This window comes from Rhinopithecus roxellana, chromosome 17, assembly GCF_007565055.1.
Source record: "Rhinopithecus roxellana isolate Shanxi Qingling chromosome 17, ASM756505v1, whole genome shotgun sequence".
Taxonomy (NCBI): domain Eukaryota; kingdom Metazoa; phylum Chordata; class Mammalia; order Primates; family Cercopithecidae; genus Rhinopithecus; species Rhinopithecus roxellana.
The window spans coordinates 79708579-79852757 of record NC_044565.1 but is presented as its reverse complement, the minus strand read 5'-3'; the positions used below and the strand labels follow the sequence as shown (position 1 = coordinate 79852757).

At 41.3% G+C, this 144179-nt stretch overlaps 1 protein-coding gene and 2 long non-coding RNA genes across 5 annotated transcripts; 1 reads left to right on the top strand and 2 right to left on the bottom strand.

The window, feature by feature from the left end:
* Positions 1 to 31838: 31838 nt before the first annotated feature.
* Positions 31839 to 62411, top strand: CDC42EP3 (CDC42 effector protein 3). Of its 3 annotated transcripts, none has more exons than XM_010387052.2 (2): positions 31839 to 32623; positions 57520 to 62411. In XM_010387052.2, exon 2 carries the CDS (start codon positions 57755 to 57757, stop codon positions 58517 to 58519), a length of 765 nt encoding a protein of 254 aa, XP_010385354.1. In that variant the 5' UTR covers positions 31839 to 32623; positions 57520 to 57754; the 3' UTR covers positions 58520 to 62411. The 3 variants fall into 3 exon arrangements, with proteins under 3 accessions (XP_010385354.1, XP_010385346.1, XP_010385337.1); XM_010387044.2 differs by having other exon boundaries at positions 31839 to 32647; XM_010387035.2 differs by having other exon boundaries at positions 31839 to 33288; positions 57520 to 62410.
* On the bottom strand, positions 44188 to 80796 carry LOC115894219. Its single transcript, XR_004054246.1, has 3 exons — positions 80284 to 80796; positions 56648 to 56763; positions 44188 to 50556 (listed from the first exon to the last, which is right to left on the bottom strand). It is a non-coding gene; the product is annotated as an uncharacterized LOC115894219 (long non-coding RNA).
* Positions 80797 to 102536: 21740 nt separating this feature from the next.
* Positions 102537 to 139473, bottom strand: LOC115894330. The gene is made up of 5 exons (XR_004054438.1): positions 139367 to 139473; positions 138612 to 138802; positions 133970 to 134098; positions 102746 to 103557; positions 102537 to 102641 (listed from the first exon to the last, which is right to left on the bottom strand). It is a non-coding gene; the product is annotated as an uncharacterized LOC115894330 (long non-coding RNA).
* Between the last annotated feature and the right edge of the window lie 4706 nt (positions 139474 to 144179).

Here is a 144179-nt window from a genome sequence, read left to right as displayed (position 1 = left end):
TGTTTGTATACCGCAATAGATAACTAAAACGTGAAACATCCCCTTTCTTTACTCTCCGACCTCCCCCTCACCAACTCAGTATGTCCCTGGTCATCTCTTATGCTTCTTTTCTGTGCTATCATCTCTGTCTGAGGAAAAGGGAATGTTCTTTTGACAATTCCTCTCTGCTCAACACACACTTCTCAAGTCCTTTCTCTGAGCTGGTACTGTGTGAGGCTTTGGGAATATGAGAATGAATAGAACACAGCCCCTGCTTTATGTGGACATTGACCAGGGGAAGAGACACACCCGAAAAGTAAGCCTCACTCATAAGTGCCCCCCAGCCTGTAGCCCCGCAATTGTTAGCACAGATTGACCCTAAAGTCCATTCTCAGAGTCATACAGGTAGACAGTGGAGAGAGTAGCCAATATAGGCTATATTTGTTTAATCTCATTCAAAAATGATACATTTTACCTCTATCAGATATGGGGGTATCTGGTCATTAGGCACCTAATATATGAAAATTAAATCTTAATAGACAGATAAATGAAGGGACAATTATCCAGCATGCAAACCTAGATCTTTTATTTACCTATAAGTTCCTTTTAAGTTACCTAATTATAAGATACTGGGTGGTCTCAGGGAAGCATTTTGAACCAGAAATTAAGAAAACAAATCATAAATACTAACTCTACTGCCAAGTAACTATCATGTAAGTAAGTCACTTGAATTTTCTCTCTCTTTACTTAAAATACCAGGAAATCTGACTCAATGATTACTAAGGTTCTTTTCAGTTCTGAATCCCATGATTACATGTAGATTTAAAGAAATGGATGTGAGAGAGACAGAAAATATCAAATATTACCATGAAGTGTTAGACTCATGGTCAAATTGAAGCTAAATTGCAATGGAAAACATCCCTGGGATAAAACTGTGAATCCAGGGGAAAGCCAGACTATATCTTTTTGGGCCATTGTCCCTGTGAATCATACCCTGTAAAAAGACAGAGACAGACAACGAGGATTTAAAGAATGGGCCTAAGATTGGGAGAGGATAGTCTTGGCTCCAAGGGGCAGAGAAACTGGGGACATCCTGGATTGCCTGCCAATAACGTATCATCATAATTGGTCATTAAAGAAAATGTGACCATCTTAGCCCCCAAGTTAGCATGATTTGAACACAATGGACACACCAAGTTAAGGAGTTTGGAGTTTCTTCATAGACAGAAGTCATGGAAGGTATGTTGAGTAGGAAACAGACCTAAGAAATGAGATAGACAGTAACATAATAATAGTGGGGGGCTTCAATACTCCACTGACAGCACTGGACAGGTCATCAAGACAGAAAGTCAACAAATAAATAATAGATTTAAACCATACCCTGGAACAAATGGACTTAACAGATGTATACAGAACATTCCATCCAACAACTGCAGAATACATATTCTATTCAACAGGTCATGGAACTTTCTCCAAGATTGACCATATGATAGACCACAAAATCAGCCTCAATAAATTTAAGAAAATTGAAATTATATCAAGCACTCTCTCAGACCACAGTGGAATAAAACTGGAAATCAATGCAAAAGGAACCTTCAAAACCATGCAAATATAATGGAAATTGAATAACCTGCTCCTAAATGAGCATTGGGTCAAAAATGAAATCAAGATGGAAATTAAAAAATTATTCGAACCGAACAACAATAGTAACACAATCTATCAAATCCTCTGGAATACAGAAAAGGCAGTGCTAAGTGGAAAGTTCATAGCCCTAAATGCCTACATTAAAAAGTCTGAAAGAGCACAGACAGACAATCTAAGGTCACACATCAAGGAACTAGAGAAATGAGAACAAACCAAACCCAAACCCAGCAGAAGAAAGGAAATAATCAAGATCACAGCAGAACTAAATGAAATTGAAACAACAACAACAACAACAAAAATACAAAAGATAAATGAAACAAAAAGCTTGTTCTTTGAAAAGAAAGAAAATTGATAGATCATTTGTAAGATTAACCAAGTAAAGAAGAGAGAAAATCTAATTAAGCTCAATTAGAAATGAAACAGGAGATATTATAACTAACACCACAGAAATACAAAAGATCATTCAAGGCTGCCATGAACACCTTTATGTCCATAAACTAGAAAACCTAAAAGAGATAGATAAATTCCTGGAAAAATACAACCCCCTTAGCTTAAATCAGGAAGGATTAGATACCCTGAACAAACCAATAACACGTAGAGAGATTGAAATGGTAATTTAAAAATTACCAACAAAAAAAACTTCCAGGACCAGACAGATTCACAGCAGAATTCTACCACACATTCAAAGAAGAATTGTTACCAATCCATTTGACACTATTCCACAACATAGAGAAAGAAGGAACCCTAATTCATTCTATGAAGCCAACATCACCCTAATACCAAAACCAGGAAAGGACATAACCAAAAAAGAAACTACAGGCTAATATCCTGGATGAGCATAGATGCTAAAATCCTTGACAAAATATTTGCTAACCGAATCCAACAACATATCAAAAAGATAATCCACCATCATCAAGTGTGTTTTATGCCAGGGATGCAGGGATGGATTAACATACACAAGTCAATAAATGTGATACACCACATAAGCAGAATTAAAAATGAAAATCACATGATCATTTCAATAGATACAGAAAAAGCATTTGACGAAATCGAGCATCCCTTTATGATTAAAACTCTCAGTAAAATCGGCATACAAGGGACATACCTTATTGTCCATCTATGACAAACCCACAGCCAACATAATACTGAATGGGGAAAAGTTGAAAGCATTCCCTTTGATAACTGGAACAAGACTAGGATGCCCACTCTCACCACTCCTCTTCAGCATAGTACTGGAAGTCCTAGCCAGAACAGTCAGACAAGAGAAAGAAATACAGGGAAATCAAATCAGTAAAGAGGGAGTCAAACTGTCACTGTTTTCTGACACTATGATTGTTTACCTTGAAAACCCTAAGGACTCCTCCAGAAAGCTCCTAGAACTGGTAAAAGAATTCAGCAAAGTTTCCAGATACAAGATTAATGTACACAAATCAGTCGTTACACATCAACAGTGACCAAGTGGAGAATCAAATCAAGAACTCAGCCCATTTACAATAGCTGCAAACAAACAAACAAACAAAAACCCTAGGAATATACCTAACCAAGGAGGCGGAAGACCTCTACAAGGAAAACTACAAAACACTGCTGAAATAAATCATAGATGACACGAACAAATGGAAACACATCTCATGCCCATGGATGGGTAGAATCAATATTGTGAAAATGACCATACTGCCAAAAGCAATCTACAAATTCAATGCAATGCCCATCAAAATACCACCATCATTCTTCACAGAATTAGAAAAAACAATTCTAAAATTCATATGGAACCAAAAAATAGCCCACATGGCCAAAGCAAGACTAAGCAAAAGGAACAAATCTGGAGGCATCACAATACCTGATTTCTAACTATACTATGAGGCCATAGTCACCAAAACAGCATGGTACTGGTACAAAAATGGGCACATAGACCAATGGAACAGAATAGAGAGCCCAGAAATAAACCCAAATACTTACAGCCAACTGATCTTCAACAAAGCAAACAAAAATATAAAGTGGGGAAATGGAACCCTTTTTAACAAATGGTGCTGGGATAATTGGCTAGCCACATGTAGGAGAATGAAACTGGATCCTCCTCTCTCACCTCATACAAAAATCAACTCAATATGGATCAAGGACTTAATCATAAGACCTGAAACTATAAAAATTCTAGAAGATAACATTGGAAAAACCCTTCTAGATATTGACTTAGGCAAGGATTTCATGACCAAGAACCCAAAAGCAAATGCAATAAAAACAAAGATAAATAGCTAGGACCTAATTAAACTAAAGAGCTTTTGCATGGCAAAAGGAATAGTCAGCAGAGTAAGCAGACAACCCACAGAGTGGGAGAAAATCTTCACCATCTATACATCTGACAAAGGACTAATATCCAGAGTCTATAACAAACTCCAATCAGTAAGAAAAAAACACAAACAATCCCATCAAAAAGTGGGCTAAGGACATGAATAGACAATTCTCAAAAGAAGAGGTACAAATGGCCAATAAATATACGAAAAAATGCTCAACATCACCAATGATCAGGGAAATGCAAATCAAATCCATAGTGTGATACCACCTCACTCCTGCAAGAAAGGCCATAATCAAAAAATCAAAAAACAGTAGATGCTGGCATGGATAAGGTCAACAGGGGACACTTCTACACTGCTGGTGGGAATGTAAACTAGTACAGCTGCTATGGAAAACAGTGTGGAGATTCCTTAAAGAACTAAAAGTACAACTACCATTTGATCCAGCAATTCCACTACTGGGCATCTACCCAGAGGAAAAGAAGTCATTATTCAAAAAAGATACTTGCACATACATGTTAATTGCTGCACAATTCACAATTGCAAAATCATTGAACCAACTCGAATGCCTATCAATCAACAATGGATAAAGAAACTGTAGTATATATACATATGATGGAATACTACGCAGCCATAAAAAGGAATGGATTAACAGCATTTGCAGTGACCTAGATGAAATTGGAGACTATTATTCTAAGTGAAGTAACTCAGGAATGGAAAACCAAACATCATATATTCTCACTCATATGTGGGAGTTAAGCTATGATGCCACAAGACATAAGAATGATGCAATGGACTTTGGGGACTTGAGGGGAAGAGTGGGAGGGGGGCAAGGGATAAAAGACTACAAATATGGTGTAGTGTATAATGCTCAGGCAATAGGTGCACCAAAATCTCACAAATCACTACTAAAGAACTTACTCATATAACCAAATACTACCTGTACCCCAATAACTTAAGGAAAAAATTATTAGTTCATTAAATGGCACAGTATTTGCATATAACCTATGCACATCCTCCTGTATAATTTAAATCATCTCTAGATTACTTATAATACTCAATACAGTTTAAATGCTCTGTAAATATTTGTTATACTGTATTGTTTAGGGAGTAATGATGAATAAAAAGCACATACTTGTTCAGTAAAATAAAAGGGCTTTCTATTTTAGGGCATTTATCTGTTGTTGAACTTCTTAATTAGTCAAATGCTCAGCTACAATATCCGTATTGGTAGCATTCAGTAGAAATAATCAGATTTCAGAGGGTTTTAGAAGTTGGATTGTATAAGGAAAAGGTGTCTATTCTAGAAACTCATTTTACTCCTGCAAATGACTTCAAAATCATTTCTGAGTAACAAAGCAGGAGTTAATTTATGTGGTTCTCAGCATTTATTTGTTTTCTTGACCTCTCTATTTTTCCTTACTTTGTCTCCATTACCAGTGTAGAAGAAAATTTGAAATATTCTGATTAATTAAATGTGAAGCTTCTGGTTAACTTTCTGATTGATGTATATTTTTAGATAAAATCACATAGATGGCTGTCTTGGACTGCTGCCTAGAGACCCTATCACAGACTCCAAAGTCACTACCAATATTAACCGCCCTTGGCTGGAGCCACCCAAAGACAAATTCAGACTCTGTCCTGCCTAAAATCCTAAATTCCATGGAAGATCCTTAAGGCCAGCTGACCCTACCAAGACAAAAACCATGTCTTCTTCAGTCACCAGACCAAGATGACTGCTTGATGATGATGTTTCTGATGCTCCCTGACTGTCTCATACACTGATTTCATGGGACTCTAAGCCTCCTGTCTGTGTCCAATCATTCTTTCCCCACCCCTGCCTCCTAGCTATCAACTGTGTCCTCTGGAACTTTCTTTCCATGACAGCCCAACCATCCTACATCTTCAATCTCTTTGCAGACACTCCCTTCACTTCCTGACCTTAACTGAAACCTGGTTTGCCCTTAAGGACATGGCATTCCCAAATAGCCTTTTCCAGTTGAAGATATTCCTCCATTGACTTGAATATCCTCACAGGTACCTCCAACTCAACAAGTACAAAACTGTACTTGATGCCTTCACAACATCATCCATTCTCTTTCTCCACCTCCATGACACAATGATGCAAAAGTTACCCTGTCTCCCAAAGCAGGAATCTGGCGGTCAACCTAGACTCATCTTTCTTTTTCATCTTCCATATTCTATCACCACCAAGTCCACCAATTTTTCCTGCTAAATAGTCTTCTAATCCATTCCTTCTCTGTGTTTCTATTATCACAGCCCAGTTCAAGGCCTCAATTATCTCCTGCCTAGATTATCACACTCTTTTCCTGCTTTTAATTTACTCAGGAAATCCATCCTCCACCTGGCTGCCAAAGGAATTGCTCTAACACAGAGATGACCTTTTCTCCTTCTCTCCTCTGCCTGTGGTAATCCAATGACTCTTCCAAGCCTCCCTGAGCCCCTTCTTGGGAAAAACAGGCCCTCTGTGATCTGTTTCTACCTACCCTCCAGTCCTAACTCTCCCAAATTGCTACTTCCCACTTTATACTTTCATAATACTAAACAACTTGTCCTTCACTGCAGTAATCATGCTAAAAATGCTCCTGTGCCTTCCTTTGGCCCGAAATGCCCTTCTCCACTCTAGCCCATTCTTGGACTGGCTGATTCTTACACACTAAGCTTTGATTGGTGTCATCCTATCCAGGAATCATTTCCTGAGCTATCCTGCCAAGCTCTGCAATCTCCGTGAGTGCTCCCAGCATCCTACTTTTGGCTTGTATTATCCATGTGAGTATGTGTATATTTCCCCCTGTGTCTGTTTTCCTGGGGGCCAGAGACTGACATTTTTTAAATTTTTTATATTTGCATCTGTGGGTCTAGCAAAGTGACAGGAGGAACACATTAGGTACTTAATAAATATTTGATGCACCAAAATAATTTCCACTGAAAATGGATTTGCCAAGCCCCAGTGGTCTTCATGTATGCAGGCATTCATTTACTCTTAACTCATTCAGCAATAGAATACCTACTAAATATTTATATCTTATTCATCTAGCATTCTTGACCTCTCTGCTGTTTAGATATGCTGTAACTTTTTGAAATGCCCCAAATTCAGTTTCACTCAGAAGCACTCTCACATGTAAACTACAGTGTCTGGCTTGTGGAAAATAACTGATATAGGTGATCTGGGAAGAGGCAAAACTAGGACTGCCTGTGTCCCAGTGGAATTTACAATCTAAACTGACTATGCACATGTGCAGTGTTTGGTAATACATAGTTTTTGAAAACCTTTCAGCAAATATAAATTACTAAAACACAAACCGAATACCTAAATTTCTAGAGAACCTGGAGAAAAAAAGAATGGTCAGAACTGGGTCAATTTAATCAGAAACAGCTAGATAAGGTGAGGTTTGTTTTTAATGTAAAGACTTTGTGAACATGAATCACTTAACAGGAAGGAAAATAGCATTTCAGTTTCAAGAAATGAAAGGGGAAAAAAAAATGAAGATAAAAGCTCTATTGAAGAAAAAAAAAAAAAAAAAAAAAAACCAGCAGGCCCATTTACTTGGCTGAATGATGAATCTGAAACAGAGCAGAGCAGGTTGTTGGTATGCAGGACCTGCACAAAATACATCTATGAAGCTGAAATTAGTCTTTAGGGCCGAGTGTGATAGGGAGTCTCCAAATCGATGCTTTCCTCCTTCTTCCCCTGGATGGGCATATTTGTTTGAATACTTCTGAGACATTGTAGTAATTGTATTTTATTGGTAAAAATAACAAAGTTCAGGCCGGGCGCGGTGACTCACGCATGTAATCCCAGCACTTTGGGAGGCCGACGCGTGCGGATCACGAGGTCAGGAGATCGAGACCATCCTGGCTAACACGGTGAAACCCAGTCTCTACTAAAAAAAAAAAAAAAAAAAAAAAATTAGCCGGGCGTGGTGGGGGGGCGCCTGCAGTCCCAGCTACTCGGGAAGCTGAGGCGGGAGAATGGTCTGAACCCGAGAGGCGGAGCTTGCAGTGAGCCGAGATCGCACCACTGCACTCCAGCCTGGGTAACAGAGCAAGACTCCATCTAAAAAAGAAAAAGAAAAAGAAAAAAGTTCACTAGAACGCAATACAAATAGTGAAGCTTTAAGGACAATGACAGTTAGCAACCAAGAAGCTTGCCTCTGTTTCAGCTAATATACCATGTAATATTAGGTTAGATGTGGGAGGAATGTAAAGTCTTCCAAACCGTAAGTTCTTGAAGGGCAGGTTTCAGGTTTACTATATGGATATTTCTGCCATAATGCAACATAGACACGGCTGAAAACCCTGAAGTTTGCAAAAATTATGCACAAAAATGAAATGGGAATTATGGAGCTAGCTAAGGACACTGAGACCCAAGGAATAACAAGTGATAAGCTCCCCAGGTTTTCTTTTTACTTCGTATATGTCAAACTGAAGAAGCCAGCAATCCTAGAAACATTCACGGGTACAGACAAAAAAGGCCCCCCAAACCGCCTTTTAGCCAAAGAACCAAGAAAGGAAACGTCTAGAAACACAGAAATTGAAAATACAGTATCATATACAATTGCTCAAAAACTGGAATACTTTGGTGTAAATATGACAAAATGTGTAAAGCACATGTATGCTGGAAACTACAAAATGCTAATAAAAGAAATCAAAGAAAATCTAAATAAATGGAGAGACATACTGTGTTCATAGATTGGAAGATGCAATGTAGTAAAGAGGTCAATTCTCCTCAAGTTAATAAATAGGTTTAACACAATTTCTATCAAAATCTCAGCAAGTTTTTATTTTAGATGTAGGCAAGATTACTCTAAAATTATATGGAAAAGCAAAGTAAGTAAAAGAGCTAAAACAATTTTGAAAAAGAAGAAGAAAATGGGATGAATTAGTCTCCCCAGTTTCAAGGTATGTAATCAGGACTGTGTGGTATTCACAGAGGAATAGACACATAGATCAATGGAACAGATTAGAGAGCCCAGAAGTAGACTCACATAAATACACCCAACTGGTTTTTGACAAAGGTGCAAAAACACATCAATGAAGGAAGGCTAGCCTTTTCAACAAATGGTGCTGGAGCAGCTGGACATCTAAGGACAAAAAATTAATGCTTCACATAAACTCATACCCTATACAAAAATTAACTCAAAATGGATCACAGACTTAAATGTCAAATATAAAACTATAAAACTTTTGTTTAAAAAATAGAAAATCTGTGGGATCTAGGGCTAGGAAAAGAGTTCTCAGGTTTGACTCCAAATGCACAATTCATTTAAAAAATGATTAATTAGACTTCATTAAAATTAAAAATGTTTGCTTTGCAAAAGACTGTTGAGAGGATGAAAAGACAAAGTATACAAAGGGATAAAATATTTGCAAACCACATATATGACAAAAGTGCTAGAATCTAGAATATATAAAGGACTCTCAAAACCCAATGGTTAAAAAAAATTCAATGAGAAATGGGCAAAAGACGTGAAAAGCCATTGTAAAATGTTCAATCCTATTAGTGGCACAAAATGTGAACATATGGGAAACACAGAAACCAACATTACTTTTGCATTATTCTGATATCATTCTTCTATTTACCACTCATATGTAAGCTAACTTCCATTACAGAAATGTGCTGATACAAGATGTTGTGTTTCTTTATTTCCAACTAATTATACTGGCATAAAGCAGTAAGCAATTAATGTCGAAAACAAAAGCTCAATGAATGAATTAACTGAAGTCAGAGATGGGATATGTGGATGAAACTGGAAAATGATATTTGAAGAAGATTCAGTTAACTGCTGACAATAGGATGTAACACATAAAGTTAAGACAAAACAAAAATTATCTAGTTTTTACTTCTGCTTCATGGTTAAGACAGAATCAGAGGCCTTGGATGCTGACAGTTGATGTGTCTGGTTTTTCTGTCTTTTTCCATTACTGTAACTACTACCTCAGCTTGATTTATAAGCAAAACCTGGAAAACATACAAAAATAAGTGTTTTGTAGTTTATCTAGAAATAATGTGGAAAATATTGCTGTCATTTTCAGTGAAGAAAATCAATTTTGCATAGTTTTATTTCAATCTAAATAAAATGTAAATTTTGTTCAAAAAATAATATTGTAATTAGGGGTAATGAAGACCTGAATTAGGTTAATCTGTAGAATGTTATGTAGTAGAAGAATCAGCAAAATTGCAATACAATTAAGGCCAAATTCCCAATCTTTCCCCTCACCAAATCTCCAGCCTAACTCTACGATATGGTTGGAAGCACTGGCAAAGATTTGTTTTAATTTTGCAGCAACAACACTATCTCAGGCTCTGTTTCCTTTTGCACACCCTAAACTGCTAACTCCTACTTCTGCAGCCATATCATCTCAAAAATAAATCCTCTGAGACCTCCACAGCTACTAAAAAATTCCACATCTAAGTGTAACACTGCTATAGCAAACCCTTCCACAAGTTCCCTAGATAATTAGTTTCATAAAATATTGCTTTTGCTGGAATGTTCTGCCAACAGCCCCAACTTGCCTACTAATATCTGAAATAAAGATCAGGTATTTCTCTTGCCAACACTCTCACTACAAGATTATTTTAATAGAAGTTTAATTAACAGGAAGCAACACATAATAAATAGTATCAGTAAATGGGGAATGGAAAAAGCAATTCCTAATCCTGCCAAAATCCTACATCTTTATATGTGCATTTTTCCACCGCACTATAGTGACTGATGAGGTAGAATGACTTTCTGGCTTGGCTTCCCCACTGGCTTCTGATGGGTCCTTCCTGGCTCTCACCTTTTCCATGCATTTCCAACCTTTCTAGAATCCACGCATAGAGTTCCTGTGACAGCCTCAAACAAACATGTACTCAGCTATGTGGGATCCTAAGAAGTCTGCCTTTCCAACGTATTAATGAAAGAGTAGGCAGAAAAGTCTCCATTGTTTCATTTGTGTATTCCAATTCATGTGCTTTTGAAGTAGTCCAGCACTCTAGTTTGCTTCTTCCAGCTCTGCCTTGAGCCTCTGGCTCCTCATTGCTAGTTCGCCCCCTGGACCTCCAGGATACTGTCCCCTCCATAGAACTCTGCTGCTGTCACACTGACCTCAGCAAAAGGTGACACTTCCCTCTATTGTCACATTCCTTCATTCATCCCAGTCCATCGATAACACAAGGCTGTTGGACTTAACTAAGGGTTTGGAGATACATGTAATTATAATTTTTAATATTAAAATTTTGATATTCAGTTAACCTTAATCATCACTAATGACCCTAAAAATGACTGTGTTCCCAGGATCTATGAAAAAAATCAAGTAGCAAGTTAAATCCTTTGCATAGATGCTCTTAAGAGTTCCACCCTCTCCTAGCCTTACTCTCCTGTCCTTCAGAAATATAAAAATAACTTTTTTTTTAAGTGTCTCACTCTGTCACCCAGGCTGAAGTGCAGTGGCACGATCTCAACTTATTGCAGCCTCAACCTCCCAGGTTAAGCAATCCTCCCACCTCAACCTCCCAAGTAGCTGGGACTACAGGTTTGCACCACCACACCCAGATACTTTTTGTATTGTCTGTAGAGATTGGTTTTCTCCATGTTGCCCAGGCTGAGAAAGAATATTCTTTTCTTTTCTTTTCTTTTCTTTTCTTTCTTTCTTTTTTTTTTTTTTTTTTTTTTTTGAGACAGAGTCTCGCTCTGTTGCCCAGGCTGAAGTGCAGTGGTAAGGTCTCGGCTCACTGTGATCTCTGCCTTCCAGGTTCAAGCAATTCTCCTGCCTCAGCCTCTCAAGTAGCTGGGATTACGGGAATCTGCCACCATGCCCACCTAATTTTTTGTATTTTTAAGTAGAGACAGGGTTTCACCATGTTGGCCAGGCTAGTCTCGAACTCTTGACCTCATAATCCATCCGCCTAGGCCTCCCAAAGTGCTGGGATTACAGGCATGAGCCACCGTGCCTGACCAAGAAAGAATATTCTTAAATCCATCATGTTATGAGCTTCTACCTTCCTCTAGAAAACTTTATTCCCCTACTTAAGGGGGTTGGTCTTCTCCTAAAACACAATTGCCCAGTCCCTGCTAGGACAGCCATGAGACATAGCTCATTACAGCGTCTCCCCAAAGACTGAGTTGTTCAATCTGGGACACCACTATGGACCTTCAGGCAAACAATACATACTCACGTCTCCAGAACAAGTGTAGTAAAAAATCCCTCTACAAATACAAAAGAGAGAAACATTGACCTGAAGGAGTATTATCTGCAGAATTTGTCTGAGGTCACAATGAAGATACCATTTTAAAATTATTGGCACAGAGACTTCAATTGCTTTTTCATATTCTTCTGTTTCCAGACCTTGTCCAGGCTTTTCCTTATGTAAACCAACCAACAAAGAAGCCCCTTACGGTATCTTTGAAAACATCAGTGCCATTCGCTTAATTGCCATTCTTAGCTTCTCTTTTCTTTAAACCAAATCTTATTCTAGTCAAGACTTCTTCCCCATCCTAGTCCTGTAAGAGAGCAAAGACAGACATAGGGTACGTATATCACCAAAGCTATCTGTTCCTTCTCTGCAGGATTGCCGTTTTTCTATTTTGCTGGGCATGGAGGAATACTTAGCTTCCCTACAAGTCTCTCTCTCCCATGGGTCCTCAGGTCTCATGCTCTTCCTGGGTTGCACCCTGTCCCCCATCAGTGAGAATCCCTGGCTAATCTGGCAGCTCATTATTTATGACTAAAGTTCCATAAACTTTACTAGTATAGCATTTTATTTAAAACATCTCTCTAAAACTGATCTTTCTCTATCCAAAGTCATTCAAGATCTGCCAAAATCATCTTTTATCTCTTGCATTTTAAATTCCCAATCTGCTAACTCCACATTGTCTAAGTCCCTTTATTAGTTCCCAGTTCCTTGTCAGAGTTTACTTCTCATCCTCAGCTGGCTGTGACTCTACCAATTTTTCTTTCTCTTTTCCTCCAACTCCTCTGTTTATACCATTTTTCTCCAGTATTCCTCTTCTCTTGCCCTTTTTCTACTCTTCATCTACACTTTTTTTTCCCCCCCAAAAACTCCTACTTCTCTTTAGAGTAACTTCTGACTTCCCACCTAACAGACTAGCTCTCTGGGCTATGAAGCGTCAGGAAAATTTCCCAGCAACCCCTAAGCACTCTGGAGCCAATAGTGGTGAAATCACTCCTGCTGTCAGGAGACAGTTCTACAGAGACCAGGACTCCAAATACACATTCCTTAATTAATCAGAGCCTTGATTATTATGTTGCAAGAGCATAACATATACATTACTTCAGCTATCTTATGAATTAGAAATGTACTCCAGCTGCATTATTAGTTAAACTGCTTTTGTGAGCTAGCCCAAGAATCTAACCACCTTTTATAGCGTTATCTGTTTAGAAATGAGGCTCCCATTCTAAATAACCACAAATGAAGTTTTAGACTTGTTCACACTGGCACCTGTAGACATTGTCGTAATTTCCCACCCACGTGCAAGCTTCATCTGAGAATGAAGCAAAAGCTTTTATGTTTCAAAGACCTGGTTAGCAACAGAAGAAATGCATTGCTACATACTGGAGAAAGCCCACATGCTGCTCATAATAACAATAAAACCTTTATATCCTGTGTATTTTTTACCTTTGTCAAGCATCTAATTGTCAAAGCTACTCATAAGACTTTTCAGAGCAAACAGCATGGATTTGGGCAAAGAGCAAACTATTAGAGATGGGTCTGCTCTTTATTAGACAAGTAATTGGCCAAGTCACTTAATCCTCTGAGCCTCAGTTTTCCAAACGGTAAGGCAATAGTAGTAATAACAATGCCACCACTATCTTCCCTATCACATTTCAAGATTTTTCAGTAAGGCATTGACATTAAGACAAATGGGGGTGGGAGTGGGTGTGGAGCTGCAGGGACAGGCAGGGACTGGAGTAACAACAGAAATTCAGACAAGCAGGTGGGGCACAGCAACCAAGGCAATTGAGCAATGTCCAGATACAATGCAGGCAAACACCAGGTTAGAAGGCAGAAGTTACAGAATGGTTCACTCATGGTCAGAGCTGGGTGAACAAAATTGAGTGGGTGCCATCTGGAATCCTAGTACTTCATGGAAATCTATACCAAAGCCAGGCTCCATTCCCTGAGGAGAGAACCCAGCAATAAGAATTGCAGGGAAATAGACTAGATACCCAGAATGAGAACTCAAGGGAAGCCCAGTTCTATAAAATGAGGTGGACATAGGACACTTGGAAACAAGTGGCAAACTGTAGAGCATCTAGTGATGGTTTAGAGCATCTAGTGAAGGATTCTGATGATCATCCTGAGACCACATGTCCCAGCAGCAAAACCTTGGACCATGATATTGAAGTTCACACATTACCAGGGCAAGATACAGGTTATAGGAATGTACATTGATTCAGCGGAGGGTGGTTTGACAAAAAATAATTTAGAGCAGAATTAAGGTTGACTTATCAGTTAGCTCAGTTGGCTGGGTTCTGTGTGGGTGGTGGGTGCTAACTCCCAGAGCGGATGACTCCATCTCACTGCCTTATGGCCACAGGCCTCTTCTTTTCTCCTGCCAGTTACCCTATAAATGCAGGATGCCAGAGCACCATGGGCATGAGGTGAATCTGACTATAGCAGGTGCTCAGCAAGTGTCAGATGAATGCAGGGACATAGGATTGAATAAATGAATGCAGCAGCTTTTACTGCAAAGAAAAGTTATGGCATAAGAATAACAGAATCACATCCTTTGTAATTAAGCCTGCAGACATCCTTAGTGCTCTGCTCTCTGCACTTTGGAAGACAGAATGCAGTCCTCTGAAAGCATTTTAAGAGCTGTGTAGGAAAAGACAAGCTTAGAAGAATTCAGTGAAAGATGAGAAGCCAATTGTCAACAACAAATTTGAAATTCCTATTTAAGGCCAGTAGCAACTAGTAAAAAAAAAAATGTATTAGAGGGAGTTAATCACTTCATTAATACTTTAATGCCTATTTGAAATTGACTGACTTATCAGTCTTGGCATATCTCCTTTGCAATGCATTTAAAGAGGAGCATAACATAGGATGGAATCCAAGGTGTCACATTCTCAGCTTACTGGTGATTATACAAGGAATGTGGACTAGACCAGTAAAGTCTGTCCTTGAGCCCTGCAGGATCCAAACCTGTGTGTGAAACTCAGTGAATCCCTGTGTCGGGAAGGCATGTGGACCTCTGCTGCCCCAGCACTCATCCCTAGCAAAGGGCCCTTCACATTTCCTAATTAGGTTATATTCAGTGTTCACAGGGCTGGTAATGGATGAGATACTGAAGTGTAATCACAACCGATATTATTCACGTCCCAGGAATGTGCAGCCGAGGCTGCTCTGCTAGCTCCAACAGAAAACAATGGTGTGGTTGACAAGTAGCCTTTTTACATTTCAGATTCTGATCCAGATTTAGTCCTTCTGTTTGGTCATGATTGCAGAATATATATCTAGAAAGAAGAAATAAACATGCTGTAAATTCCATTTCTTGGGTGTTTGTGGCTCATTAAGTCCTATACAGACTGGCATAGCCTGCCTGTTAGAATGTTCAGAAATGAGGCTAACTGGGTCAGTCTCTGTGTCTGGTTTGTGATGTCTGGTTGATTAGAGGCCCAAGTAACCACAGAAAAGGTAATTAACTTAATCAACAGGTGTTGTGCCAGGCATTGTCCTAAAATAAAAGATGAAGATAAGTGCCTATTCTAAAATGGTTTGTGATCAGGTGAAAACTCCAGACAAAGCATGCTAGCAACTATCTCAAGTCAGATGCAACTCAGTACTATAATGGAGGAATAAACAAAATATTAGTGACTGGCCAGACCAGAGGATAATTAACTCTGACTAAGGAAAGGAGGGCTGACCAGGGGGAATCTTAAAGGATGAGTGAGAATATATGAAGGAAGGGGCTGGAGTGTACATCCCAAGAGATATGAAAAGGAACAGAGTCATGGACAAGGAAGGAAAATCACCCAGTGAAAACGACCCCAGAGCACTTCGCAGATGAAGTGATGCTTCTATTGAGACTTGGAGGATATGGAGGTAGCAGATAGTCAGATGGAGAGCAGGGGAAGGGCATTCTAAAAAGAGGAGGCAGCACGGCACAGAGTGAGGTGAAAGAACATGACAGTGTGGGATGTCATGTGATATGGTTTGGCTGTCCCCACCCAAATCTTACCTTGTAGTTCCCATAATCCCCGTGTGTCATGTGAGGAACCCAGTGGGAGGTAATTGAATTGTGGGAGTGATTAACCTCATGCTGTTCTCGTGATAGTGAGTGAGTTCTCACGAGATCTGATGGCTTTATAAGGGGCTTTTCCCTCTTTTGCTTAGCACTTCTCCTTGCTGCCGCCATGTGAAGGACGTGTTTGCTTCCCCTTCCACCATAATTGTAAGTTTCCTGAGGCCTCCCCAGCCATGCTGAACTGTGAGTCAATTAAACCTCTTTCCTTTATAAATTACCTGGTCTCAGGTATGTCTTTATTAACAGTGTGAAAATGCAGTAAGACACTAGGGATGGTAGAAGATGAGGTTAGAGAGGTAGGCACAGCCAGAGCATGACAGAATATATTTGTAGTCAGCTGAGTACTTTGTATTTTATCCTGACGGCTATAAGAAGCCACATGAGGTGGTCCAATCTATTTGACTTGGTGACTAATGGGATCTGGGGAGGAGGTGTAAAGGAACCAGGTGAGATATAATGAGAGCCTCAACCAAAGATATAATTGACAAATAAATGGCCTCATGTGATCTCATAGGTTTCACTAAGCAGGAGAAAAAAATAGAATAATTCTCCTTCAGTAATATTATTATCCAATGACTACTCGGTACCTTTTTTCATTATCTATGCAAATTGTATTGCCCCTATTCAATCATCAGGTCCTTGAAGGAAGATCAGAGAGACCTGTGTCTAATTCATGTTTGTGTTGCCCACACTTTCTAGCACAGATCTTGCACATATCAATTATGCTGTAAATATATATTGAATAAGCAGAAACACAGAATTTACGTGGGGGGAGTGGGGCCAGAGTCAGTATTTAAACCAAGAGAAAGCCCTTCCACTCCCTCCTTTGCAGAGAGATTCCTCATTATGCCATACTGCACATCCATAAGACATTTACAGCCTACCAGGAACCTTTAAAGGTTTCATAACATCCCTGCTGACCATCTTTTTGGAGATGTTGGGTACTAGAGTCTATATAATTTCTAGAAGATTCTAAAGTAGACTGCCGGACATTAGAAAATGATCTGAATTTATGAGTCAGTCACCCACAAGAGCTACATGCTTATCAGTGGCAGGGCCAAAGTCAACAGGACCTTCTTGCCAAAGTTTCAAGTTACCCACTCACCTATTTATTGATATCTAAGGGTTCAGGGTCACCAGGATTCTCTAAAGTCATCTATTTGCACACATGTTCCAAGACCAGCAGTATTTTGTATATGAAAGGTATCCTGCAATATACACTAGCTGAATGTAATGTCTGTCTTTGCCATGAACTTTCATGTTTTCATTTCAGTAATGCAAACCACAACAGTGCTATGATCAACCCTTATCATCAGTATAGAAGAAATTATCTAGTCCTAACCCATGTTCTTACTGGTTTAATCATTTATTTCCAGCTTTCTGCTCTTTGTTTATTATTTATCTAAGATGTTTTAGCTCTTTATGCTGAGTTAAAATGTAATCATTTTATTAATATTTTTTAAAGAGTTAAATTTCCAATCATATATTATAGAATGATTAAAGACAGAAATCAGCTTTCAGCAAAATAACTAAGGGCATATCCTCTTCCCAGCATTTTTTTTTAAAAAGAAGTATTTTATTTTAAAATATTTCTAGACTTAACAGAAAAATTACAAAGATAATGCAGAGTTCCCATATATCCTATACCCATTCTCACTTATTAATATCTTATATTAATATTGTCCATTTGTGATAAGTAATGAACCAATATTGATACATAGTTTTTAATTAAAGTCTATTATTTATTAAGATTTCCTTAGTTTTTAGCTAATATTCTTTTTCTGTTCCAGGATCCCATCCAACATAACTCATTAAATTTAGTTGTCGTGTCTCTTTAGGCCCTTGTTTGCCATGACTGCTAAGACTTCCCTTGCTTTTTATGACCTTGACAGTTTTGAGGAGTACTCCTGTCATTTCTCCTCATGTATTTTGTAGAATGTCCCCTAATTGGCAGTTATATGATGGCTTTCTCGTGATTAGGCTGGAGTTATGGATTTATGAAATGAAGACCACAGAGGTAAAATGTCGTTCTCATCATATATCAAGGCTGCATACTATCAACAAGATTTATGACTGCTGATATTGACCTTAGTCATCTGCCTGGGGTAGTGTTTGTTAGTTTTCTCCACTGTAAAGTTACTCCTCTCATCTTTTATTTGTATTTTATATTATTGTTATTAGTTATTTGTTTATTTATTATTTTAGAGTCAGAGTCTCACTCTATCACCTAGGCTAGAGGGCAGTGGTGTGATCATAGCTCACTGCAACCTTGAACTCCTGGACTCAAGTGATCTTCCCACCTCGACTTCCACAAGTGCTAGGATTACAGCCCTTCTCCCCCACTGCACCTCCCCACATTTTTATAATATACTCTGGATGGAAGTCACAATTCATAGCACACAATTAAGAAGCAGAGATTTACACTCCACTCTTTGATGGCAAAATATCTACAGAAATTATTTGAAATTCTTCTACCCAGGAGATTTATCTATTGTCCCCCATTGATTTATTTATTCAAACATTTATTTGTATCAGTATGGTCTCATGGATATTTATTTTGCACTTTCAATACTATTTTATTTTGTTACTCAAGCTGTTCCAGCCCTGGCCATGGAGAATACATCCAGTTGGCTCCTGTGTCCCTGTAACATAGCCCTGTCATTATTGGATTTGGTTGAGCACTTTCTTACTTTTAGGAGCTACAAAATGCTCTAGGTTCTTCTTGTATATTTCCTGCTCCATCCTAGAGTCTATGTCTCCAAGGAGCTTGGTTCTTTTATTGGAGAATGGTATTAGAAACCAAGATTTAGACGTGCTCCTTGTTGCAGAGGTGTTACCGCTTCTAGGCTCAGCTGACAGAGAAATAACTTATATGTGTGTAAATTAACCCATGTCTATACACATATACCTATAAATCCTCCTCTTTGTAACCATCTGTATCTATATTAAGCTAAATATGAGTTGATACTGATGTCTTCAATCCCAACCCAGTAGCACATTGATAATTCTAACCTTCTCCCCTTTGCTTGTTTCCTCCCCCTCCTACAATGAAGAACCTGGCTTCTGCCATCAGAAGGAATAAAAAGGATAGCACATGACACTGGGAATGAAAAAGAAAGCAGAATACAGGATGATATACAGATAAGGGAGATCTGTAAATATTTAGATTCTCAGGCAAGTGGAAAGATGTGAGAAGTGTTAAATTTATTTCATTCATTTATTTTGTTGTTCAGTTCCAGTGTCCTGTATAGTACTTCCTAATTGTTAAGCCATACCCACATAGAAATAACTTGATAAGTTTGAGTGCTTATATAGAGTTCTTTTTGTCTTTGATCTTACAGACTCGATCCATTTCCAAACTTACTTAGGTAAGCATTTTCTCTCACATCCCCTTCAGTAAGCTTATTTCATGCATTTCTAATACAGTTAGATTATTTTGTCATATTTTGCATTTCATTCTGGAATCCTCCAACCTTCTAAATATTTTTTAAATTTTGTGTAATTAAGTTTCTCTCTGTATGCTGTAAAGTTCTATGGGCTTTGACAAGTGCATAGTGTCATGCATCTAGCATTATCACAATATCATAAAAAAATAGTTTTTCCACCCTTTAAAAAATTCCCAGTAGTTGACCTATTCAATTCCTTTCACCAAGGGTTTCTGGAAACCACTGGTCTATTTGCCATCTCCATAAGAGTTTTGCCTTTTCCAGGATATCACTTAAATGGAACTATACTTTATGTAACCTTTTAAGACTGGCTTTTTTCACTTAGCAACATGCATTTAAGATTCATCTACGTCTTCCTGTGGTTTGACAGCTCATTCCATTGTACAGATGTGTCACAGTTTATTTAGCCATTCACCTACTAAAGTTTACTTCTAGATTTGGCAGTTATAAATAAAACTGCTATAACATTCTCATGCTGATTTTTGTATAGACATAAGTTCTCAACTCAGTTAAGTAAATACTTATGAACATGATTGCTGGGTCCTATCATGAGGCTATGTTTAACTCTAAGAAACTGCCAAACTATCTTCCAAAGTGGCTGTTACCATTTTAAATTCACACCAGCAATGAATGAGACTCCTGTTGTTCCACAAAGTTCTGTTGATCCTTGCCAGCAAATGGTATTGTCAGTTATTTTTTTATTTTAGCCATTCTTATAGGTGTATAATAGTACTTCATTGTTGTTTGGCCGCTTTTAAAAATATTAAAAGTTTGTCAAGAGTGGGGAGTAAAACTTAAAAACTAAACAAGAAATCTGAGTCACCAGCATGAGCCATGGAGAACAGTGTTGAGATAGCTCAGGCTATAGAAGAGGTGCTCCTCTTCCAGGTCCTATAAGAAGCGGAATGTAGAAACCACCACTTGTTTCCTCCACTTGACTTTAGCTCTTATGTTCTCCATTATCAAATAAGAGAGCAAACAAAGTTGTGGGAGCTAATAATGCTTTACAGAAAATAAATGAGAAAGAGAAGAGAGAAATGCAAAAAGTAACTTCTCAGAACACAGAAGAGATTATCCTTTCCAAACCAAAATGAAAAACATGCCCAAAAAGAGAAGAGAGGGCTGTCATCTAGATAGAGGAGATGATCCTAGAAACCTTGATGGCTCCTTTTTATTAATATAAGAGTACCTGGGATTTGTTTTAGTCAGGTATGGTAAGACATGCAGAAAAGACAGTCGTGAAGGAATAAGTTTTTGTACTTACAGATACCTAATAACAGGAGGAACAGCACCCTAGGTAGGGCCACATGGAGAAGGGTGAGTCAAGAGAAAGAAGGAGTGAGGGGGGATCATGGACAAGAGCCTTTATTGAGAAGGGAAAGGCAGAGTAAGCAGGTTTTGGATTGGGTCGTTTGAATAATTTCAGCAGGATCTGGGGCACAGGGGCTGTCTCTGGTCATCTGGTATCCTGTCCTGGCCTAGGGTGATTAGGACAGTGGGATAGTGGGTCTGCATATAAGAGCCAGATAAAGGAGGTGGTAGAGGTGTGGGCTTTGGATTGGCTGGTTTGCATATGAAAGATAGGCTCCCAGGCAAATTGCTATCTCTAGGAATTTCATAACCCTGGGAGGGGCAGTTCCTTTCAATGTCAGCTAGACTCGAAGATGTTGAAGAATCAGACTAAAAAGACATACTTAATATACTTCTTACATAATTTTTATTGTTGGGTCTATTTTTGCTGAAGCTGCCTGTGACTCTCCTCAGTCTCTTCCCCCTTGACCTCCCTGGTTCCTGAGATCTGAGCAGTGTAAGCTTCTCCAGATGCTTGAGGCAACATTGTCTTCTGGAAATTTTAGTAAGGTGTGTTTGCTTCTGGTACTGATGGCTCCTATACACCTGTTTTGCACTTCATGCTTTGCAATGCATGTCAAGTACACCTGTTGTCTGACCCCCTGTGACCACCCCCGGAGGTGGAGAATTCATTTTTTACTTTCATTGCTCTTTAACACTTCTCACATCTTTCCCCTTGCCTGAGAATCTAAATATTTACAGATCTCCCTTATCTGTATATAATCTTGTATTTTGCTTCCTTTTTCATTCCCAGTGTCGTGTGCTATCCTTCCCTCTAGGCCACTCCTGATGCTTCATTCATCCAACACATTTTGTCACACATAGACTGGAACAGGAATTGTGCCAGGGCCCAGGGACAGAGACAAATATGGTATCCTTGTGTGGTGGGAAGAACAGATAAGAGTATATGTTTTGAGGCCTGGTAATGTGTCAGTCACGTCGGTAATAATTGTTTCAGTTTCACTTAATCTTCACATCACACTCAAGGTGGGTTCTGTGATAACCTCCCCGTACCACCACCATTCTTACAAATAAGAACTCAGGCTTAGTGAGCTTAAGTAATGACCCAAGGTCACAGGGCTAGCTGATGGAGAGCAGGGGTCTGAACCCAGGTGCCTGACACCAGAGCACTTGCTCTTCATCTGGATTTCATTAGCCTCCCACAGATGTAACTCAGAGCACTTTCCCATCCTAACCCTTGCAAGGATGAACCTCCTTTTTAATATAGAAACAAAATTATTTAGCAAAACAACCTGTCTACAGTAGGAGCCTCTGCTACTAACTAACTGGACAATCTTGAGAAAAATCACTAATTTCCTTTAGTCTCTGTTTCCTCTGCTGTAAAATGAGAGGGCAGGACTAGTTGACCTCTAAGATCTCATTAAGCACTGATATTCTTTTAATTGATCAGATACATCTGCGCCTCTATTTTAAATAACCCTTTTGCTTTGAGGTTCAGGAATACGGGAGAAGGAAAGTCAAGGATGGCAAGGAGCTCACTTGGTGAAGAAAAACATCTTGAAATATTTTTAGCTGGTTTCTCTGACAAAATATGTCCTTTAGTGTTGCAAACTTACTGTACTAAAACCATTGTATACTGACATCAGGAATAAAACAGAAGTGAGCCAAGACATTTTAAAGACTGGCATTCATTGACTTGAAAACATGCAAAATACAAACATCTCCTATTACCAAGCCACCACCTCCAAGGCTGACCGAACTCACAAGGGCGATCCTAGGGGTCATTCCATCCCAGCAACCTCATGGACTCCCCTCTGCCGGCCTCCCCAGGGCCAACAACAGCCTGGTGAAATAGCCCTGAACTACCAGCCAACCCGGCTCCATCTTGAACACAGGCATGTGTTCCAGCCTCTGAACATTCTTCATGCCCTTCTCACTGCTGCATCACTATCCTTCTTGTCTTCACAATTTTATTCATTTCTTAGGGCTGCCCTAACAAAATATCACTATTTGCTATGAGTCTGCAATTAGGAAAAAGAAAGAAAAAATGAAATAATCACTAGGTATTTCGCTAGGTTGCTTGAACAGCAGCAATTTCTTTCCTCATAGTTCTGGAGGCTGGAAGTCCAAGGTCAAAATGCCAGCACCACTGGCTTCTCGTGGGTTTTCTCTCCTTGGCTTGCAGACAACCATCTTCTCGCTGTGCCCCTCACACATACCACTGGAGTCTGTATGTGTGTGTCCAAATCTCCTCTTCTTGTAAGGACACCAGTCACATTGGATCAGGGTCCACCTATATGACCTCATTTAACCTTAAGCCCCTTTAAAGGCTGTATATCCAAATACAGTCCTTTTAAGGTACTGGTAGTTAGGACGTCAATGTATGAATTTGCTGGGGGACACACAATTCAGCCCATGCAGTGTTGGAATTCTACCCATCCTAATCCTCCTCAGATGCATTTCCCTTCAGGAAGCATGAAACTCAGCCAGCTGGAATCTCTCCTTCCTTGAGACCCCATTTCTCCACTCCACCACTTAACAAAGGCCCAAAGGAGTGTAAGTTCCTTGAATGACAGAACAATGCCTTGTTTTATAAATAGTGTCTTATATTATTATGTCTCCCAATGGCATATAGTTTAATACCCCATTCAGAGTAAGAACTTCACAAATATGCAACAAGTGAACAAATAAAACACTGTGGTACCTCCATACAATGAAATATTATTCAGTGCTAAAAAGAAATGAGTTATCAAACCATGAAAAGATATGGAGGAATCTTAAGTGCATATTGTTAAGTAAAAGAAACCAATTTGGAAAGGCTACATACTGTATGATTCCAACTATATGACATACTGGAAAAGTCAAAACTATGGAGACAGTAAAAAAAATGAGTGATTGCCAGGACCACTGGGGTGGAATTGGGGAAGGAAAGAAGGAATGAATAAGTGGAGCACAGAGGATTTTCAGGGCAACAGAATTGTTCTGATACTAAATGGTAGATACATATCATTATACATTTGACAATTCATAGAAAGCACAACATAACAAATGAAACCCAATGGAAATGATGGACTTTAGGGGATAATGGTGTGTTAATGTAGATTCATCAGTTGTAACAAAAATACCACCCTGTTGTGGGATTTTATAGTGGGGAAGGTGTGCATATGTGGGGGTGGTGGGAAGATTATGGAAACTCTGTTCTTTCTGCTTAATTTTGCTGTGACTCTAAAACTGCTTTAAAAAAATAAAGTTTACTTAAAAGGAAACCCCTCAAAAATACAGTTTTTAATTGAATTGAATTTTCTGCACAGCCCTCATATTTTTGAAAATATGAGTATGGCTTCCATCTTTGGGTTTTCTATAAGCCCTGCTTTCCTTTATAGCGAGCTAGGTCATTGACAAGGAATAATAAATCAATTAAAAAAGAGAATGGTATCTAAGACTTCATCATTCCTCCATCATAATCCTAACATTTGGAGATTTCAGGACAGCATGAACCTCAAAGTATGCAGCCTCCCTCCCAAGCAACGTGTGAAGCTTGTTAACTCTACTCCAAGATGGTATAAAACTTTGATTAGCCTGAATGCTACACTAAAGGACTAGGGTTCTAGTTTATTGGTCTATGGCTCTGGAGTTCATGCCTCCCAAGCCAGCCCTCTTTGGAAGCAAACCTAGCATTCCATCCTTGGGGATGGCACTATTCATTCGACATTGCAGTGCCCAGGGTGTGTGCTTCTGGGATCCATTGCTAAAGAAGAAATATTAGCCTCCACTATGAGTACTGCTGCTGACAAAAGACAAATATCCAGAGGAGCCAGGGCTTTAGGCTGAGAAACGGATGGCAGGAAGCCACCTATAGTGGACAGAGAGAAGAAAGAGGACTGAGGAAGAGGAGGCCACAGGAGGCTGGAAATGAGCCTCAGATCCTTCACCACTTTACCTGAAATCCACATAGGCTGTGAAACTCACCAGTCAAGTCCTGAATCCTCACTGACACCCTCTATGGAGGCCATTACCTGAGTCATAAAGATCTGTACCACAAATAGGTGCACTCAGACCACATGCCCCAGCCCTATACGATGGAAAGTCCAATAATCACCCCATGTTAATCAGGCCATCCTGGTTACTCTAACCAGAAGTATTCTATTTACTGATCATCTCTCTGTGGTTTCAGCTGTTTCTTGGAGTCTTATTTGTTTAAGCTAGTTCAACAAAAACACCATAAACTGGGTGGCTTAAAGAACAAATATTTATCTCTCACAGTTCTGGAGGCTGGGAAGTCCAAGATCAAGGCCAAGATTGGTGTCAGATGAGGGTCTGCTTCCGGGTTCATAGGTAACCCTTGTTGCTATGACCTCACCTGGCAGAAACAGCAAGGGAACTTTCTAGGGTCTCTTTTATAGGGGCACCAATCCTGTTCATAAGAGCTCCAAGCTAATCACCTACTGAAGGCCTCTCCTCCTAATACCATCACCTCAGCGGTTAGAATTTCAACATATGAACTTTAGGGAGATACAAATATTCAGCATAAGCGAGCCAATGAGAATCAAGAAGGAGTGTCAAGAACCCCCTTGGCGAGAGAATGGGAGTAGGGGGACTAAGAGCGAAGGACTCCTCACTCGCTATAGCTCAACCAGAGCAGCTGCACATTCACCTGTAATAAGCATTGAGGTCTTGCTTACAATTCCATTCAAAAGGGAGAAAACTTCAAAACCACCAGTGTATAGTGAAATATCAGCATTAGTGGGCACACATCCCAGATAATCCCAATGCAATACATATTGTCCCACTGTCAGATAACATATCAGAATATGCGTCCCTATTTGGCATTTGGAAAACAGGGAATTGATAATGTTTATTATATATTATCTGGTCTTATAGTGAGTTGGGTGCTTGTTTTATCATCTGTACAAGTTTAACCTGCTTAGGTGTAGGAAGCATATTCATCTTTGTGCCTTTTAGAGTACCTGTCACAATGCCTTACACTCTGGTGTTCAATAAATATAAGTTGAATGACAACAAGAGTGTTAGGTCATATTCACTAGCAAACAGATCCATGCAGCAGATTCTAAGGGCTACAATATAATAGAATGAACATGCAAAATTCTACCTTTGTTTTCTAGGCAAACCCATAATTAGAAACAATTTAAAGATAAGACTTCACAAACCAAAAAGGAAGTCCTAGACCACTCTTAGGCACAAAGATTTTAATACAGTGACACAGAGGAGATGACTACCTTGGAAGAAGCAGCTCAGCATTCAATGCTCACTTGTGTCAGTCTAACAGCATTTCCAGACTAAGGTGCAAAGCACAGGATGACCAAGTATTGACTCTTGTATGGGTGCACGTCCTGATGCTCAGACAAGTGACCTGATTACAGTCAGGGGCATCTAGATGTCTCTGGAGTGTTCAGATGGAGGCTTTTGACAACACAGTTTCCACATCTAGTCCACAGGGTTGAAAAATAAGAGGAATATAGGTCAGTCCAAGGAGAGTGCCAGCACTGTTGGCCCAATTCCTTGGCACGAAGTAGACACCCAATAAATACGTGTTAAATGTGCGAAATGGTTCCCCTCCTCTCTGGTTCCAACCTGTTCAGTCAGCAGCCAGGGAGCTCCAAGTACTGTCAAGGCCCCGCATCTATCTATCTGTTATCTTTGTTGAAGAAGGCATCACAACCATTGTTTCTACAGAGTTGACAACCAAGTGAACATTTCTGAAAAGCAGGCATGGCCAACAAGGGGCCTTCAGAGCATCCACAGTACTAGGTTGAAGAGGCATGCTCAAGAGCCCAGCACATCAGAGACATGAGCCACAGGGAAGGATGCTGGCCCCAAGTGTAAGCCACCTTGGGGCCCTAAAAGGAGGAAGAGACAATTGTCTGATGCAATTTGCAAATATCCCTGCGGGTTATTGTTTGGGAAGTAAATGCAAGAACAATCCTGGGTGTCCTCTACTGCACATTTCCTGGTTCTCTTTATGGGAGTCCAAATGATCTGTAATTAACCCTCAGAAGATGATCTGTTCTTTGTGCACACTGGTAGGTGTAGGTGTGTGTGTTGGGGGTGGTATATAAGTATGTGTTCTTCTATCCATGTGCGTGAATGCATGCAGGGAAGCAGAAGTGAGAGGGGGCGTATCATTGCAGACCTCTTTTTTTTTTTTTTTTTTTTTTTTGAGATGAAGGCTCCCTCTGTCACCAGGGGTGGAGTGTAGTGGCATGATCTTGGCTCACTGCAACCTCCGCCTTCTGGGTTCAAGCAATTATCTGCCTCAGCCTCCCGAGTAGCTGGGATTATAGGCAACTGCCACTGCACCTGGCTAACTCTTTTGTAGTTTCAGTAGAGATGGGGTTGCACCATCTTGGCCAGCCTGGTCTTGAACTCCTGACCTCGTGATCTACCTGCCTCCGCCTCCAAAAGTTCTGGGATTACAGGCATGAGCTACCGCACCCGGCCAACCTCTCTCTTTTTTATTGTTTCTCACTAACCCAGAGCATTAACGGAAATAATCATTTTTTCTTGCTCATCCTGTAATCACTATCAAAGCTGTATAATGTTCAATTTTTGTCAGGTGCCAGAAGGGATGAACAAAGAAATTTTGACATTACAACAGACTGGATTTACTACCAGGTATACAAACGAAGAAGGCTTGGAGAAAGAATTAGTGGGGATTCGCATCCACATAAAGCAAGTTATCACTATCTGCATAACCTTGAATGAATCACAGGCCTTTCTCAAGCTCATTCATTAAAGCTTTGTTTAATTCAACAAATATTTATCACATGCCAGGCGCCTGACCTAAGCACTGGGGCTTCATTCATTTATTCATTCAACAAATATTTATTAAATCCCTACTGTGTGCCAAGCACTGATCAGGGGGTTGGGATACAGCCATGAATAAAATAGGCAATATTGCTACCCCTCATGGAGTTTATATTCTAGTGGTATGGGGAGCGGGGAGGCAATAAACAAATAAATAGACAATCAACATGTCAGGTGTTAAGTGCTATGAAGAAGAATAAAGCGGGTACTGGGATAAAGAAGGCCATGGGTGATACTTTATCTAGGATGTCTTGGAAGGCAGTCCTCTAGGAGCTCAGATTTAAGTAGACACGGGAAGAAAGCTAAGGAGGGAGACATACAGGTATGTGGGGAAAGAGCACATAACAAAGAGTACAATAGGCATGACTCAAGCAATTATACCTCAGTAAAGCTGGGGAAAAAGGAATGACTCATTCTATACAAAAGCCTTTCTACGTTGCCTCAAATCCCTTCTGGAAAGAAGAAATGTGTAAATCAACCATAAATGCCTTACCTACCCAGCAAGAACAAAACGACCTAAAATGAAGATGAAATGAAAAAGTGTTTTTGGAAGTATAGAAGGCTATATAAATATACAGTAATGCTCTTTATGAGTCACTGGTTTGCACTAACAGGATCAAGTATGCATCTATATTTGAAGGTCTTATGCACAAATTAAATTGGTGCCGGCCCAAGTTCAAGAGCTAATACAAATGCCAAAAACGTATTTGGTGGTTATGGTGAGTGACTGTGTAACCTGCTTAGAACTGTATCCTAGGCCCGTAGTCCCCATGCAAACATAGCCTCTCGTAGTATATTTCATAGTATACCATTTCCTGCTGCATTTGATTAGGCAAAGCTGAAATCTCCCAACCAAGATGTGAACTAAATTTCTTTCTTTACAAGGAAATCACTGGTTAGAAAATTCCTTAGCCTTGGCAATTAGTCAATCAAGTTCATTAGCACAGGTTGACATATTTCCAGGACTGGTGAAATTTTAATTGGGTAGCAAGGAGGGGAATACTCAAGTTTTAAGGAAATTATCATTCAAAATGTTCTAACCTTCTAGCTTCTCCTACATTTTCCTTAAATCTAACTTAGGGCGATAATCGAGACCATACACACATGAATTCAGTCTGGATGTGGCATTTTGGAGGAAAACCCCAGCTGAGTACACACGAGTGTGTTTCAGCTTTGCCAGAAGAAAAATAGTTATGCATTATACATGGACTATACAGACATTTTTTGTAAGCCTTACTTTAAAATGTTTGAATTTTCAAACTTAAAATGTTCCATGTGTTTAGTATTTCTTGTTTCATTAGACTAAAGAGAAGTGGTTGAAAATTCAGTCTCAGCAAACATGTGGTATATTCCAAGAATGTTTCATATATTATGATTTCTGTAGCTATAGAGTTTGTAAACACGGCTTTTACACTCATTACTGGTGGTAGTTAAAAGATCATTTATTCAATAAACATTTATTGAGTACCTACTGTATGCCAGGCCCTATTCTAGGCACAGGAGATACAGCAGCAAATAAAGTTCGTACATTTAAGGAAACAGGCCATAAATGAATTTATAAATAAATATAATGGCAAGTAGTGAAGCAATTGTTCTTCCTGTTGTATTTAGGGAAAGGGAATGTGGGAGGGACTGCTATTTTAGAAAGAAAGCCTCTCCCTTGAAGTCTTATTTGAATAAAGACCTTAATGAGCCTTCTGCTGATTTGCGGAAGAACTGCCCCACGCAGACAGAGTGGGCCAGGCTCTGTTGTCGGGAGTGCCTGGAACAGCCTGAAGGCCAGTGTGACTGGAGCAGAGTGAGAGGTGAGCAAAATAGTAGGAAATGAGATCTTACGTGAAACCCCCACGTCATAGGGTTCTTGCACACCCAAAGTGGAATGACTACTGAGTCCGCAGTCTGGTTTCATTTTCTGGATGTTCAAGTGATGATAAGGAATTGCAAGGAAAGCCTGCTATCAAACAATCTCCTCATTAAGTTTCACATGAACACATACAAAAATGGACATTCTCTGTTTTCCCTCTCAGGACCATTTACCTTTGCATTTCAACAGCTTGAAATACTCTTCTTTACTCCTCTTCCTATCAAATTCCCCCAAGTTTAATTTAAGCTCTGCCCCCTGTGAGAATCTTCCCTTAACTCCTCCAGCTGACGCTGAGTCAATCTTCTTTGTGACTTCTTTGTGACTAGGGGGTCTTAACCTAGGACTTCCCCTGGCATCGATAGATTATTTACAGGAACGCTGAAACTGCCTATGAAAAAATTAGTGTATCATTCAATATGTTTTTCCAAGGGTGTTCATAAATCCCATGAGATTTTCAAATGAGTTTGTAGCTTTAAAAGGTGGAGAACCACCAAGCATTCACGGAAGGTGCTTCTCAAACATTAAATCTGCATGCAAACTATCTACATTTCATTACCCTGAAGATTCCAATTCGGAAGCCCTGGAGTGAGGCTTGGTGCTGCTGGTCCTGGGACCGTACATGGTAGCAAGAGACTAGAATGTGGTCAGCATTTGCTTGTGTACACTGGCAAGGTGCTCTCTGCACTTAGGTAGATCACAGGTTTCTGGACAGCAAGGGCACCGCCACTACTACTTGGCTTCTCCCAAGTAGGGACTAATAGAAAAACAGTCTACTGTTGGGCCTCACAGGTGTTCTACAGATAGCAGTCCCAACTAGGCTTCTAAGGTTACCACCAAAAGTTTAAGGCTAAACCTTTCCAAAATTCACAGCAGAATCTCAAAACCCCTAAAATCTTTCTGAAGCGAAGTCTTTCCTCTCTTCCAGTAGTAGAGTCCCATAACATATTGAAACCTAAATCCATCAACTCTACAAGCTATTATAGTTAGCACGGGAAATGCATTCATTTAGAATAATAATTCACTCTATGAGGGCATCATTTACTCACTAAAAATGTTCAATACAAAGAAATAAGATAAGGCACAGGGTGTGGTGGCTCATGCCTGTAATCCCAGCACTTTCGGAGGCTGAGGCAGAAGGATCACTTAAGGCCAGGAGTTTGAGACCCTGGAAAAAAAAAAAAAAGGAAAAGAAAGGAAGGGGAGGGGAGGGGAACAGAGGGGAGGCAGGGGTGGAAGGGGAAGGGAGGGGAGGGTGAGGAGGGGAGGGGAGGGTGAGGAGGGGAGGGGAGGGTGAGGAGGGGAGGGGAATGGTGGGGAGGGGAGGCATCAACGGAACCAAGATAAATCAAACCACCAGGCCCTTGAATGAGCAGGTCCTGGATAACTGTTCAGAGTCCAGCAGTGAAGTCTCATTTAAAAACGGCAGAGGGAGAGAAAGCCTCTAAAAGGCAAGGGATAATGTAGAAAAGTAAAAATAGGTTTTAGAACAAAACTGCCACTTCAGACAACCTGCCACTCTATATTTGCACAAACTGTAAAAGAACTTATTTGGCCATGTAGAAACAAAGTACTTTTAACAGCAGCTAACAATAGACCACATAAAAAAAATTACATACATGTGTGTCAGGAATGTCTTTATGTGTTCAAATGGAATTTTTCATGTGGTATTTTATACATATATATACACACATATTATTTGGACTTATAAAATACCATATGTAATGAAAACTATGCATAAATATTTATAAAAATACCTTTTTCTAAGTAGGCCAGGAACATTTAATATTTTTCAATAAATTAATATATAAAATATACATTAGTGACAAATGGAACATATATTTTGAAATATGAAACCCAAGTAAAATGCTCAGGAATCTGGAGTAGAATCCAGGTATCTGCCAAAGGAAACTTTGGACGAGTTGTCTTTTGAAGAAGGGAAACAATGCTGGGTCTCTTATCTTCATGGACTGTTTGGCTTGTCAAACTTCTAACATCACTTCAGCCGAGTTTCGTATTTGACTTCCAACCTCATGGCCATTTGACCTGCCAACTATTATTTTTCTTTGAGGCTTTTAACACCCCACCCAAGTATTTTGCTTTCCAGATTGTGTCCGTTTCCTTTTCACTTCACCTTAAAGTCAGCCTGGGTTTACAACATCGGCTTAAGGTGCACCCTCTAGGGTTTCAGACAGACCTAGAGGACCGTGACGACTGAAGCTAGATACCTCTCGGCAAAGCCAACGTGCCCGGAAGGTTCTCCGCGTTGTGCCAGGATTTCCATCCAACCTGAGTCTCAGGGCAGAGACCAGGCCCCGAGCATCCGACTCCCCAGGGTCCCAGCCCCCTCCCCAGGCTAATCGTGCGGGCTGGGACCTCCCAGCCGGAAAAAACCGCCCTTTCCTGTCGCCTACTCCTTCCCCAGGCCGATGACTCGCGGAGGACGAAGAGACGGAGGCCGATTAAGAAAATTAGCATTCATTAACCCGGTTCACGCTCGTGCCCCGGCGAAGGGGAGGAGTGCGCCAGGCGGCGGCGCTGGCTGTGGCCGGCTGACCGGCGGGCGCAGGTGCCACCACGGGCGGAATTTTACGCTCCCGGGCCGGCAGCTGCGCCACTTGCGCCTCGTCGCGCGTCTGGGGCAGCCGCCACCAGCTTGCTTCAGCTTTAGGCAAATCCTTTTGAAAGACCCTGAGGGAGAGGAAACGCCTCCCTCTGGACAGGAGAACCTGTAGCGTCTGCTGTTCGTCGCTTGTCCCGTTGCTCAGCCCTGAGCTCCGGCATCTCCAGGGCGCGAAGTCCACTCTCCGGGTTTTGGCTGCAGCTCCAAGGGGGAACGAGCTGGAAACTGACAGAACGCGACCCTCCCCCTCCGCGCCCACCAGAGCACGGGCTGCGAGGGACCTGGGGAGCTGCGGCCTGACCGGGGAGGCGCGCTCAGGTGGCCTCGCTTCCCTGCCGGTCACCGCCCGCCACGCCGGAACTTCGCACAGCTAGGTCGGCCTGTTGGGATCCGGAGAGGTGGGCGCACGAGGTTTAGTGCGGGAGTCCGGGGTGCGGGCGGAGTCCTATTGTCCCCGTGCACCCGGGCGGCAGCACCTCCGGGTCCCTCTTTAAAACGAGCGTCCGGCGACCTTTCTTTGTGCTTAGGGAGTCGAAAGCGGCATCTTCTCCGAGGGAAGTCGCCTACTGGGGGGTAGCGCTGGAGAGGTAACAATGGGCGCCCGTTGTCCTCCGAGGGTCCAACGGTGACCCCCCCCCCGCGCGTGCGCCCGGCTGCCGGTTGGCCCCGGGCCAGGGCACAGGTACAGCGGCCGGGAGGGTCGGCCCCGGGGCCCGCGCCCTCCGCCCCGCCCCAGTTCGTCCCCGTGCCGCCGGCCCCGCCCCGCCCCGCGCCGCCCCGCCCTCCGCAGGTTCAGTCCTCGCGTCCGGCAGCCCAGCTCTCAGTTGCGCGCACCTTCTCTCGCGGCCGAGGGGCCGCAGCGCGGGGTTAGCCCGGAGACCTGGCCACCGGCCTGGGGCGCCTTCACGCTCTCTCGAAGCGGATAATGCGGTGAGCAGGCACCGCGCCGGCCGACTTGGCTGGATCTGCGCACGCCGGCCGGGGCTGCGTGCGCCCTCGGGAGGCCCGGGGCAGCGGCTGGGATTCTCAGCGGCGGCCGGTGAGTCGGGGCAATCCAGGGTTCCTTCCTCTCTACCTTTCTGTGAGTCTGTCCCGCCCGCGCCGTGGCCGCTTCCGGCGTGCGCTGGTGTTAGGCTGGGAAACCAGCAGGGAGCCGGGATACCGAGGGCATCGCTTTCACATCTGGTGTCCAACGGACCGAAGGGGACATAAAGCAAGCCAGGAGTGGGGCGGGCGGCATGACCGGGACTCAGAGCTCCACCATTTGTGCCCACCACTTTTCAGGGTGGGGCTGCGGGGCCACATTGCACCCTCCGAGCTATTGACAGAGCCATTCTGGTTGCGTATAGCATTTTTCCCTGAGAACAAGCCGCACTTGGCTACCGCGCCCCTCGCGTCGTGGATTGGTACCAGGGCCGCACATGGGTGCATCGCACAGCTCTGCCGTGGCATCGCCTGCCCGGTGCCCTCCTCTTTCTTAATGGAGGACATTGTTAGTGGGGCGCCAACCTGGAAATCTGGTTATTGACTTTTTTTGTTTTTTGACGGTTGAACAGCTGAAACGTTTACAAGATTTTTTGTTTTTAGTTTTCCTCCCTTTCTCCTTGAAACTAAGTGGCTTGACACAGACAAGTATCAGACATGTGAGGACGAGTGGATCTGGCCAATCGTTTTTTCGTTATGAATTATTATACTCTATTCCCCTCCGACTTTGGGAGGCATGTGTTTCATCTTATAAATAGAAAGTAGCATATTTTTTGGCAGGATCTCCTTTATACTGTGCAGTCTAGGAGAGGTCAGTTTAAAAATAAATATGCACTTGAATGTTACATTACCGAGAGCCAGGCTGTGGCTGGGACAAGCTGCGTGGACAGCAGCATCAAAGCCGGGAGCGCAGCTGTGTTGAAAGGAGTAAAAGCCCCAGAGTGCAGCCCAGGCTGACAGTCAAGTAATCACATTTTGTTAAAAAAAAAAAAAAAAAAAAAAAAAAGTGAGCGAATTAAAATGAGGAATGTCAGGAGGGTATTGCAACATGAATCTTTCCAGCCCTGGCGTCTTTAGAGGAGTGGGCTGCTGGTGTGTGCTGAGGGCATAGGGGGGCTCTAGGGAGGGAACTGATGAATGCGTTAGGGAGACAAAGATTCCGTCCCCATCTCCCAGATCTTAGTTCTCAAAATATCCAAGAGTTTCTGGGGAGTACTCTCGTTTAAAAAGAATAAAAATCAGGAGAGCAGCAGATGTCTGTATTTTAATAGCAAAGCCAGTCTTAGGGACTTTCTCTTAACATCACAGGGAGAAAAAAGACTCGCCAGGAACCAGGGATGATGCCCCAAAGGTATCCCTAAGAGAATTGAAACGACTCCTGTAATGTTCTAACATACACAAGAGCTTTCATCTTAAAACCAGGAAAAATGTACCTTCTCTTCTTTTCTGGACAGTTCCAGAAGTCTATTCTTTCATACCCCCTACAATTTGTGTGAGTTCTTATTGGTAGTTAATAAGCTACACAGGTAGGTGTGTGATGCATACCCTTTTCAGAATAGATTTAGACACTCAGAAATAAGTTGGAGTAGTTGTGAATTATTTAGCATTTTCATGTATCATGAAATACATGATAAAGGCCGTTTATATAGTCAAGGAATGGTGGAAAGTTCTTCATAAAGTCTCCCAAATAATGTGGGTTTCCCAGTGGGCCTCACCCATTGAATAAGACAGCATCAGCTTCTGGGTTCACAGATAAGAACTTTAGAGGAGAAATTTGGAAGCATTTCTGGATCCATGGCAGTTTCTGTTTTCCAGTGGTATCATCTGCTAGAGATTTACATGATGAAGTCTATGATTAGAACGTGGTGCTGAGGCTGTGGCAGCAGCTACAGGCTTGAAATAAGATGAGCTCCTCTTTCCCTCAATCTGAGCAGTGAAATTGTTTCGCGTATCTCTATGGAACAAGTAAAAGCAGCTAGAGTAATACGTGTTGCACACTTTTTGCTTGTTATTGTACATTTAAGTGTGGTGCAAGATGAGTAATGCAAAGCCGTAACAATGATTGCAGAAGGGCTCACATGAGTTCATTTGGCCTGTCTGCACTCCAGCCTTTCCTTTAGTGTGGTGTTTTGTTTTATGTCCAACATGCTCACGAAAGCTGTGCTTTTTTACATATAAAGTTCCTGGTATTCAACAGTGTTGGGGATAAAATTGCTTTAACCTGTATCACCCAAAGATTTTTTTTTTTTAACCAGGCCATAGATTTTTCACAAATTCTTTGCCCATTAACTGTAACATTTATCCAGTGGGTGAAATATAATTCATAACCTAAAAACCTCCAGGAAGACTGCTCTGATTGTATTATTATTATTAAGATTCTTGCTTTCAGTCTGATTTTATCTAGGCCTCATTTCAGTATATCCATATCCAGTCTCATTTCTTACTAACCAGAATCCTGTGAACCTGTTTTTCTTTTTATTGATTGAATGAGCAGTCTATTTTTAAATGCAGTATGTTTGCTAGAGAACAAGGATAGCCATTTGAAAGTACTAGATTCAGCCAGCCACAAAATCTTGTGTGCCTTACCAAGCCACAGAAGACCAAGAATTTTCCTAATATATTGCGTTGTTCATTACTTTGGATGTTAAAAGCACTTCCTAAGTGGAGCCTGTCCTATGTGTCAAGCACTCTTCTCAGCCTTTTGATTATCTTATTTGTTTCTAGCAATCATCTTATGAAAGAACCGTTCGTATCCCCATTTTGCTGGTGTAGAGACTGAGGACAGACCGGTTGTATAACTTACCCAAAGTTGTAACAATAAGAAAAACCTAAACATTCATGTGCAGTTTAACAGCACAATATGTGCAGGCATGAGTGGCTAATCCTAGGTGAAAGTCAGCAGCTCTTTGGGTTAAGGGGATGGGAAAAAAAAAAAAAAAAAAAAAAAAAAAACACAACTTTGAACTTCTGAAGCCTCCGAGTCGGGCTGCCTGGGCACATGTCCTAGTTCTGGCGCTTAACACCTTGTGACTTTGGGCAAGTTACCTCGCCTTTACCTCAGTTTATCCTTTGTAAAATGGGGATAATATTATTTCCCTGAGGATTAAAGGAGTCAAAAAAGATTATGTACTCAGAACAGTGCCTGGCCCAGAGTAGCCACAATAAAAGGTTGAGGTTTCAATGTTGCTTTTGTTTTTTTCCTAGGTACTTAATACTGGTTCTGTCATGTAATATTCATAACTATTCTTTGAGAGAGACAGTACAGTGGTCCCCTCTTATCCGTGGTTTTTCTTTCTGGGGTTTCAGTTACCCATAGTCAACCATGGTCTGAAACTAGGTGAATACGGGACATTTTAAGAGAGAGAAAGAGACCATATCCATATAATTTTTATTACATTGTTATAATTGTTCTATTGTTAATCTCTTACTGTCCTACTTTACAAATTAAACTTTATCACAGGTATGTATGTATGAAAAAAAAAAACATAGTATATATGGGGTTCAGTATTGTCCAAGGTTCAGACACCCACTGGGGGTCTTGGAACATATCCTTTAAGGATAAGGCAGACTATATTGCTCTTCTTTTCCAGATGAGAACACAGGCTCAGAAAGGTTTAGTAATGTGGCCAAGGTCACACAGCTAAATAGCAGAAGCAGGGTTTGAACTCAGGTCTTTTTGACCTTATGCTAAATACCATACCCCCACCAACAGGGAGGAGGGGCAGAGAAGTTGTTAAATCTGATTTTTGTTATGACTTTCGGCGTCTGTCAAGGAAATAATTTCGTATCACCCTGTATCTCACAGTTGAAGATGACAGCAGTTGTCAGCCTTGGGGAACAATATGTAAATTATTTTATTATTAAAGATGATTCAATCCCACATATATGGCATGAAAGTGGATCTAGCATGAACACTGCTAGGGTTAACATAAGTAGTTTGTGCCATAAACGAAGAGATTTACTAGGTGAAAATGTGGGAGTCTATGGTGAGAAAGCAAGCCAAGACACAGCCAGGGACAAGGACTTCTGGGGGCTGGGGATGAAGTGAAGCTCTAGCGTAGACCGTGTGCTTGCTTCAAAATTCTGGAGAGCCAGGGGTTGCAGAGTCCAGTAACCACTTCTGGACAATCCCTTCCTTGAAGGCAGGAACCACACTACCTTGACCTTCAGTCCCGGCACTCAGTGGGCGTTTTAGTCCATGTTTGTTGATGTTGCTGCAAGAACTCAGCCGAAGAGGAGCTACAGGTAAGGTGAACAGAAAGGCACTGGGCTCTGTCCATGGCAGAAGTCAAGCCCTGTTACAGCTCGGCATATGCCGTGGGGCCCTGCTAGATAAGAAACACAGAACAAGGAAACCTTTGAAACCTAGAGGGGTGCCCCGGAAAACCCAGAGGGCCTGCCTTGGCCTCCACTGCTTTGATGCCCTGGGTTTGTGATTAGCTGTGGGGATCAGCTCCAGAGACTTCTCAGACTGCAACAGGGTTCTGGAAAGGACAGCCCGAAGTCACTCAGGTAGCCTCAAAGCCAAGGGTTACAGCCTTGGAGCTGTCCAATTCCATTTGAAATCTTCTCCTGTCCCCAACCCCTTAAAGGCTACAAAACAAAACAATACCCCACAAACCAGAATAAGTAGCCCTGTAGTTCTAAAGCAATAGTCAGGTACATTTCTTTCCTTAAAAAAAAAAAAAAAAAGCTTTCATTGGCCTCGATATACTTCAGTGCCAAGTTTCATCAGAGTCACATGATGATGGACTGAATTTGACAATACCTCTGGTAGAAAAGCAGTTTTCAAATTTTAACCATACAGTTTTATAATACAAAGCATGATATTAATATTTAAAAGATTACTATTTCTAAATAGCCAAGTAAACTGTGTGAAAGCTGGTGAGTTCCAAATTAGTCCTTACTACTTGCCTAAGTGATGAATTAAAAGAATTCTAGAATCCCAAATTTAAAACTTTTTTAAAAGGATTTTCAGTGGATTGGGTTTTATTTCCATATTGGATAAAATTATTAGCCGCCTAGCCTTCGGCCCTTTGGTAAGCCATGTTGCAGAGGTCACACACCTGCAATTAGATAACAGGGTACTGCCTAAAGTGTACCTCGAGCCATGAATGGCATAAAAGTATTCTGTGGGACCCCAGTTTGATGAAGGTCCCTTTCTGCAGGACTTTTCAGAATATTTAAAAAGCCAGTGTATACAGTGGATCTCCACAGGGAGGTAGTGTCCAGAGTTTCTCAAATAGTTTTGCCCACTGAGCAGCTGCGGGACTAGCCTGGCAGGAAACACACTCTGGGAAATGCAGGACAGAAGCTACATAACCGCAGTATGCCCTACAGAGCCGAAACAACCCAGGGACATTTTAGTTAGAGAACCACAGGCGTTACAGAAAGAGAGCCATGAGGATGTACCAGGAGATCCTGGTGAACACTGATAAAACTAATGGAGAATTAAGTGAGGGCAATCAAAAGGGGTGTGTGTGTGTGTGTGTGTGTGTGTGTGTAGGAATAGAGATTTAAAAAAATACAGATTCTGGTCTTAGCTCTGACCCAAATTGTATAGCCTTGACCTCTTGGGGTTTTCTTGTTCTCATCCCTAAAACATGGCATTTGGCAGGAGATGATCTCAGATAATCTCTGACTCTAGAATCAGTGAGCCAGGATCAGTGGCACCTATTAGCATAGCTATCTTGCTACTAATAATGTAAGACTCTGGATTGAAAAGCAGACCCATGCAGATCTCTGACAGAGCAGCCTGAGCAAGCGTGGAAGGCAGGGAACTTCAAAGTCAGGCCTCTATTTAGACAGCTTCCACATTTGGGAATCCGTCATGTTCTGGTGACAACCTGAAGGTCCTATTTGTAGACACATCATGCCAATGATAGATCGTTGTCATGAGTTTAGTTGAAAAAGAACTTTTCTGTCCAAATACATCATAATCATTTAGGCTACATATATTTTTTAAAATAAGCAGAGGCATTTTTGGTGAAATGTGGCTTTGCCATTCAGAATGTGTTTGATTTCTCAACCTTTGTATTTATTTTTTTAAACTTTTGTTTTGCCAAGGGTCAGTTCAGACTTAAAACATTGATTTTAACACAGTGGGAGATGAGGCTCTAAGCCTTTGGCTGACTGGCTGGTTAGTCACAAAACAAATCCTTCCCCTTCTTTGGGCAGGCTCCATCCCATCACCTGTGAAAAAAAAAATGGCAGAGTGGGAAGGATGGGGATGGGACGGGAGGCCAGAGAAGTGTGTAGATGTTCTCTAGGCCCTCTCCTGGCCCTAAATTGTGATTCTGTTCCTCTTTTTTCTTCTATCACAGGCATTTCCGTAGTGTCTTGTACCTTCTCCTATTGTAACACTTATTACATTTAGATTATCACATATATATATAAAGGGGAGTTTATTAAGGAGTGTTGGCTCACATGATCATAAGGTAAAATCCCATAATAGGTCCAACTTTTAGGTATGGGGCTACATGTGCAGGTTTGTTATATAGCTAAATTCATGTCACAGGGTTTTGATGTAGAGATTATTTCATCACCCAGGTACTAAGCACAGTACCTGATCATTATTCTTTCTGATCCTCTCTCTCCTCCCGCTCTTCTCCCGCCAGTAGGCCCCAGTGTCTGTCGTTCCCCTCTTTGTGTCCATTTGTTCAAATTTAGCTCCCGCTTACAAGTGAGCATGTGCGGTATTTGGTTTTCTGCTCCTGTGTCAGTTTGCTAAGGATAATGGCCTCCAACTCCATCCATGTTCCTGATTGACACAAGTGGCTGCCTAACTGGACTACTGGCTCCTCCAGGGTAGGGACTGAATCTCATTTATCTTGTCATTCATCTTTTCTGCAATAGTGGAATGTGGGCTTAATGACAAAGTGGGCAGTATAGCCCTTGCTATACTACCTGATTCTTTCTGCAGCGTATCTCTTTAAGTTGTTGGCAGGTCAGAAATCTTTGTCACTTACCTTGCTGTGTTAGTCAGGGTTCTCTAGAGGGACAGGACTAATAGGGTAGATGTATATATCAAGGGGAGTTTATTAAGGAGTGTTGACTCATGTGATCATAAGGTGAAATCCCATAACAGGCTGTCTGTAAGCTGAGGAGCAAGGAAGTTAGTCCGAGTCCCAAAACCTCAAAAGTAGGGAAGCCAACAGTGCAGCCTTCAGTGTGTGACCAAAGGCCTGAATGCCTCCTGGCAACCAACCACTGGTGTAAGTCCAAGAGCCAAAAACTGAAGAACTTGGAGTCTGATGTGTGAGGACAGGAAGCATCCAGCATGGGAGAAAGATGAAGGCCAGAAGACTCAGCAAGTCTAGTCCTTCCACGTTCCTCTGCCTGCTTTTATCCTAGCCACGCTGGCAGCTGATTAGATGGTGCCCACCCAGGTTGACGATGGGTCTGTGTCTCCCAGTTCACTGACTCAAATGTTAATCTCCTTTGGCAACACCCTCACAGACACACCCAGGATCAATACTTCCCATCCTTCCATCTAGTTGATGCTCAGTATTAACCATCACACTAGTTTATTTTTAAGTCCTGCTGTAGTGAAGTTACTCCTTCCCAGGCTACAAAACATTCAAATGCAAGGGGAATCATCCCCAGTCATTTGGTTGTGGTGATAGAGGTCATCTGAGGGCCCTGTGGAAGTAGGTCAAGTCCCTGCTAGAACCTTCTCAATATCTCATCGGAGACATTGGCAACTCCCACCAATGCTTTCTCATGCCCTGGGAGTGACTGAGGCAACTTGGCACCCATGTGTCCACTTAGAGCACAGAGTAAGGGTCCTTGTGTTTCCTAGTGCTGCATAGACCTCTCGCCAGCCATTAATGAATGAATAAACGTGAGCCATTTATTTATTTGTTATATTAGCGTCAGTCTCTCCACAGTGGAGTGCATCATTGCTGCAGCCTTACAATCTAGAATAGTGCCTGGCACGTAGTAGGCCCTCCGTGGATGTTTGTTGTTGAATACATGAGGGACCAGCCAGGGGCTGGGGAGGCACGTAGAAGGCTTTTTTTTTTTTTTTTTTTTTTTTGAGACGGAGTCTCGTTCTATCACCCACGCTGGAGGGCAGTGGCACGATCTCGGCTCACTTCAAACTCTGCCTCCCAGGTTCACGCCATTCTCCTGCCTCAGTCTCCTGAGTAGCTGAGACTACAGGCGCCCGCCACCACACCCGGCTAATTTTTTGTATTTTTTTTAGTAGAGACGGGGTTTCACCATGTTAGCCAGGATGGTCTCGATCTCATGACCTCGTGATCCGCCCACCTCAGCCTCCCTAGGTGCTGGAATTACAGGTGTGAGCCACCGCGTCTAACTGAAGGGCTTTCTAAAGCTGGCTTCTCATGGGTTGAACCAGCAAGAGGCATGTGGCTCACTCTATGCATGTCACAGCACCAACTGGAGCCTGTTTTCTTGCTCTCAGATAGCTTCAGAATGAAATGTCTTCCAAAAGAGTGTTGATTTTTGGCCTTCTATTAAGTTGAGCAAAAGTTTATGCTGGTGATGGGGCTTTGTTTTGTATTCGCTGTGGGCTCACCTGGGAATGGTGGTGCTTTACTTGCCAGCCTGGGAGAGCGAGCTTCAGAGAGATGTCTCTCAGGGCGGTGCAGGGAGTAAAGCAGGGACTTCTTTCAAATTCCGTTCCTTTCTCAGAGTGGGGAATTAAACTGTTGGACCCAGAACATTTAGGAGTTTTTCACACTATATTTAAAACAATCAGTTGAGGCAGCCAGATCCCAAGGTCTAAGAGGAGTAAGGTTAGAAGGAATCCTCACCATGAGCTTCCAGCTCATCGTCTTCCTTATGCAGCTGTAGCTTTTTGGAGTAATTAATAATAAACATTACCCCTTCCATTGATTTGGGCTCATTGCCTGCCAGGTGCTTTGCCAAGCACTTTATGCTCATTGTCACCTAAGAAGACTCCCACCATTGCTGTTTGCACTTCATAGATGGGGAAACTGAAGCTCCCAAAGGGAGTCAGTAGCATGGCTCAGACCCTTAATTGAATACCAGGAAGGATGGGAAAGGATGATGAAAATTGTATTCGCTGGTAAAAAGTATTTTGATTTTAAGGGTAGTCTTACTTTCATTAAAAATATTACTTTTTTTTTTCTTTTTTGGAAACTTCCTAGAAGCTAGATGTTTCTGCAAATAGAATGACAGAGCCCTACCATTTGACAGATGGAAGGGACCTTATCTCAGCCCCAGTCTCATTCTGACATGATAAAACCAAGGCCTTAATTGTTTAAGTGACACAGAGTATGAATCTTCCTCCTAGGCCCAGCTCTACTTTTTTTTAGGCCAAGGAAAAGAAAATCTTAAGCCTGAAATATAAGCAGATAATAACATAATTTCTTTGGTTAGAAAGGAGAGCGATTGGCCCTACTTATCAGCTATTTAGGAAAATAACAATATGCCCTTTTGTTTTTTCTCTTCTCTCACACATCACCAATTCCGGTGGGGTCTATCCAGAGACCTTCAGATGGCTATGAGTTTTTCAGCCACCTCCTCGTGCTGTCAGCTCCCAGTAGCCTTGCCATCCAGTTTATAAGCACCAGCAGCCAGAGCCTGCCCCATTCTGCGCAAATGGAATTATTGAATTAATTTTAACCCAAAGCAGGACTTTCTATTTATCATCATTCAGTTCATTCCTGTGGACTTCATCCAGCCCCAGCTCTTGGTCCAGGTAATTCTGGACCCCAGTTAGCCATCGGCACATTGAGGCTCCCTCTGGGTCTCCAGTTTAGATTGGTAAGTGCATCTTCTGTGTCTTCCATGTCACTTGCCCTATCAATAAGATCCCTTTAAGACTTGGCTAAGATTGGCAGATTACAAGTAATCGACCCTTCTAGCAACTATGTCATGTGTATAAGCAAGTGAGGTGCCAGTGAACTTTTTATCAGTGCCGGCTGAGCATATATCTCTTAAGTGTTCAAAACCTAGACCTTTACTGAAGATAGATGTGATAGTAGTCACCAAGTAATTGTCTCTTCCTTTTGGAAAATCAAATCATTTGCCTGTGTGTGTGTATATATACACTCACACTATATATATATATACACACACACACACTGTATACACACACTATATATAATATACATAAATACATACTACTCCCTATAGTTTTTTAAAAGGTTTTCATAAATGGTTTCATGATCAAAAGGAGACAAGTGATTTCAGGACCTTAGGCTCTCCTTACTCATCAGGCCTGGCAATCTGGACTCCCATATGGTATGAAGTCCCTTCCAATGATTACTGCTCCACTCTGGCCTTCCATTTCCCTTTGACAGTGTTAGTTGTGCCCACTCCCTAACCCTACACCCTCCAGATCCCATCACTTCCAGGTCTTGTCACTTTGAGGTTCATTCCATTTACTTTTCTATTTTTTTTTTTTTTAACCTTAAGGTAGAGGCAAAATAGAAGTTGAATAAATCAGAGAAGGTAATATTCCCCCCGTTGGTCTCAGCTTCCTTTAAAAAGTAAAACCAAATGAACTTAAAATGAACTTTAAATGGAAGTAAAAGGATTTTCCTCTTAAAATCATCCATAAAGTAAAGTAAGTAGGTCACCAGAGAATTTAGGAGAAAAAAGTGTTAGATTGTTTGTATTTATTTATGTCTTAAGGTCAGGGGCTACTATAAGAGATCCCAAGTTGGTATTAAAACACCGCTTTTATCTGACCTGTATAGTAGTAGTTGTAATTTTCCCAACTCAGGGACGTCTCATTTGTTCCCAAGGCTGGAATAGCCCCAACTGGAGATAACCAATGCATGTAGATGTGAATGAGAAGATAGCCCCAGCCCTATGTCCCATGGACAGGGGAATTAACCTCTCATCAAGCTGGTGGTAGGAATCCCTTCCAATTGTGGAGACTGTCTACAGGATCAATAGGAACCATTTTATTAATGAGTGATACAGGCGAAATTTAAGGAGAAAATAGAAGTGTTTATTTTGGCAATTCGAATAGTTTCCCCTCCACCCTGTATTTCAGTAGACAGTCTGGTTTCTCATTTGGGGAAAAGATACTGCCTTGTGTTTACATAGCACTGTAGATTTTCACACTCAGCTCTGACAACCTGTGGTTATTATAAAGTTTGGGATGATTATCTCCATTTTACATGAAGGTAACTGGTACCCAGTGTATCAGGGCTTCTGCGTCTTACAGGACTGGCTCATAGTTTTGGCCCAGCTCTTTCCCCTCTAAGGCCAGGAACAGCAGTGAGTTAGCTGTTTGCTTGGCCCATACAATCGGTGTTTCATTTGGTTTGGTTTGGCAAATGTTTTGATAGGTTTATTTTTCCCCACGTATCTGATCTGTGCCAGTTACATATTGATCTTCCAAACAACCCTTTCCTGTAGACTGTCCATTATAGTTTCTTGAAGCTCCCTTGTACATTTTAGGCCAAATGAGCCAAGTTCTCCCTTAACACATCTCATTTTGAAACAAGAAAAGAGCAAGTTCATTGTTGCTCCAGGGCCTCTTTCCTTAAGTTTGATTTAAGTAGAATCAGTGAGTTTGAATTCAGGGGACTGTATTGTCTAATTTTCCTTGAGTCTTACCTAAGACACTGTTTGCACATTGCAGTCAGGGATAGGAGTCGTATCACTTTCAAACAGCATGTCCACAAATATTTGCCTTAAAAATCTATATTTTTTATCTGTATATTTGCCAAAGATCTGTATGGTCCTGTAGAATTACTCTGGCTTGCACTGATACACTGTTAAACTATTACCCTGTATGGATAGAGGAAGGTTAAAATGGCTTACAGATGGAAAAATGAAAGATAGCCTTTGCCACACGAAAAGGAGACAGTTTCTTGTTACATGTTTGTTTTCTTCTGTAAGAATCATAGATTCCATCTTGCATTTTCAGCAGAGGGGGCAGGGTTGAAGAGGAAGAGGCACAGCAATGGTTTTCAAGCTTTCTCATTTATTTATCCATTCAACTTTTCAGTATCTGCTATGAACAAGATCTCCGTTCTCTCTCCCAGATTATAGCCTGGTTGGGGAAGAGTTAAATAAGTAGTGATAACAATCCAGTGTGATAGTTTCTAGGTTTGAGGTGTACACAGGATGCCATGGGGAACTGGCAGGAGATTCAGCTGCAAGTGTAGCAGGCCCTCCAGATTGCGGAGGTGGGCTTCACAAGCTATTTTATCTTATCTCCAGGCTGTAGGGGCAGGCCTGCCCTTAAAACCCTTGAAAGGGTTTTAAAGCAGAGAGTGATAAGGTTACATGAGGATTCTAGGTACCTCACTCTGGTGTAGACTGGAAGATAAGGTGGAGGGACCAGGGAGGCAGGGAGGTAGGTAAAGGGCAAATGTCCTTGTGCAGCAGAAAGATCATGGGGGCCAGGAATAAGGCTGATGGAGCAGGGATGATGAATGAGGAGAGACAGTCCAGACAGACTGATAGAACTATAGGACTTGATGTAGCGAGGGAGGCGGGGAGAAGGGATGATAGCTAGGTTTTGGAATTGAGTGACTTCTGCCATTTACCAGGAAAGCATAGTGGGGGAAGCAGATGCCTGGGACAGGCAGGGGGAAGAAAAATGGCAAATCCCATCTGGGACAAGGTTTATGACTATCTGAGGGAAGCAAAGTAGAGAGGTCTGGAATATAAGGGAAAGAAAAGGCCAATGCTTCTCAAACTCTCTGGGAAGGGCCACTGTCTTTTTGTTTCCATTTCCAATTCATTGTACAGTACTGCTGTGCACAAGGAATATGGAGCTTGGGCCACACACAACCCCCATGTAAGCTCAACAGCATACAGCTCCCAAACTTGTCAATAGCCTGTTCAGTAAGAAAAAATCTATTGGTCACATGTTTGATGTTATGGCAATGTCAAAAAGATCTTGCTTTCAGCTTCTGTATTTATCTCATCATGGACTGCATGAACCCACTTTGAGTAGCACTGGTCTGGACTTAAGTAGATGCATGTGGGTTGAAGGTACTGATTTGGAAGTTATCCGTAGAGGTGGTATGTGATTGCCAGGGGAATTGTTGAGGAGCGGGGGATGGGCAGCAGCCATCCAACCCTATGAAAATGCCAACATTTAAGACGGGTTCAAACTTCTCCTGTAAGGGCTCAGTTAATATTTTGGGCTTTGAGAGCCACATACAGTCTCTGTCACAGACTACTCAACTCTGACCTGATAGAGCAAAAAAAGCACCTTTACTGGGATTTCTCAACTTCAGCACTACTGAGATTTGAGGCCAGATAATTCTTTGCTTTGGGGAGTTGTCCTGTGCACTGTAGGAAGTTGAGCAGCATTCCTGGCTTCTACCCACTAGATGCCAGGAGCACACCACTCCCAGTCATGAAAATCAGCAATATTCCCAGACATTGCCAAATATTGCGTAGGGAACAAAAATCACCCTCAGTTGAGAACCCCACTGAGCTGTAGACAGTACATAAATGAATAGGCATAGGTGTGTTCTAATAAAACTTTATCTATAAAAACAGGCAGGGGGCCAGATTTGGCCTACCTGTAGCTTGTAGACCCTTGACTTAAGGGATGGTCAGAAAGAAAACTAGAAGAGCTTATTCAGTAAAATTTGAGGGCCTTCTGTGTCCCCAGCTCAAGAGGAGGCTCTGTAAGTGACTCAGCATAAAGAGGAGGGGAGTTTTCTCAACAGTAGCACTCATTTATAGCCCTTTTGCTTACCTTATTCTTTTTGAGCTCACCACCCACCTGGAAATAGCAGGCATTAAAACCACAAAACAGGAAAACAACAAATCACGTAATACAAGCCCTCCACAACCCCTAAGAAACCCCCTAAGCAAAGCAGTAGCAAGGCTGGATTACGTGAGGTGCATTGGAGTAGACTTCCTCCAGGAAGGAAACGAGTCTGGAGCAGGTCTCAGAGGATGTTGTGAATAGAGGCTGATGGTAAGAAGGTGGGAGAGCTTTCCATGTAGGGAACACAAGGTTCTTAGTTTCAGGTTAGGAGGGAAATGCAGTGTCAGTTAGGAAGCTCCGGAGCTATTGTCCCAGTGAAAGCTGTGATTGTTCACTGTTGCATGCAATGGGCTTCCTCTGGGAAAAGAATGAACAGCACTTAACACGATTTTCTAAGAACAGGATGTTTTTCTCCTCGAGGATCAGGGGGTCTTTGTTACTTTACAATTCTAATCTTTATTTATTTATTATACTTTAAGTTCTAGGGTACAGGTACACAATGTGTAGGTTTGTTACATGTGCCATGTTGGTGTGCTGCACCCATTAACTCGGTATACACCCAAAGAATTCTAATTTTTTGACGTTTACCACAAAGTCACATCCCTTTTGAGATTCTTTTTGACAAGAGCAAAAATACTGAAAAGTCCTAGTGAGTTCGAGATGGAGGGACTGTGTCTAGGACCCTTTCTACTCATTCTTGGCTTCTGACATGGTCAGGTTATCATCTCCACCTCTCTTCAGTGTTGCGCTCTTGGTGTGTCATTTCCTCTTGGTGCTGTCAGACAGACTTAAGATACATAGTCTTCAGGTTGGCAGTCCTCGAGTTATCAAATCAGCAGTGGCTACAGAATGCAGCTGTGGCTGGAATCCTAGCTCCTCTGGGTGATTGACCAGAGACACAGGCTTCATCTAACACTGCTTCCTAAGAGGTATGTGCTGAGCATTACATGCCTGTCTGGCCCACAGAAAGCACTCATGCTAGCTATTACTCTTTACAGGTGTAAATTCTTTAGAGAACAAAGCCTTTCAGATTTGTCAGTTTCCAGAGAGCCTCTGTAGACATGCTCTAGGGTTTGGCCCCCGGGAGCAAGTCAACCTGGCTCTCATGATGGAAAGTCTAGCAGGGATTATGGATTTAACACTTGTGAATTTAAAGTTTCCTGTGGGCCATGTGTTGTGGCAGGCAAAAAGATGAATAAGCTCATCCTCACAGAAGAGCTTTCAGCCTATTTAGAGGGAACTCATTCAGCAAATATATTTGTACTAACATGTATACAAATAACACAAGGATGTTGGCAGTGGAAGTAGGTTGAGAGTAGAATGACGACCCCCAGATTCCACATATAGCCAGTGCTGGTATCATACAGAAAAGCCATGTTTCAGCCCATCCAAGGAACATGGATTATTGTAGACAGCCCTAGCAGGGTGACAGAATAGCATGGAAGTCCTGTATTTGTCCCTTTACCCCATCAGAGAACTAGAATATTCAAGGGGCCTAAACTTGAGAATGTGGCATAAAGGCAAATGGCTAGGAACTTTGCTCTCCAAGGTAGTATGGGTCAGATGACCATAATCTGAATTTCTGGACATTGTCAGCTTATTATTTGGGATCATTTGAAATTACCATTACCAGAACTGGAGTACTGCATCGAATAATTGCTGACTTAAATATTATTTTGTGAGCAACTTAATCACGTTCCTTGCTTTTGAGCAGAGATTAGAATGAATATCCTGGCAGAATATTGCTGAAAACTTCAGTCAAGTTCTTTTCCTGTATTGATATTGTCCTTGCAGCATCACAGACCAAGTCAGATCCATTAGTTACAGAAGCACGTGAGCAGTTCGCAGCAATGGCCTTATCAGAGATTCACATGTGTGAAACTAGAGTGCCTGCCTGGGTGCTTCTGACCAGCCCTGGTGCCATGCAAAACGCATCCTGATAAATGAAGCAGGCATGAGAGGACTTGCCCTCCTCCTGCCTTGTTGTAACTGCCAGAGATCAATGTCCACGTTGAGTCTTCCCCAGTAACTCATTTTTATAGGAAAAAAAGGCCCTAATGGCCTCTGTTCAAAAGTGCAGACTTGGTACTATGTGAGGTGGACCTTCTGTCTTCCAATTTTGCTTCTAAAAGATCTTTCAAATTAGATCCCATAAAAGTGAGACGTGTACACAAATTAGCACTGAGCCTCACATATGGTATTTGTGGGTCTGTATATAATCAGGGTTGTAAAAGAACAATGAATTCAAGCTGTAGCTGAATCACAAACGAAAAGTCCCTTTAAAATCATGGAGGGTGAGATGTATCAGACTTTAAATGGGTCTGTAAAATACCACCTGCTCATTCTGGCTAAGTTCATTTGCATAACAGAGCTCAGAAGCTGGGGAGCCAGCTACGAGTTTCATAGTCTGAAGCTTAGAGCTATGTCCTCAGTTTAGATGATATGGGGAGAGGGTAAGAATCTAAAAATAGAAAAGGCATCTTCTTATCTTCTCAAATGGGTGGAGTTAAACAGACTGAAAATATGAAAAACATCCCCTTCAGGATGCTGGTTACTGGGTGCTTCTGGTTACACTGATTTTCGCCTTAGAAATTAAACATTGAACTTAAATGAAAATCTAACACTATGGGGTTTTTTCCCCCTTTGATTTTAAAATTATTCGGAGAAGCACTCCTACAGAGGTTTCTGAAAGGATTGATGTGAGCGCCCATGCTGTAGAAATATTTTAGTGTTTCTGATCCCAAAGATTGGCTGGTCATTTCTAAATTAGTAAGAAGACTGCCATGTTCAAACAGAAAGCCTTTTCAAGGGAAAGTCTGTGTGCGTTTTTCTATGGGAAAGTGACTTGGGACCATAAGGAAATTGGCAGTGATCATGTTCCCATATAGGAAACTCAGAGTAAATGGGAACGTGAACACCTCCCTTCACGCACTGTTGGGGAGGTGCAGGGTATCCGCCCTCGCCTCTGTGAGAGCCTCATCCCATGGCCATACTTGCTGTCCCCTCCCCACCACAGCCCATTCCATCTTTTGAGAAACCTGAGTTGTTACTTAGAGGAGCCAAAATCTGTTCCCTTGTAGTTTCTGCTTAGCTCTAGGGCCTCGCAGAACAAGTTAATTTCTTTTTCATTACAATTAAATGAATCCTTCAGATCCTTTAAGATTAGTTTTCTATGAGTTTTCTTTAAGCTGCTCTATTCCTTCCATCTCTTCTCACGTGTCCCAACCGAGCTCCTTCACTTCCTCCCATTTGTCCTGCTCTGAACATGCGGGGACATGTTCCAGGTAGCCTTTATCCCTTCTAAATGTGGAGCCCAGGGTCATGTTCTGGGCGCTTGGCACAGTGGAATTATCTTCTGGTTGGTAGCAGAGAGACATAGCCCACAGATGGTTGGGGGTAGGGAAGTGGCGGAGGGTACTTGGCCGAGTCGTCATCCTCCCCTAGGACTCTTGGTTCCAACATGCAGGAGGAGTCACTGGATACTCCGGCATGGGGCTCAGATGGTGCAGTGGTGCCGTGGCTGGCTGCATCGATGCGACTGTGCTGAGGCAAAGCGAAAAGTGATCAGAAGCTGGAATGTCCTTGAAGGATGTGACAACCAAGCCAGAAAGGGGAAGTCGGATGCAGGCTCACTTCCTGCAAGGAGGAGAAAAGAACAGAGCCTCAGGTCCCTGGGGACAGTAGCACCCCTCACCCCACCTGCCCCTGTTTTTATACGTGTGTGTTTTAAATTAACACTGCAACCTGTTTTGCAGGATGCAAATTTTTTTTATTCTTTCTCTCCACTAAGAATCTAAAAACAATTAGTAGGCAAACCAAACATTCCTTTAAAATAAATGGAATTTTTAAAATATCCCAACCCCTTTGTTCTTTTCAGAGTCCTGTAAGTTGCCAGTGCGTCAACTCTTAAGTAACTTAGGAACTGATTTTTCTGTCATTTTTTATAACCCCTTGATTTTCTCCTCCTCCTGGCTGCTGCCCTGTTTTGGTATTTTCAGCATCATTCTGTTTGCCAAAAGGATGGTAAGAAATGAAGCAAAACACCGCTTCAGTTTTTCTCTTAACTGAATTATTTATTACTGCTGTGATTATTTCTATTATTATCACTGTCATTTACACTTCAGTCAGTCACAAGAAACTAGCTCTCTTCCTTATCAAAACCATGGCCATAGCTTCCTCTCAGGTCCTTTTGTGTATTGAAACCCTTGCATTTCTCAGAAAACCTGTAAGGGAGCATGTCCGTTCTCAGCAGCATTGTGCCCACCTGTCTGCTTGCCACATGTTCTGACCTGCCACATGACTGACTGGCAAGCTGAACACTTGTTGGCAAATCTTTTCTTCTAGTGCCCCAGGAACTAGAGCATTTTTTAAAGGAATCTAATTTCTGAGATGAATATTATATCCAACATCATCTACGAAGGGAAAAAGCAAACCATGATCCAAGAACTAGGAGAACGTTTGTGGAACTAGAAAGAAACCAGGAATAATTGTGGAAAGTTCAAATTTCAGGGTCAAGGTTTTTGAGGAAGGGCTACCTATAAGAACCTTTCTGTCTGTCTTTTAAGATTTAGGTAAGAGAGTGGGTGTAGAGAAATGCAAGAAAACGAGAGAGTCAGGCGTGGTGAGGCTCATCTGTAATCCTAGCTACTCGGAAGGCTGAGGCAGGAGGATCACTTGAGGCCAGGAGTTCAAGACCAGCCTGGGCAACATGGCAAGACCTTGTTCTTAAAAAAATTTTTTTTAATTAGCTGGGAATGGTGTTGTGCACCTGTAGTCTCAGCTACTTAGGATGCTGGGGCAGGAGGATAGCTTGAGCCCAGGGGTTCGGCACTGCAGTGAGCTGTGATTGTGCCACTGTACTCCAGCCTGGATGACCAAGTGACTTGACCCTTGGTTGCAGGAAAGGGGTTCAAGACGAGGACAGACAGACACAAGTGAGTGCGCCCAGCACCCTCAGATGGCTCAGTACCCACAGGTTAATGCTGGTGTTAGAGTTTTAACTGAGACAGACAGCTAAAATTCTCTCATCTGGGTTGTGGAACACCCAGGAGGACCCGCTCCCTAGTTGTAGTCTGGTAATTCTCTTCCAGCCTGTAAGCCCTTCCTGTTTAGCTCTTCCTTTTCTCTTTTCCCAACATCCCTTCCTCCAAGCAGGTCCGTCCTTCTGGGCAGAAGGCAAAGCCCTGGGGTTCCCCTGACTCATGCTGACTGTTCTGATGTGTTGGTCATTCACCAGCTGTCTCCTGGAACCCAGGTGTCTTCTTAAAATGATGAGGAGGGAGGCCGGGCATGGTGGCTCACACTTGTAATCCCAGCACTTTGGGAGGCTGAGGTGGGTGGATCACAAGGTCAGGAGATCGAGATCATCCTGGCTAACACAGTGAAACCCTGTCTCTACTAAAAGATACAAAAAATTAGCTGGGCGTGGTGGCGGGTGCCTGTAGTCCCAGCTACTCGGGAGGCTGAGGCGGGAGAATGGCGTGAACCTGGGACGCAGAGCTTGCAGTGAGCCAAGATTGCATCACTGCACTCCAGACTAGGCGATAGAGCGAGAATCCGTCTCAAAAAAGAGAAAAAAAGGAGGAGGGATAGGATTTCACGTCATGGCATTTAGGCCCATTCCATCATCAAAGGTTATCTGTGTGTCACTAGTCACCCTTGCATAAGAAGCTGTCCTCATGGGCCCAGGCGATTCCACCTGCCTGCACTTCCCTTCTCGCTCATGCCCTGACCTGCAGCTTCTCCTGCATCCTCTCCCACCTGTTGGATTTTCTCACTTTCCCTTCCGACTACAAATGTTTCTCTTCTGAGATCTCGTCCCTTTTACAAAGTACTGATCCGTGCTGCCTCTTTGGTGAAAGCCTGTTCACAGAAGGAAAAAGTGATCTGTTCCATAGCCAAGCTCAGGGGAGACATGGCTCAGGCCTTTTGTGAAGTCTTCATATGCCCACACACTGCCATTGCAGACACTGCTTTTGGACACATTTTCGTGATGTTTGTGTTATGATCAGTAACTCATAGTAGGCTTTTCAGGACCTAACAGCTATGTATAAAATTGGCTCTCCAAGAAAGCCTAATCTGAGCCCTGCATACACATTTGTGATTTTTAAAAAAATAGCCAATTCATTCACATGATTTGAAAATCCAAAATCATAAAAGGATAGTGAAAAATTTCTTTGCCACCCTGTTCCCCCCTCCATCTACTTCCCCTCTCTGTGGGCAGTCACTATTATTGTGTGTTTCCAGAAATACTTTATAGATAAGCCAGTACAAATATAAATACACGCATTTGCTCCTCCTTTTTTTTTCCTTTGATGATGTACATCTTTGAGCTCTTCTCGGATGAGCACATTAAGCGCTTCTTCATTCTTTGTTAGATCTGAATAGTATTCATTTGTATGGATGCACTTAATTGAACCAGTCCTCTATAGGTGGACAATTAGGTTGTTTCCAACTCTTGACTGTTATAAACTGTGCTGGTTTGAACAGCCTTGTTATTTCTTACATATGAAATAAGTTGAGTTGAGTAAATCCCTGTAAGTGCCGTCTGAGGTCAGAGGGCATATGATTTGCAGTTTTGATAGATATTGCCCCACTGCCTCTACTGAGTTTGGACCTGTTCGTACTTCAACTGTCAGTGTATGCAGGGCCTGTTTCCCATCCTCATCAGCCCAGCACATTGCCACACATTTGTGTTTTAAACAGGCTTTGGAATGCACCCCTTTCATAATTTGGGAGCAGACAGAATTCCCAGAAGAGTACTCATTAAATGTCACATCAAGACCTCAAAGCTCAGAGCCCAGCCATGTGGCTTCGTGCTTGGTAGCCATGCAGCCTTGGCAGTGGCCGGACATCAGTTCTTCAGTAGTGATCCATTTGTAAAATGGGGATAGTAACAGTAACAGCTTCATGGTTTCCTCAGCTAGTCCATGTCAGGGGTTGGAACAATGCTCGGTACATAGAGAAGTCCTCAACAAATACTGACTTGTATTAAGTGCTGCTGGTACCCAGGAGATGCTCATACCCTCTCCAGGAGCAGCCACTTCTTGCCAGGGAAGAAACTATCCCATTAGGTTTCTGCATAAGTAATTGGCAAACATTCTGAAAGAGCAGTGAACCCAGGAAGCAGAAGGGAAAACTGATCAAGTTGCATGGACTTAGCCCAGAATGTTCAGAAAGGAGAGGAGGAGGAAGTGGTCAGTTCAAGAAATTATGGGCATTGGATTATCAGCATTGGATTGCCTCTCCTGGGATCAAGCATGTTTGCCCCTGAGCTGGGGAGGAAAGAGAACAGATGCCGTAGAGGGACTAGATCAGAGCTGCCAGATACTTTCCCAGCAGCACAAACGTCAACATACTTAGAGTTGTAAAACTGACATTTTGCCCAAAACTCTTTGTTTTAACTTTCAAAGTATTTGGGAGCTCTTAGGATTGGCACATAGTACAAATTCAGTTCAAATTATTTTTTTCTACAGTCTTAGAAGCCTATGCCCCATCATGCAGTAAATATGATGTAAATATTTGTAGAAAGAAAGCAAAATGCCTCTGAAGGTATCTTCTCGAGTATCTCCCACTCACCAGAATCTCACTATAGCTTAGGTAGCCTCCCCACCAACCCTTTTCTTACCTTTTTATTTTTTGCTGCTTCCCTCCAACCTTTGCCTCCATGCCACTGACATGAAGCCCAACTTCAAGACGTGCGAGCCTCTGGTTGAGGCCCTTGGTGCTAGTGCCTGTGGCTGGGCAAGGACTGGCCAAAGGCTGGGGCTTGACCAGCATCTTGCTCCCTGGTAGGTGCCCAGCCAGGAAGCCTGCAGACTGGGCCCTCCTCCTCTGCACCCTCAGAGAACAGCATGCATTTCCTCCCCCTTTGCTCTTCCTCCTCACTGTCCCAAATCCTTAAAGGGTGGATGTGAATGATCCAGTCAGAGTGGCAGGGACTCTGGCTACATTTTCATGGGGTTTTTTTTTTGAGACAGGGCCTTGCTAGGCTGTAGTGCAGTGGTACAATCATAGCTCTCCACAGACTTGAATTCCTGGGCTCACCCAGCCCTCCCACCTCAGCCTCCCAAGTAGCTAACACTACAGGTGTGTGTTACCATGCTCAGCTAATTTTTTAAGAAAGTTTTTGTTGAGATGAGGTCTCATTATGTTTCCCAGGCTGGTTTCAGACTCCTGGGCTCAGACAATCCTCCTGCTTCAGCCTTCTGAGTAGCTGGGACTACTGGCGGGTGCCCCCATGCCCAGCTACTTTTTTTCATAGACACAGGGTCTTGCTGCATTGCCCAGGCTGACCTCAAACTCCAGGCCTTAAGTGATCGATTTTTTTTTTTTTAAATAATTGAGCACCCTACCCTGGGACCTGGCCTTGCATAACCCTGCCTCCATCAGCTGACCCCAGGCAGTCCTGGCATGCCCTTGAGTTGTGGTGGACAAACTGTATCTTTCCATGGCAGCTGCCTTCCTAGCCATGTGTGCTGAGAACACCACTCCTGTGGGCAGCTGTTCCTCAGGCCACCCAGCTGCTCCTGCAGGCAGTCAGCCACACTCTGCCCAGAGGGCAGGAAGTCTACCTCTGAACAGCAGGGGTCCTAGGCCAGGACTAGGTATTGTATACTCATACAGGAAGGAAGTTCTGATATTTTAACAGGAAGAACGTGAGCATTAACTTCTGTTACCACAACAAGACCCAAATTAGAGCTAAAACTATGAGAGCGAGTGTCAGGACCCATGATCATGTCATTGTTGGCAGCTCCATGGTCAGCCCGCTCTGCATGAGTGCAAACCTCCTGGTACTTCCTCTGCCTCCTCCCCACACCCAAAGCCAGAGTGGGGCTGGCTGTCTCCCGTGCATTGTTCTCGGGCTTCTCAGGCCTGGGTTGCTGGCCAGCATGCTGACATGCTGAGCTAGCTGCTTCCCAAACTGAGTTAGCTGTTACTGAGTCAGTGGGTGGTGGAGCACAGTTCTTGTCACCTGCCACTGGTAAATGAATTTAAAACTCTTGCTGAAAGGAAAGAAATATGGGGCAGATGCAGACAGCCTCCAGCTGCTACAAAGCAAATGTGGCTCCCTTCAAAACACAAGCTAACCCACCCAGCCCTTGGAATATTTATTTGCAGGCTCTGCATCCAGGGGGAGGAGCTCCTGAGGGAAGAGGTCATGGTAGAGCCATTTGGGGAGTTCCTGCAGTGGGAAAGGGTTTAGCTTCTCTATGCCAGCATCGGAGGTGGAGGATTATTTTCAAAAGATAAGAGCATCTCATCAGCAAAAGAGGACATTACATCCCCAATGCCTTCTTACAGCTCACGCCCTCCTAATCTTACCATCTAGTATGTGCAGGGAGGATGTGTTAGCTTTCTACACGGGTAACAAATGACCACAAACTTGAGGGCTTACAACATTTACCATCTCACAGGTTCTGTGGGTCAGGAATCTGGGCAGGGCTGAGTTCCAGCATCTCACTGAGTTGTGATTCAGTGTGAGCCAGGGTGATGGTCTCATCAGAGGCTCAACTGGGGAAAAGATCCACTTCCAAGCTCCCCAACATTGTTGGCAGATTTCATTTCCATAGGCCCTCACACAGTGTAACTGCTCACCTCCCCACAGCCAGCAAGTCTTCTCCCTTGTCAGCTCAGATGGAATCTCCTATAATGTAACCTCATCAGGAGTGACCTATCACCTTTGCCATATTCCCTTGGTTAGAAGCCAGTCATAGGTTCTACTTACAAAGGCATTAACACCAGGAGGCAGATCATGGCGGCTCCCTTCAAATTCTGCCTACTGCAGGGAGGATATAGCCTTATCAGTAATGTTTCAGAGGTGTTCCCAAGTGAAGGCCCAGCCTATAATAGAAAATTACAATGTTATTTCTTTGAGGTGAAGCAGTTTTGTTCATCTCCTCCTACCTCAGAATGCCTTCAAATCCTGACATCCTCGACAGCCCAATACTTTGCCACAACCCGATTCCAACTCTAGCTCTCTTGTTTCTTGGCTATATGTTATTGAGAAAAGGTAACTTTCTGGGGGAAGGGCTTATCCTGAATCTCCATTTTCTTATCTGTAAGAATGTATTCCACTAATATTTTATAGGACAGTAGCATATAAGTTATTGTCACTTATTAAATAATTCCAGCACCTTTCCTTGTAGGACTATTCATTTTATTGCATTAACTTATGTACATATGGAACTCAATGCAATATCATTAGTCTTGCTAGTATGCACATCAAAGCAAAAGGAAAATGTATTTTAGAACAAATTCAGTTGTATTTAAGGAGCTGAAATCACTGATCTATGCTTACAGCAATTCTTAGAATAGAGGAAAATGACTAAAACTGTAGACATGTCCAGAAGATGTGTTCATGGCTATGTCTAAAAAGTACTGGTGTCATAGATTTGGGGTTTTTAGATCTTTCTCTTTCCTGTTTTGTTTTCTCTTTAAGATTAAGATGAAAATTTTTATCCACTTACTGGAGGGAAACAATAAGTTTGCATTAGTTGGAACTGGCCCTGCCATTATTTACAGGCTCTTGTGAAAAGGGAGACCCTAGGGCACCCAAATGGGTCTTTAGATTATAACCTGCTTTGGTTTCTTCTCCAGGTTTCTCCTGGTTGTGGTCAAGACTGGATGATGTAACTGGCTCTCTAGCAAGCCTCACTTGGCCGTAACCTCAGGAAGGTTCTCTGACCCCATCTCATTTCAAAGCCACTTCTGAAGCCACTTGAAAAAATGATGTGACAGTTCCTATCAAAAAGGATTATTCAGAAACATATACCATCTGTGAAGAAAGTGGCCCTTTTTTCCACTTGCAAAATAGACATTCTCAAATTCCAAAATGCCAGCCAAGACCCCAATTTACCTGAAAGCAGCCAATAACAAGAAAGGAAAGAAATTTAAACTGAGGGACATTCTGTCTCCCGACATGATCAGTCCCCCGCTCGGAGACTTTCGCCACACCATCCACATCGGCAAAGAGGGCCAGCACGATGTCTTTGGAGATATTTCCTTTCTTCAAGGGAACTACGAGCTTTTACCTGGAAACCAGGAGAAAGCACACCTGGGCCAGTTCCCTGGGCATAACGAGTTCTTCCGGGCCAACAGCACCTCGGACTCTGTGTTCACAGAAACACCCTCCCCGGTGCTCAAAAATGCCATCTCCCTCCCGACCATTGGAGGGTCCCAAGCTCTTATGCTGCCCTTATTGTCACCGGTGACATTTAATTCCAAACAGGAGTCCTTTGGGCCAGCAAAGCTGCCCAGGCTTAGCTGCGAGCCTGTCATGGAGGAAAAAGCTCAGGAGAAAAGCAGTCTGTTGGAGAATGGGACAGTCCACCAGGGAGACACCTCGTGGGGCTCCAGCGGTTCTGCATCTCAGTCCAGCCAGGGCAGGGACAGCCACTCCTCCAGCCTGTCTGAACAGTACCCCGACTGGCCAGCTGAGGACATGTTTGACCATCCCACCCCATGCGAGCTCATCAAGGGAAAGACTAAGTCAGAGGAGTCCCTCTCTGACCTTACAGGTTCCCTCCTCTCCCTGCAGCTTGATCTTGGGCCCTCACTTTTGGATGAGGTGCTGAATGTCATGGATAAAAATAAGTAACAGGATGCCAACTTTTTTCCTTTGGGGTAAAAGGTACAAAAACTAAACTAACCACAGTTGAAGAGAAGGGCTTCCGGAGCTGTATTTGCAGTTTTGTGATGGGTTTTCTAAAATAATATTCTTACAAAGTATTTTTTTACCTGGTATGCCCTCCTTGCAAAAACAATTTAGAAAAAAAACAACAAAGCAAAACCTATCTTGGCAAAAAGAGGAAGTGAGTCAGAGCCCGTTTTCAGCAGGCATTGGTGATGTTCAGCTCACACATTGTTTGCAGACACACAAGAAATCTGGCTTGGCCAGGATTGGCACTAGCTATGAAGGGCTGAGCGAGTGACACTGAGGAACTTTTTATGGAACTTTACAGCACTCTGACATTTTCTGAGCAAGAGGAAGTCAATTTATTTAACACCTAAGCCTTTTTGTAGACTCTTTTCTATATTGCTTGGGCTCACCATAGCGAATTCTCCAGTGTTAAAACTTTTCTGTTTTCACATTTGAACTTAGGGTTTTGGGGATTTTCTTGTAGTTCTTATATATCCCTCTATATCTATATTGCAAAATTTTGACTGTCAGCTACATGTTGGTAAGACACAGGCAAAGTATTACTGTAACTAAGTTATTTTTAAAGTTAAAATATATTTTTACGTGCCTTTGGCTTTTTATTGCAGAGTCTACATTTTATAGATCCTACATCAGATGTCACTTGACTTGTTTCCATTGAGATTCCACTGTAAGCTGTGTATGTGTGTGTTTGGAAAAGTATATTCATACTTACTTTTTTTTCTTCATCTGTTATCATACTTTTAACAGCAACCAATAACAAATTGTAAAGTATAAAGGCACAGGTTACTCATGATGCTTCTGCAGAGACTGTGGGCTACACCACATAATGTTATTTGGAAATATAGGTATTTTAGTACAGTACATACTTGCATTACATAGGTACTTCAAACAACACAATAAAGAGTAAATGATAAAGTGAACTTGCTTGTTTATAGTAATAAACAAGACCATAAAAGAATAAGTCTAGCTAGAGAAGTTGCTTCTCTGAAACGTATGTGAGCCTTTAAGGTAAGAGATGCTTTCCATCTGCTCTAATTTTGATTACTTCCTTATGGTTTGAGAGGCTAGAAACTGAGCCTCTCTACTTTAGGAAAGATGAACATGTGAGGTCAGATTTTTTTAAGTCAACACTGATGCCACCCTCTCAGTGCTCATTTCTGAGCATCTTCCTGACTTGAACCCTTCTACAGCAAACTCTTGCAAGTCCAGTTTCATCCCTCTAAGGCAAATGTCTGTTCATGCAGAAAGTGCCATATAGACAAGATTAAGGCAGCTAAAGCGAGGGCAGTAGAGAGCACTTACCCCATCCCAAGGTGCCAGAGATGCCCTGAGGATGGTGGTTAAGGAAACAGGAGCAGGAAATGTATACACAGATCTTTGCCAACCACTCCTTCCCCATCAAAGAAAAACACTTGCACACAATAACTAACTACCAGCTCCTTCTCTCAAACTGGTATTTCTCCTTGAAATGTATCTCAGAAATGACCTCCTCTCCCAACCACTTCAACAATTCTTTGGGTTTGGGGTTATTGCAATTCTATCATCTAAAATAACCTTTGGACTGCAGGTGAAATGCAATTAGGACAACCAAGTAGATGAAACAAGTTCCCCTAGGCAGGGGTGTCCAATGTTTTAGCTTCCCTGGACCACATTGGAAGAATTTTCTTGGGCTACATGTAAAATATACTAACACTGACCATAGTTGATGAGCTTAAAAAAAATAAAAATAGAAAATTGCAAAAAAAAAAAAAAAAAAAAAAAAAAAAACTCAGACTGTTTTAAGAAAGTTTAAAAATTTGTGTTGGGCTTCATGTAGGCCACAGGTTGGACAAGCTTGTCTTGGGGCATTGCATGCTTTCCTTAACTTTCCAGTTGTATTTCATTATCCATGACTCTCCAGTGTTCTTTTTCTGTTGGACCACACCCATCATAGTTCACAGTTCCAAACAGAAATTTCCCAGCCTATTTTAAATCTTGTTAATGAGGAAGAGTCCAATGTATCTCATTATTTGTAGCCAATTTTAGACTCTTTCAATACCTCCCCCCATTTTAATTAGTACTGATCGTATTCAGTCTTTCATTTTACTCTTCATCTGTAGCGTGACCTCAAGGTAAAGATGAAACTATTTCATGAAATGGGGAGGAATGTGGCTGTGCATTATCTCTGCTCCCTCTCTGGTAAGTACTGGGGAGAGAACAGCCCTGCCAGTACTGGGTTTGTTTGATAGAGTCTAAATAATCACACATCTTGCCTATAGTTAGCTATTTTAGTTTCTGGGAGTCCTTTCATGTATATTTTCTTCCATTAATTGAATTAGGTATAATTGAGATGGCAATAAATATGCCCATATTAGAAAAAGGAAACAAAGCTACATCTGGGTTATAAATGATTTTGTTGAGTCACTTCTCCCAAGGCAGCCTTTCCAATGCCTGGTCCCTTCCCCAGAGAGCAGGTGGACAGCTGGTGGTGGCTTGCTTTCCTGCAAAGAGGCACTTTAGACCTACACCTGCTATGAGCTGAATTGATGTTCTCATCCTGTGAACCTTCTCCCACTTTCACCAAATTTATCTTTACTTGTTTAAAGATAAGGAAACCCAAGATGTACTTTATTTGCAAACTCAAAGCAAATGGCAAGCCACCTGTGACCCAATAACCAGAAAAGAAACCAAGCCATTTGTGTAAGTAGAGACCCTTCTTGTTGAGGTAGGCAAGGCTCTTGTGAGTGATTTTTTCCCCCTAGTGAGACCTAGCAAAAGACAAGCTATATTATTTCTGCCTGAAATTATCTGCTTGAAAAGAGCAAAATATCAGGATACTTAGTGCTTCGCAAATATGAAGTCATTATCACATTTCAGTGAGCCAGAAATCACTTAACAGCACACACAAAAGACTACACTGGTTGAACAGCAAAGAGAAACCCGGGTCTCCAGAATCACAGTTTAGTCCTATATTACTGCAAGTGACCTGTTTTTTCTGAAGGCTCCCTGCAAATGAAGTCCTGGAATGGAAAAAATCTGTAAGTCTATAAATTAACTTAATATTTTAGAACAGACAAAAGATAATACTGAGTGATGTAGTTCTAATCCTCCTCCTAATATGGAACCTGGCAAGACTGAATCATTGTACTGTGAAATATATAAACACAATAGAATGAGCCAACATGATGATGGTTTCTCTCCAGTAAGAGTTTTTCTTTTGGAAATTAGGTTAACATAGCCCCAAATCTAGCAATTCTCATAAAATCTGATTTTAGAATTAGCCTCCCAGATTAATCTGAATGATTGACTTATTTTTTCTTAGGCAAGTCAGTAAGCCATACAATCAGGGTTATTGGGTGCTGCCCTGTGTCCCCACCCACTAGAGAGCCATATCCTGCAAAATAAGAGAAGTTTCCAGATGCCAAATGATAAGCCACTATCAACCCAGAGGGGAAGCCTTCTGGTTGGTTTGGCTGTGAGATTCAGGAAGGCCAGAATACCCAAAATTACTCACACCACATTAACTTATTGGTACTGGCTAAGCAATACATGTATTTCCTAAAGAAGGAGATGGTCTTTCTGGTAGATTTATGGACATACTTGTTTCATCTGACTGTAAATATATTGCATGCTTTATTCTGATGGTGCACTATTTCATCCAGCAAGCTTTTCATCTGAGAATGTTTAATGTTGACCTTATTCTTAGAGCAAGTAGATCTAAATATTTTTCAGCTGAGTTGTTAGGGAGTCATTATTCTATGGTAAAATGCTGCAAAAAACGTGGAAGAATGGGAACTATGCTTACTTTATGAAGTGATGTATAACACAATGAAATCTGTTTTACAACTACTGTGCTGCATTTAATTATCTTCCATTTTTGCTGTTAAAAAAAAATCCGTTAATGATATCACTTCCATTGGCTCCCAATGGAGGTCAGTAATCCATCCTCTGAAGGTCAGCCAAATTTCCCTCATGGAAAGCAGATCGACACGGGTGATAGATAAAAACATCTGCCCAAACCAAAGCCATCATGCAGAATAGAGTTAATATTCCAGAGACTCATCACTCAGACAGAGATGTCTGCCATACATCAAAATGAGCAAAGCTAAGTAAAGTGGGTATTATGCTCACCATAAAGTGATTATTGGAGTATGTCACAAAGTATGCATGTGATTCATTGCCAAAAGGATCATTGGGGGGAAAAAAGGAAGTTGAGTTCTAGGGAGGGAGAGACCTGGGGCAGTTTTGTGGAAGAGAAGGACCCAAAAGGTATCTTGAGGGTCTGCTGAGATCATTTTAGAGAGAAGGGGCATTCTTGGAAGGAAAAGAATATTATGAGCAAACCAAAGGATACACTCACATCCTAGTAGTGCTTCTATTCAAAACAGTCCAGGAACAGGGATTGGCATAAAAAATGCCCACTTCTAGGTCTGCAAAATTGGGACCCACTCCTGAGAAGACTCCAGTGGAAGAAGAAAAGATTCTGGAATCAGACTACTGAACAGGTGGTTCCTAGGATAGATATTAGTATAAAATTAGCCAACATTTTGTGAAAGCTCATGCCCAGTCTATAGTGCCCAGAGACCTGAAGGCCAGAGTAGGGACACCTCAATAGTGAGGCTGATGTGAGGTGCTCAGGGAAAGTCACTTAGGAAGATGAAGGAAGTGAGAGGGACTAAGTGTCTCCTGAAACAACTCCAGATGAAGCAAGCTGGTATTACAGTCCCTGGGCTGAACACACTGGGCAGCTCTTCCACCAGCAGTATCCCAAGGAACTTTTTCTTTGATACAGAGTCTCACTGTGTCACCCAGGCTGGAGTGCAGTGGCGCGATAGCTTACTGCAACCTCCGCCTCCTGGTTTCAACTGATTCTACTACCTCAGCTTCCCGAGTGACTGGGACTACAGGTGCCCACCACCATGCCTGGCTAATTTTTATATTTAGTAGAGGCAGGGTTTCACCATCTTGGCCAGGCTGGTCTCGAACTCCTGACCTCAAATGATCCACCCACCTTGGCTTCCCAAAGTGCTGGGATTACAGGCATAAGCCACTGTGCCCAGCCCCAGGAACTTTTTTTTTTTTTTTTTTTTTTTTTTTTTGAGATGGAGTCTCACTTTGTCACCCAGGCTGGAGAGCAGTGGTGCCATCTCCATTCACTGCAAGCTCTGCCTCCTGGGTTCATGCCATTCTCCTGCCTCAGCCTCCCTAGTAGCTGAGACTACAGGCACCTGCCACCACGCCTAGATTGATTGATTGATTGATTGACTGATTGATTGTTAGTAGAGGTGGGGTTTCACGATGTTAGCCAGGATGGTCTCGATCTCCTGACCTCATGATCCTCCAGCCTTGGAACTTCTTTTCCAGGCTGGCTTACACTTTGAGTATCCCCAGGATTAAGGAAGAAAGCTCCCCAGGAAACAGGAGAATCCAAATGTCATTGAAGAGTCTCCTGGGTCATTAGAACCCAAGAGAGCCAGGAGTTCTGGCTTACAAAGTAGAAAAAACAATTCAATTGAGTAGAAACACATAGCCCCAGAGGTTATCTCAAACTCCTTGAAGTCCAGATTCAAGAAACTGAGGCTCAGCCCAGACTTCCCAGGACCTGCCTATTCCCAGAAGTGATGTCTGGACTGTCCACCCCTCAGGGAAACTCACGCTTACTCCCAGGGTGAGTCCTTACCCTACAAGGCACTTCAACAAGATGGTCATTATCAGCATAGCACGTGGTCCCCAACGTTTACACCACAAATATCCACAAAAATACAGATGGTTTCCAACATAGGATGGTTCTTAATTGAAAACACATTTTCTACTTATATTTTTTAACTTACAATGGGCTTATCAGGATGTAGCCCCCACCATAAGTCAAGGATCATCTGTAGTGAAAAGATTCATTACTTTTGGGTCTTGAAAATCCCAAAGAATTCCTTTGAGGTACTGCGTCCATAGAAAATTCCCATCTTTAAGTCTCAGGAAATGTGCATTAAAACTCCAAAGGATGTCATACTTATACCCATGGCCAGCGTTGCTACAAGTGAAATAGGCAGAACTTGTGTGACTCTAGAAAAACAGTACTGCTCAAAACAATTTCTTCTACACTCAGCTGCCCCGGGGCTAGAAAATCTACCCTTGGAGATGGGTTCCTTTTTGGATGAGGCTTTATATTAGGCATAGAGTCCCCTTAGAATAATTCCAGGAGTAACACATCTGCAAGCCACCAACAATGAAATGTGAACTCACTTATCAGATGCCCACTGTGGGAGCACAAGTCTCTAGCAACTGGCCTGGGACAAGGTAGCAAGAGAGACCAGGAAAAGCATGAAGAGTGAGTTCATGTAATGCATAATTTTGCCTGGGACCAAAGAAAAATGGGCAGTGAAGTGATGAGCTTTTCTAAGAGATTTACCTGAGAGCAAATGTGGCCTTCACCAGAAGAAATAATGAAGGTTATTGTTGGCTGGTCTCCCTAGTGTCAGAAGAGTACTTGCAATTACACCTAATTTTGAATCAACCAAATTAGATGGTACAGGAGATTAATATAAAACTCTCCATAACTGACACATTTCCATACACCCTACAGGCCAGAAGGCTTCAAGACAGTAATGGCTTTAATGCCAAATGTGCATGTTTCTAAGTCACTGTCTGGTCTTTCCTCTGCCTCATCCCCCACTCTTAACAATAGCATCTTAATGACATGATTGCACTGAGGAGATTATTATTTTCTCCTGACATCTCCTTTATAAGTTCTTTCTGCATTCTAAGGTAAACCATTAGCAATGCCCCAGAAATACTTGAAACTTCAGAAGGCTTGAAACGACATTAAAAACTACACACTGAGTTTTTCAGAATAAGCAGTAATGTTCAGACAAAACTTTGTACAGTAAGCAGGGCATTGTTAAAAGTAGAAGGAAATTCATAATTATCTTCCAAACCTGACTCCCATTGCATGAAAATGAAATTGGGATGGGACTAGAAACAAGAAACAAAACACTTGTGATGCTCTGGCAGATTTTTCACCATAAATGGCAAGAAGGAAAAGCAGACAAACACAATCTTAGATATTAGATTAGCAGCCAATAAAGTCCTCCCATCCTAGTACCAGACCACGGCTCCTATGACTAAATAAAGCACTGTTTGTGAAGCTTCAGTAATCACTCTCTTTTTTTAATAAAAAAAAAAAAAATAGTGGTAGGTTCACCGTTGATTAAAATTGCCCATTTTCAACACATCTGGCACTCTGGACTTCATAAACATGTTGAATATTCATCAGGTACCTCAGGTAATTGAGAGAAAAAATTGTAAAAGTGTCATGATAGCAAAATATAGACAAGCAGCAGACCTGATTGTGTGAGACCAGGGAAAACAGGACCTTCTTACCAGAGCCCACACTCCTGGAGACTCTTCTAACCAGAAGTAAACCAAGTATTCAAAGTGAAATGGCTTCTGAGAGTGGGATGCCCACCCCTTTAACCAGCCATGAGATAAAATGCATGGGAGAAACTTCTTCCAACCCCTGGATCATCTGAAACCTCACCTCCCCAGGGAGACTCCTTGGCTCTGTAGTCCCCAGCCCCTCCCCTCAGGCGAAGGTCATGTGGGAGGACAGAGCCATGGGTCTAGATTATGGTATCAAGGGTGTGATCTTGTCTGAACACACCCAGCAAAAACATCTTTGTGTCTCCTGCCTGTGCAACAAGGGCTTTTCTTGTAGGTCAACTGTTAAATGATATATTATCATTTGTTAAAACATCAAATGATATATTATGAACAATACTCCTGTGGTTGGTGGAATAATGGCCCCAAAGATAGGAGATTCTAATGTCTGGAACCTATAAAAGTCACCTTATTTTATAAAAAGTAAAAGGGACCTTACCGATATGATTAAATTAAGGATCTTGAGATGGGGCATTATTCTGGATTATCTGGGTGGACCCTAAATGCAATCACAATTGTCCCTTAAAGAGAGAGGCAAAGGGAAATTTGATCAGAAGAGTAGACAATGTGACTATAGAGGATGGAGTGATGGATCCAGAAATCAAGGAATGCTGCCTGCCACCAAAAAGTGAAAAAGGCAAGGGACAGATTTCCCCCTAGAGCCTCTGGAGAGAGTGCAGCCTTGCTGAGCTGACAGCTTGATTTCGGCCCAGTTATACTGATTTCAGACTTCTGGCCTCTAGAATTGTGAGACAATAAATTTCTGTTGTTTTTAGCCACCAAGTTTTTAGTAATTTGCTGAAAAGCAATTACAGGAAACTGATGCAATACCCAAGCACTGGAGAGAATACAGAAAAATGGAGAATGTTATAGATAATGAGGTGGACTGAATGATGTTCCCTTAAAATTCATATGTTGAAACCCTAACCCTCAGTGTGACTATGTTTGGAGCTAAAGCCTTTGAAGAAGTAATTAAGGCTGAATGAACTCATAAGGGTGGGACCCTAATTGGATAGGACTCATATGCTTATAAAAAGAGGAAGAGACATTAGGGATGTGCACACACACAGAGGAAAGGCCGTGGGAGGACACAGCAAGAAGGTGGCCATCTGCAAGCCAAAGAGAGAGGTCTCAGGAGAAACCAAACCTGCTGGCACCTTGACCTTGATCTCCAAAACTGTGAGAAAATTAGTTTCTGTTAAGTCACCCAGTTTCAGTTCCTGGTATTGGCAATTGCAGCCCTAGCCAACTAATACAGAGGGTTAACAGGGAAGACCCCCTTGAAGAGTTAGGTTTTTTAAGGAGATAAGGCCAGGATGACCCACTTCCCAGGTCCTTAGTCTTCCCTTAAGAAGGGGAGTTTACACTGACTTAGTGGTGCTCTGGATGGTGACAAGGAAGAGGAGAACATTTCAGGCAAAGGATCAACAGGAGAAAAGTCTAGCCCTGCACCAACATTACCAGAAAGCACCTCCTACTAAGAGCACAAGATAAAGCTGCTTTCATGTGGCACATGTTCAAGCAGGGTAACAGTGTCTAATCAGACACAGGTATGGTGCCTGAGCCCACAGGCTAAGTTGACTACCTTTAGGAGGGTCACCGTCACTCACAATTGATCGCTGGGGGATAACCTTAAGCATATGCATGGTGGGCAGACTTATGGGAGATGGGGGAAATAAAATATTTAAAACATGTTTTGAGGCTTGTTTCCAGCCCCAGACAGCATTTGATGCTGGCAGAGGCCAGATTCAATCCCTGTCATCCAGATAACAACAACAGAGAAGCAGAAAACACTGCAGAGAGGATGCTTCGTTGTTGCTAGGGAGATTGTCTTCCAGGAGCTCTTTGCCTAAGAAGTACTTCTTCCACACAGATGCCAGGCAAAGATAAATGGCCTTCCCAGTGTGCAGAGGGCAAACTGAAGAAGGGGCCAGAAGGTCTGCCCAGACCCTGATGGGGGGGCATTTAAATACCATTCAGGAAACCAGGTGACGGAGAGTCAGCCAATGTGCTGGAGGTGGAGCCCCATCAGGCAGTGCTTCCCACATCATGACAAAGATAATTATGACATTGGGACAGCACCACAGGGAAATGAAAGGGCTGTTGTGGCTGGCCCAGGCCCCACCTACCTGCCACAGGTACTGAGGGTACAATGCCTCAATGTCCTCATAGCACATTTGACACCTAATGTTTGTATTCTGGGAAGCCTCTCCTCAGAGGCTTCTGGAGGCTCTCCAGAGGCTCCTGGCTCTCACTGGCTCCTGGCTATTTATGGGACTACCCTGTAGCTCTCCTGAGGGCTCCGAGTCCTCTCTGAAGGCACAAGTGGGTGAAGGAATGGGGATACCAAATGTCACACCAGGTGAGACATCACTGCCCTGGTGGCAGTGGGGGTGGCAGTGATAGGGGCACAGCAAATCCTTCACCTCTAACAGGGGTGATGTGGTTTGGCTGCGTCCCCACCCAAATCTCATCTTGAACTGTAGTTCCCATAATCCCCATGTGTCATGGGAGGGACCAGCAGGAGGTAATTAAATCATGGTGGCAGTTACCCTCATGCTGTTCTCATGAATAGTGAGTTCTCACAAGATCTGATGGTTTTATAAGGGGTTTCCCCTTTGCATTTCTCTCTCCTGCTGCCATGTGAAGGATATATTTGCTTCCCCTCACACCAAGATCGGAAGTTTCCTGAGGCCTCCCCAGTCCTGCAGAACTGTGAGTCAGTTAAACCTCTTTCCTTTATAAATTACCCAATCTCGGGTATTTCTTCATAGCAGCATGAGAACAGACTAACACAAGAGGTGAACAAACCCAGAGCAAACCCAGAAAAGCCTGGGAGCACTGGGAGCCAACTGGTGATGTAAGAAAGAGCAAAAGTATTCAGTGTGACAGAGATAAGACAAGGAGTAGAATTGAGACTCTGCCTCTGACTACATGACAATAGTCTTTACCAGTCTCACTGACTGACAGGGCTTCTGCAGAGAATATGCTCGAGCCCCTACCTCTGAAAACCAAACCCAGTCCTGCCTCGAAAATGTAAGCTGCTTCCACAGCCTCAAGAGGGGCGTTTATACCAATGTCTGCATTTGCTCACCTCACATACACTGAAGTCACTTTCCTCCAGATCTACTGCCACCATTCACTGAAGCTATGCTCGGCAGTCACCAATGAACCACTTTCCTAAAGTCACAGATGTTCCCCACCCTACCTCCCTTCCTTCTCTGCAGCACTTGACTCTCCAGGGCACTGCTACTCTCACTCCCTTCTCTCTCCCCAACTACACCACTCTGAATCCTTCCCAGTTCTTCTTCTGCTACTGACCCCATTGCTACCATGCACCCTAGGGTCATTCTCATTCTTCTGCTTGGTGATGTCTTGTTTCAGAGCTTCAACTGCCAGCTATTTTCTGATGACTCCCACATCTCTATCTCCTACCCAGATATGACGCCTGGGCTTCAGACCTGAATATCCAGATGAGCCCTGGACATCTCTGCTTGTTTGGCCTGCCAGAACCCCAAATTTACCATATTTCAAATCAAGTTCACCATCAAAAATATGCTTCCATCTATCCTTCTCCCGTGCTTGTGAGTGGCAATCCCATCCAACCAGCTTCTCAGGACAAAACCCGGGAGGTGACTCCTTTCTCCACATAACCCTCTTCTCTTTTGCCTCATAAATATTTCTCACGTCCAGTCTCTTTTCTCCAATCCCACTGCCACTGACTTCATTCAGGTCCTCATCATACCTTGCTTCTATTACATAGCAACAGCTTCCTAACTATTTCACTGTCTTTAGTATGACCCCTGCCAATGTTTTTCTTTTTTAATTTTGTGAGTGATGGGCCCTAAAAATATTTTTTAGATACTTTATTTTAAAAAATATTTTAAGCTTCTCTAACTGAACATGTAAACCCATAAAGTCCCAAATTAGCAACCTTCAGAAACTCTCCTTTGCCATATAAAGCCCAAACCCCTAACAGGTATACAAGGCCTTCCATGAACTCTTTGTGCTAGTGGCACAACCTGGATGTAAAATCCAATGAATAAATGAAAGTCAAATACTCACTCTGCCCAACACCCTAATTTGTACAAAGAAGGTGGAATTGAATCTATGCTGCTAAAGGTAAAGTGGGTTAGCTGTATTAGTCTGTTCTCATGCTGCTAATAAAGATATAACAGAGACTGGATAGTTTATTAAACATAAAGGTTTAATTGACTCACAGTTCTGCAGGGCTGGAGAGGCCTCAGGAAACTTAGAATTATGGCAGAAATGGAAGCAAACACATCCTTCTTCACATGGTGGCAGCAAGGAGAAGTGCAGAGAGAAGGAGGGGAAAGCCCCTTATAAAACCATCAGATCTCGTGAGAACTTACTATCACAAGAACAGCATGCAGGTAACCACTCCCATGATTCAATTACTTCTCACTGGGTCCCTCCCATGACACATGGGGACTATGGGAACTACAATTCAAGATGAGATTTGGGTGGGGACACAGCCAAACCATATCAGAGGAGGAAAGAAGATAAGCATCCTTGCTCCTGATTGGGGTACTTCATTCAGAACTTCTTCCTTTAAAGTTCAACTTTCTTAAAACAGAGATCACTTCTCTCTTTTCCCTTCCTAGCAACTGATAGGATAAGATTGGATGGAGGCCTCCTTATGGTTGGAAAGCAGCATCCTCTTTTTTTCCCTCTGTTAGAAAACCAAGCAGGAATCAGGTAGAGTCCAGGAGAGAGCATCCAAAGATGGATGTCATCTTAATTGCTTCTGAGTTCAGAGGAGGCAAAGGGTTCTGATATCTTGCTCACAGATTGACCCAGGTCCATGACCTGGAATAGGCACTTTTGTGAGGTGTCAGGGACAAAGCCCTAGCTGGTAACAAATAGCATGTTCTTATTCTGGAATATTCCTCAGGAACCTTCTGTGGTAGCAGGAAACCAGACAGGATTTGGGTTTTTAAGATCTTGCCTATCTTATCTTGTATCTTTGTAGATGTGACTAACCAGTAGGTCTTCAAACTGCCCCCAAATAGGCATTAACCTTTGGGTCACCCAACATTATACTGGCTCTCCTAAAAAAAAAAAAAAAAAAAAAAAAAAAAAAAAATGTTATGTAGCCCTAATAACCTAGAGCTCCATGGGGACTGATCTCAGTGCAGTTACAGTGAAAAAACAAATCAAGATGTAGCAACAAAGAGGAATTAAAGCATTTAGAATATTTATATTCTTCTTTTAACTCCCAAGAAAATCCAACTCATAATCCATAGCTCTGTTAGAATGTTCCTGGATGGGAGAAGAGGAAGAGGGGCTATGAAGACTTATGCATTAATTTTTTATCTATTGTATTGCATAATAAATTTGTCTGTAATCACACAGAAAGTCTTTGCCTTAAGTCCTTGTTCCCTCTCACAGTTATTGTGAGAGCCTCTGATTCCAATAGTGCCCACTCTAAGTCACCACCCTGACTAAAGGTTCTTATGAGGTCTCCATAGCCAGGAGACAAAGTCCAAACAAAGTCTTGGAAATGGCACTCAAGTCCCTTCGCCTTCTGGCCTCAATCTACACGTCCCTCCTCACTCATGCCACCAGCCACACACATTTAGATTCTCCCTCATTTATCATTGCAGAACTCCCCAAATACCAGTCTTTTCAGCCTCTCTGTCTTTGCATGAACTCCTCTTTTCCTAACCCATTAAAACCTCTGTCACCTTCTCTGTGAAGCCTGTGTTAGAATCAGTCATTCCCTCCTCTTGGGCCGCATTGCATTTGCAGAGGCCCCTCTATTCAGTGGGTCTCCCGAAGTGATCCAGTCAAGTCCATCCTCCTGGTGAGAGGGCACATTCCTCCAACCTGACTCCCAGCCCAGCACAGAAGCTGCTGCTGAATGAAGAATGAAAGAATGAATAAATAGATAAAAAGCAGAGACTAAAATTAATGCTTATCAAACATGAATTCTTTTTTATTAGTCCACAAGAAATGGCTTATCAGTAGTCTTTACCGGATACAAGAAATGCCATAAATTCTGAAAAAGAGTTTTGAGAAAAGAACAAAGTACTATGCATTTTGCCAGTGTATTAAAATGATAGAGACTAATAGGACTGAAACATTTATTTAAAATATATACTTACAAATATGTCTAAGGATCTGGATTTTTTTCCATATTTACAAGTTTTAGTTATTTACCTTATAAAAGAAAATAGCCCTATAGAAAGTTATTTCGTTTGCTTCAATAAGATACAGCCATTACAGGCTTTTAAAATGTTGGCTTAAAGGAGGAGAATGTGATTTGGATCCTGCAAGCACTTAGAGTTCTGAACAAGCCTAAACAAACATTTTTAATCAGTGTTAGTGCTTTAAGAAATGTTTAATCTGCCACTTAAGAGACATTAATGTACAAATTGGCAAAAAAGAAAATAAAAACCTGTCACCTTTCCCACACATTACCTAAATGTGCTAAAGCAAATGCATTTCAGATACCCTGCCCTGCTGTGCATGAACACATAATAGGATAGGACGTCATCAGCGACTGAGTGTATATCCTAATTGGTGTCATCAGCTATTTCTAGGACAGCCAAATAGTGTCAGAGATAAAGAAATATAAATTATCTGTGAAAACAAAGAGGTATGACATGTAAACATTGACTGTAGTGCCTCCTGATCCAAAACAAAAAATGGATCTTACACTATCAAAATATTTTTAAATGACATGTTATTTTAGGTCAATAGCTTTCTATAGTCAGAATGTAGACACATAGGGATGAATTATGCCTAGCACCCCCAGTTATCTCATCCAACACTGCAGCTGTCACAAACCACAGGACACTTGATCCATAGGCCAGTAAAGAATCAAGTTCTAACCACAGACACTCAAGAGTGCACCACAAGGCATCTAGAAGAATTTCCACTTGTGCCATCCTGCACATCTCGGTGTCCTTAGCATACTGTAACCTGATTATCCAGACAAGATTGAGAATAAAAGCAAGTAATCCGGACTCTCTCTCCTGTATCAGATATGTAGCCGTCTATTTGGTGAGTTCTATAGTTCCTAAAGCCAAGGACAAATTCTGTGTAAACATGCTGCTTGTACATTAAAACAAAATGCTTATCAGTTGTGTGTATATGTGATATGTGCATAGTGTATATGTACAGAGTGTGCGTGCGTGTGCACGTGTAGAGTGTGAGAGAATGTCTGACAGGCTAAGACAGACAGATGACCAAAGAGACAGAGAAAGGCAAAATTACCTGCTTGGAAAGAAGCTGAGGGCTACAAAGATTACAAAGCATAAGGTGATTTTTGAAAAGGAGGAAAGAACACCCTAAATGAGAAAAAAAAAAAAAAAAAAAAAACATGGGAAAGCACCAATGTAAAGAAAAGACAGGAGGAACTGCAAGTGGAAGAGTGACTTCATAGAAAAGAAAATGAGGTGATACCAAGCAGGGCGTCTTTATGGTATGTGTCCCTGGAAAACATTTTCTACCAAGTCCCTGTCTGTATAAAGAATTTGATTTAATGTTTTACAAAATTCATATGCCTGAGTCATGACTTATCAATGAAGATTTAGAATAACGGGTAAAGAATAGATATTTTTGTATTTGCCTATTATTCAGTACAAGGGAAGATTTTTTTTTGACAGCATTTTTTTTGTTTTTAATTTTTTTATTATACTTTAAGTTCTAGGGTACATGTGTACAACGTGGTTACATATGTATACATGTGCCATGTTGGTGTGCTGTACCCATTAACACGTCATTTACATTAGGTATATCTCCTAATGCTATCCTTCCCCCCCTCCCCTCCCCACAATAGGCCCCAGTGTGTGATGTTCCCCTTACTGTGTCCAAGTGATCTCATTGTTCAATTCCCACCTATGAGTAGGAACATGTGGTGTTTAGTTTTCTGTTCTTGTGATAGTTTGCTGAGAATGATGGTTTCCAGCTGCATCCATGTCCCTACAAAGGACACAAATTCATCCTTTTTTATGGCTGCATAGTATTCCATGGTGTATATGTGCCACATTTTCTTAATCCAGTCTGTCACTGATGGACATTTGGGTTGATTCCAAGTCTTTGCTATTGTGAATAGTGCTGCAATAAACATACGTGTGCATATGTCTTTATAGCAGCATGGTTTATAATCCTTTGGGTATATACCCTGTAATGGGATGGCTGGGTCAAATGGTATTTCTAGTTCTAGATCCTTGAGGAATCACCACATTGGTGATTGACAAAATCTCTAAGCATTTGCTTGTCTGTAAAGGATTTTATTTCTCCTTCACTTATGAAACTTAGTTTGGCTGGATATGAAATTCTGGGTTTAAAATTCTTTTAAGAATGTTGAATATTGGCCCCCACTCTCTTCTGGCTTAGAGAGTTTCTGCCAAGAAATCTGCTGTTAGTCTGATGGGCTTCCCTTTGTGGGTAACCCGACCTTTCTCTCTGGCTGCCCTTAACATTTTTTCCTTCATTTCAACTTTGGTGAATCTGACAATTATGTGTCTTGGAGTTGCTCTTCTTGAGGAGTATCTTTGTGGTGTTCTCTGTATTTCCTGAATTTCAATGTTGGCCTGCCTTGCTAGGTTGGGGAAGTTCTCCTGGGGAAGTTCTCCTGGAAAACTGCAGAGTGTTTTCCAACTTGGTTCCATTTTCCCCATCACTTTCAGGCACACCAGTCAGATGTAGATTTGGTCTTTTCACATAATCCCATATTTCTTGGAGGCTTTGTTCATTTCTTTTTACTCTTTTTTCTCTACATTTCTCTTCTTGCTTCATTTCATTCATTTGATCCTCAATCACTGATACTCTTTCTTCCAGTTGATCGAGTCAGTTACTGAAGCTTGTGTATCTGTCACATAGTTCTTGTGTCATGGTTTTCATCTCTATTAGTTCTTTTAAGGTCTTCTCTGCATTAATTATTCTAGTTATCCATTCATCCATTCTTTTTTCAAGGTTTTTAGTTTCTTTGCACTGGTTACGTAGTTCCTCCTTTAGCTCTGAGAAGTTCAATTGGCTGAAGCCTTCTCTCAACTTGTCAAAATCATTCTCCGTCCAGCTTTGTTCCATTGCTGGTGATGAGCTGCGTTCCTTTGGAGGGGGAGATATGCTCTGATTTTTTGAATTTCCAGCTTTTCTGCACTGCTTTTTCCCCCATCTTTGTGGTTTTATCTGCCTTTGGTCTTTGATGATGGTGTTGTACTGATGGGGTTTTGGTGTGGGTGTCCTTTCTGTTAGTTAGTTTTCCTTCCAATGGTCAGGACCCTCAGCTGCAGGTCTGTTGGAGTTTGCTTGAGGTCCACTCCAGACCCTGTTTGCCTGGGTATCAGCAGCGGAGGCTGCAGAAGATAGAATATTGCTGAACAGCGATTGTTGCTGTCTGATTCTTGCTCTGGAATCTTTGTCTCAGGGTGTACCCAGCCATGTGAGGTGTGATGTGTCGGTCTGCACCTAGTTGGGGATGTCTCCCAGTTAGGCTACTCAGGGGTCAGGGGCTCACTTGAGCAGGCAGTCTGTCTGTTCTCAGATCTCAGCCTCCGTGCTGGGAGAACCACTGCTCTCTTCAAAGCTGTCAGACAAGGACTTTTACTTCTGCCGAGGTTTCTGCTGCTTTTTGTTTAGCTATGCCCTGTCCCCAGAGGAGGAGTCTACAGAGGCAGGCAGGCCTCCCCGAGCTGCAGTGGGCTCCACTCAGTTCGAGCTTCCTGGCAGCTTTGTTTACCTGCTTAAGCCTCAGCAATGGCGGGCGCCCCTCCCCCAGCCTTGCTGCAGTTAGATCTCAGACTGCTGTGCTAGCAATGAGGGAGGCTCCATGGGTGTGGGACCCTCCAGGCCAGGTGTGGGATATAATCTCCTGGTGTGCTGTTTGCTAAGACCCTTGGTAAAGCACAGTATTAGGGTGGGAGTTACCCCATTTTCCAGGTGTTGTGTGTCTCAGTTTCCCTTGGCTAGGAAAAGGAATTCCCTTCCCCCTTGCACTTCCGAGGTGAGGTGAGGCGATGCCTTGCCCTGCTTCAGCTCTTGCCGGTCAGGTTGCACCCACGGACCAGCATCAACTGTCCAACATGCCCCAGTGAGATGAACCCGGTACCTCAGTTGAAAATGCAGAAATCACCCTTCTTTTGTGTCACTCACACTGGGAGCTGGAGGCTGGAGCTGTTCCTATTCAGCCATCTTGGGCGCCACTCCTCAGATTGTTTTCATAGTATCTAGGCACCATCACTTCCTGTGCAGATGCCAGAATCCTCTGTGTTTTTTATTGTTGGATGTGCTAATTCCACATTTCTCGCTGGGAGAAAAAGGTAGCAATGCTGTTATTACAACACCAGCTCTTCAGCATTTGTTTGTACTGAAACAGATTTTCTAGCTTCTGGATTTCCTTAATATCATTTATTTAATGCTGGTTATATCATCAATCACGTTGTGTCATCCCCGCTGCCACCCATGAATCCTGGCTTCCAATGATGCTCTCAAAGGAGGGCGGTTACTGTGCTTTGGAGATGATGACCACAAAGTCAAGTCTTGCCCAGAGTATGCAGGAAAATGTGAATGTTAATTCATTTTCTGAGATTGTTAAATTCACTGTTTAAAATTTTATAGCATAAATATAGAAGAGCACATTTTCTGACCATATCTTCTCTTGAACTCCCTAGGGTAATTCCTGCATTCCTAGAATGTGATTTTAATGTTGACAGTACCTTTGCCTTCCACACACTATCACCATAGGGAGGTGGGGGGAACCCATGGGTAGAACAAGAAGAATGGTCCTATTTGTGCAAGAAATGTCCACCTCTCACCAACATGGCTTAAGCACAGAGGGTTCATGTCAACACATTGATACAGGCAACACATTGATTGGAGGGCCTCAAGCAGAAGGGTCTGCTAGCATTGCAGAGCAAGTGTCAAATGTTCTTTGGGGACAGACAATGCCCTGGAAGAATGCTCAGGGAAGGGGTCTGATTTTCCTGGTGCTAGTGATGGGAGGGGCACAGGGGAGAGGGTGAGTGATACCACCTTCACTGCCCTGGGGTGCTATAGATTGGAAGCCACTATTTATTTGGACATGGAGCAGTAAGACCTGACACATGGACCCCACATATGGCTCTAGTCAAGGGCTGGCAGTGGGCTATGAGAACCTCAGAGCCCTCAACTTATGGGTTTTATGTAAGTGAGAGTCATCAAAATCAACACATCTGCACTTGCCTGGTGACTCAACGAGAAAAACTGGGCTATTCTGGGGAGCAGTAGCTCATCAGGTCACCTACCAGGAATCAGGGCCAGGTCAAGGACCCCAAAATAAACCCACAGATATTAATCCTGGAGCTTCTTGGGGCATCAGGTCAGCCCCACATAAGGGTTGGGAAGTAGAGATCAAAGAGTACTCCAAAGGGCAGAAATGGGGACCAAGATACTTACTGGTCCCAGCTCAGGGCACCCTGCCCAGATGGCACTGCTACTCCAGCTGTTCCCAGAGGAATTTTGAGAATGTTAAAGGAGGTACTCCAAAGCGTGGGAAGCCCTGAGATACAGGGCCTGGGACAGCCAGGGTCCAAGGCCCGTACTGACATGAAGGATGACCAGCCACATCTGTTACCAATGGGAAGAGTTATAAAGGAATCCGAGGTACAGGGCAGTTAAGCAAACTGTCCAATATGCAGCTACTAAATGGTAGAATCTGATCTGAACCCAAACAGTCTGACTCTAGGGCCTGTGCTCTGTGTTGTAAATCTATCTAAAAAGATGACTTTATAGTCAGACAGTTCAGGATTTGAATCACTATCCTAACAATTACCATTCTGTGGCCTTGGGGTAAAGCAGAAATAACAGTACCTACTCCACTGGATTGTTTTGCAGGGATCAACTAACTTCTTCTGTAAAGGGCCAGATGGCAAATTCTTCAGGCTCTGTAGTCCACAGAGTCTCTGCCACTATAGCTGTAGCATAAAAGTAGCCACTTTTATTAATTAAGACAATGCATAATTGAATGAGTGTTGCTGTGTTCCAGTAAAACTCTGTACGAAAATAGAAGGTGGGCCAAGTTTGGCCCACAGGCCTTAGTTTGCCAACTATTTGTTTTGAGAACTAATTCAGATCATGCCAATAAAGGTTTTATAATAGTTACCTGCACTTGGTAAACATTCAATACATATTAATGCTATTATTATACCAACAAAATGTCTATAAAATTTGTTGGTTTAAGGTTCCGGTGTGCTTGTCACTTTTTAGTCTAATTGTTTTATAGTTATATTGTACATACTTGAAGGAAAATGAGTGAATAAATGTTTCATTACTCAAATTCTTCCTTATTACTGTTATTTTTCAAAACTTTTTAGCGTTATTTTCCACTGAAAACCGTCATTGTTTTTGAAATATGTGAGTCAAAGGAGCTAATGTCTTAGTGTAACTTTGTTTTAAAAGTGTTTCCATTCCTTCATATTTCTATTTCAGTAATATAAAATGAAATTTTATATGCTACAAATCAATTTTTTCAAATCTAAACAACATTTAGGTAACGCATAATCAGCTTTATCATCACTTATGAGTGATTCCCAGAGTCATTTACAGATAATATTGTTTATTGGGAATCTACACAGCACCTTTCTTTCATGAGCAGCATTTCTTGTCTTTGGAAGATGATTTTTCCTCCATTTTATTCCTGTGGTTTAAAACAGCTACTATCAGTGTCAGCTGGTCCTGGGGGACCAGCTGTGAGCAGTGAGGGTTGGTTGCTTCTGCTGGTCTTGTTTTCAGCTGTCAGGAGGATGTCTGTCAGACAGAATGGAATCAAGTACAGAAAAGCAGAGGCCAGCGATGGTGAGACAAAGGCTTAGGATCATTGATTCCTCATCCAGATTATTCCTAAGGTCCAGCCACAACCCTCTGCTCCCATGGTTTGGTTATGAGAGACGATTCCTTTTCTGCCTAAGCAAGTTTCCTTTTCTGACTATGGCATCGCCCTTGAGTGATGTGAATCACTGCCACTTAGTTTAATCCCAAGGGAAACTTCCTCATCTGCTTCTCACCAGATGTGTGGGCTTGGCATCATAGAAAGTAACTTCTGGAGAACAAAACTCACTTGAGGGCAGTACTCAGCTCAATGTCTTACACTTCTTTCATCCAGAAGACCAGATGGAACCAACTGGTTCAAGAAGAGGATGACTTTAAATGACCCAGGCATGGTTTTTGCAATCATCTTTCATAACTAGTATAACTGGGAACATTGTATTCAATTAGAAAAAAGCAAGGAAAACTCTAAGTTGTTATAACTGGGCTAAGAGATACCATGGATCATCTAGTAGCATGTGGCCTATACTCAGGGCTTTGTAGTAAAACAATTTTAGGGAAACCTAGTAAAAAAGAAGTCACAGAACTCTGATTTTTTTTTTTTTTAATTCTGTGGTTCTCCCTTGGTTTTCAGGGATTCATCACATGGTCATTTGGTAAGCAGATAAATATGACTACACATTTGGGACAATGGTCCTAGTTCTCCCTGTATCCCCTGAGCAGACTACTGATTTTTAGAGTTTAACTTAGCAGGTTTCCTTAAGGGTAAGAGGAATCCAAATATATTTCCATCTGCTGTTAGGCAGCAGGTGTGAGGGAATTATCAAGATCTCTTGGGGCCAGAGATGTGGGTTCAATCTCTGCCTAGACTATTTAAGTAGGCTACATGAAATGTTCTGAGCCTGTTTCCTTTTCTGTACATTGAGATGGTGAGATTATCTGCTTCACAAGGACGAACGAGATAATATATGCAAAAGGAAGGATATAGAATATTCTTAACCACTTGGCTTTAAACAATCTTCTACAGTGAACAACTACCTTGATTTTCTAACCATCCAAGGGCTACAGTCATTCAGATATTAGTATGAGTTCATCAACTTATATGCTCCTTCCAGGATTAGCTTTGAGGAAATGGACACTCTGAAGAGGTAGGGGTTAGGATTATTTTTGGAGGTGGGATACAGAAAAAGGGAGGAAGAATTTGATGGCATTCCAAAGGAAGATAAAATTGGACATTTAGAGAATAGGAAGGAGGCATCTCTCAACAGCAAGAATGAGGCGGTTGTAGAGGAAAGGGCCCCGAACGAATATAGAAGAAAAAGAAGTTGGAGTTCAAAGAACAGCTTCATGGTTTCTAAGAATGAACACTGGGGACTCGGCTCCTGGCACTCCAAAAAGCCCATTACACTCTCTCCGTTTCCCTCATGACCCAAAGGCAGGCAAGAATTCATGTCATACCCTCCAATCAGTGCATCTATGGCAGGAGAAAGAGAGTAAAGATTAGAGGGTCTTACCTGGCTGAGACCCATCTCACCACAGCCACACCTGACCCAGAAAATTAGCAGGCCATGCTCAGGGCCAGCCGCGGTCTGCCGAGCTGCAGAACAGATGCTGCGGGCACAGGGTTTCCTGCAAAGCACCATTGTACCTCTCTGCCAGGAAGTGCCTTTGAAAGGCAAAGAAACAGACCAGATACCCAAGTTCATAACTAACAAGTGTCTAATCCTCGCAGTGTCTTGCTTGTACAGCTGGAGTGGGTGCATATGACATCTCCCCCACCCACACGCTTGCCAACCGTAACACTCAAGAACTGTTTCATGAAGGACGCAGAAGGGAGTCAAACACCACCAGGGACTTTTTACAAAAACGATTTGAGCATGCCCTTCCTCTCGAGTGCTTGGTCCAAATACATTTATCTTGCTAATATTCCTCTGTCAGACTAAATTTCAGACGACCGAACTCTACTTTCCAGAATCTTCCACATTGTAACTGCCTATTAATTACCTCTGCTTTGTCAGCTGGCCTCACACACAGGGCCTAAATGTTTAGTCTGCAGTTTGTATAATCATTCTTCTGCTTCATAATTACTCTCCAGAATTACTTAGCTCTGAGGGCCGCACCACAAAGTCTGTGCTTTTCATTTTCTCATAATGGCTCATTATCAGGTCTGCATCCATAATCCCTTGCTCAGGGGTTTAAATGAATCTTTATATAGTACTGGTCCTTTGGCCAAATTCCCAATTTTACAACCACTTCTCAGGCCCTTCGGCCAGGAGCCAGGGGAGTGGGTTCTGGGGGTAGTGAAGGATCAGAGATGCCCTGTTTCTACTGTACACATGGAAGGAGGAGCTTCCACACATCCTGAGGCAAGAGGATGTCACCACTCCATTTTCCAAACAGACCCTGACCAAGCTGGAGTGATGATGAGCTTGAAGGAGTCTGCACCACGGCCCTGCACACTCACCTGCCAGGCCTCATCTTGCGCTGGATTTCAGGAAGCATGGGCCTGCCCATTGGGAAAGAACTCCTGGCTTCAAGGGAAAAGCAGAGAGGGAAGCCTAAGATGACTCAGCGGCAAAGGGAGATGCAGAGATTTTTACTGTGTCAGAGCAGGTCTTTCGTGGTACATGGAGGAGCACTTATCCCACCAATTAAGACCCCCTGGAGTCCAATGCACTAGCTATTTCCAGCACAGTCTCCAATTATTCACCATCCCAAAACCTCACATTAGCCAGGTTGGCTTACTCATCTCACTCTCATGGATCTTTCACCACCTCTATGATTCCACTCATGCCTTCTGCCTGCGTAGAATGCCCCTTTCAATATTCAAATCTACCTCCTCCAGGGAGACTGTTTCCAGGAAGACTCAGAGGCAAATAATGTCTTGCCTCTCTGAAACAACTTGATATATTCTCTGTGTAAATTAACCACACTCAGCTTTCTCCCTCCCTTCTATTGTTAAAGTGTCATTCATATTTTTATGATTACATGACTTTGCATTGTTGATATATTTTCTTCACAAATATAAGTACCTTGAAGGCAAGGTTTTTGTCTTATTTTTCTTGTCTCTCCCGGCATCGTAAATACTCAAACATCTGTGATTTAGTTCATTTGCTGCAATATACCCCAAATTTATAGGTTTTTTGCCCCTGTAGCAAAAACTAGAGTAAGAAACAGTGGATCTGTGATTCAGCCACTTTAGCAATATTTAGATGTTTACTTCATTTATTAATCTGTACTATAATTTTAAGAGTTGCATTTGTTTTCTTACTCCTGTATTCTAACCATATGCCTACTACCAGAAGTATAAGAAAACTTGTTTTTTTCCCCCCTCGCCTCTGGCTAGATCGAGAGTCAACTTGCTCTCCACCCTGTGAGGAGGGGAATTAGTCATGGTTACTGAAAAAAGGAGAACATAGTCAAAGTAAAAAAAAAAAAAAAAAAGAGAACATATTCAAAGTAAATTGCTTTTCCACTCAGAATCTCAACACCCACAGGAGCCTGAATTTGTAAATATTTACTGTCACTTATGTTAAAAAATAATGACTTCCCTAAGCTATATTGCTGCCAAAATATTTCTTTCTCACATGCCTACCCAGAGTTTTGGCCTATAGCTGGCAAGACACCCTCTGCCTTAGGTTAACCTCATAGCAAGGGTAAAGCTTTAAGTGTACTTATGTGGTGTGAGAGAGAGAGAGAGAAGCAGCAGCTTGAAAAAATAAAAATGGCAACATAGCTAATGATAAAAGCACTATTTCCAATAGTGTCTGAAGTCTACTATATGAGTTAAAAGTGAAACATCAGCCTAACCAATGCAAAAGCTTTATGGAGTCTGAGCAAGGATGACTAATCTCCAAAGCTGACAGTTTCACAGCTTACACAGGCTTCGTTCTGCTAAAGTGTGGGGAACACCCACCATCCCCACCATAGTCCCAGACCACATTATGGCGTTGTATACTCATTCTCAGAACTTCACAGGGAAGATTATGGCAGAACTGGAATTCTCGCTGAGGACACACCATTCTGAGCCCAGTTGCCCACTGACCCCCCCTTCCATCCCCCCACCCGTCTTCTGGCTCCTTGAGCCTGCATGAACAATATTTTCATGTTGAATCAACATGGGTTCAGAACTTTGAGCTCCACAAAGAAATCCACTAACAAAACCGTAAGAAACAATATCTTCACTGCAGATGCTATGGAAGAGTGGGGAAGAGTGAGGTAGGTTACACTGCCTATCTCATGACCACTATTTATCCCGTCAAATGCTTCTGGTCTCCCTGAAGCCATCTCCTAGACCACTTGACCACTGTGAGTTATTCTCAGAGCCCAGCCTCTATGTATTACCCAGTCCCAAAGCTGCTTCCACATTTTCAGGTATTTCTTACTAGCAATAGCCCCTCTCCTCAGTATCAATTTTCTTAGTTCGTGTTCTGTTGTTCTAACAAAATACCACAGACTAAGTAATTTATAAAGACAAGACATTCATTTCTCACCATCACATGGTGAGAGGGCAAGAGCATGCCAGCTAGGGTCTCTCTTCTTCTTCTGATTAAGCTACCAGTCCCATCATGGGGACTCCCACCCTGATGACCTTATCTAATCCTAATTACCTCTGAAAGGCCCCACCTCCAATCAACGTATGAATTTGGAGATTACGTTTCCAACACATGGAATCTGGGGACATTATCAAAACCATAGCATCTCCCCAGCTCCCCCTTACTGTGACCTAACTAAAACTTTATTTTCTAGAAAGCTAATTCTTCTTCCTAGTTCCAGTGAAATAAAAAGAGCCAAGACTTTCTAAGTAAGAGTAGAAGCCCTTCTGGTTGGATTGGAGGCAGGGGCTCCTGAGATGACTAAAAGGATTCAGTCTTGCTCCCTTGCCTCTCTACCTGGTCCTTCTATTTCTACCTCCCAGCCCAGCTTGAATCCTTGCAATAGCAGTCGGATATGGCCATATACTTTGTAGGACTCAGTGTAAAGGGGGAATGTGGGGTGGGTCCCCTTGTCAACAATTATGAACAATTTCAAGACAGCAACCACAGCACATTAAACCAAGCATGGGACGCTCTTGAGCAAGGGGACCCTGTGGGACTAGATAGGTCACATGCTCATGTAGCTAGCCCTAATAGGAAAAGTCACAGGAATTGCAGCCACTTACATGAAATGTGTGCCATTTGTGACTAATTACTGTGCAGCAGTCACGGTTGTGCATTTCATAATTATGTAAGTGAAAATATGTAATCATTATACAAACACTGCTTTGTAATACTACAATGCAAGGTATTATTTTTACTAACTATGGGGTTCATTTTGTTGAATGCCATATTGACTACAAAATCAAACCCTGTTCATATGCAGACAGCCTTCGAGGGAACTGGGGCAGTGCATCTACTCACAAATTTTAATTTGAAGAGGCTATGAATGATGTGACTCGAAAAAGGGATTGCCTTAAAAATCCACACCAAACATGACCACCAGTAATGAACTTAGGAACTGAAAATAAACCTTCCATTTAATTCAGGACAAACTAGCGAACTGAAATTATACTATGGGTCATATTAAAAGAAGTGGTTCTTCAAATTTTGGATTTTACAGACCAATAAAATCTCTAAGAAATTTAGAAAATGGGCCGGGCGCGGTGGCTCAAGCCTGTAATCCCAGCACTTTGGGAGGCCGAGACGGGCGGATCACGAGGTCAGGAGATCGAGACCATCCTGGCTAATACGGTGAAACCCCGTCTCTACTAAAAAATACAAAAAACTAGCCGGGCGACGAGGCGGGCGCCTGTAGTCCCAGCTACTCGGGAGGCTGAGACAGGAGAATGGCGTGAACCCGGGAGGCGGAGCTTGCAGTGAGCTGAGAGCCGGCCACTGCACTCCAGCCTGGGCGGCAGAGCAAGACTCCGTCTCAAAAAAAAAAAAAAAAGAAATTTAGAAAATGAACATGAAGTTGACACATTTTAATTCTGCCATGCAAAGACATCAAAAGCCATCAATTCATTTAAAAATGAACAATTATGTCAGAAAAATAACATTTTGAAATATAGTTCTACAAGTTAAATGAATTTAGTATTATGAACAACTTACATTGTCACAGTGTTTAGGTGAAAGCTTTTCCTCCATCAGCATGCTGGCTAGACTGACATTTATAAACTATAGGTCTAGGGGCCAGTGGCTACAGGAATGTTTATATAGAGAATTGAAATATTATTTTGCTTTAACTTGCATGATTCCTTAAGGCCCATGGCCAATTTTCTGCTTTGGAGATGCAACTCATTTGGATATTATCACCCAGATATGTTTCCCCTTTTCTTTGCTCCTCAGCTCCAATCCTGAGAGATTTGGTTAAACCTGGCCCAAACTCCAAATCTATGTCTTTGAACCCCAAGGAGGCCATCTCATGTTCTCTGAATAGCTGTGCCTTGGTTCCCTGTCTCCATGTTCCTATATTCACATGGAATGTCTAATTTGAGTCCATTCATTGTTTCCATTTAAAAAAAATCCATTCAGTTCAAGCACTTCAGGATTTAGTGAATGTCCTTGAGATTTGCTGGGTGTGTGGTCTTCAGCCATCATTTTCAATCCACCTCCATTCTCCCTTTCCTCATCCTTATCTCTTAGAATAACTAAATGCTCTTCCTCTTATAGCACAGTTTTGTCCCTAAGCAGATGCCTTGAGTATTTAGCATCTACCACAGAGTACCTTCCAAATTAGCAGGATTTTCTCCCTGAAGGAATTCTGGTGGGTTTAATGATTTCTCCATTCATCACTTATTAAGTAATTCCACATACTCACAGGAGACTTTCCCTGATTCCTTTAACTTTCAAAGGTCTCCTGCTCCTCTGAATTTATGCACTGAATTTTGCACCTACATCACAGAATCCTTTTTCCTGTTTACTTTGCTCGTGTTTCGTGTCTGTCATGATCCTCAGTTAGGTTGTAATGCGTATGAGAGTCAGGATAGTAATTCTTACACCTCTAGTCATGCATTCATTGAGCAAGCCTTTGGATGTCTACTATGTATCAGGCACACAATACAGATGGCAGCATGTCTCCTTGAGAAGCTCATAGCTTAGGAAGGAGCAGAAGCATGAATTACAACACACTGTAGGAAATGCTGTAATAGAGTTGTAAACAAAATGCATAGGCACCTAGAAGAGGAAAAACTACCCAGTGGAGCTGAAAAGGGCCTCCGAAAGATGCATAAGAGATCACAGGAGAGGGGTATTACGCACAAGTACAGAGATATGAGCGAGCAAATTGTGTAAGGAAAAATTAAAAAGTTCAGTGTGACTAGGGCTTGGAGCTTCTTGAGCAGATGGAAAATAATTAAAGAGATTGTCAGGCAGGCTATAAAAAAGACTTCTGAATTTCTCCTAGCTCCAATCTATTGTTGTGCCTAATAAATAATAGCCTGTGCCTAATAAACAGTATATCATGGTAGAGCACTGTACCATCTTCAGATAACTTTTACACTCATGATTTTTGGTCTTAACTCTATAAATAAATGATATCTCCTTCAAATTTACAGATAATAAAGTTGAGATTCAGAGAATTTTAGTGATGTGCTTCAAATCACCCAGCTAAGTAATATCAGGTGAGACTTTAATCTAATCCAATTACCTCTTCTAATTCTAAATCCAAAACTCTTCACCACCCAGATCTTGAGTGAGCAGGTCCATCATTACACAGCCTTATAGAGTGAGATGCTGTACAACTTAATGAAAAGAGAATGAGCTTTAGAGCCATAATTTCCAAGTTCAAGTCACTTACAACCTGCATGACCTTAGGAAAGTGACAGAATCTGAGCCTCTGTTCTATCACTGTCAACATTATATGTCAAGCCTTCTTTATAGCACCATTGATGAGATCAAAGCATACCATCCCTCCATAAATTCACAATATGAATATTACAAACCTATTTTAAGTGACTATTCCAGTGGAAACTTTAATTGCATATTACCTTTCAAAAAAATAAATATACTTAAGTCTACCAAATATTTTAATTTTGGCCTAAGTCGTCTGGTGTGCCCTTAAAGCTACTCATTCTTCCTTATTTTTCCTGGAATGTCATTTACAGGCTCAGCTTTATTTCTAAAATGAATTATAAACCCATCTACATATGAATCATTTGCTGTCCTCATTTCACACCACAACTTCTATTTTGGGGGATGGAGTGGGAGAATGGACAGCCATTACAAACTCCTGTAAGAATTTGCTATTTGCTCAGATAAAATGGCTCCTTCCTCCATGGCTTCCCTTTGAAAGAAATTGGTTGAGAAACGCTTTTCCAGGATCTTTGTGTCATTAAACCACTGCCACTAGGGTGATTAAGGGTGGCAGGGGTGGAGGGACGCAGGGAAATACCATGCAAATGTCAGTCAGATCTGTCAACACCCACCCCAGCACTTCTGCAGGCCCTCCAAATTAGCCTTTTCTCTGAGTATTGACTTCCAGAAAAATCATGCAATCAGCTTAAAATTAAAAATTACCTCAAAGACCAAAACAATGGTGGAGTAAACAGTGAAAATAAAATAGGGACCCCATGATGCCCCAAAATCACATGATCAAATGCTATATTCCCCCAAAAACCCCTCCCCAAACAACTGATCTCTTCAATTAGTGCCATCTAGCATGGAAAAGGCAAGAAAAAAATCACAGCTTACAGCCGATATTTTCCACTGAGCCAGCCACCCTCCCTTTTTTTTCTTCCCTGAAGTTAATAGTGAAAGCTCTGTTTGTTTCACAATGCATTAATTCTTGCTGCTTGCAAGAAATTATTTTTGGAGGTATCATATTTTAATATAAGTTTCCATGAATCTTTCCACATGATTCCCTTGCATTGAAGCACTGCCCTCCCAGCCAAGCTCACCCAACAATGCCCACACTTCATACACCCTTAGGCCTGGGACAGGCCAAATACTGTGTTCACCCCCTGGACCACAGCCCTGGGTGCTGGTGGGGAAGGAGAGAACGTTTGCAACTGATCTCAAGTGTCACAGTGGTTTTCAGCTGGCAAAAACATCTGAACATAGTTGTTGTACTTTTCATGCTCATGAAGGGGTTTTCCAAAAATCTAAGCTATGTTTTGAAATCTGCATTATTATAGGGTGTAGATCCTTGCCCTTCGTTCTTTCTCCAACTCACTGCTTCCCAAATGGTTTGGAGCAGAACTTTTTGAAAACACAGCCAGAGGAAAGACCAGCTCATTTTGCCAAAGATTAAAACAAGAGGCTGATTAAAAGAAAAGTCACATTATATTCTTTCACATTTTGATTAGCCTAATTATACCCAATTTTGTTTACTGACTGTTCCCCATTCAAAATACCAGAATTAGAAAGGCTGGCTGCAAATACAAGAGAGTCAGTCTTGAGGCAGGAAGGCCCCCAAACATGTTATCCAGTCAGCATGAAAGTCATTGACTAGTACCTTTATTTTTGTCCTTATAAATTCCAAGGGCTATCATTACATGAAAAATACATTTTTTTCATTTTCTGTATACCATGTTTCTATCTCTTGGATCAGGAACTTAGAATGATCAGCGTTTGAATTCACTCTTGTCATTTTATTAGGTTAGATAGTCTGAGCTTCATTTTCCTTTCCTATAACACGGTAATAAAACCAAGCTGATAGGTTGGGTTACTATGATGATTAAAATAATTTTGTAAAGCCTTGAACACACTGACTAGCACATGGTAAGTGCTCAATAAATGAAAGCTATCATTACTATTATTACTAATGAGGTAGAGTTTCTATTGTGGCTTTCCCAATGAATGACACTTCCTGATATTTACTCCCTCATAAAGTTCTTTCTTGCATTGAATCTGGGCTTGATCATGTGACTTGATTTGGCTGATGAGACTTTAGCAAGCTAGGCTTAATATAAGCAATCGGAAAAGGAGTTTGTTTTCTTGGGAAGCTCCCTCTTGGATCCCAGTTGCCATGTTGTGAGCAAGACTAGGCTGTTCTGCTGGAGACAAGCCATGTGGAGATGCCCTGGAGGATGAGACACCATTCACAGAGAGAGGACACCTGGAGGAGAACTCAGGTGCTAAGCTCCCACTGATGCAGTCAACACCACAGAGAGCACAGGAACAGCCCATGGAATTGTGAAATCATTGTGATAACAAACACCTGGGAAGGGGGAACACAACCTCTGCCACCCACCCACCCACGCACGCACGCACGCACGCACAAACTTAGAAGTTACCTTCTACTCAACCGATGAAGACAGGCAGTCAATACTAAGTAAGAGCATGGACTTTGGAGTCACAACAGCCATGGGTTGACTCAATTACAAACTATATGACTGTGGGCAGATTCTCTCTAAGCCTCTTTTATCATCTATTCATGAAAATAGCAGCTACTTCATATGGGGTTATTGTGAGGAGTTTAATCAAGATATTCCTTATAAATATTTAGTTCTGTGCTGGATGCATGGCTAGTGCTTAAAAAGTATAAGTGGTATCATTGTTTTCATTACGGTAGAAATAGAAGCATAGCAATGTTGTTCAAAATATTAGGATATCTTGTTAATAACAAGTTGGCAGAGGCCACGGCCCAACTTTTCGACCTGAAGGACACGCTGAGCAGCTGAAGCCAATCACGGATATTCAGGTCATTTCTGCTATGGTAGCTAATTTAAACAACCATGATTGTGTACACTCCTTTCCTTTAAAGAAAATAGTGACTGAGTTTTCACAGGTGCTTTCAATTCAATCACTGGAGCCTTTATGCAACCACCCGTCCTTGTTTTTCTTTTCCACGGTAAAGAAGTAATACTAACTCCCGCAAACCTGATTTTAGCTCCAGAAATCCAGCCCAGGAGAGAAAGGACATGAATTGCCCTTCGAAGCACGTATTACTCTGTTCTCACACTGCTGTAAAGAGCCGCCCGAGACTGGGAAATTTTATAAAGGAAAGAGGTTTAATTGACTCACAGTTCAGCATGCTGGTGAGGCCTCAGGAAGCTTACAATTATGGTAGAAGGCAAAGGGAAAGCAAGAGACCCTCTTCACAAGGTGGCAAGAAGGCGAAGTGCCTCGCAAAGGACAAAGAGTCCCTTATAAAACCATCAGATTTCGTGAGAAGTCACTCACCATCACGAGAACAGCATGGGGAAAACCACCCCCATGATTCAATTACTTTCACCTGGTCTCTCCCTTGACACATGGGGCTTATGGGGATTACAATTTAAGATGAGTTTGGGTGGGGACACAAAGCCTAACCATATCAACCTATAATGAGAAAAGTTCATCAAAGCAAACACATCAAAACCCAAGTTTGGGGATATTTAATTTGCCATGTACCATTAGGGAAGTAGGCAGAGTTTCAGCCCTAATCAAAGGCCAGGATTTTACTAAAATCTAAGCATTCCTGGAACCACATAGTCAAAAGGAAGGGAAATTAAGAGACTGTATTAAGAAAGAGGCCTCCAGTAAATGCCATCAGTGCATATTAGAAGGCACCTGAAAGATAGTACTTGTTTAAGAAATCAGGCTTAAGCAGAGGTAGTCATAAACCTCAAACATCTGTTCCATGGCTCATAATCTTGCACATCTTTAGGGGGAAGCACAGTGTTACCACTGCTGGCAGTACAAGCCTGCTGATAAAGAATGACTGGATGTTTTTCAGGCAAAGACACTATTCTCTGAGTGATTTGGAAACTTTTTTAGGGAATTCGTAAAATGGGTTTTCCCAGAATCCTAGAACAGGAAGGATTATTGAATCGATATTCACAGCCCTTATTGTTTTGCTTGGAATGTTTAAATGCTTTAGAACTCACTCCCTCTGTGTAATTCTTGTCTATCACAATTGGGCCATTTGCTGAACCCTGTGGACTCCTGGCAGGCAGACCCTGTGTTTCTCTAAGGCAGCTCCTCCCTTCTCCCATCCTCTTGGTAGCTTCTGTCCTGCCCTGGCTCCTTCTGCCCAGCAGACCCTTTCTTATGTCTGCATGTCAGCTCACATGAACTTCCTGAAGTACCAATCAATACCCCTGGGTATACAGATTGCCAAGGCAACCTCTGCTCAATTCAAAGTCACCCAGAATATTCTGTCTAGCAAGTGAAAGGGGAAGATGTGGCTGGATTAGAACAAAGATAACAGAAAGGCTGGTACCACCAAGAAGCCAAAAATCCTACAAAAAAAAAAGGAAAAGATGATGTGGATGTCGTGACTGCAAAGAAGAAGGCAAGGGCTGAGAGATGCAAGGGAAAAGTGGGCAGCCAACAGCAAGGAACAGGAGTAGGAAAGAGAGGCTGTCACAAGCTGAGAGAGGGCAAGGCCCACATTTCCACCCACTTCCTCCTCCAAGCCCCTGGCAGCATCTCACCAGCAAAACCTCTGCCAGCTCCACACTCTAGCAGCCAGCCACACCCAGGCCACCAACACTTTGCCACTAGTTGCAAGAGGATGTTAGCTGAAGTCTCCTCTGATTTAAATGTGAGGCCACTGGTATGTGACTCCAAGATGTGTAACTCATAGTAGGATCGTCAACTTGGGTCATTTAAAAGGTGACCCCACCCAGGAGTACCTTCTGGAAATAGTCTAGTGATCTCAGCAGAAAAGGTTAGAAGCTGTAGTTAGTGGGACCCAGCAAAAGAATCTCTTAAGGACCAATAGCCAGAGGAGACCAGCACGAGACCATCAAGCAAGAACTTTCCCTGTCTCTTCTTGTTCCCCTGCCTCAGCCCTGGGTCAGCTAAGACAACCTAGTAAGTAAAGGAGAATGGTAAATGTGCTCCATAGAAATATAGAAAGTAGGTATGCCTCCCCTCCCCAACTTCATATAAGTTTCTAGGAGAAAGCAGCCTGCACAGAGGACAGCAGGGCTTCTAGTCTAAATGTTAATATTATATAGGCCTGGACATTTTATTACAAATAAGATATATATTTTTTCGTGGCTAGATGTATCTAGAGGACTTTTTCATTATTATGTAAGAATAACCAAAAAGAGGATGTCTTTGTGAGCTTTCATCCAAAGGCAAGAGTCAGCAGAAAGGAGCCAAGATGGCATCTGCTGGAGCGGTGATGAGAAAAACATGACTTCATGATCATACCAGATTAAACTCTACTTGTTCAGTATATCAGTTCATTGGCCCAAGCACTCTCTGGTTAGCATCTCTCTGAATCAGATCTGGCCGGGGAGAGAGGACATGGAGAGGCCACTCAAGCTGGAAGATCAGGTTGGTGAAGTTTGGTGACTTCTGTGACTGCTGGGGTAGGGTGACCCCTTCCTTGTCTGCTCCACTTCTGTCGCCTCATTTCTCCAAGATCTCTTACCTACTGATGTCAACGAGCTCTTATGACCCTAAATATTGTTCACCAGCCACAGGGCCTGAGATCAGATTGTCTTAAGATTTTTCAAACTAGGAGAGCCCTTTCTTCAGAAGAAATTGTTGGAATTTTAGAAGACCCACACAAAGCATTCCTGCCTTACTGGCCTATGTTCAGAACCAACAGAAAGAAGTGGAGATCAAAACATCAGCATTATTACTGATAAAGCTATTGGAGAGTGTGACTTAGATATGAGGACCAAATGAGCATGCCAGCATTATATCCCAAAATTGAGAGTATCCACAGCAGCACTGGACAGCCAGAAGTCTCCTATGAAGGAGTCCTGTCAGGGAAAACTATAGTACAAAGGAATCAAAGAGACCAGAATACATGGCCTCTGAGACAGGCTGTTCCCAAAGCTCGAGGGCAGAGGAGGAGACTGAGCCCACATTCTCAAGCATCGCTCCCAAGATCCCCAATCAGAGAAGTCACTCCTCCTCTGGAGAGGAGGGAATGAGGAGACAGAAATGTAACACTGCCAAGTTCCTCTTACAGGGAAACAAGAGGAATAGTGACTTAGTGTGCACTTGTTGCTGCCACATGTCTTACTATTAAGCAGATCATTGCTATACTTCTCCGGTTGGAGAGGAGGAGGAAAGTGATGGTGCGTGTGCTCTGTGCCTCTCCTTAGCCAGCTCAGGAGACTCGCTACTACTAAGCATCTTTGGAAAACACTGTCTTGGGTCTCCTGGCAACAGCACTGTGCATGGACTCAGAACATGCTGCAGCTGTGACTCATTGATACTCTGGTAGATTTCATTTCCGTGGCTTGACATCCAGCTCCCTGAGTGTTATGGGTGCCCACTGCTGCCTCTAGCCCAGCATCCTGCTGCCCCAGCAACTCCTACACACAGCCTGGCCCAGCACAATCAGTAGGCATCTTTGTGCCTAGGAGCTGCGCCCTGCCTGTCACCCAGGCCTCCCTGGGGGAAACCAGTGAGGAAAAGGGTGAGGCAAATCGGCTCCCTCTGCCTCAGCTTCATTCAGAAGCAAGATTCACCTGCCGAGCTCTGACCTCCCCCAGGTGATAATTGAACTGTGGGACTTCTTTGGCATCTAAAACCAGCGAGTTGTGCCTTGCTTTGAACTGGCTCCACTTATGGCAATTCATCTACTTGCTTGGTCAGAAGAACAATTCCTAAAAGAGGCCAAAAAATGAATGACAATGATGTTTACTGACTGGGGAGGAAGAATTGAAGGCAGAGCTGTGTGCATTCCTATTCCTGGATATTTACTTCCAGGTCCCCTTAAACCAGTAATTTTTAACTTTGGGTCTGGGGGTGGGGCAAGAGAAGGGTCATAAATTCTTTGGATAAACTAATAAAAGTTAGATATGCTCTCTCTCCAAAAGTGCACACACTCAAACACACACACAATGTGTATATATATGTGTGTGTATGTATATACATATATATTTAATATATGTTATAAAGTATTACATGTGTGTGTCTGTGTGTGTGCATATATATGTGTATATATACATATAAATTATATATACAAATTATAGCCTCCGTTGAAGTATGTACATACAAACACACACATACACACACACACATGCCAGAATAAGAACCTCTGCTTTAAATCATGCAGAGTTTTAGAACTATATGGGGCATTAAATATAGTTTGGTACAAAACAGGGATTTCAATTGAAGTAAAAAAACTTTTCTTTTCATAAATTGATATCCTATACTCTTTTAAAGGTTTAAATAAAGATAATAAATAAAGACAATGGGAACCACATAAAAGATAGGTAGAATTAACTGTATCCGCAACAAGGTTGTTACTGTAAGTAGACGCTTAAGTCTGAGCTTCTGGGCATCCAAGATAAACAGAGAAACATCAGAAATATCAAGTAAAGCGACCAATTATTAAGAACTGTGTGTTAAACTTTTAAAGAACATGGTCCTTCTCCTTAAGGAGGAAAGAGTGATTTTTATTAAAATATTCACAGGCTGAAGGCCAGGGCAATGATACATGATGGGCTGCGTGTTCCATGCTATAAATGGAGATTAGGTTCTACAGGCGGTACTTAGTATTTGTGATAAAGAAATATATAACATTGCTAATAGGGAAACACAACTAAGATTCAGGAAAAACATTACAAATGATCTCTGGGGAAAATCCCAGTTTGTCAGGTGAGGGGCTGCCATCACGAGTCATTCTTTCAATAGATTAATTGGGAGCATCCAGGAAGAGTATCAGTACTGAAGGGAGCCTTCTGGAAGACAACTGAATGCTCTTGGCCAAGTTTTGTCTTCTTGAGGAGGATTTCTTAAGAGTACAAAGATATCACAGCTAAAATGCACTCTCAACTCTTTAGAAGAATCAATGCCGCTGGTTCTGGAGCCACATCTTGAGAATAAGCTGCTGGATTTACATTTCCTTCAGGACCCTAAAACATCCAGTTTCATTCCAGCTGGTCTCTCACATTCTTCAAGGGAATCCCTGGGAATGCACTTTCATGAAACAAGGCTCCGTCTGCTAACACTGGGATTCAGCTGCTGCTGAGAAGAGACTATGTCCCTCCAGCTTCTCTGAAAGCCACTGAAACACAGCTGGCCTGCCTTTTCCTATGACCTGACTTAGCCACCTCCACATTTCCACCAGGAGTAAACACGTAAGAAATTATCAATAGGAGACAAGCCCTACAAACTGTGAAATCACTTACAGTTGTTTATATTTTTCCCCATAAAATAGTATCCTTCCAGAAATTTGCCTGCAGAAAGGATAGTCTTTCTAGTAGAAATTCCTGCCTGCAAGGGTTGCTGGTCCATTGGCATAACAGGACTTCGGGGTACCAGCCAGGAGATCACAAGAAAGATTCTTCTTCAAGTGTCTGCTGCAGTAAAAACACCTGAATATCATTCAAGACTCACATCTCTTTAGAACAAAAGCACATCAACATGCTTACTTAACCAGCACTATGTAGTGTTTCCCATATACCAGGCCCTGTTCACATGTCACTCTTTTGCACCTTTTAACAACCTTCTGTGGGGACAACCATTATTATCCCCATTTGGCAGAAGGAGACATTGACGCCCAGCAAAGTTTAGTTGCCCATGTTACTCTGCAAGTACCAGAGGCAAGATTTGAACCCAGGCAGTCTAGTTCCAGGGACATGTTCTTATTCACTATCCTAGTGGTTATATAACTTCAGCCTGTACCAGAATCCCCTGGAAGTCTTGTTAAAATGCAGAAGCTGGGGCCCCATCCCTAGAGATTCTGGTTCAGGAGGTGTAGGGTCGGGGACTGAGAATTTGCATTGCCAACAAGGTCCCAGGTGATGATGATGCTGCTGGTTCTGGAACCACATTTTGAGAACTACTGCCTATGCTCCCTAAGCCATTAGTTGAACACCTGCTGGGCCTTTGCACACTCTACCTGCATTGTTCTTAGAGAATCCTGGTCATCAGTAGTTGTTTGAATTTTCTCCAGGTGATGCTAACGTGTAGCTAGGATGAGAATCCCTGCTCTGCTTAAAGCCGCTGGTTCTCAATCTTGGCTGCACATTGGAATCACCTGGGGGATTTTCAGATCCGCTGCTCGGGGTCCTAGCCTCAGGTATTCTGTTTTAATTGGTATGGCCCTTAAAAGTCCCTGTACATCATATTTCTAAAATTTTTACAAGTGATTGTAATGTACAGCAACCATTGGAATATCACTGCTCTCAACTCTTTCACTTTTAGAAGCCATCAGTTTGCTGATGATCAATTTCCAGGATCCTCAGGGATCTTCAGTTATCCTCCTAAAGTGTGATGACAAAGTTAAACCAGGCCAGAAATTAGCTGCTGCCATGAGACCAGCTGACTTCTAGTAAATGTTTCTAATTAGGGCCACAGATTTTTTTTTTTTTTTTAAACAAGTTAGTCTTCTTGCTAAAGGGCCAAGTTATTTAGATAATAACTTGATTTTGGCAGACTGTTGAAATTCTCTGTCATTGCCTTCTCCCAACTTTGGAGTGGTTCGCTTTACAAAAGGATTCTCTATTTTATGAAGGAATTCCTGGCAAGTTTTCTTGAAAGGGCACTTAAAAACAATATCTGATTTGCACTCACTCATAAATTAAGGCTGGAGCCTTTAAAAGATTCTACAGCCCCTGACAGTGGCAGAAGCATCTTTCAAGACATTGCTTTGTTCTCACTCTAAGGTCTGATCACTTCCCCTCTGAGTTCCTGTGTTAATTCCACTGTCTATAAAGCTGAGGTGAGTGATGACACTTTCAGACATCACTCAGCTGTTTGACGAGCTCTCTGTTACAAAAACTGACAGGGACAACACTAAGTGAACAATTCAGGTGATAGTTTCATTTGCTAGGGAAAACCTAGTCCAAGTTATTCATTCATCAGTCTTCACAAACGTTTCTTAATACAATAAAATGGATTTTACTCATCAGATTATGCTAACGGAGTTCAATTCACTTGCATGATTTTTGAACTCACAGTGATGTATCTTCCTAGCACAAACCTGCAACCGATTACTTGGGAGAAAATTTAATAGATGGCGGCTTACTCTTTTCTCCCCTCAGCTTTATTGAGGTATAACTGGCCAAAAAAAATTGTATATAGTTAAAGTATTCATCATGATGTTTTGATACATGTATATGTTGTGAAATAATTACCACAATCTAATTAATTTGTTTATCACCTCATGTAGTTACCTTTTCATTTTTCTAGTGGGAACACTTAAGATCTACTGTCTTAGAAAATTTCAAGTATACAATACACCATTAACTATAGTAACCATGCTGCACATCGCATCTCCAGAACTTATTCATCCTGCAAAACTGAAACTGTGTACCCTTTGACTAGCATCTCCCTACCACCACCCCCAAAGCCCCTGTGTTAGGTTTCAGTCCAAGATGAGGTCCGAGGAGTGTCGCTGGGGTAGCAGGTATCTGAAAGAACACTCGAGAGACCACAGATAGGTGAGACGTGGCTTTATTTAGCAGCTCGCTGACACTGCTGCATTTATGTACCTCAGAGACAACAGTGGCTCAGAGCCAGGTGATGAACTACATAGCTATGATTATATAATGCATGGAGCTACATATGTTATGGCTACATAGCTATGATTATATAAGGCATGGGGTTGCGTGTCTGCATTCCAATCCCACTGTGTCGTGCTGTGCCAGATGTGTACCTCGGCCTATACCTGACTGCGATGCAGCCATTGTCTTTACACCCTGAGGACCTACCATTCTACTCTCTGCTTTTCTTAGTTCAACTTTTAAAAATTCCACATATAAGTGAGATCATACAGTATTTGTCCTTCTGTGTCTGGCTAATTTCACTTAGCATAATATCCTACAGATTCATCCATGTTTTAGCAAATGGCAGGATTAAAGGTTGAATTATATTCCATTTTATATGTGCGTGTGTATACATATACACATACCATACTTTATCAATTTATCATTGACAAACACATAGGTTGTTTCCATCTCTTGGCTTGTCTTCTTTGGATGAGAAATGTCTGTTAAGGTCTTTTGCCCATTTTTAAAATCAAGTTATCTAGGTTTTTTGGTTTTTTTTTTTACTATTGACTTGTTTGCGTTTCTTATATATTTTGAATATTAAGGCTTTACCAGATATGTGGTTTGCAAATGTTTTCTACCATTGCATAGATTGACTGTCTCTTCACTCTGTTGATTGTGTCCTTTGCTGTGCAGAAGCTTTTTAGTTTGATGCAATCCCATTTGTCTATTTTTGGTTTTGTTGCCTGTGCATTTGGGGTCATATAAAAAAAATTATTGCCCAGACCAATGTCAAGAAGCTTTGGTCCTATATTTTCTTCTAGTAGTTTCATGGTTTCAGGTCTTATATTTAAGTCTTTAATCCATGTTGATTTTAATCCATATTATTTTAGCTGTGGGCTTGTCATACATGGCCTTTATTATGCTGAAGTACATTCCTTCTATGCCTAATTTGTTGAATTTTTATCATGAAATGATGTTGGATTTTGTCAAATGCTTTTTCTGCATTTATTGAGATGATCATATGATTTTCATTCTTCATTCTGTTAATGTGTTATATTACATTGATTGATTTTTGCATGTTGGACCAACCTTGCATTCCAGGAATAAATCTCACTTGATCATGGTATGTATGCTTTTAATATGCTGCTGAATTTGGTTTGCTCAAATTTTGTTGAGACTTTTTGCATCTATGTTCATCTGGGATATTGGCCTGTAATTTTTGTTTCTTGTAGCATCCTTTTCTGGCTTTGGTATCAGAGTAATGCTGGCCTTGTAAAATGAGTTTGGAAGTGTTTCCTCTTCTTCAATTTTGTGAAGAGTTTGAGAAGGCTTAGTTTTAATTCTTCTTTAAATGTTTGGTAGAATTCATCTGTGAAGCCATCTGGTCCTGTGCTTTCTTTTGTTGGGAGACTTTTTTTAAATTACTGATTCAATATCCTCGCTCATTATTGGCCTGTTCAGATTTTCTATTTCTTAATGATTCAGTCTTGGTAAGTCATATGTTTTAAAATTTACTATTTAAATTATCCAATTTGTTGGTTTATAATTGTTGCTAATCATTTCTTATGATCCTCTGTATATCTGTGGTATCAGTTGTAATATCTCTTTCACTTATAATTTTACTTATTCAAGTCTTCTCTCTTTTTTTCTTGGTTAGGATAGCTAAAGGTTTTTAAATTTTATCTTTTAAAAAACCAGCTTTTTTGTTGTTGTCGTTGTTTTCTAGTCTCTACTTCATTTATTTATGCTCTAATCTTTACCTCTTTCCTTCTGCTAAATTTTAGCTTACTTTGTTCTTTTGCTTTTTTCCAGTTTCTTGAGGTATAACATTAAAGTTGTTTATCTGAGATCTTTCTTTTTTCTTAAAATAGGTGTTTATCATTATAAACATTCCTTTTGGAACTGCTTTTGCTGAATCTCATAAGTTTTACTATGTTGTATTGTCATGTTCTTTTTTGACCCATTGGTTTTTCAGAAGGGTGTCACTCAAATTCCACATATTTGTGAATTTTACAATTTTCCTCCTGTTATTTGTAGTTTCATATCATTGTATTCAGGAAAGATACTTGATATGATTTCTGTCTTCTCAGATTTGCTAAGACTTGTTTTGTGGCTCAGCATTCTCTTAGAGACTCTTAGAGAATGTCCCATGTATTCTTGAGAAGAATGTTCAATAGAATGGTCTGTATATGTTTGTTATGTTCTGCTGCTATTAAACAGAAAGTTCTATATACATCCATTTGGTCTATGGTATTATTTAAGTTTACTCTTTCCTTGTCGATTTTCTGTCTGAATGATCTATCCACTGTTGAAAATGGAGCATTGAAATCCCTTACTATTATTACATTGCTGTCTATATCACCTTTCAGTTCTGTTAATGTTTGCTTTATGTACTTACGTGCTCTGAAGTTGGGTGCATATATATTTACAACTGTTATAGTCGCTTGATAAGTTGACCCTTTGATCACTATATATTAAATAATAACCTTGTTTGTCTCTTATGACAGTTATGATTTAAGTCTACTTTGACTGATGTAAGTACAGTCACCCCTACTCTCTTTTGCATGAAATACCTTTTTCCATTCCTTCATTTTCAGCCTATGTGTGTTCTTAAAGCTAAAGTGAGTTTCTTGTAGGTAGCATATTCTTGGATTTAAAAAAAAAAAAAAAATCTATGTAGCCACTCTATGTCTTTTGATTGAAGAATTTAATTTGTTTACATTTAAAATAATTATTGATAGACAAGACTTACTAAGGTCATTTAGTTAATTATTTCTTTGTTTTCCTTCAATTATTTATTCTCTTGCTTTCTTCCTTTTTGTTTTGATTATACTTTGTAGAAGTATGCTTTAATTCCTTTTTCTCTGTCTTTTGTGTATATATTAGAGCCTGTGTGTGTGGGTTGGGGGGGGCGGGGGTTACCATGAAGCTTACATAAAACATCTTATAGTTTTAACAGTCTATTTTAAGCTGATAAGTTAAACTCCAAATGCATTCAAAACCTCTACACTTTTACTTCTCCACCCCACCTATTTTATGTTAGTGATGTCAAAATTTCCATCTTTTTATATTGTGTATCTATTAACCTATTATAGCTATATAGTTAAAATTGCCCCTTGAACAACACAAATTTGAACTGCATAGGTCTACTTAGATGAGGATTTTTTTTCAATAAAAGTAACACCAAGTGTGCCTGCCTCTTCCACCTCTTTCTACTCTACCACCTCTAAGACACCAAGACCAACCTCTCTTCTTCCTCCCCCTCCTTAGGCTACTCAACATGAAGACAACAAGGATGAAAAGACATTTATGCTGATACACTTTTACTTAATGAATAGTATATAGTTTCTTATGATTTTCTTATTAACATTTTCTTTTTTCTAGCTTACTCTATTGTAAAAATGCAGTTTATAATACACATAAAATATAAAATATGTGTTAATCAATTGTTTATGTTATCAGTAAAGCTCTCTGTCAATAGTAGGCTATTAGTAGTTAAGTTTTGGGGGAGTCAAAAATTATATGCAAATTTTTGACAACATGGGGGAAGACTTAGTCCCCTTAACCTCTGCATTCTCCAAAGGTCAACTGCATTTTTTAATATTGCCTTTATTGACTGAATAAACCTTTCCCTGTCCAGAATTTTTTATCAGCCAGAATTATTGATCTCATGATTTGTATATGATCAACCTCCTTTATTAATGGGATTAATATGTACTAGTATTAACCTAAGTATGGACCAGCATCACCTAGGAGTTTATTGGCAATGTAGAATCTGGGACACACCCCAGACCTTCTGAGTCAGAGCCTGCATTTTAACAAGACCCCAAAATGTACCCATCTTCTGCATGTTTTCCTTTCTTTTATGGATGGGAAAACCGACCAGGAATGTTAAAGAACTCATCCAATATAGGAAAAGAGTAGAGAAAAAAGACAGAACCAGGCCTCCCTGTCTAAGACTTTCTATTCTATCAGACTATATTTCTGAACTGCTAAGATTTTGTTTTATTTTGTTTGAATATAAGGAGGCACTTACTCTTTATAGAGCAATTTCTTTGGACAATAGGTCAACTGCATTTTCAATACTTTGTCTTCTAACTTTTATATTAGGAAAGTGATTTAAGTACCACCATTGCAATCTTACAGCATTCTAAATTTGACTATAAACTTACTTTTACCAGTGAGTAAACATATTAACACTTTTATATGTTTTTGTGTTACTAATTAGCATCCTTTTCTTTAAGCTTAAAGAACTCCTTTTAGCATTTCTTGTGAGGCAAGTGTAGTAGCAAAGCTGAGGAAGCCCAGTTTTGTTTGCTTGGGAAAGTCTATCTCTCCTTCAGATCTGAAGGACAGGTTTGCCGGGTATAGTATTCTTGATTGGCAGGGTTTTTTTTTTTTTTCTCCTTTAGCATTTTGAATATTTCATCCTACTCTCTCCTGGCCTGCAGGCTTTCTGCCAAGATATCTACTCATAGCCTTGTGGAGTTTCCCTTGAATATTACAATCTGCTTCTCTCTTGCTGACTTCAAAATTCTGGCTTTGACTTTTGATAATTTTATTATAATGTGATGTGCCTCATTATAATCTTCTTTGGGTTTTCCTGTTTGGGGATTTTTGAGCTTCATGAACCAAGATGTTAATATTCCTCTGAAGATTTGGGAAGTTTTCAGCCATTATTTCTTTAAGTAAGTTTTTGTCCCCTTTTTCTATTTCTCTTTCATAATGTATATATTAATTCATGTACTTGATGATGTCCGATAAATCTAATCAGCTTCACTCTTTACTGTTATTTTTTCTCCTTTAACTGGATAATTTTATCTAATCTGTCTGGGCTCACAGATTTTTTTTCTTCTGCTTAAGTCTGTTGCTGAAGCTCTCTATTGAATTTTTCATTTAATTATATTATTCGGTTCCAGAATTTCCACTTGCATCTTTTTAATAATTTCTGTCACTTTATCGAACTTCCAATTTTGTTCATGTATTTTTTCTGAGTTCATTGAGTCGTCTGTTTTCTCTTGTAGTTTGCTGGGTTTCCTTAGAACAATTATTTTGAATCCTTCATCAGGCAATTTATAGATCTCTATTTCTTTGGGATGGTTACTGATATATTATTGTGTTCTTTTAGTGAAGTCATGTTTCCTTGATTTTTTGCATTCTTTGAAGTCTTTCACTACTATCTTCACATTTGAAAAAGTAATTATCTCTTCCAGTCTTTACTAACTTCAAAAGAGAAAGACTTTCACTAGTCAACTTAAATAGGGATTCTGGTGGTCTCTCAGAACTTTTCTATAGATGCATATGCTCCACTTCCCTTGTTCCCTCTTGAGTGGGGTAGAAAAGTCTCCAGATTATATTAATATGTTGTCTTATTCAGCAGTGCTATAACAAAATACCTGAGACTGTGTAATTTATAAGCAATAAAAATTTATTTCTTATGATTTTGGAGCTGGGAGGTCCAAGATCAAGGCTCCAGAAGGATTGATGCCTGATGAAAGCTGCTCTCTGCTTCAGGATGGTATTTTCTTGCTGCATTCTTCATAGGAGAAGTCTCACCTGGCAGAAGGGATGGAAGGGCAAAAGAGAACTCCCATAAACCTTGACCTCTTTTATGAGTTCTCATCCCATTCAAGTGAGAAGAGTCCTCATTACTTAATTACCTCCCAAAGGTCAGACTTCTTAGTACTATTGCATTGAGGATTCAGCTTCAACATAAATTTTAAATTTTAAATTTTCATTCAAATTACAGCATATTCCTTCTCTTGGTCTTGCAAAAGTCAGGCCAGGTGCAATGTAAGCCTCCTGTTTATCTTCCCTAGGAAGTGCCTTGAAAAATTCAAGATTAATCACCTCTTTCCAATCCTGAATCAAGTTAGTTATCTTCGTGCTCTCATGCACAATCTGCAGAAGCTTGTACATGCTATCCATGGGGGTGTATTCAGGGTGCCAGCCACATGGGGAAAAGGCATGCAGAAGGTTGGAAGCACACATGGGCTAGTCAGGGGATCTGCGGATTATGCATTCTATGCAGTTTGTGGCTGGCCCTCTTGATGGAATTTGGGAGGTAGTTTATAGAAACTGTGGCTCTTTGCTGAATTCCATACCTAGGTTGCTGTGAGTTCTGCCCCTTTTCCCTGCTCCTAGCTACCCCAGATTATTCTACCATACTGATTCCCTCAGGGTTCTGAACTGGGTGAGGCAGAAGTGGGTCTCTTCTACAGCATCCTACAGCTGAGGAAACTGGGCACTCACTGTTCTCACTTTCCCCTGTGGAAGAAATCAGGCTGAAGTGGTCTCTCTTGGCACTCAGCTGTGCCACACTGGGGGAGGGTGACACAGGCAAAGTAAAACTGTTCTTACCTTCTTTAATGCATCTATTCTTGGATTTATTTACTTATTTTTTATTTTTTGCTCCAGACAAAGTGCTATGATCTCTCTGCTGAACTTCTGAGCTCCACAAAGGTTCTCTCACCTGTGAGTGGTTGGCAAAATTAGTGTTTCTGTGGGAGGGATGAAGGTTGACTACTCATCCATTGACTACGCCCATTCTCCCATCTTGCTGATGTCACCTGCAGCATTGTTTCTTAGAAATGCCAAGATGCCCCCATACATTCAAAATTATAATGTGGCAACTGAAGACTCAGTTTTGGTCATATCTGTGCACCATATTAGTCTATAAAGCTCCTTTATTAAAAAAATTCTTCACTTGCCAACTATCTATCTATATCTGTATTCTTATCTATATATTCTCTACACACTTTAGTTTCTTAATCCTGCTTTTTCAGCTTAGCATAAGATTGACAGATCTAGCAAACGGAATTAAGAATGCCCAGTTAAATTTACATTTCATATAAATAATAATTTTTATTATAAGTATGTCCCAAATGTTACATGTATTTTATCTGACAACCCTAGTCAAGAACACTTTCTGAAGGCTAGAGTACTCATGCTTTATTTTGCCCTTCCTCAGCCAGATTTTCCTGCATATTACCGGTGTTTACATTAAGTTCCTATCCCTTTCTTTCCCTTTATTCTTTCATCCAACTGGCTCATGGTATTTATGTTTGGGCTGGATCTTAGAGTTCTAGATTGAGAAAAGATATGAGACTCAGAGATTAAGAGCCTTTAAAACTTGGAGTTGGGAGAGTTTATGGCTCATGCTGTGATAGCATTTCAAATAGGTAATGACTTTTGTAGGCTTGCCTGAGAATTTACCAATTGTTTAGAAATTTTTTTCTCCAAGAAAGTAAATTTTGAGTTCCAAATTGAATTAGTAACCTAGTAGTAGAGACATAGGGGAGGGGAGGGATTAGAGGAATATTTCGATGGTAAAATAGAATTTGGTGATTACTTGTATACAGACAATGAGGAAGGAATGAAAGATGACACCCAGATTCCTAGTTTGGATAACTGGATTGATAATGAAATAATGAAGCACATATTAAGAACATACAAAATAAGAAAACAGCTCAAGTGTGTGTGTGTGTGTGTGTTTGAAGTAATCAGAGAGCTACCAAGGCAGCCAGGACTTGAAGGGCCAATATTTTAAAAACAAGAGAAGAATGTTGAGGTGAACCAGACAATCAGTGATGCTTTTCACCCAAGGCATTTGTCATTTTATAAGCATTGGTAGAGACATTGAGAAGGTAAGTAACACTTTCAGAATTTCAAAAGAATGGGGAGACAAATAATAGAACTTCAGAGCTCACCAGGATGGAAGATCCTGGATAAACCAATAAACCCAGGCTTTCAGAAAAGAAAGGGCTTTACCTTAGGAATAAAGGTGAAACTAGAAATAGATTGGCCCTTAGTAAGACCAAAGCCTTGCTTCAAATCAGAATGGTGCCAAACTGGATTAAGTTGATCACTTTCTGTTCTAAACCCCCACTGGAGGAAGGAAACCTTATTGTGAGCCTCCACGTTCAACTTGTCACTTTATTTTTTTCATATATAATGTCTGGACTCAATCGAAACTTACAAAACAAACCATAAGATCAGACTAGTGTCTGAAAAACCAGAGGGAAAAAGACAAAACTAATTGAGATATTAGAGTTATCAGGCACAAACATGAAAACAACTGTGATTAATATGTTTAAATTGCCAAACATGTTTTTCCATTTTTTCCAAATCCCAGGCATATCTGGTTACCACAATATTAGGAATAGTTAAAAAAAAAATACATTGAGAAGGATGTAGAAAAATAAATAAGTTACAAAGCAGGTGGAAATGTTCCATGTCTTGATGGCAACATATGGTATCTTGATTATGTTGGTTTTACAGGAATACATGTTTGTCAAAACTCATCAAATTGCATTTTTTAAATGAGTAAAATTTATTGGTTGTTTGTAAGTTTTACCACAATATAGCTTTAAATTCAATCTCAAACACTAAAATCAAAAAGAAAATTTTAAAAATCAGATATTCATAAATGCTGATTCAAAATGAATGTAATCTTGAGACACACCTACCATGTCAGAGAAGGGAAATATGTCAGACAGTTTGGTGACATCAAAGGAATAAGATGTGTATTCTCTTTCTCTCTCTTTCCCTCTCTGTTTCTCTGTCTCTATCCACACAGCCAGAAGTATCATATCTTATTATTGCAGGTTCTCTATCTCACAGTTGATAATTCCCATAGTTAAGATAGAATAAAGTTGACAGAAAACAAGCCATCTCAGGTTTCACTGCTCCTTAACAGGCACGAATTTTCAGTCCACATTTTTCGTGTACTCTGTGGCTCTACTGGCCGCTGACTTTTACCTAGACACTTGACTTTCTTCTTTGTGCAGTTTCCATAAAATCCCTTGGTAGATATTTTCAAACCATCTGGGTCCCGAACCCCACCTTTTGCCTGCACACAGTATCTGGTCCCACTTCTCTCCCTGATTCTGATTCCATTACCATCCTAACCATTTCCTCCCTCCCAATGTTTAGCTATTCACTGCTTTCTTAGTATTCTCTAATGCTACAGTCTATGATACAGGAGAGCAGGAACTTTCAGAATAGTTGGCACATTGGTCAACGAATCTCAGATTACAAAATAAATTTTAAAATCCAAGTCATTGCTTCAAACGTCTGTTAAGATTTCAAGGTTACATAGAAAAATAAGACTTTATTTCAAACAAACTTTAAAGTTTTAGAATAAAAACAACCAAACTATTTCCCAGAACAGGAAGGATCGTTTTTCAAAAGTTGAAAAACCTACCAGATTTTCAAAGCATAGTGATAATGCATTACCAACACCAATGTCCTCAGTCTAAAATGATAATATTACCCACCAAAGCATCATCAGAACCAACTGAATTTTCCTCTTTTTAAATTACTTCACTCTCTTCTCTGTTATTCTTTTATTCTCTTGATTTTTTTATTGTAGTCTCTCAAATTCTCATTATATTTCTCCTTCCAACTCCCTCCCTTTTAACTGGTTATGATATGGAATTTACAATTAAATTATCTGTTGTATTTCTTGAATATACTTGTGGGCATATCCTGCCTTCACTTTAAGATTGCAGATTAAAACTGAGTCAAAGTATTTCCCTTTCCAGTATCCAACAAAATGGAAGAGACGGGAATTTTTTAAAATTATAAAACCTAAAACCTAAAGGAGAAGTCACTAGTAGCCACAAAACAAGAAAAGGGGGGTTGCTTAATGCATAAACTCCAAAAACTGGTAAATAAGGAAAGATACTGAAGACTGTGAAATGAAACAGAGAGGGTGCCCAGCCTTGCTTTTACTTGTGCCCAAACCCCCAGAAGTTGTACTTCTGAATTGATGAACTCAAACCTCAAAAGAAATTAACTGAGTCACTATCTTTTTTCCTTTCCAAATGAGAAACTGGGGGAGAAGATACTGGTGGTGAAAAGAGAATGAAATAGGGACTCAATTTGTTTGAGTTCTTTGTAGGTTCTGGATATTAGCCCTTTGTCTGATGAGTAGATTGCAAAAATTTTCTCCCAGGATATGAACAGACATTTCTCAAAAGAAGACATTCATACAGCCAACAGACACATGAAAAAATGCTCATCATCACTGGCCATCAGATAAATGCAAATCAAAACCACAATGAGATACCATCTCACACCAGTTAGAATGGCAATCATTAAAAAGTCAGGAAACAACAGGTGCTGGAGAGGATGTGGAGAAATAGGAACACTTTTACACTGTTGGTGGGAATGTAAACTAGTTCAACCATTATGGAAAACAGTATGGCGATTCCTCAAGGATCTAGAACTAGATGTACCATATGACCCAGCCATCCCATTACTGGGTATATACCCAAAGGATTATAAATCATGCTGCTATAAAGACACATGCACACGTATGTTTATTGCGGCACTATTCACAATAGCAAAGACTTGGAATCAACCCAAATGTCCATCAGTGACAGACTGGATTAAGAAAATGTGGCACATATACACCATGGAATACTATGCAGCCATAAAAAAGGATGAGTTCGTGTCCTTTGTAGGGGCATGGATGGAGCTGGAAACCATCATTCTCAGCAAACTATCGCAAGAACAGAAAACCAAACGCCGCATGTTCTCACTCATAGGTGGGAACTGAACAATGAGATCACTTGGACTCGGGAAGGGGAACATCACACACCGGGGCCTATCATGGGGAATGGGGAGTGGGGAGGGATTGCATTGGGAGTTATACCTGATGTAAATGATGAGTTGATGGGTGCTGATGAGTTGATGGGTGCTGCACACCAACATGGCACAAGTATACATATGTAACAAACCTGCATGTTATGCACATGTACCCTAGAACTTAAAGTATAATAATAATAAAATTTAAAAAGAAAAGAAAAGAAAAGAAAGCTCCACAGCTGTACAGTCTAAGGAGCCAAGTCTACATTTCCACAAGAAAGGAAAATATCCCTCCAGTAAGTCTTGACACAGGACCATCAAGAAAGTTCCAGAAAATGAGCAGGGCTCAATTATTTAACAAAGACTGGAAATAAACTAACCCAGCTGAGCTTTCTTCCTCTGTTGCTATTCTCTTGGTTTATAAAAGAATGGGTAGAGCACAAGGATACTCAGGCACCAACCTAAAGCTCTGAGGAGCAAACAAAATCGTCATAGATAATGTTTTAAAAAATAAGAAATAACCCTCTGTACATCAGAGCAAATAGAATGCCTAGACAGAACTACCCAAACTTAAAAAAAAAAAAAAAAATGAGATGGCAGGCAATTATATAAATTTTATGTGATAAGGAAGAAAGAGAGGAAAGGAAGGACAAAGAACTAAATAAGTTCTTTCCCAAAGGAAAACTGCTTCGCACTACAGAATAACTTACCAAGTACTTGATCTTGCTAAAACAGACTCAGACCGGTTCCAAGATGGCCAAACAGGAACAGCTCTGGTCTGCAGCTTCCAGTGTGATTGATGCAGAAGACGGGTGGTTTCTGCATATCCAACTGAGGTACCTGGTTCATCTCATTGGGACTGGTTGGATAGTGGGTGCAGCCCATGGAGGGCAAGCTGAAGCAGGGTGGGGCATTGTCTCACCAGGGAAGTGCAAGGGGTCAGGGGATTTCCCTTTCCTAGCCAAGGGAAGCCATGACAGAAAGTAACTGGAAAAATGGGACACTCCCACCCAAATACTGCACTTTTCCCAAGGTCTTAGCAACTGGCAGACAAGGAGATTCTCTTCCATGCCTGGCTTGGAGGGTCCCACACCCACGGAGCCTTGCTCACTGCTAGCGCAGCAGTCTGAGATTGAACTGCGAGGCAGCAGCCTGGCTGGGGGAGGGGCATCCACCATTGCTGAGGCTTGAGTAGGTAAGCAAAGCAGCCAGGAAGCTCGAACTGGGCAGAGCCCACCGCATCTCAGCCAGGCCTACTACCTCTATAGACTCCACCTCTGTGGTCAGTGCATAGCTGGACAAAAGGCAGCAGACAACTTCTACAGACTTAAACATCCCTGTCTGACAGCTTTGAAGAGAGTAGTGGTTCTCCCAACATGGAGTTTGAGCTCTGAGAATGGACAGACTGCCTCCTCAAGTGGGTCCCTGACCCTTGTGTAGCCTAACTGGGAGACACTTCCCAGTAGGGGCCAACAGATACCTCATATAGGCGGGTGCCCCTCTAGCACGAAGCTTCCAGAGGAATGATCAGGCAGCAATATTTGTTGTTCTGCAATATTTGCTGTTTTGCAGTCTCCACTGGTGATACCCAGGCAAACAGTGTCTGGAGTGGACCTCCAGCAAACCCCAACAGACTTGCAACTGAGGGTCTTGACTGTTAGAAGGAAAACTAACAAACAGAAAGGACATCCACACCAAAACCCCATTTGTACGTCATGATCATAAAAGACCAAAGGTAGACAAAACCACAAAGATGGGGAAAAAACAGAGCAGAAAAGCTGAAAATTCTAAAAATCAGAGCACCTCTCCCCCTCCAAAGGAACACAGCTCCTCGCCAGCAATGGAACAAAGCTGTACAGAGAATGACTTTGACGAGTTGAGAGAAGGCTTCAGATGATCAAGTTCTTCAGATGATCAAGATCAAGTTCTTGATCAGATGATCAAGTTCTCCTTTAGCTTCAAACTTCTCCAAGCTAAAGGAGAAAGTTCGAACCCAGCACAAAGAAGCTAAAAATCTTGAAAAAAGATTAGACCAATGGTTAACTAGAATAACCAGTGCAGAAAAGTCCTGAAATGACCTGATGGAGCTGAAAACCATGGCACAAGAACTACATGACAAATGCACAAGCTTCAGTAGCCGATTTGATCAACTGGAAGAAAGGGTATCAGTGACTGCAAATCAAATGAATGAAATGAAGCGAGAAGAAGAGTTTAGAGAAAAAAGAGTGAAAAGAAACGAACAAATCCTCCAAGAAATATAGGACTATGTGAAAAGACCAAATCTACATCTGACTGGTGTACCTGAAAGTGATGGGGAGAGTGGAACCAACTTGGAAAACACTCTGCAGGATATTATCCAGGAGAATTTCCCCAACCTAGCAAGGCAAGCCAACATTCAAATTCAGGAAATACACAGAACGCCATAAAGATACCCCTCGAGAAGAGCAACTCCAAGACACATAACTGTCAGATTCACCAAAGTTGAAATGAAGGAAAAAATGTTAAGGGCAGCCAGAGAGAAAGGTCGGGTTACACACAAAGGGAAGCCCATCAGACTAACAGCAGATCTCTCGGCAGAAACTCTCCAAGCCAGAAGAGAGTGAGGGCCAATATTAAACATTCTCAAAGAAAAGAATTTTCAACCCAGAATTTCATATCCAGCCAACCTAAGTTTCATAAGTGAAGGAAAAATAAAATCCTTTACAGACAAGCAAATGCTGAGAGATTTTGTCACTACCAGGTCTGCCCTATAAGAGATCCTGAAGGAAGCACTAAACATGGAAAGGAACAACTGGTGCCAGCCACTATAAAAACATGCCAAATTGTAAAGACCATCGAGGCTAGGAAGAAACTGCATCAACTAACGAGCAAAATAGCCAGCTAACATCATAATGACAGGACCAAGTTCACACATAACAATATTAACCTTAAATGTAAATGGGTTAAATGCACCAGTTCAAAGACACAGACTGGCAAATTGGAGAAAGAGTCAAGACCCATCAGTGTGCTATATTCAGGAGACCCATCTCACATGCAGAGACATACATAGGCTCAAAATAAAGGGATGGAGGAAGATCTACCAAGCAAATGGAAAACAAAAAAGGCAGAGGTTGCAATCCTAGTGTCTGATAAAACAGACTTTAAACCAACGAAGATCAAAAGAGACACAGAAGGTCATTACATAATGGTAAAGACATCAATTCATCAGGAAGAGCTAACTATTGTAAATATATATGCACCCAATACAGGAGCACCCAGATTCATAAAGCATGTCCTTAGAGACTTACAAAGAGACTTAGACTCCCACACAATAATAATGGGAGACTTTAACACCCCACTGTCAACATTAGACAGATCAACGAGACAGAAAGTTAACAAGGATATCCAGGAATTGAACTCAACTCTGCACCAAGCGGACCTAATAGACATCTACAGAACTCTGCACCCCAAATCAACAGAATATACGTTCTTCTCAGCACCACATCGCACTTATTCCAAAATTGACCACATAGTTGGAAGTAAAGCACTCCTCAGCAAATGTAAAAGAACAGAAATTATAACAAACTGTCTCTCAGACCACAGTGCAATCAAACTAGAACTCAGGACTGAGAAACTCAATCAAAACCACTCAACTACATGGAAACTGAACAACCTGCTCCTGAATGACTACTGAGTACATAACGAAATGAAGGCAGAAATAAAGATGTTCTTTGAAACCAGTGAGAACAAAGATACCACATACCAGAATCTCTGGGACACATTTAAAGCAGTGTGTAGAGGGAAATTTATAGCACTAAATGCCCACAAGAGAAAGCAGGAAATACCTAAAATTGACATCCTAACATCACAATTGAAAGAACTAGAGAAGCAAGAGCAAACACATTCAAAAGCTAGCAGAAGGCAAGAAATAACTAAGAACAGAGCAGAACTGAAGGAGATAGAGACACAAAAATCCTTCAAAAAATCAATGAATCCAGGAGCTGGTTTTTTTAAAAGATCAGCAAAATTGATAAACCAGTAGCAAGACTAATAAAGAAGAAAAGAGAAAAGAATGAAATAGAAGCAATAAAAACTGATAAAGGGGATATCACCACTGATCCCATAGAAATACAAACTACCATCAGAGAATACTATAGACAGCTATACGCAAACAAACTAGAAAATCTAGGAGAAATGGATAAATTCCTGGACACATACACCCTCCGAAGACTAAACCAGGAAGAAGTTGAATCCCTGAATTGATCAATAACAGGCTCTGAAATTGAGACAATAATTAATAGCCTACCAACCAAAAAAAGTCGAAGACCAGAAGGATTCACAGCCGAATTCTACCAGAGGTAAAAGGAGGAACTGGTACCATTCATTCTGAAATGATTCCAATCAATAGAAAAAGAGGGAATACTCCCTAACTTATTTTATGAGGCCAGCATCATCCTTATACCAAAGCCTGACAGAGAAACCACAAAAACAGAGAATTTTAGACCACTATCCCTGATAAACATCAATGCAAAAATCCTCAATAATATACTGGCATACCGAATCCTGCAGCAGATCAAAAAGCTTATTCACCACGATCAAGTTGGTTTCATCCCTAGAATGCAATCAACATATACAAATCAATAAACGTAATCCATCACATAAAGAGAACCAATGACAAAAATCACTTGATTATCTCAATAGATGCAGAAAAGGCCTTCAACAAAATTCAACAGTCTTTCATGCTAAAAACTCTCAATAAATTAGGTATTGATGGGACATATCTCAAAATAATAAGAGCTATTTATGACAAACCCACAGCCAATATCATACTGAATGGGCAAAAACTGGAAGCATTCCCTTTGAAAACTGGCACAAGACAGGGATGCCCTCTCTCACCACTCCTATTCAACATAGTGTTGGAAGTTCTGGCCAGGGCAATCAGGCAGGAGAAAGAAATAAAGGGTATTTGATTAGGAAAAGAAGAAGTCAAATTGTCCCTGTTTGCAGATGACATGATTGTATATTTAGAAAACCCCATTGTCTCAGCCCAAAATCTCCTTAAGCTGATAAGCAACTTCAGCAAAGTCTCAGGATACGAAATCAATGTGCAAAAATCACAAGCATTCCTATACACCAATAACAAACAAGCACAGAGCCAAATCATGAGTGAACTCCCATTCACAATTGCTTCAAAGAGAATAAAATACCTGGATAACCAACTTACAAGGGTTGTAAAGGACCTCTTCAAGGAGAACTACAAACCACTGCTCAACAAAATAAAAGAGGACACAAACAAATGAAAGAACATTCCATGCTCATAGATAGGAAGAAGCAATATAGTGAAAATGGCCATACTGCCCAAGGTAATTTATAGATTCAGTCTCATCCCCATCAAGCTACCAATGACTTTCTTCACAAAATGGTAAAAAAACTACTTTAAAGTTCATATAAAACCACAAAAGAGCCCTCATTGCCAAGACAATCCTAAGCAAAAAGAACAAAGCTGGAGGCATCATGCTACCTGACTTCAAACTATGCTACAAGGCTATAGTAACTAAAACAGCATGGTATTTGTGCCAAAACAGATATGTAGACTGATGGAACAAAACAGTGCCCTCAGAAATAATACCACACATCTACAACCATCTAATCTTTGACAAACCTGACAAAAACAAGAAATGGGGAAAGATTCTCTATTTAATAAATGGTGCTGGGAAAGCTGGCTACCCAGAAAGCTGAAACTGGATTCCTTCCTTACACCTTACACAAAAATTAATTCAAGATGGATTAAAGACTTAAATGTTAGACCTAAAACCATAAAAACCCTAGAAGCAAACCTAGGCAATACCATTCAGGACATAGGCATGGGCAAGGACTTTTTGACTAAAACACAAAAAGCAATGGCAACAAAAGCCAAAATTGACAAATAAGATCTAATTAAACTAAAGAGCTTCTGCATGGCAAAACAAAGTACCATCACAGTGAACAGGTAACCTACAGAATGGGAGAAAATTTTTGCAATCTACCTATCCGACAAAGGGCTAATATCCAGAATCTACAAAGGACTCAAACAAATTCACAAGAAAAAAACAAACAACCCCATCAAAAAGTGGGCAAAGGATATGAACAGACACTTCTCAAAAGAAGACACTTATGCAGCCAACAGACACATGAAAAAAAAATGCTCATCATTACTGGTCATCAGAGAAATGCAAATCAAAACTACAGTGAAATACCATCTCATGCCAGTTAGAATGGTGATCATTAAAAAGTCAGGAAACAACAGATGCTGGAGAGGATGCGGAGAAATAGGAATGCTTTTACGCTGTTGGTGGGAATGTAAATTAGTTCAACCATGTGGAACACAGTGTGGTGATTCCCCAAGTATTTAGAACTAGTAATACCATTTGACCCAGCAATCTCATTACTGGGTATATACCTAGAGGATTATAAACCATGCTACTATAAAGACACAAGAATACATATGTTTATTGTGGCACTATTCACAATAGCAAAGACTTGGAACCAATCCAAATGTCCATCAATGATAGACTGGATTAAGAAAATGTGGCACATATACACCATGGAATATTATGCAGCCATAAAAAGGATGAGTTCATGTCCTTTGCAGGGACATAGATGAAGCTGAAAACCATTATTCTCAGCAAACTATCCCAAAGACAGAAAACCAAACACCGCATGTTGTTACTCATAGGTGGGAATTGAACAATGAGAACACCTGGACACAGGGCAGGGAACATCACACATACTGGGTAGGGGGCTGAGGGAGGGATAGCATTAGGTGAAATACCTGATGTAAATAACAAGTTGATGGGTGCAGCAAACCAAGATGGCACATGTATACCTATGTATCATACCTGCATGTCGTGCACATGTACCCTAGAACTTAAAGTATTTTAAAAAATAGAATTAAAATATCAAAAACAAACAAACAAAAAGACTCAAAGACCCTATGATAACAACAACCTACCAAGATGTAAAAAGTTATTGCATACCTGAGGAAGCAATGGGGGTCCCAAACAACCTCATATAAAAGTAATAAATATTTTAGAAACAATATGAAACACAGTGGCTATTGCTGTAAATACAATTACCAACATAGCAGAAAGACTTGAACTAATCATGGTGAATAACATTTAAAAAGAAATCGAAGTATTTAGGAATGATGTAATAGATATGGTATACAGAAAAATGTGATCTAAAACAAGGATATTTGGTGCCCTCAAGGTAACAAACCCAACAAATAAACAGAAAAAAAAGGTAAACACATAGTGCAAGAGACCATTTCTGAAGCAAAGAGTTAAAAATAACACAAGTCCAGGCATGGCAGCTCACGCTTGTAATCCCAGCGCTTTGGGAGGCTGAGGCAGGCAGATCATGAGGTCAAGAGATCGGGACTATTCTGGCCAACATGGTGAAAGCTCATCTCCACTAAATATACAAAAATTAGCCGGGCGTGGTGGCATATGCCTATAGTCCCCGCTACTCAGGAGGCTGCAGCAGGAGAATTGCTTGAACCCAGGAAGCAGAGGTGGCAGTGGACCAAGATCGCGCCACTGCACTCCAGCCTGACGACAGAGTAAAATCAATAAATAAATAAATAAAAAATAATGCCTGCATTTGCAGCTGTTTTTTCCTGTATTTTCCAGAAAAGTTTGATACAGAACACTCTACACTGAGCATAGTCGTTACATTATTAAAATTCAAAGATAAAGAAATAATTCTTCAAGTAATAAGCTAGAAAAGAAAATCATGTACACTGGGAAAAAATCAGACTTCCTCATGACAGTAAATGCCAAAGACAAAGGAGTAATGCTCACAATGTTCCGAAGCAAAGAAGGTATGATCCAAGAACGTCGTACCCATCCAGAATGCATTTGACTAGAGGAGAACAATAGGCAGACTTTCTCAAACATGACAGAATTCAGGAAATACAACATTCATAAGCGTCTTTTGGGGAAAAAATTATTAAAATATGAATCAAAATAAAGAGCACAGAAATAAAATCATCCAAGTTTTAAAAAACTGATAGGCATTAAATCCATTTATATATTGAGCTAAATACTAATCAAACTAAGAGAATTATGGTTACAGAAAAAAACTAAAAGTTTCATTTTTAGACAATATAAAAATATTAACAAAATTTGGGAGCAGTGGGAGAAAGTTTGAGAATGCTGAGATTGAAATACGTAGCTGAAGGCTGGGCTTGGTGGCTCAAGCCTGTAATCCCAGCACTTTGGGAGGCCGAGACAGGAGGATCATGAGGTCAGGAGATCGAGACCATCCTGGCTAACATGGTGAAACCCCGTCTCTACTAAAAAATACAAAAAACTAGCCGGGTGAGGTGGCGGGCGCCTGTAGTCCCAGCTACTTGGGAGGCTAAGGCAGGAGAATGGCGTAAAACCCGGGAGGCAGAGCTTGCAGTGAGCTGAGATCCAGCCACTGCACTCTAGCCTGGGTGACAGAGTGAGACTCTGTCTCAAAAAAAAAAAAAAAAAAAGAAAAGAAAAGAAAAGAAATATGTAGCTGAAGAATTATTATTGTTTTTTAAATTTCTTTTTTAATCTGAAAGAAAACTTTTAGGAAATAATAGATCTTGTCTATTCTTTTTCTTTCTTTCTTTGAGACTGAGTATCTCTCTGTCACCCAGGCTGGAGTGCAGTGGCACGATCTCGGCTCACAGCAACCTCTGCCTTGCAGGTTCAAGTGATTCTCCTGCCTCAGCCTCCCAAGTAGCTAGGACTACAGGCTCATGCCACCACCCCTGGCTAATTTCTTTGTATTTTTAGTAGAGATGGGGTTTTACTATGTTGGCCAGATTGGTCTTGATCTCCTGACCTTGTGATCCACCTGTCTTGGCCTCCCAAAGTGCTGGGATTACAGGCATGAGTCACTGCACCTGGCCAATCTTGTGTATTCTAAGGAAATATTTATTTAGAGTTCAACAATTCTCTGTTTCTGTTTCTATTAAATTTAAGTAAAATTATACTTTTTGCATTAAAGTGTCTTCTGTAATAAGTCTCCATGTTAATAAAGATATTTCTAATTAACCTGTGTGTGTGTGCATGTGTGTGCATTATACATTAGAATGTTTTGTGTTGCTATAAAGGAATACTTTTATATATATGTACCTTTATATAAAGACCCTGGGTAATTTTTAAAGAACAGAGGTTTATTTAGCTCAGGGTTCTACAAACTATACAAGAAGAATGGCACCAGCATCTGCTTCTAGTAAAGGACTCAGGCTGCTTCCACTCATGGTGGAAGATGAAGGGGAACCATTGTAATTTTGCAGAGATGACATGGTGAGGGAGGAAGCACGAGAGCATGGGGGCAGGAGCCAGGCTCTTTTAAACAACCAGCTCTTGTAGGAACTAACAGACTGAGAACTCTCTCACTCCCTCCCAGGAAGGGCACTATTTATGAGGGATCTGCCCCCAAGACCCAAACACCTCCCATTAAGCACCACCTCCAATACCAGGGACCAAATTTCTACTTGAGGTTTGGAGGATTCAAACAGTATATATGCATAAAAAGATGGACTCTAAAATGATGTTCCTCTCATGATAACAGTGATTTTTTTCTGAGCAGTAGCATTGAGTGATTTTTTTTGTCTTTTGAATTTGTTATAATAAGCACATATTTCTACAAAAATAATAGATTATTTTGCAGATATGGGGTCTTGTTGTGTTGCCCAGGCTAGTCTAGAACCCCTGGCCTTTAAGCAATCCTCCTGCTTCAGCCTTCCAAAACACTAGGATTACAGAAGCAAGCTACTGCACCCAGCCTAGTATTTTTTTAAGCATAAGAATATATCAAGATAAATATTTAATATTGGGAACTGAAAATATGGATGCTTGCTATTTTCTGCACATTTCTGTGGTTACATTTTTTACATTAAAAAATGCATTGATAAACTAGTTTCTAGTTTTCTTCTTCACTGTCTTGATTTTTCAGAGGGGCGTGTTCTTATTTGATATTTCCTCTATGGTTTTCTGGGTTTCAATAGAAAACTTGTCGCCCATTTCTAGTTTAGATAGGGATTCATTTAGGAGGGAAAAGAAGCAATATCTGAAAATTGCTGGTTAATAATCAGTCAACTACATGCTACTTAGTTTACATTAGCACAAAGAAAACAATGGATTCTGGAAAGCTGATGTCTGGAAAAGTATCATTTTATTATGAACTAAATTGTAATTGGACACATAAAACAAAGAATTCTTCCAGTGAACAAATACACTAACTAAGAAGCATTTCCCAGATACTTTGTTTCAATATAGGTTAATGGGATTCTGCACCATAAATCTAGTCCCTTTCCCTAAAAGGAAAATGTTTATTGGCACCAAAAATTTACTATGTTCTATGTAAGGAAAAGTACCAAGGCAGATGAAATTGAAGCACATGTTTCTAGTCGATATAATGTAAACTTATTTTTAAAGGCATTGCAAAAGGCGAAAAAAAGGTGGGGGAATACTAGAAATATTCAAGGTGGGTTAAGCATACCCTCAAAATCAAAGAAACACGCTCAAACTAAAGAGTTAAAAAATTAAATACTTTGTAGCAGATACATGTAAGTATATGTAATTTTTCCAAAACCAACTCAGAGTGGCATAACTTCAGTTTATAGGTTCAAATTGTGAATTTATACACACAACATGTGTTACGAACTTGGTCAGACTGAAGGCTCACATATGTGCTTTACACCATCCCCTCTGACCTTAGTATTTGGTTTTCCATCATTTTAGAATATTACATTTGTTGGGGTTTTATATCCTGTTGGAGCAATTTTAGAAGGCAGAGAGGGGAGGAGTTGGTGGGTTTTGTGGTTAGACCAGTCTATAACATTGTCAAAATCATTGTTCTCTCTCAAAGTGTGATTTGGAGCCAAATGGAGCAACCAAGATGTCAACAGTATTTCACAATGTTGAAGCTTCTCTCCATGAATCTCTGGATCCCGACAACTTGTTTACTATATCCTCAGAGAAGCTCAGGAATTCAGCTTAGGGTCCAAGTGGTCATTGGGTTCTTTTCTGGGAGGTGGGACACCATGTTCCTCTGCGTAGATAGGGTGTATTAAGTTTTCATTCACGTACAATCCCAGCTATACCACAAAGAGCGTAAAAACAGAACAGGAGAGGTTCAGATGCCAAACAGTTACAGGGATTCTGCAGGAAGCAATTAAACTACCACAAAAATGTCCTTTGGCCTCTCCCTTACAGAACCATGCTGATCCCTGAGGTATTGTCTGCACAGCTTTCTAACAGTATTTCTAGCTGGCCCATTAGATAACCATTGCACTTCTTAGCTTCTCTCTCTCTCACTTCCTCTCTCTTTCTCTCTCTTTCTTCACTTCCAATTGTGTAACTGAATCTATTCTAATGTTAATGCTTTCAACACCTCATTTTAAAAATGGCAACTGCTTTTGTTTTTAGTTTATTTCCATTAATTATTTTTTTAAAAAAGAAATAAAAAGCCTTATGCAGAGAAAAAATTCATACCCATCTGAACAAATTTCACACTCAGATATTCATCAGAGAAAGCCATAAGGAGCCCTTACTTTAACAAATAACCTGCATAATTATATAATTTGCAGGAGAACCCAGTAATTTTGTTCCTAAATTCATCATATTATACATGCCCAAATACAAAATACCTTTGCAGAAGTATCCTGTGTTCTGTGTATATACCCATATGGTTGTTTTAGCATAAATAAGAAGTTACTGTTTCTTTCTAGGTGCATGAGGAATTATCAAGTGTTCCTAAAGCTTAGAAATCAAAGCAGAACCAAGGCCCAAAGCAGGGGTTGAACAGTGAGGGGAGAGAAGAAGTTTTGGTTTAGAGTAAGAAAGCCTGTCACAGGTACTCACCTCTGCTATTGTAATACGAAAGCAGCCATAACCAAAAACATGAGCGTGACTAATCATTTCTCAATAAAACTATGGCCACTGAAATTTGAATTTCATACAATTTGCATTTGTACTTTTGATTGTATCCAACTACCTAAAAATCTAAAAGCCATTCTTAACTCATGGGTGGCACAAAAACAGGAGGTGGTCTGGATTTGGTCTGTGGGTCACAGTTCACCAAACCCTTGTATAGAGAGAGCAAACTGTAGACCAAAAAGTAGGCAAGCCCTCCCCTCCTATCCTACACAGGTATAGTGATTTCTGTCAGCAAGTGTTTTCTCATATCCTGTGTCTGTAATCCTCATCACAATCTTGGAGATACATGTTAGTGTCATATAAGGAATGAGGAAGCTGAGGTTCAAAGAAGAATCAAATAATCTTTAATTCATTTAACAAATATTTGAATCCATTACAGGGGGACTTGCATTAAGGCCTCAGGGTATGGCAATGACTAAGGCACAGTTTCTAGTTTCTTAGAGTCAACTGGGGCAAACCAGTACAGGACAGGAATTATTAATGCAACATAACGTACAGGCTAAAGGGAATCATACAGGAAGCATTTAACTCAGTTTGGGGGATCAAAGAAAGCATTCTGGAGAGTGACATCCAGTTCGGATGAGAAAGAAATAGATAGGTGAAAAGAAGACGGGGAGGAAAAATGTCTGTTCCAGTTATAAGGAACAGCGTGAGCAAAGACGTAGAGGTGAGAGAGAGCGTAACATATACAGCAGCTTCACATTATTCAGTGAGTGTGCATCCGAGCATACTGTGTGTATGGTGGGGGCAGGGATAGAGTAAAGAAAATGCCCGACAAGAAAAGCGAGCAAGGACGACCATATGTCATGCTAAAGAGAGTGGCTTTATCCTAGATATCATGCGGAGCCAACCAACAGGTAGATGCAAAGGAGTGACATAGATCAGATTTACATTTCAGAAAGATCACTCTGGATAGAGAGTAGAGAATGGATTGGGAGGAAGCAAGTCCAACCTTCTCATGTCACAATCAAAAAAGTAACTCCCTTCTAAATGACTTGCTCAGGCTCACTTAGCTGGTGAGTCACCAAACCATATCTGTGACCCCATATCTAGTTACTAATTATAACAACATTTCTTATAACCATAAGCATTTACAGGGTACTATATTACTACTGTTATTGCTGTTGTTATTTACACAAGGTTACAAAAACTAAATAAGAGTAGGACCAGAACTAGACTCTATGTTCTAGGCCTAATCTCACACTCAACACCTGTTTTCACTTTAACAGTAACTTTCAAGCTATGTCCCATAAAGTCTTGGGGCTCTATGGAGATGACTAAAGGAGAAACTGGAAAGACAGAGCTTCAGACTCTCCATCTTCACTTTTCTATCTTTTATATTTCCAAGAAGTAAGAGCTCCACTACTTAAAAAAAAGGAAAATCATTGTAAGCCATGATATCCACCATGCAATCATTAAGAATGAAATCAGTTCAGACACTGTGGCTCACACCTGTAATCCTAGCATTGTGGGAGACTGAAGCAGAAGGATCACTCAAGGCCAGGAGTTTTTTTACTAGTCTGGGCAACATAGCAAGATCCCATCTCTACAAAAAAAATTATTTTTAATTAGCCAGGTATGTAGCTATAGTCCTAGCTATTCAGGAGGATGAGGTGGGAGAATCACTTGAGCCCAGGAGGTCAAGGCTGCAATGAGCTATGATTTCACCACTCTACTCCAGCCTGGGTAACAGAGCAAGCTTCTTTCTCAAAAAAACAAAACAAAACCAAAAGAATGAATCAGTGGCAAACAAAGGATAGGACGATATACCCAGGGCCCTCAGTATCAGTTGTTCCCCATCTGCCGGTTCAATCAACTGTTCATAGAAATATTTGTGGACAATAAAAAATAACAGAAATTGGCCGGGCGCGGTGGCTCAAGCCTGTAATCCCAGCACTTTGGGAGGCCGAGACGGGCTGATCACGAGGTCAGGAGATCAAGACCATCCTGGCTAACACTGTGAAACCCCGTCTCTACTAAAAAATACAAAAAACTAGCCTGGCAAGGTGGCGGGCGCCTGTAGTCCCAGCTACTCAGGAGGCTGAGGCAGGAGAATGGCGTAAACCTGGGAGGCGGAGCTTGCAGTGAGCTGAGGTCCGGCCACTGCACTCCAGCCTGGGCAACAGAGTGAGACTCCGTCTCAAAAAAAAAAAAAAAAAAAACAAATCAAAAAAATATAGTATAACAACTATAAATGCTATTTACATAGCATTTACATGGTATTAGGTATTATTAGTAGTCTAGAGACTATTTTAAATATATGGGAGGATGTACATAGGTTGTATACAAATATTATGCCATTTTCTACCAGGGATTTGAGCATCCCAGGATTTTGGTATCCTCTGGGGCCTTGTAACAAATTCCCTGCATGACCGTATGTTGATCGTAAAAAAAATAGGGGTAGAAAATAGCTTATGAGAAGTGAAGTAATGGATTTGAAATACATTTAGCAAATCCTGTCTCCTTTTCTATTGACAGGCTTTCTGCCCTGCCCCCGAGCCCAGGAGGCTCAGGAAAGCTTAGTGGGACAGCAGGAAATCTAAAACACAGAATTTGTCCTCAGCAAAACTGAACAGTTTTCAATCTTCACAACACTCACTTTCACCATCCCTTCACCATGGAAGCTTGGCCACCTTCCTTACTGAAATGAAATAGACCTGATTGCATCAACTATATAATGTTTATTCCGAGTGTCTACAAGTGCTATTGTCCCAGATGTCGACTGTGGAATATCTCATCCCACTCTGGAATTTGTATCTGGAAAAGCTGAAACTCTGGGAGAGGCCAATTGTTAATCCACAGGTGGAATTTCGTGTCCCTTTGTGTCTTCGACTTGTCAGTCTCCAATTTATTGCTCACATGAAGATAATTTCATTCTCTGGACTCAGAGAGGCAGAAAACAAGGAGGGGATAGGAATGTGTTGGTCAAAGTAAATAAGCAGATGATTTTTGTGATAGGCTAAATTGAACTATTATAGCCTCATGATTTTGAAAAGCTCTTTCCAAAGCTGAATTTACCTGCGGAGTGGTATTTAGAAACCCCCTTTTGGTTTATAGTTTAATCATGCTCCTATCTCCCTCCCTCACCGTAACATTCTGGATCAACTGCCCCTATGTAACCAATTCTCACACTTAAAGTATAAAACTAGGAAAGATTAACTTCCCTCCATTCTGAAAATTAATCTTTCACCTTAGGAAAAGATTTATATTTCTGAGTCATAGAAAAGCCAACACCCTCCAGCACTTAGAAGCAACCTCAGAAAAAGAAAAAGGAATGAAAACAGTGAATCAATTTCCCTTTCCACACAGATCTGAGAGATGAGAGAGTTTTCATGTCTGCCAAGGGGCTTCCGGCTCTGACAAGTTGAGTCAGCATGCTGCAAATCGTTCTAGATGATTTTTGGACCACACGTGGTAGCTAGAAGAAACTAAACTGGGTCAGGCTAACTTTTGCAAGGTGCCTTAGGATTTTAAGAGCTAAAGGGAAACTATAACTCAGTTTTGTGCCTCTTGTGATCATCTACGATGTGAGGGTAAATGGTAGCAATGTGACCAGGCATGCTGCCCTCTCTTGCCTTTTTTACGTGTCTTTACTATTATAATAAGACTCATGGGTGTGGCATCCATGAGGAGGTGCTGCTGAGATCTCCCTTTAAGAGAGAATCTGCTCGACTGTAGTGATCATTTCAGTGCGTATATGTGTATCAAAATATCATGTTGTATACCTTAAACATGAACAATAAAAATAAATTTAAAAATATAAACAGCTTTTAAAAAGAGAATCTTTAGTAAGAAGTGTGGTTACCTGCCAGCCTACAGCTGTGTCACAGCTGTGGGGTCCATCATAGCATCCATACCAGGGCCATGCTTCTCCAGAGCTGCTCCCAGCCAATGACCGACCATGGGGAGAGGGGACAGAGGTAGGGGTCTGCTAGGTTGAGGTGGGCATGCCTGCTCTACTGGGAAACTGTTGCTTTGGATGTCCCTATCAGCCTAGCCAAGACTTTCTCAGAGTTGCCCTGCAGGCTGAAACTCTATCTGCCTGATTCTTCTTCCTTCCTGCTCTCTCTTTACAGATGTGAAACTTGCATCACGGTCTGAGCCTTGTCCCACCTGTTCCTGCTCCCTCTCCCTTTATCCTTCACAGGCATCGCCCCCTAGTCAACGTTTTGCATTCCTAATTCCATCTTGGTGTCTGCTTCCTGAAGGAACTGAGCAGAGGCAGGTGGGAAGGGGCAGGTCTTTCTTCTCTCACCCCATCTCTAACCTCTCCTCCTCATGTTGCCTTAACTTTCCAGCCAGCCCACGCCTTCCCCCTTAAGCAGCAGCTGTGGCCTTCAGCAGTGTTTACCCTTGGCAGTCATGTGATCCTTTTGCCATTTACTTTCCCAGCAGAAACACCAACCCTAAGCAGATTGGAAAGAGCACATGTGTCTTTATAAACTGAAAGTAAATATGAAAAGCCAAAGAGGTGCTGAGATACCAGGGCAAGGTCTGTTCCACCTGAAGATTTGAGGAGTGTGTGTGTGTGTGTGTGTGTGTGTGTGTGTGTGTGTGTGTACGCGCGCGCGCGCGCGCGCATGCGCGTGCACGTGTGTGTTTATTATCAGTTGGGGAAAGAGGTGGCAGATATCCCCAAATTAGAAATAATCTTCTCCTCATGATTTTGAGAAAGAATGAATACAAATGTATCATTCTACCTTTTCAATTCCATTGCCTACTCCAAAGTTACCAGATCACTTAGCAAATAGTAGAATGGATTCACTTGTTTTGTTCTTTTTCCCTCTCTACTTTCATAAATCAATAAGATAGTCAAAAGTTGGCAGGGAAGAAAGTCAGGGAGAATAAATATGAATGAACTGAATTAGCCACAAACTATTCAATTAATGTTTAATCAAGCAATTGTACAATTTAGAATGACCATTGTCCTGTTATAATTTTTTCAACTAATCTATCCAAGTGATCGTGTCATTTTAATTGCTAAAATGAAAAAGACCTAGGAAATCAAGAAGACAGTGAGTAAAAAGGAACAGCTGGGTGTGACTGAGTTGCCTGCTTGGAGGCAAGCAGAAAGATGTAAAGTTTTTGAAAATTCCTTCCACCATTGGATTCTAAGGTGAGGAAATTAATTTTTAAAATTAAAACACAGACCTAAATCCTGTCTACTGACACCTGCTAAGTGTATGGACTCTGTTCACTTTGGCTTGAAACATAAAAGATGGGTTATCTCTATCAAATGTTGTCTACCCTATAGGGATTTCATTCTCAGCATGCCAGAAACATTTAATCCTCTCTCTCCCTTTCTTCTCACTCTTCTCTTTTTGCTTCTCTCTTCTCTCTCTCTCTTTCCTTCTCTTCTATAATTTTCCCAAAGCCTACAAGGACACCCTATGTGCAGTACTTTGTTAAATTAGAGGTTACACCATCGGCACCAACAAATATTTTAAGATTTCTTATCATCTTTGACCTTATCACTCCCAACCCCTCACCAACAAAGGGGGAAAATTAATATTAAATTATCTGGGCTGAGTATCATGGCAATGTGTACACCCTGCCTTCCCCGATTCCTTCCATCTGTGTATGGCCTAAACAGCTGACTGGAACAGTCTTTCATCTGTAATCTAATCAACTAACTTTCCCATGGGAAACAGCCAATGAAACCCAAATCTACGTACCAAACTCTTTTTAGCCCAGGCAGTTGGCCACATCTGACATTTCAAAAAAAAAAAATCAGTAAAAGTGGCTGCTATGAGTCACAAAAGACAAACAACATTCCTGAAAGAAATGAACAATCACTAGAAGAAACACATTAGTGCCTGCTTTGGGAACCCTATAGGTCTCTATAGATCTGAATGGTATTTAGGCCTGAATTCTCCACATCTCTAGGACACCTTCTATTTGCTGTTTAGTTTTCTGTAAATATAACTGTCTCCTCTCCATTTTTTAATTGTAATGAACTAGCATCCGAAATACTTATAATATTTAGCGTATTCCTTAATATTCTCTTTTCAATTATTGCTACCAACTTAAAGAGTGGTTAACTATAATTTGCTGTATACCACTGGCTTTCCATTTGGCAGGCCAAGACCTGCATATTACATCATAAGCTAGTGCAAACACACACACACACACTTGCACGCACACACACCAAAGCAAAAATACAGTGGCAGAAGAGACTAAGGAAAGGAGATATCAGACCTAAATGTAATGTGGGGCCCAGGATCAGATGTCCTGGAACAGAGAAGAACATTAATTACAACTAAGGAACTCCTGTTAAAGTATGAACTTTAGATAATCATAATGTGTTAATATGGGTTCATTAAAGTGAAAAATGGACCATAGTGATGTAAGATATTAACAATAGGGTAAACTGGGAGTCGGGTATATAGAAACTCTCTCTACTGTCTTTGTAACCTTTTTGTATATCTAAAAATCTTCTCTTTAAAAAGCTTCTTAGGACAACGACAGAAAGCCAGTCACTGACATCACGGTGACTGCATTTGACAATCAGGCTTTCCCCACAAGTTCCATTTCCCCGCAACTGTAAAATTCTGATGGTGATGAGTCCCTTTTCCAAGCTCACAGATAGCATAAAAAGCCGTGTGATGATGAAGATCATGCACTTGGTGATGCGCACAGAAGAGCAGCTGGCTAATGAAAGTGTGGTGATTAAGCTGAGCCCTGCATCTCGCTGTTCTTTAACGGGGGTCCAGAGGGAGCCAATAAAGCTCTCTGTGAAATGTACTCGGAAATCTGAAATGTGTCCAAATCACCAGTTGCCAACTAACCTGCCCAAAATCTGACAGGAAATTCATACCAGAACGTTTTCCTGTTTTAAGAGAGGTGTAGTTTTGCAGCTTCTTTTCTTTTCTCTTTTTTTCCCCCTTAAGAACGAGAGTGGGTAATAAAACATTTGAATCAGATGGAAGGAATAAAACTAGGGATAAAATGGCACAAAACCAAACAAATCCCTGGAGCTGAAGAAAATCCTGGCTGTGATAGGAATTCAGGCCTTTCCAATATGTATCTGAATGAAGCAGACCTCAGAGCCAAATGTATGGGTGTGAAACGTTGTAAAATGAACATGTAGGGATGTAAGTGTTCTTGAACGTAAGCTGATTAATTTTCCAAAACTCCGCCGAGCGCAGTGTTTCAGGTCAACTGAAGCTTCAGTTGGTGCTGACTCAGGGCTCAAACCAAGAATAATACAGATGTGATGAAAACCCTCCCTTTTCTGTAATAGGTTTGCTCCTCCCTGAGGTCCATGACACTCCCTCTTTAGATTTTGTGAAAATATCCTGTTTAGCTGCCGGCTTTAGAGGAATATGGTTCTGATCCTTGAGGGTACTTTCCCCTGAGCCAAGGGGGCATGCTATGTGAATCCAATGCTTCTCAAACCTTTTTTTCAGAAGGGGAATTCTTATACGAAAGAATCTTACTTGGGCCCTCCAATATAGAATCAATTAAAATCAGGGCTGCTCCAGATGATGACGAAGAGAGAACAGAGTCATTTCATTTTATTGACTATATATATATGTATATTTATATATATACATACACATATATATTTTCTCATGTTAACTGCATAAAGGTTCATCATTTATAGAAACATGCTCAAAAATAGCCCCACACATATATACCATGGAATACTATGCAGCCATAAAAAAGGATGAGTTCGTGTCCTTTGTAGGGACATGGATGCAGCTGGAAACCATCTTTCTCAGCAAACTATCACAAGAACAGAAAACCAAACACTGCATGTTCTCACTCATAGGTGGGAATTGAACAGTTAGATCACTTGGACACAGTAAGAGGAACATCGCACACCAGGGCCAGTTGTGGGGTGGTGGGAGGAGGGAGGGATAGCATTAGGAGATATACCTAATGTAAATGATGAGTTAATGGGTGCAGCACACCAACATGGCACATGTATACATATGTAACAAACCTGCACGTTGTGCACATGTACCCTAGAACCTAAAGTATAATAATAAAAAAATTTGCCCCAATATTTAGTATTTAGTTGATTGGTACAAAGAAATATATTTTTATTATAAATTATATTAATATAATAATACTTTATATTTGTATAATTGGTGGACATAATTCCTTGTCCCAGGGAACCCTCAGGGACTAAAGTGTTTTGAAACAGAGTTAAAGATGAGAGGAGTTAAAGATAAAGAAAGCTCTAAGGTGAATACTAGACGGGGTAGAAGTTGCCCAGATGCCCATTTATCTGCTTTCTTCCTTCCAGGAATGGAGGAATATCATATATTCCCATTGTCCTTGCAGACAATATTAGGGGGATGTGATTGCATTCTGGCCAATGGTATGTGAGTAGAAATAATACATCTCTCTTCCAGGCCTGGTCTCTAAAGTGTGTCGTGCAATCCTCCCCACCCCCTCATCCTCTCTCTCCCTTATCTGTATGCTGGAAAGGAGGGATTACCAGTTGGCAGAATTAGTTACAAGGTAGAAGGAGAACAGATCCCCGAGTTTCTATTCAAATGAGAATGACCCAGGAAAGCCATGTTACTCCCATCACACTGTGATGTAAGCAACAAATAAACATTTCCTGGGTTGAGCCACTGAGATTTGAAGATCTGTTATTACAGCAAGACTCAGTCTGTTCTGATTAACACAGAAAACATGAACGTCTAAAATGTATTTAATCTCATTTAAACATTTTAAAATTTTGTTTAGAGGACCAGTATCAGCCTGAGTCTCACCAATACCATAGATTCCTTTTTAAATTTATTACTAGAAGAAGGCTATCCTTCCTGAAGAACTGGCATGCTTTATACAAGTACATAAGAATTTTGTCACTTCTTATGCCACCATTTTTGCCCCGGATACCAAAAATCCTGGGACAAAAATAAATGTTTAATTACAATCGTTGGTTTTGCCCTCTTGACTACCATATGCGTTACTGATTCATTTGCATGAGTTCGGTTTTTTCAGTCTTTGTTAACAGTTTGTTTTTCGCTGTTTGAACCACTTGATCCATTTTGAAAAGGTGTAGTGTAAATGAGTAAGTCTTTCAAGAGAAATGGCACTAACAAACCAAATGAAACAAATGTCAGGAATTTTCTTCAAAGTAACATTTCACTTGCATGATGTTAAAGGTTTTCCATCAATGTGACTATTGAAGTGGATGCCACAGCACAATTAAATGGAGATGGTCATGGAGGAACTCAGGCTTAATCTCTGATTGTGCTTCAGTTGATGGCAGGACACTTGACCAGTATTACAACCCCTTTCTTACATGGTCCAAATGTTTGAAGAGCATGAGCAATGACCAAATTTCTATTTTATTAAAATTAGAATCAGATATTTAAAAATAGACTTTAGTTTAAATATTTTTTCTATAAAATCCTAAAGAATCCTCCATAATCATAAACATGATGCTGAGACCAACATGATTTCTCTCTGCAGCCAACACGGTTATCATTTAATATTTTGTAAGTTTCCACTGGAATATTAGTACAGTATTCTTCCTTTCTGGTGACCAAATGAATAAAAACTGTTTTATAGCAGGCATTGCTTCCACTTGCTGAAGAGTGACTTCCACTAAAACCTCAACATCACAGGCATAAGAAAGGCAAAGGAGAATGTGTGAAGACTTGTTTCACCTGCCTCGTGTGAACTAACTTCACATTATGAAAAGAGTCACAAGTGTACAAACCAAATGGGAACACATTCCCTTCCTCCCTCCTGTCATGCCAAGGCTGAGTTTCGTTTTTAAATATCAACCAGGCAGATGAAGAGGGAAAGTAAACAAAGGCATTTTAACACCTCCAAATCACAGTTTTCTTTTCTGTAAAATTGAGGTAATCAAATACAACAGCAGTTGCACACATGAAATTAGTTAAGAATCATAGACTTTCGGATGGACTTGGAATGGCTTTTAGCAACTATGTCACTAGTCCATTTTCATACTGCTGATAAAGACCTACCCGAGACCGGGAAATTCACCAAAAAAAAAAAAAAAAAAAAAAAAAAAAGACGTTTATTGGACTTACAGTTCCACGTGGCTGGGGAGGCCTCATAATCATGGTGGAAGGCAAGGAGGAGCAAGTCACATCTTACGTGGATGGCAGCAAGCAAAGAGAGACAGAGCTTGTGCAGGGAAACTCTCATTTATTTTAAACCATCAGATCTTGTAAAACTTATTCACTATCATGAAGACAGCACAGGAAAGACCCATGCCCATGATTCAGTTATCTCCCACTAGGTCCCTCCCACAACACGTGGGAATTATGGGAGCTACAAGATGAGATTTGGGTGGGGACACAGAGCCAAACCATATTACATGGGGTTGCTAGGGAGGGAAGGGATCCCATACTTCTTCTCCAATGACAACAGCTCCATATTTGTCTGTTCAATATATGGGATTATGCATTCAATTTTACCTTAAAGGAAGGTTCTGACACCAAAATCTTTTAAAACTCCTTGAATGAGTATAGCAGTCACAAAGACTTAGGTTTAAAATCCAGGCCTGCCACTTACAAGACTTGGACAAGTTAGTTAACCTGGTCTACTCTCACTTTCCTCCTTATAAGATGGGGTTGAATATAAACATTGGTCCCCATACATCAGAAGGCTAGTGTGAGGAAGAGATGATCAATAAGATGATAGACATGTCAGTACTATGTAAACATAAAGTATCACAGAACAAAGTGCTATCTTAGCATTATTTATTATATAATACTCACAGTTTGAATATGGCATTGGCACTGGAAATAGATGAAAAAAATAGATAGGTGAAGATAGGCACAGGAAATTCCAGAGAGATGTCAGTCAGCATGTGTTCTGTCTGCACGGTGCCCCATGGAGATGAGCAATGCAGAGGCCCAGCTAAGTCCAAGCACAATGCTGCATCACGTCTGACCCAGCTCCCTGGCACAGGGGCTTAGCTGTCGGTAAGTGGGCACATGGGTTGCATGGTCTGAATGTTTATGTCCCTCTAAAATTCATGAGTTGAAATCTAATTCCCAACGTGTTGGCATTAAAAGTAGGCCTTTGGGAGGTGACTAGGTCATGAGGGTGGAGTCCTAATGAATGGGATTAGTGCCCTTATAAAGAGGACTGAGGAAGCTTTTCCCCTTTTGCCATGTGAGGACTCAGTGAGATGACTCCATCTATGAGGAATGGGCCTTCACCAGACACTGAACCTGCCAGCACCTTAATCTTGGACACCCCAGCCTCCAGCAATGTGATAAATAAATTTCTGTTGTTTATAAATTACCCAGTCTGTGGTATTTTGTTGTAGCAGCCCAAACAGACTAAGACATGGGTGAATTTAAATAGCTGCACCATTGTGAGCACATGAGGCAATTTTGACACATAATAACTATTTTCTAGTGGTGGTTATGGGGTCCTCCAGCCCAAGAGGGTGTATCTAAGTTCTTATCCTGGCAAGGAGTTGGGAGCAAGAAGAGTAAGTCGGGTGGGAGCACTGTGCCGTGACAGCAGCTGGTCAAAGGCATCCCTCATGCTGCCTGGTTTCCACTGCAATAACAGGCCTCCAGTCATGGTGGCAGCAACAGTCACATGGTGGATACTTCTGAAATATCTGGTCCCCCAAAACTGAGTCCTCTAGCCTCAAAGAGAAGTTTCTCGGTTCCCACTCCAATAAAAGCACGAGATTGGAGCAACTGCCTTGTGGCTGGATTAAATGTTTAGGGTTCTTGTATAGGAGGAAGCACTCTGGTAATGAACAATGTTTGTGCAATAGTGGGATAGGACTCAGAGTCCTTTTAATTTAAATATTTAAAGAGATGTGGCCTTATTATATTCAAGATGGTGAAGTACACAGCAAGTGCAAATATAAAGATATCTTCCTATTCCAAAAGGAGATATTTATAAAGTTTTTTTAACATAATCCTTCATGCTAACCAGCAAATAAAATTTGCTTGATATGAATTAGGTCCACCTAACACTTATTTATTAATAATGTTAGTATTATTATGTAATAGTAATAATATTAGGTATTCTGCTATTTGCTAGGTATATAAAGATGAATAATACATGTTTCCTACTCATGAGAATTTGATGGTCTCTGGCCACCATCTGACTACTGGGAATGTTTACCACTGGTATCACCTGGCCAAAATACTTCGCCCAAGACCCGTCACCAACTCATGAGGGAAGTCTCTGAATGACATTGTTTTTAGCAGATTCAACAAGTGTTGTCATAAAGGCAACATAATGCCAACAATGGTTAAAAAAAAAATGGTACCAATATCACATCCTTGCTTGTTAATTAGGTACTTTGGTAAAACCAAAGGTTCTATTAGTCTTGCCTCACTTTCTCTTTCAACTAAAGTAACTTCGGTATCAGATGAGGGGGAAACCACGGGCATAAGATAGAGAGATTCTAGATCAAGGAGAGACATTTTAATTCTAAAGTCGAGCATCCTGGTCACTGGCTGGTACAGGTAGGATAGGTGACAGCTTTCTTTCTTCCTTTCCTTTAGGTCAGGTGCTTACAACCTGGAGTCCTGGGAACACTGAACTTCCTAGGGTCATATACAATATTGTATGGGGATGGGATATTTTATTGAGTCATTAATGTCTGCCTTAATTAGTTTTTGTCTGTAGATGAATAAAAGGGCAATTTTCCCTTCCTCCTTCTAGAGAGATAACTGTTCTTCACTTTTCAGTGCTCCTTGGACTCAGTTCTGCCCTGGAGACTACCTCTATTCATTTCTTTGCTGGAGGCAGAGGGCAGACATGGAATTGCCCTAGAAGAGGGAAGACAAAGGGAATATGGCTGGTTTGTAGGGTTGAAGAAGCTTCATGAAGCTACTACAGGGTGGTTCCTGAAAACAGATCTGGGTAGAGACTGAGGGGAGAGGTGCTGTCCATGTAAGATCTGGTGGTGGGGCTCACACAGAGTACAGCAGAGGTATTAAGGCCTCATCTAAGTTGAGTGTGTGCTTCCTGCTATACACCTGGAGAGTCTGAACGCTAGTGCTGCAGTCTGGGGGCCCGAGCACAGATCCCTGAGCAGAACCACATATCATCAACCATACCCCTGAGTGAAGAACAAAAACCCGAGAGTGTGGAACGAAATCCTGCAGCCCTTCCCAGCATTTCTGGACCAGGTTTCCCGTATGATCCCAAGTGAAGAATGAGGAAGAATGAGAAAGGCCCTCCTTGGATTTCTCAACCACCTGGTGGGTGGAAGGCTGAGTCAGATATGATTTGCAAAAATCGATGAGGCTTGTCTTATATTTCCAAGACTATAAAACAAATGCAAACCAATTACAGGCATGTGCACTTTTTTGTTGCTGTTTTTTGAGACAGGGTCTCACTGTGTTGCCCAGGCTGGAGTGGAGCGGCACAATCATAGCTCACTGCAGGCTTGAACTCCTGGGCTCAATGATCCTCCCACCTCAGCCTCCCAAAGTGCTGGAATTACAGGCATGAGCCACTGTGCCTAGCAGTACTTATTTTTAAAGAAGAGGAAAACTGCTCAGACCTTTTATCAGATACTTAAAGGTATCTATGACTTAAAAAGGGTTAAAAGCCTCCACTTCCGGAGTTAGAGGATGATTTTAGGTTGGGTTCCCTGAGATGTGGATTTGGGATTTGTGAGCCAGTGATTTATTAAGACTGCTTCTCAGGACTACCATTCGACCCACCAATCCCGTTACTGAGTATATACCCAGAAGAACATAAAGCATTCTACCATAAAGACACATACACGCGAATGTTCATCGCAGCACTCTTCACACTAGCAAAGACATGGAAGCAACCTAAATGCCAATGAATGACAGACTGGATAAAGAAAGTGTGGTACATATACATCGTGGAATATTATGCAGCCATAAAAAAAGAACAAGATCATGTCTTTTGTGGGAACATGGATGGAGCTGGAGCCTATCATCCTTAGCAAACTAACACAGGAACAGAAAACCCAATACCGCATGTTCTCACTTATAAGCAAGAGCTAAACAATAAGAACTTATGAACACAAAGAACAAAACAACAGACACTGGAGTCTACCTGAGAGGGGAGGGTGGGAGGAGGGAGAGGAGCAGAACAGATAACTATTGGGTACTGAGCTTAATATCTGAGTGATGAAATAATATGTACAACAAACCCCTGTGACACCTGTTTATCTATGTAACAAACCTTCACATGTACCCCCAAATCTAAAATAAAAATTTAAGTCAGAGAAGATAGCAGGAAGGGGGGGAAACCAAACAAGGGTGTCATCGCAGGCAAGTCCTACAGAGGGTAGTCTTGGCCTGATCCTGCAGGGGACCTCTGGAGCGTAAGTTATGCCTCCGAGTGGTACCAGAGGCAAGAAAAGCAAGAGCACTGGGCTTTCATACCTACCTCACTTGTACACCATTCATCAAGGCCACAAGCAGGGTGGAGACAATAAATGCCCAGGCGCTTTGGCTGGAGGGGCTCTCTGCACAGGCCCTGGCATCCTGAAAGCAGTTCTCCAAGGAGCTTCAGCAGCTGTGAGTTAGAAGCAAATGCACAGCAAACGGGTATATGAGTATACACAAAAATGGTAAAGACAAAAAGATCAGCTGGGCACAGTGGCTTATGCCTGTAATCCCAGCACTTTGGGAGTCTGAGATGGGTGGATTGTAAGGTCAGTAGTTCGAGACCAGCCTGACCAACATGGTGAAACTCCATCTCTATTAAAAATACAAAACTCATCCAGGAGTGGTGGCGTGTGCCTGTAATCCCAGCTACTCAGGAGGCTGAGGCAGGAGAATCACTCGAACCCAGGAGGCAGAGGTTGCAGTGAGCTGAGATCGCACCACTGTACACCAGCCTAGGCGACAGAGCCAGACTCTGCCTCAAAAAGAAAAAAAGATCTTGCGAGGTCTGATTGGGAGCACCAACATCATCCACTGCGCCTTCTGAAAGGAGTTGTTCTTAAAAATGCAATTGCTATTGCAAGGCCGAGGCAGGAGATCAAGACCATCCTGGCCAACCTGGTGAAACCCTGTCTCTAGTGAAAATACAAAAATTAGTTGAGCATGGTGGTGCGTGCCTGTAATCCCAGCTACTTGGGAGGCTGAGGCAAAAGAATCACTTGAACCCGGGAGGCGGAGGTTGCAATGAGCCGAGATTGCGCCATTGCACTCCAGCCTAGTAACAGAGCGAGACTCCGTCTAAAAAAAAAAAAGCAACTGCAATTGCAACTGGAGAGCCAAGGACTTAGCACACCAAGCATAGCCATGAGGACACTAAGGAAAGAGAAAATCTAGCAGAGAGCAGGGCCTAGAAGAGGGAGACAAAGTATGTTAGGAGGAGAGCACAAATCCAACACAAATGTGTCTATTAGTCCAATGGATCTGCTCCCAGTCCATCAGGAAAATGTCTCCTCACCAGACATCAGTTGTCCCTGTTCTGGGACGGAGTCTAGCTCTGTCGCTAGACTGGAGTACAATGGCGTGATCTCCGCTCACTGCAACCTCAGTCTCCTGGGTTCAAGCAATTCCCCTGCCTCAGCATCCAGAGTAGCTGGGACCACAGGCACGTGCCACCACATCCAGCTAATGTTTGTATTTTTTGTAGAGTCGGTGTTTCACCATTTATCCAGACTAGTCTCAAACTCCCAGACTCAAATGACCCACCCGCGCGTCACCTTCCCAAAGTGTTAGGATTGCAGGTGCGCACCAATGCACCCAGCCCTATTTATTCTTTATTCACATTCTCCTGTGTAGCATTTTCCCCACTTGCTTTATCCCATCACTCAGAGCTTTCCCATCACTCAGAGCTTCTTGGTGTCTATTTATTTCTTCATTCTAGTCCCAGCCTCTGGTTATTTTTTATTGGGGCTTGCCTCACCTGCCTCCTCTTGCTCATAGCCCCTTCTCCAGCATCTCTCTCTTCCCCGGGCACCTCATCAGTATCTTTTTCTTCTATAACGTAGAGAAACGTATTCCTTTTTGGTTCAGTCCTAGCCCAGTCAAGTTATGGCCAGTAGGTCTCATTTTCATAACCAAACATGCCCATATAAGGTGTATTCTGAAGCAAAGGCAGTTCTCTTCCTGAGTCTGCAGTTGGCACTTCATGTGACTTTTCCCCTCCCTATTACATACAGTATATATAAATATATATGTAATATGTACACACACATACTAATGCATATGGAAACTCAGGCCCAGAGAGATGGCAACTCGCCTGAGGCTGCTTAACTGGCTAGTGAGAGAACCATGACAAGAACTTAAATTCTTAACTCCTTTTTCAGTGTTCATTGCCTCTGAACACACTGCCTTCCGAGCGTTCAAGCATTTTATATCAATGGTAATAAATAAAAAATAGTTTATTGGGAAAGGCAATTCAAGCTAAGTGCCAAATACATTCCATAGATAAATAATTTATTTTCTGAATCTATGGGGCTAAGGCACATAGTATAAATATAGGGAAACAGAAATTAGCATAAATCTTGAAATAAAGTTGCCTTTCCATTACATACAGTAACAGATGATTCTACAAGGCTAAAAGAGACTGTTTAGGGGGACTATTCATTTGAAAACTTTGTAGTTTCAGTAAAAATACTTTCTGTACTCAATATTTTCTTACTGATTTCATCAAAAACATAAAATCATGAATCATAAAGCTGGAAGGTGTTTCAGTTAAATAATCTGATTCACTTCTCCACTTTCAAACAGAAAGGGGTATTCTTATCTCCATTTCCAGAGGAATTAGTTGCCAGAAGTACTAGTATTGACTTAAGGGCAACTTAGAATCCTGTTTCTCCACTGCTTCATTTTCCAGAAGCCACATCTAATGTGGTCACTTGCAAATTACAAACCGCTTTTAATACATTTTACTTGTGATAATCCTCATAGCAACCTTATATGACAGGTCAATTATTACCTCATTTTTACAGGTGAGGAAACTAAAGCTTGGAGAGATTAAGTCACTTGCCTAAAAGCACCCCACAAGTATGTGACGGTTAAGACTGAAATCCAAATCTTCCATCTCCAAATCCCGTGCTCTTTCTTTACAATTCTATTCAGACTGTGAGTACTAGAGGAGGTGGTTTGTGTTGGCACATTGGTTTGGATGTTACGGACAATAAGAAAACATGGCTGAACTGTCCGTCACTGCAAGTGGGATCTTATCTTTATCTAACAGGAGGTCTTGGCTGGATAGGAACTGAGTCTTAAATACTTCCAGTGACTGGGTGGTAACTCCATGTCAGACTCTGTTCAGGTGTCCAGGATAGATCAGTGACCAACACAGAAAGGTCTCTGGCCCCTGGAATTTACATTCTAGTGGATGAGACAGACGTGAAACAAATAATGAAATATAAAATATGTCAAGTGATGTTAAGTGCTATGGAAAAATTAAAACAGAATGAAGAGGTGTGTGTGTGAGTGTATAAGGAGAATAGGAATTATATTTTATATATAAGGTGTTCAGGAAAGTTCATCAGATAAGGTCACATTTGAGAAGGTCCCTAAAATAAGTGAAGGAGCAAATTTCATGAAAATCTGGGAAAACATATTCTGGATAGAGAAAAATCACAAATGCAAAGATCCTAGGGTATGAGTTTAGTGAATCTGAGGAACAGGAAGAAGGCCAGTGTGTCTGGGAAGGTTTAGCCACCATGTACCCACCTTCATTGAGCAAAAAACTCCATAAGAGAAAAAACAAGTGCATGTCTTTGAAACATAAAAAATAACACAGGGTAAAATTGAGTGTTACAAAGAAGCATAAATCAAGTACTATGGGATTTCAGAGGAAGTAAAGGAGGCTTGGAATCATGGAGAACCAGCACTTAATTCTCTATTCCAAGGTTTTCCTTTTTGTTTGAACTGTAAAATATACCATTTTCAAACTATATCTTATGTGGATTGCCAACATGAAAACAAATGAAATCAGAATCCTCTAGTAAAGTGAAGGGGTGGGGGAGTTTTAGCCTTCCCAACTTGGCCTTACTCTTTCTCATCACCAGCCACAGGAGAACCTTCGTGGAACTCTGGGGTCTAGGAAACAAAGTTTGCCAGTAACGGATCTAGTCAAACTAGCTCATTTTACAAAAGAGGAATCTGAAGTCCATAGAGGGAATCTTCTTCTGGCCTCTACTGGAGTGAAGTCTCCCTGGTCTTCTGGGCTGGCCTCAGCCACTAATGACCATAAAACATGCTTCAGCTTCCAGTCTGAAGTTCCTACCTCCTTGTGTTGAACCTTGGCCTGACTGACTTGGAACTCCATTCTTTCTGCCTGTGGACCAATGCATTCACCTATGGGACCCATGCATTCATCATTTCTAGGGGCAGTCTGAGACCGTTGAAACAAAGAGGTCATTGCTCAGATTTGCATTGCAAATGAGATTTTGAGTCCAAAATAAGACAATAGTCTTGAAAATTAGATTTATTGGGAGAATATAGGTCTTGAACACACAGAGATAATGACAATGAAACTGCTCTACGCTTATACCCTGAAAATGACAAGCACATCCTTGACATCATCCTTCGCATATGATGCACTTCTTTGCTTAAAATAGCCTCCTTTTTGGTAAATTCTACTCATCTTTCCAGGAAGCTAAATTCTCTTTCCCTGTGATGCATTCTCAGACTTTCCCAAGCAGAATCAATCAAGCCTCCATCTGTGTTCCTGTAGCACTTTTTTTCATACATTTGTTATAGCTCTCATCTTATTGCATTAGAAAAACGTGTTTACACATTTTTCTTCCGCTGACTCTGAGCTTCTGTTGTGAATAAGAAGTATGTCTCACTCATATTGATGCCTCAGCTGCTGCTAACACAGTGCTCTGGTGCTTGATACATTTGCTGATTGACATTGTAATTCTGTACTGGCTGAGGTTATGAGAAATGAGTGTCCTTATCAACCATAGACTTTTTGAGAAGTTGCCAACTAGTGACAAACCATTATTAATTATTTGCTTGGCAACTTGATAAGTTATTCAAAAGTAAAATGACTGTGTGAATATCCTGTTATCGATCATTGAAAGTTTCTGATGGACCGTCCCAGCACTCACCTTCGGTCTGTTTCAATCACAAGCCTTCTTACACATTTTTCTGTTTGTTCATCCATGCTGCATCTGTTCTGAGGCAGACACGTTGCTATGACCAACACAGCCAGCCATGACACATTCTCCTTCATAACTGGCCACAGCCCCTGGTAACTGTCAGCCTTGCAGATATGACTGACAAGAGTAGAAAGCAAAATCTGTGGGAAAAAATATGAAATCAGGTTCCAGTTTTCACTCCCTCATTATGTAAAAATGATCTCATGTTTAGTGAGTGTTGTATGGTGAATCTCACATGATCCTGAGATGGAAGGGGCTTTACCAGAAGAGGACTGATTTTTCTGATAGATACGTGAACCTGGGTAATGGTGCTTCTAGTCATTCAGCACTGAAAGGCAAACGTAAGTTCCCTTTGCCAAATTCACACTGCACATCAAAGCTACAGGGAAGGGTCAGTCCCTTTCAACAACTGCAACATAACTAAAGCCGCTTCATTTGCAGGAGTTTATAAAAACTAGATTATCCCAGATCCATTTTCTTAAGCCAAGAACAAAACAACCTCAGTAGTAGAAAATGTCAGCTCTCACATGTCCACTGATCTTTGCCTCGTCATCTAAGACTTTTTAGATTTTGTGTTGAAATACAGCTTCCCTACCAACAGGTCTCCTGCTCAATCCTTTTTAACCCTAACTTTATAGCTAACAGTTCAAAGTAGAATATTCTTGCTTTCATGTATAAGTATTATTTGATCACATGGGACTTACCACATTTATTGTCAAACAATTTATCTTTTCTTCTTAAATTCCTCTAGGATTTCCATCTAGTTGATGTGGCTTTCATGTTTCTAACAGAAACGGAAAACAAGAACTCAAGAGAGAAATGTTTGTATCTTGTTGAAATGCAGAGTATTCAGGGTTATCACTAAAAGGCATTTGAGACATGACCACACAGAAAAGATAATCCAAGGAGCTGTTTGGGAAGACAAATCACATTAAGGGTGTTTATTTGGGATTTCTAAAATTTCCCTTTCTCTGGCTTTATTTACATTTCATTAATATGAAGTGATTCAACGTGAGTAACATTTTGTCCTACATAGCTTACTGATTTGACTTTTGCAAGCAGCCAGACACCAAGAGTGGTCCTAAACAAGCTCTTGGTTGATGCAAAGCTCCACACTTACTGAATCAGATAACTGTAAATGAAAATTGCCCTTTAAATGTAATCTCTCAAAATCACCAGAGTTCATTTCCCCTAGAGAAGCAGATAGTTTATGCACATTCCCTTAGGAAGGGGATCAAGCTTGTTACCTATAAAACTAAGAAGGCAGAACTGCTGTCAAGGGCAGGAGTTGAACTGTACAGTTTTAATTCCTAAACTGGACCCAATTCAATGGGCTTTGGTCTTGATCTTTTCCAATTTATGTTAATTAAGTCCTCATTAAGCAGAGTTCATTTTAAAGAAGTCAGACGCCAAGTCTTGTCTTCTCTACCTAGACTTTCAATATAGCAGAGCTTTTTCTTAATTAAGGTGAAGAATTCCTTTTGGCTTTCACAGCCAGAATTTTCCACTTGTTCCACTTAGAGTGCCAGTTGGCTTTCATGCTCTGCAACCATGTGCCTCTGGCACAGCTGGAAAATTTATGAACTTCTGTGGGATTAAAAAGGTGCTATATCCTTGGGAAACATTCCTAATAACCTGAATTCCTATTTATTCTCACCAGTGATCAACCTTTTCCAAGTAATAACTAGCAAGTGAGCAGTAAAGGCAGGGAACAGTGAGATGTCAGCAGCAATGTTTCCAGAGAGGTGTCCTCTCTCCCTAAGCCCAGAGCTTGAATCCAACAAAGACTGATATGGGCAGTCTTTAGCCAGAGCTCTGGCTCCTATTTTGGTACCCAAGGGCAACTCGCAGATAAAGGAGAGATGGATCCTAGGCACCCTTATGGCTGTCTAGGATGTGTGAGGGCTCAATAGGAATGGCATCCCTTAAAGATTACTAGGCACTGGAACTGGAAGCAGAAGACCCAGTTCTAGATCCTCTTCTCCCACTGTATAATTATGAGACCTTGGAACAGCTCTCTGCTTATTCAAGCCTTGGTTGTCTCACCTGTAAATAAAGAGAATATGACTCGACCATTGCTTCTCAAACTAAATGTGTAATGAAGGAACACATTTTTCCTTTCTTCCTCCTACCTGAATCTATTGTAGACTGGTCTTTTGTGAAATACAATAAAAAGGAATTACCAGAAGAATGATATTTGGAAGTTGCAACAATGTCAAATTTCTATAAGAATTCTAGGCCGGGCATGGTGGCTCATGCCTGTAATCCCAGCACTTCGGGAGGCCAAGGCCGGTGGATCACGAGGTCAGGAGATCGAGACTATCCTGGCTAACACGGTGAAACCACGTCTCTACTAAAAATACAAAAAAAAAAAAAATTAGCCAGGCATGATGGCAGGTGCCTATAGTCCCAGCTACTCAGGAGGCTGAGGCAGGAGAATGGCATGAACCCCAGAGGCAGAGCTTGCAGTGAGCCAAGATCGTGCCACTGCACTCCAGCCTGGGCAACACAGCAAGACTCTGTCTCAAAAGAAAAAAAAAAAAAAGAAATCTAAACGCTTACCCATACTTTCTGTACTTATCTGGCCATGAAAAGGTAACAGTGTCTGGGCCAAGGACCACACTTTGAGGAGCAATCAATGAGATGATATCTTAGGCACCTCCTGGCTCCCATAGTCTCCTCTTCCCATAGCCTGCCTGCCTCTCCACTAGATTTGCCCAAGCACCCAAATGCTAAGCTTGGTGACAAGACCAAAATTATGCTTCTTGGGTGACTTAGTGTGTTAGTGCCTCTTTTATAACATACTATAAATTGGGTTACCTATAAACAACAAATGTAGTTCTTATAGTTCTGGAGGCTGGGAAGTCCAAGATCAGGGTGCCAGAGGATTTGCCATCTGATGAGGGCCCTCTTCCTAGTTCACAGATGGCCATCATCTCACTGTGTTCTCACATGGTGGAAGAAGTGAGGGGTCTCTAATTCCATTCAAGAGAGCTTCACTTTCATGACCTAATCACCTCCAAGGGCTCCAAATACCATCATCTTGGGGGTGAGAATTTTAATCTGTAAATTTGGGGGTGGGGTGGTGACACGGTCACGCAAATATCCAGTCTGTAGTATGAAGTTGGCAACAAAGATCCAAATAACCACTTGAACAACTAATAGTATTTCTATCTCTGTGTTTCTTTCCCTATCAACCTCCACAAACCATGATCTAGAATCCCAGCTCCACCAGTTGGTGTTGGGGCCAAAAGCAAGTTACTTAACTTCTCTGTGCCTCAGTTTTTTCATCTCTAAAATGAGAATAACATCTTCTTCACAGGAGTATTTTTGTTAAGTGTTTATTTTGATATAATTTCAAACTTAGAGCTAGATTAGTACAAGGAAATCCTATTTCCTCATTCTTTTTTTTTTTTTTTTTTTTTTTTTGGAGACAGGGTCTCACTCTGTTGCCCAGGTTGGAGTACAGTGGTATGATCTTGGTTCACTGAAGCCTCGACATTTGGGACTCAAGCAGTCCTCCCACCTCAGCATCCAGAGTAGCTGGGACCACAGGCACATGCCACCACATCCAGCTAATTTTTGTAATTTTTGTAGAGTTGGGTTTTTGCCATTTGTCCAGACTAGTCTCAAACTCCCAGGCTCAAGTGACCCACCAGGGCATCACCTTCACAAAGTGTTGGGATTACAGATGCAAGCCAATGCACCCAGCCCTATTTATTCTTTATTCACATTCCTCCTGTGTAGCATTTTCCCCACTTGCTTTATGCTTCTCTTTCTTTCCTTCTCTCTGTTTTTTAAAATTTTTTTCTGAATGATTTGAGAGTAACTTGCATCCACCATGCTTATAGAATTGTCCTGAGGATTAAAGGAATTAATACGTGGAAAATACTCAAAATGTTGCCTGGCACACATAGTAAGCTCTCATAAAATAGTTCTTATGCTTGATTTTCAAAGGCCTTTCCGGACATGCAAAAGGAACCTCAAACTCTAGTAACTTGGGGGCCACTCCATGTGAAGCCTCCAACAAACTGGAGGTCTACTCCTATGGCTTTGCCCTTCTCAGAGATTTATGGCTGATTCACTTATTTTCCAATGTGTTGGATTTGACCAACTTAAAAAATATTTCCCATGCCATATGTAGCTAGCCTTGAACACTGGTATTAAATGTATCGGCTCTAAATTACTATATGTTATTAAATCCAAAGAACTCTGGGATTTTTCTTCCTTTTCTTGCAAAACTGCTGTACTACTGTTAACATGGTATTAAATTGATCAGTAGTGAGTAGGAGGCCAAATCCTCACTGTGTTCTTTAGGAAATTGATAGCAACTCTGATTTCTAGGAAATTCAAGTATGACCTTAGAACAAAACTCCCCTAAGCAGCTCAAATGTCTCATATCTCTGTTATCCAAAATGTCTCTGTCTCTGATTCAGAAACAAAATGCTGATTTACACAATGCCCTATCTAACCCTTATGTTGGTTTAACTTTAAGCTGAACCAGAACTTTCATCTCTCACATTCACCCTGGGTTCCTTTGCTTCCTCATTTCCTGCCTCATCCAGATCCTGCTGTGCAGAATTGAATTAAGTAGAGAAAAAATACTGATTCAGCTTCATCTCCATGTGCCCAGATTTGGCTGCAGAAAAGGATAGAAATATTGTTTGGTCCACAGCAATTTTTCAAATCATTCCATCTGAGTCATATACCAAAAACAAATAAAATCATGGAGGCATCTGGCATCCAGAAAAGTCCACTTTTTCTACGGCCACAGTCTAGAAGGTCAGGTGACTTGCCCAGGGGACACACTGCTCTTCATAGAACATTGGAACAAGTCCCATATGTCTTCCAGGCCCTTTTGCTCAAAACTACCATGTGACCAAAACAAATCCTATCATTGTCCCAGCAGGATTCACTGGTCTTATGAATTTGGGGACAGACTGTGCCTGGGGGAGGAAAAGGAAACAAAGTAGATGCTTCTTCCATTCCAAGATGAATCACATATGTATAATTAGACCCAGTTTAGTTTCACATTACCCTTTCCTGGAGGAATCTATGAATATGGGACCCCCACATACATTCACAGCCCACACTGAATGCTCTGTTCCCTAGAAAACCTATAATCTATACCGTACAATTTGATATTTGGTTAAAACATTTTTGCGGGACATGCGTATCTGGTTCCCAGGGCTAAGCCATCCAGTCCTAGAGAGCCAAGGTCATTGTGCTATACTTCTTTGTACCCTTCAGAGCAATCACATGACGTGCTGCATACATAGTAGGTACAAAACGTATTTCTCTGGATTGGCTGATATTTTATTAAAAAATGGGAAAATCGACTGGGCGTAGTGGCTCATGCCAGTAATCCCAGCATTTTGGGAGGCCAAATGGGCAGATCACCTGCATTCAGGAGTTTGAGACCAGCCTGGCCAACATGGTAAAACCCATCTCTCCTAAAAATACAAAAATTAGCTGGGCATGGTGGCTCATGCCTGCAATCCCAGCTACTTGGGAGGC

Coding starts and splice junctions, on each gene's coding strand:
- CDC42EP3 (XM_010387052.2), top strand. CDS start 57,755: ATGCCAGCCAAGACCCCAATTTACCTGAAAGCAGCCAATAACAAGAAA.